We start from the raw sequence: 140,139 nt of genomic DNA, 5'->3' as shown, positions 1-140,139 counted from the left end.
TATTGGAAGCCTGGAATCATCTTTCAGTAAACTCCAACAAGTTCAAAGCGGCACTGCAAGAGATCTTACTGGAAAAGAAATAAAAATTTTTGCATAGACTAGAAATTAATTTTATTAACACATACTGTGTGTCCCTGATTACCCGTGTGACTTGTTAACAGAGTACTGACCTACACGAGAATTACGCTCACAAGACTCCAGGTTCTCCAGGGCTCCAGGTACAGAGAATCAACAAATTCTCAGCAGGTAAACGAGCTTTCTGCTACGGAGCCTTCCTGCTCATGTTCGGATATCAGATACAGTGTCAATATTTAAGTCCAGGCTAAAGACACATCTTTTTAGCCAAGCATCCGTAACAGTTAAAACTCACATATACTATGATGCCCATCTCACCAAGTCTGTCCACCGGGGCCATTGTTGCACTCAGCATGTACACAGGCATCTACCATAACCACTCAGTCCCAACAACCCAACATTTCTCTCTGAGTTGCTGTAGATCCTGGTTCCTGGCAATGAGCTTCTGACCACACGACTCAGCAGTAAATGTACCAGACGGTCACCACTGCCAACAATACCATAACAGCTACAGCTTCAGGGATCTTTATATGGACCAGAAGCATTATAACGGACATTTTCATTACAAACCCTCCACTGACACCAATTGCAGGCTCACTCTTGCCATGGTTTCTTCCTTGTGTGCAGAAGGGTGTGGGGGGTGTCAACTGTAGGGCCTGTCAAAGCCAATTGAGACGTACTGCATGTATATAAGAAATAAATGTTGTTGTTATATTATTATATTAAATGTTATTATAACATTTGTTATAATAACCAGCAAATAACTAATCAACTCCACTGAGTGACTTTCACAATTAAACAAAACCCAGTCTAACCACCATCACAGTCTTCTCCTGCCGGTTCACGACTCACCTGTCGATGGGCGTGCTCAGCTCAGAGCCGTTTTTTAGGGAGTCCTGATTGGCTGGGCCAGGAGAGGGCGTGGTCCGTTTGGCTCCTAATCTGCACCCATCAGCACCAGCCGGCTGCTGGCTGTAGAACCAGGCACCAGACTTTGTGAGGATTTCTTGTTGTTTTCGGCACAAGTTGCAAACCCACATAACCTGAGCGGAAGGGGTCAGAGGGGGTCAAAGGTTAATGATGAGCATGCTCAACTGTACATTTAACATTTAACTCTTATATACACACACACACACACACATATATGTGGTTGACAGCTTGTGTGTATGTGTGTGGATGTAGCGGAGGGCTATATAACCTGCTGAGTCACTATGAAGACAAAACACTTAGTCACTCTTCATCAGGACTTAATTAAAGTAGCCGTGTGGATCAGTGGTGGTGGCTCCGGTGCTGTAACCGTTCACTCTGACACAGATCAATACCTGCAGCAACACTGCATCGATACACTCTCACATTCCAACACACACATGCTGGCAACCGAACAAATCATGCAAACGTACTATAAACAGCTACATCTGGAGGAAAATTGGCCTGGTGACTCTCTGGTGGCCCACTGTCTCTGATTAAACTGAGCCACCTTTTGAAAATCTAGTGAGACCAGGAACCAGTAGATCTCAGGTCTCATTTTTCACCAGACTGGCCCTTTAAGACGTGGTTTAGCCTTCGATCTGGACCATTCGGGAAGAATTTGTGACACAGATGCAACAAACAGCCCAAGTCAGAAGACGGGACATCACGAGAATAAGCCATGCACCTCAGCCGCCTGAAAGGCACGCCGCGCCGCGCTCTGCACCATCGGTGTTTAACCGGCCCCCAGCATTTCTAACGGCAGAATGATTATGAATAAGAACATGAACAACTGCAAAGCTCTGCTGCGTACCCATGGTGCCGGCGTCGGCCATCCTGTCCGGGTCGAATGCCACCGTTGTTTAGTAGCGAGAGAGGCTCATGCTGCCATTTTCCGTACGGAGGCAGGCGCGGTGCGGCGGGCAGAGTCGTGTGTGTGAGGAGGGAAGCACGGCGGCGGTGGCGCTGCAATAAGTAGGACGCGCGGCGGCGCGCGCCGCCACCGCTTCTGCCTGCATTATTTATGGGCTGAATCCGCTTCATTATGAATGCACATCGTCCCCGGTGGCAACACACACACACACACACACACAAACCACAGACATGCGCACAAGTTCACGCTAGCCAGACTCTGTCATTGCCACCTATCAGTGTATCGGTGCCTCTTTAACCCAGAGACATCCCAGTACCACAACCTCACCCCAACACTGCCAACGCCACGGCAAAATCATTGAATACATTTCTGTGTGTGTGTGTGTGTGTGTGTGTGCTGGTGAGCAGAGTGTGAAAATCGAGTGTGAGCTGAATGACGTCCCCGCTCTGGTCTGAAAAAGAATCTCGTCACCGGGCCCCGCCGAGGCAACCCAATCCCCCGCCCCGCCGACACGCCGAGCCACAAAACCCACAGCCAGACAACAGAGACTTCGCTCTCTCGGTTGCTATGGCAACCGGCCCATACCACAGTGTGAAGTGCATGCTGGGACAGAGAGGAGGTGAGAGGGCGGGAGGTTTCATTGCAGCAGATTTACAGCCCCGTTATTACACACACACACACACCAGCCTTTCCATTCAGAAACACACCTGCTCACCTGACCAAAGGTGTGAAACCTCAAAATGACAATGACTCTAAAAAAAATGTTTACAATTATAGTTATATAGCTCAAACTGAGATTTCATAATTCACTGACTGATTTATATCATTAAAAAAATCTGTAAATCTGAGGAAAGACTGTAGCCAATAAGCTCATAATTGAAATCATAAATGAATGAAACAGAACATTTACAAATATCAACAAGGACTAAATTGCTATGTAATAAAAATTTTTGTTGTTTTTATAAAAAATAAAAATAAATAAAATAATGAGCTATATATACTGAGTGGGAGGAGTTGTCCCAGAATACCTTCTTACCCACTCCCAAGTTCAACCTGAGCCACACTCCCCCTCGCCAAACTGAGAGAGTCAGTGCCCTCTAGTGGACATGAGCGCCGGTTTTCACTTCAAACTCACTATAATCTCTCAATACAAAATATGAGATTTCAAAAACGATTATGGTAAATAAAAGTATCCAATACCAATACGTGGACTACAGAATGATTTTATCACAACATACTGTGATACTGTTAACATGGTGATATTTTACAGAAAATGTTAAAATCACATTACATTAACTCGGAAGTGAATTTGCATTTTAACACGCTGAACTAGTGGACACCAAAAATAATAAGATAAAATGAGATTGCATAGATTGCATTTTATCTTATTATTTTAGAAATGCATAGATTAAAAAAAAAGACATTTAAGTGCCCAGTCAGTTATCTAAAAATATCAATATTTGATGTCCCTGTATCGATAAAAATATTGCCCCTAGTAAATAATGCTCCCTATAACTAAGTGGTGTTCAGATTCACTATAACATTTTTGTTTTCTGCTGGTAAATGGGCGTGTCTGTAAGAGGTGCTTATGTGTCGGAAAGAGGAGGAGTCACCTTGTTGGAGCGTAGAGACACACGCCCCCCGCAGCGGGCACAGAACTTGGATTGGCAGTAAGAACAGACATGGCCGCAGCCGTCGGCAAACTTGGTTTTGTGGCAGATGCCACAGATGGGCGACTCCCCCTTCGGCTCCTGGACCTTCTGCGCCTCATCGCCGATCTTCTTCACCTGGTCCTTGTACATCTCAAACTGCTGGTGCAGCTTCCTGCAGGACGAAGTGCAAAGGTCAGACAGCAGCTACCCTAGACCCCATATTGGCCCTTTTTCACACTATGAACCTTGCAGTGGAAGCTGCAGCCTGTGCAGCACTGATAAGGTTCTAATCTTACTGCACCAGCCAGGGAGAATTTCTGAAGGTCCCATGGCTCTAATCTACTGTGCTGTACTCACGGCTTTGGCTCCTCCTCCACGGGGGACCTTTGCGGGGTCTGCAGGACATTACTGACCAGCTCAGAGATCCCGCTAAAGGGGTTCCATCTGTTCAGACATGGCAGAGCTGCATCAGGACGGGCGACAGCAACCGAACAAGCCCCACCCCCTCACCCCACCCCTGCAGTAGCTGCACAGTGGCGTGAGTCTGGAGAGGAGAACAGGAGCAGGGAGAAGCGCAACAGGATGGAGGCTCCGCCCCAACCAGACAGGCACGGAGCCCTGGGCGTCGCCCAACCACAGGTGATGTAGCCCCGCCCACCCAGGTGGCACCAACTAATCAGAAGAATCTACAGCACCCACACACGACAGGAGAACATCAGGGTGAGGAGCAATAAGAGGCGGGGACCGCAGGTCACACAGTTGAAAAGAGACACACGCCCCCAGGCAGGACAGCTCACAACAAGAAGCGCAGGAGGTTGACAGGAAGTGATGTAAGAGCTCTGCATTGTGGGAGTTCACTTACTGAGATGGCTGCGGCTTTGGCTGATCTTTTTCCCTACAGAGTCGAGTTTCGGCACGCGGAACAGAGAACAAAAGGAGAACACAAAACAAAACAATACAGGAATGATTAAAGGAAACACAGAGACACGCCCGGCTTGGACAAATATTTACTCATAACCAGCATGAGTCTCGCAAAACAGACATTCAGATCAGGTTCAAACGCCACCGAGCAGAAAGGTTAAAAAATGAACAAACACGGAAAATAAATAACACAATAAAACACAACAGTTGATTAAATAAGGAGAAATAGCAAATCATAAAACTTGTTTTCTACTCTACAGCTGGCCTAGGAAGCAACCGGGAGGTGTGATGGGAGTCCGGGGCCAAAGGTCAGGGCCCAGGTTGTCTGCCTCATCCATCTACACCTAACAGCCTGGGTTCCTACAGATGGGCCAGAGGACAGGTGGCGAGAAGAGCCCGGAGCATTCTGGGAGGCTCTACTGAGTTTACTCACTGAGGCGTCGGGGACTTTGGCTCCTCTTTGTCCCTGGAGAGGCGGGTTTGCAGAGTGCAGCACAGAGCGGGACGGCAGGAAGAAACGATGAGTGGAAAGCGCCGAAAATGCTCACGAAAGAACCTAAAAACAGCTCAGAGCTTCTCTGAACACCTCTGGTGTTTTCACACCTACACGTGATTTACATGAATCATCCAAATTAGTGCTGCACAATAAATCTAATCGCGACGTCAGGTCATGCGATTAGATGCGGTTCATATTATTGCATGGAATTGGAATACATGATCTTTCATTCTGTCGAAGTTTACCAGCTGACTAAACCGAGAGCGGCTGCTTAGTCTCCCTTCAGTCTGTTAACCGTCCCTGCCGTGTTCCGGACCGGAATGATGATGAATCCTGTCATGTGACATCGTCCTCTTTCCCTCGCCATGCCTGACAACCGTGCAGATGCATTTTGGCTCGCTTTCATTTTTTCCATGTGTGAAAAGACATCAAACTAAGAGGACACTCGCCAAATGATTCGGACCAAAGCAAACTAACTAAGGTGTGAAAGCGTCCTATATCGGATCGGCCATAGGTGTGAGGGCGTATGGTGGGTGTGTCCTATGGCAATATCATCAGTGGACCTAAACGTCCAAAACATCCTGCAGAAAACCATCTAGTGTGTTGTGTGTGTTGTGTGTGTGTGTGTGTGTGGACACAGTGCATTAGATACTATAATCAATAATCCTGTTACACAACTCAGTGGCTGCAAACAGCATAAAACACTAACCGCTGCACCCACAGATCAACAGCCAGCCGCTAAACGAGCGCCGCGGTGTTAAGTGGCTGAGTCCGCCGGGAATAAGCCTCGCTGACCAAAAAAAAAGGCACGATTTACCTCGAAAGTATTCAGCCACAGAGCAACTACATTAAAAACCAACATTTCATGTGTGTGTGTGTCAGCACATCATCACTCTAAAGCTCCAGTCGGGCATCAAGGACGCAACCTGCCTGCTGTGGACCAGCAAAGATCAAAGGTCAAGAGCTTGAATGACCCCCTCAGGGCTCATAATCGGCGCTTGGCGCAGCGCATTGGTTAAGCGCAAGACAAGCCGCCGCGCTAATAGGATCTTGGAGCGTAATTCAGCTAAAAAAAGACGCCGCTCGGCTCCCTGCGGGACAGGCTGCGTACCCCAGGGGGTTAAAAATAGTCCAGCAGCACACTAGCCACCGCGGACGAGGGTGCGGACCCTCCTAAGCAACGTCACGACGGAGCACGTGGGCCGCGAAGAGCTGACAAGCGACCAGAGGCGACCCCTCCCACATTCCAATTGAGGCTGACCTCTGACACCTTGGCCTGCGTCGCTCAGCTGGCACGTTACCGACACGCGGAGATTGGTTACGTGTTACAACAGCAAGGAGGAGCTGGCGGTGCATGATGGGTGTGTCACATGTTGCACCGACTGAACACAAGCAGCCATCGGACACGCCCACCACAGTCCACAACTCTAAAATTCATCTTTGTCATCACAATATCTATATCTTGTCGGTATATAGCTGTAACAGCAGCACTGCATTCAGATAAGGGAACCGGCCGCAGAGGATTATGGGTAAACGAGAGAATAGACTGCAGGTGGGTGTTGAGTCAGACGTTCGGGACCCCACCACAGCCAGGCCACGCCTACTGACCTGACTCCACCCGCAAAACCCGGAAAAGCAGGTCAGGGGTAGAGGGAGTTTACTCACCTGCTCCAGCTGAACTGGGGGGGGGGGAGGAGTCACAACACAACAGTTCCGAACCCTCGCCGGCTACTGAACACAGTGTCACGAGGAAGCTGCAGCGCTCTGGGACCCACACAGTGGATCAAAAATCGCAAACATAATGCGTTCGACTAAAATAATCCCATAAAACATTTACCGAGACTCTGCCGAGGACTAATCCACCGTGTGATTGCATCGAAATCGTTGCAGAATATGTAATACGACCAGTCTCACCCGGCATTTATATTTTTGCCATTTTTATTCGACGCCCTTATCCAGGGGGACATCAGTACTCCAGTAATCAGCAGCGACAGGGACCGTCCCGCTGGAGACACTCGTGGTCGCAAGCGGGGTCTGAACCTGTGACTCTGTGGTAGGGGTGGTAGTAGCCTAGTGGGTAACACACTCGCCTATGAACCAGAAGACCCAGGTTCAAATCCCACTTACTACCATTGTGTCCCTGAGCAAGACACTTAACCCTGAGTGTGTCCAGGGGGGGACTGTCCCTGTAACTACTGATTGTAAGTCGCTCTGAATAAGGGCGTCTGGTAAATGCTGTAAATGTAAATGTACTCGGGCATCTTACCCGCCAGGCTGCTGTGACGCCCATACCAGCAGCAGCATTGGCATCGGGGGTGAACTTTGACCCGAACCAGTTAAACCCCACTTATTTCTCCCAGCGCTGTTGTGCGTGAGGCATCGTGGAATTAAGACTGAATGAAGGGGGTGACTGGTGGGACCCTGTCCCGTTATGGCGCACGCAGCGCTGTGGAGGGGACAGCGACGTGGTGCTGAAACAACGCCGCAGTGTTATTTGACTGTTTTTATATAGAGATATAGATATATAGAGATATAGATATATATATAGAGATATATAGAGATATAGATATATATAGAGAGATATAGATATAGATATAGATATATATACATAGATTTAGAGAGAGATTTTTTTTGACGGACGAAAATGTCGACAGTGGCCAAACCCACCGCGTTTACAACCGATATCCGCCACGGTGAGACCCCCACACATCCAACCCGCCCACCGGTCAACAATAACACACACACACACACACACACGCTCACACACGCTCTTACTTCAGCATCGACTGCTCCTGCTCCTCCTCCTTCTTCTGCCGCTCCATCACCGCCTGGATGATGCTCCTCTCCTCCTCCGTCAGGTGGCTCAGGTCCGGCAGCTCGGGCTGGGCCGGCGGCCCGACGGAGGCGGACATCTTCGCGGCGACGCGCTGAAAGCAGCCACAGTCCGCGGCGTGAGGGAGGCGGAGCAGGCGCTGCTGTCACGGCGAGGCGTGACCGCGGATTTGTGACGAACGGCGGGTTTTTTTTTTTTTTTTCTATTGAGGACCACGAACGCGTGTGCGTGCTGCGGGGGTTCGAATAAATAAGTAAATCAAATCACCTCAGATCCCGCGCGACACACCGACAGAACGCGGCCGTCGCAGGGTCCGCGAGCGGCGCGCGCTCCGGTCCCGCTTCCCGTCAGCCATCAGGGCGGCAGCAGCAGCGCTAGCGGCAGGAATCAGCAGCTCTCCGTCCGCTCGGCCACCGCGCCGCGTCCGGCCGTCGCCCATCGCCGGCCTCCTGCGGGGAGGCGCTGTTCGCGGCCGCTGCGCCCCTCCTCCGGCTCTGCAGCTCCGGCGCGGGGCGATTTTCTCCTCAATGCACAAAAATGGATGCGGCGGGGTGAAGCCCGGTGGGGGGGGGGGGGGGGGGGGGGCGCTCTGACGTAACGCGCGGTGGGCGGGGCCGGAAGTCGGCGCTGCGTCACTGGCGTCAAAAGAAGCTTCGGAAGAGCAGTGACATTACCGACCCACTGGATTCTGGCAGCGAGCTGGCGTTACGAACATTTTTGTCTATGTTGAGAACATCCAACAGATGCTCCCCTGGATCGATACCTGGAGAATTTGAAGGTAGTAGCCTAGCGGGTAACACACTCGCCTATGAACCAGAAGACCCAGGTTCAAATCCCACTTACTACCATTGTGTCCCTGAGCAAGACACTTAACCCTAAGTTGCTCCAGGGAGACTGTCCCTGTAACTACTGGTTGTAAGTCGCTCTGGATAAGGGCGTCCGATAAATGCTGTAAATGTAACTCCTCCATCAACCACTCTTGAACCATTGCCAACAGAGAATCCTGTTTATATGAAGGGATGTACATGGGCGTGAATAAAGTACTATAACTGTCCAGTTACCTCAACATCTTCAGGGTTGCTGCCGTGAGGGTCAGTGTTGGACATGAGCATCAGTTTATGTAGTGGTGGCCTAGCAGATAAGAAAGCAGACTCGCAACTGGAAGGTTTGAACCCCGAACTGCCAAGGTGCCACTGAGGTCCCCTTGATCATGGTGATGTCCCCACACACTGCTCCCCAGGCGCCTTTCATGGCTGCCCGCTGCTCAACAAGGGTGATGGGTTACATGTACTTTCACTTCACTTGGAGGTGGAATGAAATTAGACTTTGAATCTTAAAGGATACATGAGGGGGGACTTCCACTTAAGGTTCCACTCATAGCCCATCCTGGTCACCATGTTTTCCCCAGTTCAGAGACTTGCTGCTGTGTGGCCGTGGGAGCGGTTGGTGGTCCAAACCCAGGACCAGGAGTTGGGGCTCATCTGTCATCACTATTCACTGGGGAGACTAATATAAAGATTTTACATAATAAGGGCACTAGGTAACAACATTTGTTGTAAATAATGACTTAAATCTGCAAATGAGTAATAGTTATGTAGGACTAGATACTTGTTTAGACCGGGGTGAATGGGTTTATTCTGGCATTTGCGAGGGACACAGACATGGAGAAAAACCGAGAGCGCAGCGCCACCTACCGGCCGAAGGTTCCCCGCGAACTTTCTATAGAGCGGTGGGGGAAATGTTGCCAGGTCAAATTTTTTTAAACGATGTATTTTTTTTGTACTGGTTCATTTAAATACACTTTTTTTGTGGAAAAAGACTGATAAATCAGCTAAAACAATTGGCTGTTCTCTCGACATAAGACACTAATTCCCTGTAGCAAAAGGACAGAAAGAAAAATGCTGAAAAAAAATCCTGTGATTATCACTATCACTTCACAGAATTGATTGAAGTCCTTATATACAGAGTGCAAAAACCTTACTTAACTCGAGGCAAAAAAAAACTGACACAATCTCAACAACCTACATTGCAAAGAGACAAAACAGGACTCGGTGTCTAACAGGAAGGCGTCTGTATTATAATACTACAACAACAACAACATTCATTTCTTATATAGCCCAAAATCACATACAGTATGGCTCAATGGGCTTTGACAGGCCCTACAGTTGACAATCCCCACACTTGACCCTTCTGTACACAAGGAAGAACTCCTGCAATTGGTGTCAGTGGAGGGTTTGTAATGAAAATGTCCATTATAATGCTACTGGTCCATATAAAGATCCCTGAAGCTGTAGCTGTTATGGTATTGTTGGCTGTGGTGACCCTCTGGTACATTTCCTGCTGGGTCGTCTGGTCAAAAGCTCATTGCCAGGAACCAGGATCTACAGCAACTCAGAGAGAAATGGATTAAACTTGGGTTGTTGGGACTGAGTGGTTATGGTAGATGCCTGTGTTCATGTTGAGTGCAACAATGGCCCCGGTAGACTATCCAGGACAGACTAGGTGAGATGGTCATCATACTATATGTGAGTTTTAACCATTATGGAAACCATTGGCTTGGCTGAAAAGATGTGCCTTCTCGATACAAGCAAGAGTCCGGAATCTTGTCTATTAGTCTATTCATGACATTATAAATGCATGTACCGTTTTTTCTGCATCACGCCTGGTGAGTGTCCATCTTATCTTTGAAATAATGCCGTCTTAAAATGTTACTTATTTGATTCTCAAAAGACAAATCACTGTTTATTGTGATTCCCAGGTCTTTGGGGGTTGTACATATGGTGGTAGGAGTCCCGTCGAAATGGACTGAGCAGTCGGATAGACACATGTTGCATCCAGAAAGCCACCACCATTGTGATGGACTCTATACACCCCTCACATGCACTCTTCATCATCCTGCCATCCTGAAGAAGGTACCAAAGCGTTCGGGCCCTTACTGCCAGACTCTGCAACAGCTTCTTTCCACAGGCCATCAGACACTTGAACACTCAGGGACTTTCCACTCTGAACTGACAAACACACTCTATTAAATTTCTATTATAGCAGTATTTGCACATTACCACAGCAGCATTTATAATAAAATAATAATAATACATTTTATTTCAGGGTGCTCTTCTTATTTGATGTCTATATGTTTTTTTTTTTACTTAAATGTTGCTCTTGCACTGCCTGTGTCCCATGTTTTTGCACTTTATGTAGCCTGTTTGTCGGTCGCACATCTGCACTTTATGTCTGTACGTAACTTTGTTTAAATGTTACATTTTGCACCAGGTTCTGTTGAAACATTGTTTCACTATGTAATGTCTAATATGTACAGTACAGGCCAAACATTTTGACACACCTTCTCATTCAATGTGTTTTCTTTATTTTCATGACAGTACATTTACAGCATTTATCAAACGCCCTTATCCAGAGCGACTTACAATCAGTAGTTACAGAGACAGTCCCCCCCTGGAGCAACTTAGGGTTAAGTGTCTTGCTCAGGGACACAAAGGTAGTAAGTGGGATTTGAACCTGGGTCTTCTGGTTCACAGGCGAGTGTGTTACCCACTAGGCCACTACCATCCTAATGACCATTTACATTGGTGGATTCTCACTGAAGGCATCAAAACTATGAATGAACACATGTGGAGTTATGTATGTGAAATAACCGAAAACATGTTTTATATTCTAGTTTCTTTGCTCTGATTACTGCTTTGCACACTCTTGGCATTCTCTCGATGAGCTTCAAGAGGTCGTCACCTGAAATGCTTTTCCAACAGTCTTGAAGGAGTTCCCAGAGGTGTTTAGCACTTGTTGGCCCCTTTGCCTTCACTCTGTGGCCCAGCTCACCCCAAACCATGTCGGTTGGGTTTAGATGTGTTCTCCACATATGAACTCAATGTGTTCATAGTTTTGATGCCTTCAGTGAGAATCTACCAATGTAAATGGTCATGAAAATAAAGAAACCAAACAAGCTAAGCTGGCAACCCCCAGATCCGGCTACAGCGCATGCGCAGTACAATGCGCTGATCCTTAACGCATCGCCCCGACGGCGCTGATGCTTCGCTGCGTTTAAATTCATGGCTGGATTTTGGCGTTTTAACTCCAGACATATTCACCCCGTGGCTCCGTTTTTCGCTCTTTAGTTTCCGACCAGTCAGAAGACATGAGCGCCGTGTCCGCACCACAGCGGGCGGCGTCTCCCGACCCTGCGGGCCAGCGGGTCTCCGTCGCGGCCAGCCTCCTGCGCCTCTCCACCCACATCAGATACGAGAACCTGGCGGCGGGCCTGAGCGGCGGGGTCATCTCCACCGTGGTGCTGCACCCGCTGGACCTGGTCAAGATTCGCTTCGCAGGTGGGCTGTACACCGTTTTTTACCTTCTTACACCGGGATCTAAACGGCGTTCGTCGAGCGCGTTTAATGTTTTCATTTCCTCCACGCTGATTGGCCAGACGGGGCGAAGATGTGTAATACGTCATCTGTTTGCTAATACAACAGCAACAGCGTACAGCAGCGTAAACCAAACTAGATTCTTCTCTCATCAGTCTGTGTTTGTAAATGGTTTTATACAGTAAACACTGACACAAACTACCTAATTTAATACATAGTTCTCAGAAACCTCAGTGAGCATATACACACACACACACACACACACACACAGTACAGGCAAAAAGTTTGGACACACCTTCTCATTCAATGTGTTTTCTTTATTTTCATGACCATTTACGTTGGTAGATTCTCACTGAAGGCATCAAAACTATGAATGAACATATGTGGAGTTATGTACTTTATGTACAAAAAAATATTTGAAAACATGTTTTATATTCTAGTTTCTTTGCTCTGATTACTGCTTTGCACACTCTTGGCATTCTCTCATGAGCTTCAAGAGGTCGTCACCTAAAATGGTTCTCCAACAGTCTTGAAGGAGTTCCCAGAGGTGTTTAGCCCTTGTTGGTCCAGCTCACCCCAAACCATCTCGAGTTGGTTCAGGTCCGGTGACTGTGGAGGCCAGGTCTCCACTTTTTGTTAAGTACATAACTCCACATGTGTTCATTCAAAGTTTTGATGCCTTCAGTGAGAATCTACCAACGTAAATGGTCATGAAAATAAAGAAAACACATTGAATGAAAACTTTTGACCTGTACTATATATAGTACACACGCGCACACACACACACACACACGCACACATTTGTACAGTACACAGTGTGTGTGTGTGTGTGTGTGTGTGTGTGTGTGTGTGTGTGTGTGTGTGTGTGTGTATATATATATATATATATATATATGTACAGTACTGTGTAACATACAAACCAGTGAATTTAAGATGCAAGTAATTTTGTTAACTTAATGTCAAACGTTGATCAAATATTGATTTACCTAAAGCTTTTATTGTCGTTTTTTTTTTTTTTTTTCACAAAACGACAACAATATTGTTCTCCATCTGTAGACATTTGCTAGTAGGAAATCATTCATTATTTTACAGAGTTGGGAGAGACCGACAACTAGTTCTTCTAGCACCATATCAACATTGACATTACTACCACTTTCACTTTATAATAAAGTTTTACACTTTTGGTTAGTTTTACACTTTTGGTTAGTATCTATTACAGTTACAGTCGGAAAGATGTAAAGCCTTCGCACAGTTTTTAATATCTAAATTATAGTAAAAGTAACAGAGAATACAAAGATGAACTCTAAACCACTAGACCAACCTTTACCTTGTGTAGTGTTTATGTTAATCATAATTAATAATGATAGTTTCTGTTTTTAAATAACTTTTAATGTTTCAAATAATTAAAAGTGACCTAAAAGCTGACATTTTAGATGATGTGGAAGGTGTTGCCTGTAGTCCTTGGCGTGTATATCTGATGCAGGCTGCTGTGACCCTGTTTCTTGGTTTCATGTTTCCACGTGGACAGAAGCGGGAAACGCGCGGTAGCGTAATTCATGTCGGGACGGGCCAGCGTTTGGCGGGGACCCCGCGGCGCGGCGCGGCCCGGCCCGGCCCGGCCGGAGAGGTGCATGACTCAGCGCTTTGTCACCGCGTCTCTCTCCTTTGTACGCCGCACAGTGAGCGACGGGCTGAGCGTCAGGCCTCAGTACGACGGCGTGCTGCACTGCATCAAAAGCATCTGGAGGATGGAGGGCGTTCGGGGACTCTACCAGGGCGTCACCCCGAACGTCTGGGGCGCCGGGGCCTCCTGGGGCCTCTACTTCCTCTTGTGAGTCTGAGCCGCTAGGGCGGGGCCGCGCTTTAGCCACTCTCCCATCCCCCGAGCTCTTTAGCGGCAGCCAGCCGGACCCCGATGAGGAACACAGAGCACCTGTACAGGAACCCAAGACACACACACTCACAGCCATGTAGGGTGCCGCCATGCAGACTTTATTTATTTGTGTTTGTTGAAGACACCTTTTATACGCCTTTCCAAGAAACAAGGGCATATAACGATGAAATATATTTCACGTTTTACTTCATTAGAAACTGTGTGTGTTGGGGGGGGGTGTGGTCTTGGCTGCGCGTGTGTGTGTGTGTGTGTGTGTGTGTGTAGACATTTTTTCGTTTGTCCCCTGCAGTTATAACGCCATCAAGGCGTACACCCAGGAGGGCCGAACGGCAGAGCTCAGCGCAGTGGAGCACCTGATGTCTGCTGCAGAAGCGGGTCGGTGTGCGAGGTCACACGGCATGTCATCACCACGCAGGATATGATTATGTTGTTATGGTGACGGTTGGGGTGGCGCTCTTACAGGCATGCTGACCCTCTGTCTGACCAACCCGGTGTGGGTGACAAAAACCCGTCTGGTGCTGCAGTACACCGCCGACCCATCCAAGAAGCAGTACGGGGGGATGCTGGACGCCCTCGTGAAAATTTACCGCCATGAGGGCATCCCTGGTCTCTACAGGGTAATGCGTACTCTTCGACCAATCAAATCACAGCTTTTTGTCACGTGTGTCCCTGTAAACCAGGCTACAGAGTGGGATTGGTTTTGTCCATAAAGAACCACTAGAGGGCACTTTAACTCTTAAAAAAAAAAAAACTAAAAAATACCTGTCCTGTCTTCTTCTCCTCAGGGCTTCCTGCCTGGTTTGGTGGGCACTTCCCACGCTGCACTGCAGTTCATGGCGTACGAGAGGCTGAAGAGAGACTACAGCCGAGCTAAAGAGCAGCCGTCAGAGTCCCTGCTGGTGAGATTGGGCGCGCGCGCACACACACACACACACACACACACACACACAAAAACCATGCATGTGTTTCATTCTTTCATTATCTTCCAGTGTCCAGGGGAGTACATCGCCATGGCAGCCGTCTCCAAAGTATTTGCAGTGGTGATAACGTACCCTTACCAGGTGGTCCGCGCCCGCCTGCAGGACCAGCACAACAACTACAGTGGCATCGCCGACGTCCTCGGCAAAACATGGCGGTGAATGTTTTATAAACTGCAAATACCCATAATGAGGAAGTAGTTTGTTCATTTGTGTGTGTGTGTGCCCTGCAGGAATGAAGGACTCGAGGGCTTCTATAAAGGCATGGGACCCAACCTGCTGCGCGTCATCCCTGCCTGCAGCATAACTTTCTTGGTTTATGAGCACGTGTCCCATGTGCTGCTCAACCAGGACCACTGAACAACATACACACACACACACACACACACACTCTCACACTGACAAACATTCACCACATTCACAGCCAGACCACATGGACGTGTCACAAGTGACTGATGGTTAGTGTAACTGGTTATTAGTGAAGCCTTTATCTGTGTGTGTAAACCCAGTTGTTACTCTGAGTGTCGGAAGCAATCGGCAGGAGCTTAGTTGGTCCATTTGAAAGTGAAGTGATCGTCATTGTGAAACACTGCAGCACAGCACATGGTGACACAACAAAACGTGGCCTCTGCTTTTAACCATCACCTTTGGTGAGCAGTGGGAAGTCATGACAAGCGCCCGGGGAACTGTGGCACCTCGGCAGACCGGGATTCGAACAGACAACCTTCTGATCACATATACTACCTATACTATCTGTTTTATTTATGTTGCCAAAAAACTATGCAATGATTTGGGCCAATAGGACCGATCCTGTAAGCGCACATTTTCGTCTGTTGTGCAAATATTTCAGCACTGGTATGTAAATGTGAGATTATGACTAACAAAGCCATGCTTATATTTGTTGTTTTGTGAGAATGCATCCATCAATGTTTGCATTGATTTGCATAATTGGTGGAGCCACTTATGCAAATTTGACTGTTCGTGTAACACCTTGTTCAGAATCAGATTTTTTTTTATTATGATTTTTGTTTTTGTTCATAAGGTTTTTTTCTAATTGTTGAAATTATTATACCATGGTCACATTGGTATTGTTTGCAAAAAAATGTTTTTCATCATCTGCCATTTATCTTATTTATTTCATCATTAAAAGAACAGTCTTTTGTTGTTTGTTGTGTTGTCATCGTCCCTCATATATCTGAGCCTAAATTAAAGTCTCAGTTCACCATCTAGTCTGTCTCATAAAATCACTTTCACGTTCTGATTTGAACAAGTTTAATCCCACCAATCCCACGCAATAAAACATGACAGTACAATCAGAATACAAAAGCATTTGATTACAATATAACTCGTCATTTACAGAGTAAAATACATGGCATGGGGTCATTTAGGAAGCTCCTCAATGATCATCCGGGAGACGGAGTTCCAGCCAGTGGAGGCGTCACCCCGGGGGTAGTCGGCACAGGTGCCCACCCAAATGCCAACGTCCACCAGACCTGCAGAGATGCCCTCACAAAGCCCCTCCACTGAAACACAAACCACGATCAAACAGTCAGTTTCTCAATTTGTCCTTTACCATCTTCCATATAAATCAAATTTATATTGCACATTACTACTCTTTATCTATTCATTTATACACCCTTTTATGACGTGTTGCATTATTGTACGTGATTTTTCTTTATATGAAGGATTAATACTAACCACACAAAAAAGATATATTCAGCATTGCAACTGTGCCTAATTGAATGTTTCAACTAAGTATTTGGAAAATAAAATGCTGAAATATGTATAAATAAATCCTTAAATAAGGGTAGAAAATACAATATAATTGTTAGTAATGTGTTGGGCCACACGGTCTTCACACCTCCGAATCCTGACTCAGACCTTGTGGGCGTATTTTTGCATGCTCTCCACATGTGGGTGTGGGTTCCCTCTGGGTTCTCTGGTTTCCTCCTACCATCTAAAGGCATTTACACTAGGTAGATTTCCAGCTGCAAATTGCCCGGTGTGTTTGTGTGTGCATCAGAGGTACACAGTGATGTGCAGTGATGTGCATGAGGTGGAGGACGCAGCGGCAGATGATGCGTTAAGGTGGGACCTGGCCAGTGTGGATTAATTCACGGCACCGCACCTAAGCATATATAATATGCTTATAATATATAATATATATTATATATTTATAATATAAATAAAAAGAAACGACAACGAGAGACACTTGTGTTTTGTAACGTAACGTGTTCAATACGTGTTCATTAAGGAAAGAAAAAATAAGTGATTGTCATTGTGATACACAGCACAGCACACGGTGACACAACGAAATGTGTCCTCTGCTTTTAACCATCACCCTTAGTGAGCAGTGGGCAGCCTTGACAGGTGCCCGGGGAGAAGTGTGTGGGGACGGTACTTTGTTCAGTGGCACATCAGTGGCACCTTGGTGCTTAGGGATATACATATATACATATATATATATATATATATACACACACACACACACACACACACACACACACACATACACATACAGGGTGGGCCATTTATATGGATACACCTTAATAAAATGGGAATGGTTGGTGATATTAACGTCCTGTTTGTGGCACATTAGTATATGTGAGGGGGCAAACTTTCAAGATGGGTGGTGACCATAGTGGCCATTTTGAAGTCGGTCATCTTGGATCCAACTTTTGTTTTTTCAATAGGAAGAGGGTCATGTGACACATCAAATTTATTGGTAATTTCACAAGAAAATTCTTTCATGAGTTAATTACAAGTATATATATATATATAATTTTTCAGGGGCCATACGAAGGACAGCTGGAGGGATATAAATTGCAAAGTTGATGAGTGGGATTGCGCATGCACAGATGGCATCATGTCGATGTGTCGACTCAACTTTATTGACAGATAAGTCGATGAAAAAGCTGGTAATGCTCTAGCATGTGTGCGCCCAGACAAAGCAGTTTCAGAAATATACACTCCACTCTAAAGTCACAGTGTAAGAAGGTCAGAAAAGCATTTTCAAAATCATGTCAAAATATGACATCATCATCAAAAGTACTCCTGTGGTGCTGCATCAAGGGGAATTTATTGTAAGAATGTGTTGTAAGATATGATTAAGGTTAGATTAAAGAGTTTATTGTTAGATTAAAGAGTTGAAATATATAAAATAAAAACAGTACAAAAATACATAAATACAGTCTATAAAGACGTAATAATTATTAATATATTGGGTTTGATGACATAACATTTATTATGCCATTTAACATCTTTTTTTCTGGAGGAACGTGTTTCCTCAAGTTTTTTCTTTGTTAGAATGTCACTGTTACTCTTAATTGTGTGTTTTTTAATTACCTCATGTCATACAGTTTGGTATAATTTACTATTTCCTCCCAAATTTGGCATGCAGGTGTGTGTGTGATGGAGTCTGGATTGATGTAGATTGATGGTTGCAAGGTTGTTTTCCACTTTTCTAAAGAAAAGTGACTTCCCTCTGAATGTTAATTGTGAACCCAGCCTGCACCGTAATTACAGGCTGGACGTACGAGCCTCATTCAGATTAAACACCCACACCACCCACTCTCACCCCGGCCCAGAATCATTTAAAACTGGCAGGACCTGTGTGTGAGAGAGAGTGGTGGATATTGTTCTGCCGATAAACGAGACGTAGAGCATCAGAAGGCTTGAAATAAAGCGCTGATAATCTGCATGTGGGTGTTGGCAGTTGGACACACCCTGTGTACTAGGGGTATTAGTGAAATTGTCATTGTGAATCACAGCACACAGGGACACAACAAAATGTGTCCTCTGCTTTTAAAAATCACCCTTGGTGAGCAGTGGGCAGCCATGACAGGTGCCCGGGGACCAGTGTGTGGGGACGGTGCTTTGCTCAGTGGCACCTCAGTGGCACCTACGCAGATCGGGATTTGAACAGGCAACCTACAGATTATGTGTCCATCTCCTTACCTGCTAGGCCACCACTGCCCTGTGTAGGACGCCTCCCATTTTAAACAACCATTTTTTTTTATAAAACAACACACCAACAATACGGGCTGGCTGGAGAGCTAGTGACTCCTATGTCTAAAATCTTAAGGATGTCGTATAAATCAGTGGGACTATCAGGCCGTGTGGGGGTACCTGAGGACGTCCTGTGTATGTTGATAGTAGAGTTGAGCTCCGGGCTGCCCTGGTCCAGGTAGATGATGGACTCGATGGGCAGTGGTCTGCTGCACTCGGCGCCGTTGAAGGTGAAGTACCAGCGCTGGCAGCAGGCCGCCTTGCACTTGAGCCGCAGCGAGCCGCTGAAAAGGACACGCAGGGCGCTGTCTGGACGCTGCTTGGTGAACGTGCAGTCCTGCCAAGGAGAGACTACAACGTCACTTCTGTCCCTTTGTGGCACAACAGTACTACAGATTTACTGATTCAGAGGACTTACAATACCATTCATTTTACACGTCTCTTTAATAAGCAGTACACATTATTACATGGCGTACACTAGGGTTGTCAGAAAATCTATACCCAGGTAAGAAGTGATATTAAAAGTTTGTGATGATATTGATTTGCAACAGCATCAACATTACCAGTGTCCCACCAGCAGCAGGACTTGAGAACATTCACAACAAGGTGGCTGTAGTGGCCTAATTGGTGACACACCTGCCTAGGAACCAGATGTCCTCAGCTCTGGCTCACATGGTCATATATTTCTACTGCATAAAGGAATGATCAAAAGTTTGCCATACTTTAGCAATGTTACTTTAAAAAACGGTGTTGTCTTGTTGGATATTGTTAATTTCTTTAAATGTTAAAAATGATTGAAAATACAACGTATCGAGTGGCAAGCATTCTCCAGGGCGTCAGTATTGAGTTCTAAATTCTAGCATTGTGACAACCACAGTGTCACATGACCATGACTAAATAGTTGCTCTGGAGCAGCTAACTGTTTCATCATGTAAAATAGATCAAATGTAATTAAGTGGATTAAAGCAGCATTACTCCGAAAAAAAACAAAATCTTCTCGCTGTTGTTTATTAAAATAAGCCGATAAATCATGTGATTAGTGAATCCTATGACAAGATCCAAATATTCAGAGGCTATTGTGTGACCAAAATATGAAATACATCAGCCTACATATAAAAACAATACACACACACACATAACAATACAGAGGAGCCAGGAGAAGTGAATAAGGTGGTGGAAGGGGGCGTGGCCACACTCACAGCGATCTTGCCCAGGTCGATGCCGTAGTTCAGGGCGCTCCAGGCGCACTGTTTGAAGTTGGGCTTCCACGGCTCCTCAAAGCGCTCGCTAACGCACTCTCCCTTCTCCCCCTTGGCTCCGTCACGGCCGGGGATTCCTGGCGTTCCAGGGATTCCATTCACACCCGGGTTCCCATCGCGACCCTGCACACCTGGGGGGCCCTGTGGGCAGCTGTTGTACTGGGGAAGAACAGGAACAGATGTGTCTCAGCAGACCACAGTGACTACGCAGTGTGTAAAACCGCGACCTCTGGCGCCCCGCAGAAATCCCCCACCACGGATTTTACAGCTCATGTGTCAACAATAGAAGAATGAATCACCAAGAACTGACCAGAACAGGCCCAGTGACTGCACTAAACACAAAAACAGACGTGGAAACCATTATGCGATCATGTCGCTTCACTGGAACCAAAAGTCCTCTGAGATTAAATGAAAGTGAAGCACAGCAGACAACGAAATGTGTCCTCTGCTTTTAACCATTGCCCTTGGTGAGCATTGGGCAGCCATGACAGGTGGCCAGGGAGCAGTGTGTAGGGATGGTGCTTTGCTCAGTGGCACCTCAGTGGCACCCTCGGATTCGAACCGGCAGCCTTCCTATTACGGGTGCGCTTCCTTACCCGCTGGGTTCGAACCCCCTCTTCAGAACAGCAGCCACAGACGGTTCCTATTCATCTCATTACAGGGTAATCAGATGATTCTCATCAATTTTAGTAACAGCAGCAGATACATGTGTTTTTATGTGCTGATGGGAGCAGCTCGCAGCATCCTTACAGTGGAAAAGGATGGAACGAATGGGCAGCGCGCCTAAGGAACGTTAAAAGGTTGCCATTCTCCCACCTTAAAGGTGCAACGTGTAACAAACAGGGGGCAGCATTTCACCAGACAATCCCACAGCAAATGTGCAGAAATGTCATTGATTGCATTTGCTGAGGCAACAAAATTAGTTTTGTGAAAATTATAAAAGTAATGACAGGCTGTTTTTCTGCATTTTTTTTCAATTTCCAGTAGCATGACAAATATAGAATGGCTTTCAGAATGAATATATTAATTGATATGATTAATGTTAAATATTGAATGTGTTCAAAGATTTTTAGATTTTTGTTCTGCCGTAGGCAATGTAACGTGAATGACCAACAAGACAGTTCTCTTTCCAACACTTTAAAAGTTTTAGATACTATAACAAGCTTTAGTCTTAATTAAATAATCCTTCTTAATTCTTTGCAAAATGTGCATTAATTAGTGCCAAAAAAGTTATCGATTGGCAGCCTTCTCGGTGCACAAACCAGAAGCCATTAATTTAACACCTAATTAATTTCAGCAGATTGGTGTTGGCTGCTAAATACGTCATGACATTTTGGCACATTAGAAGAAAGGATTAACTCATTAACACCTCTTGAAGTAGACGGTGTCAAAATGGGACAGGGCTGGACAACTTCAGCAAATATTTCAGCAAAAAAACAAAAACATTTTTAAAAAATGGAATTTCTTCATATTTTTTAATGTTAGTTGTTTTTGGAATGTCTCACACATTAGGTTTCACAATGTCTGCTTATGGAAAACATTCCTGCAGGTTTTAGTAAAGGGCTCTGAGGGGCTTTGCTTTGTTCTGGACGGTGACTGGCCTGAGTCCCTCTGGACCAAGACTGTTTGTCTGTCGAGTTGCTGCATCCTAAGGGAGATGTGGTCTTTCTCCAGAGGTCAGTATTGGTCAGGTCAGTCACTAGCGAGGTCGGGAATGCAAAAGGGAGCAGAAAAACCGCAGGCATTCCACATTCTCACTCATCACAAGAGTTTTTTTTAATTCACTCGTCAATTCAAGTGAATCTTCCACTGGCTGTAGCACTCCTACGACTTACTGGATAATTAGCATAGTTATTGGTTAGAAAATGCATACATTTTTAGTGTAGCAGCCATGAAATGGCGACCCCACATTACCCGTTTCAGAAGTGAGTCCAAGTGAAACAGCGGAGATCTGAGCATCTGCCAGGTTCTGGGTTTTATGAACTTCACAGAACTCATCTGCTGAGCGCCACCTGCCAGACGTCTCTTCAGACACTAAATCTTCCCAGCGTGGCGCTTTCCCATTTTGGCACATTTGCGTGAGCCGCCGGGGGATCTCAGATGGAAACGGTGCCTCTGAAGCATTTCCGCAATCTCATTGTGAGGGCATGGCGGGGGCTGCGGTCCAAGAAAAGCATCATTTACACATCATTCACCCTGCATCGCAGCGAGCACAACAACAATATTTTCCACCCGATGTGACACAGGCAGCGCTTCAAAACCACCGCCGTACTGAGCGCACTGTCCGCCGAGGCTTCACACAGGGCTGGGGGTCAAAGGCCAGCCAGCCGAGCAGGCAACAGAGCGCGTTTAGAGCGGCACACTGCAGACAGGAAACTGGTTTCTTTATTTTTTTCATCCTGTGGAGCCATGAAAGAGGCTTCTGTTTACAGGAGACACTGTACAAAGCTGTATTTCATTCATTCACACACACACACACACACACACACACAGGATCTGGAACAGGATTTCCTTCATAGTCTTCGGCTGTGACCACCAGTCCAGAACTTTATCGGCACTCCATTCACAACTTGAAACTACTTGATTCCGACACAAAGGTTACTGGGCAGAATTTGAACAGAATTATTTCCTCTGCTTAATACTCTACTTTTAAACTATTTTAAAAAAAACAGGCTGAGTACGAGGGTTGCTAGGCAACAGTATCTCTTTAAATATCCATATCCCCTGGCAGAGGAAACTTTACTGAATATTATATAATAACGGACAAGCTTGGGATATTTGGATTCCTTACTTTTATCATAATAGTTTAAAAATGTAAAAAATAAACCCTCACCCTGTCCACAGCCTCCGCGTCCCTTTGCCGCTTGTCCTTCTGCGCGGTGCTTGCATGCAGCAGCAACAGCAACAGCAGCATGCGGCCGCGCGCAGACTCCATCCTCACTGGAGCGGCTCCGAGGGCCCGGGTGCTCGAGATTTCCGCTGCGGCCTCTCACCAACGCCGGGAGGGGCGGGGCGGGACCCAGATGTGCTGGGTCCCCCACTAATGGCCTCTCAAGTTTCAACATGTCTGGAGCAAATTTGGCCACACCCAGTCCTCCCATTTACTTTTACAACTTAAGCCATTACTTACAGAAGATGAGCTCATTTAATGAATGCAGAAACTGTCCATTTCAATTTTCATTTATTAACCTCTGACCTCTGCGTGTGTGTGTATATATAAATATAAATATACACACACACACACACACACACACACACACACACACATATATATATATATATATATATATATATATACACACACACACATATATATATATATATATATATATATATATATATATATATATATATATATATATATATATAGATACACACACACACACACACACACACACACATATATATATATATAAACAAGAAAATATGAACTTGAGCTTGTTGAAGGCCTCTCAAGTTTTAAAGACAGGTGAGAATGACAGGGGGGGCGTGGCTTGGAGGGGTGCACGGGGTTCTGCAGTTGACTGATAAGAAAGTTACGTATCGTTATTATTACTACTACTACTACTACTTAATAGGCTTTGCTAAGCTGGTAAGTTCATGTGGGCTTGTTCTTTTCAGAGAAAGACACATTAATACCAGCTAATTTTAAGAGTAGTGGAATGTCTTTTTTTCTTCTTTGTGGCGCCCCCTGGATGGATGGCACCCTTAGAATTTGCCTACACTGCCCATGTTACAGGCCAGCCCTGCTCTCATGATTTAAATAGGAACAACTGAAGTAACAGTGAGCAAACTTCTGAGAACGACGCGGGATCATGTGTGCATCCTTATACTTAACTCATAACAAGCCATGGAGGCACTTGTGTCACGAGCACTTTAAATGCCTGTAATGTTTGTCACAACGCTTTATGTTTAACTTTCTGGAGCCAGCATGTGACGATGGATGAATTTCCTGTTTCCATGACATTCTTTTAAAGATGTCCGTGCACCATTTTTAATTGGATGAAAGCAATGAAATAATGAAATACAATTTTATTTTCACAAAAGGTCATAACTATAATCATAAAAATGTCTCCTATATTACATTTAACCTGTTTTGTCTATATTTTGTGACATAATGTTGATCTTGTGGTGGACCTTTAACCTTTAAATTGCCAGAGGAAATCCAATGTACAATAAGAAAATGGTGTAATAAGTAGATTGGGGTTAAACTGAGAACCGTCCAACTGGAGAATTACATCAAATAATTCAATAAAGGTAATATGAAATAAACAAACCAAAAGAATCATGTCCTATTCTGCCCCACACCTGTCCTCATAAATGATACTAATGGTGTTATTGGCAGGCATGCAATCAAACATTTCAAATGCGATGGTGCCGAAGGGCCTTCTGAACTTGTTTTACCTCCACAGTGAAAAAAAAAAGTGTCTCCTGTCACCTGCTGATGAAGGACGTTGCCAAGCAGCAGCATCCGCTGTGTATCATTGATCTGCCCTACGCCTGTGTGAGTCCTGAATATTTCATCCAACTTTCACTCATGAGGAAGACATTTCACATAATAGTACAAAAGGGAACCATATAAACTATAAAAGGTCGAGCAGGTAAAACCATGCAATTAAGGAATATATTAAAAGCAATGTGAGGGTAAAAAATCCAAGTGTCCATGTGCAGATTCACTCAATTATTAGCTTTACTTTTCTGGACACAACAAAGTCCACTAAAACATTTATCATTATAAGTGGCAAGAAGCAAGACAGATCAATGTACATTGTATGCTAATACCAAACTCTTTTACAGGGACACAAAAAAGGTTATGAATTGAGTCCCATACCAAGATGCATCAGTCCCATACCAAGATGTATTTATGTGAATAGTTAATCAAATTGTTCCTAAAACAGATCTTTGTGGAACACCCATATACACCAATGCAATATGGTCAATGATTGACACGCCAACGTTTAATATCTGACTCAATTTAAAAGAATACATTTGTCAGACAAAAAGAACTTTTGTGATTTGTTATCGAGGAAATACTGTTCAGAATTATCCAGGTCAAACTGATCCCCAGCTTGTAAACAGAAGTAAGGACAAGCCCTGAATTGAAGGAGCTGCAAGCTGAAACCAAAGTAAACATAATGAATAAAATAATGAGTTTTCTAAACTTTACATTCCGTGACAGTTCAGGTAGGGTCTTTGCAGTCCTGCTATTTCATTGCGCAACCCTGGAAAACACATGAATTTAAATGAACCACTTGCCTTGATAGGAAAGAATTCCCCGACTCCGCCCAAAGAGATGCTGCGCCCAGAGGATGACTAGCCTTTCAGCTTCAAAGTACAAAGACAGAGGCAACAGGAGTTCAAAGCACCAATTTAGACAAACAGGCAAGTAAACAAAACAGCAATAATTAAAATTTTTAATCCTGACGGGGCTTAAAGGGTTGTCAAGAGAAAGAGCCATTGTTGGAAACGGCGGCTCCTGATTGTTGGAAATAGCTTTAAGGAGAGCAGCCCTATCGCTTCCTTTTCACTTTCACTGAGTGAGTGGAACATGGGGGAAGAATTGTGAAATGGGGAGGACAAAAAAAAAACAAAAAAACTTAACAGCTTCTTTGTGTTTTTTTAACAGAGTACATTCTGTAGCCTCTGTATTTTTGTCTGTGGATTAGAGCTGGCATTATGTCCCCACTGTGCTGCTGATGCACTCGGCTGTCGAAGGGCAGTGGAAGACAAATAACAAGGACAACAACAGCATCTGACTCAACTGTTAATTAATTTTAATTAATCTTAATTAATACTGTGCCTATAAGTGCACGCTTTAGGACCCCTAAACCTATAGATGCCACAGTTTCCCGGTTTCCATATGAAGAAGATGTTTAGACCATAGAGACCCAGTTTCAGTAGTATAATTTAGGAAAGGAATAGGCACTTATGAAGTTTTGCCAGTTAGGCTATTTCATCACATTTGTGTGGCTTTTCAACCAATTTGGATGATTGTGGGCTGAAAAAAATATCTGGCAACATTGTTTTTATTTACGACGGTGGCCCAGCAGTTAGCAACATGGTCTCACACCTCCAAAAATATACATTTCATTATATGTGACAATATATTTAGTGTGTATTCATATATTGTGAATTGTACTTAGTAATATATGTTGATATATACTATAATAATACTACTACTAATTCTATTGATCTGAAGAGAATTAAATAAAAAAAATAAAAAAAAACTAGTCTGGTTAAAGATAATCTTAGGTTAAGGGTTAGATTTTGCCAAGAAATTTGGGTGTTGAAATGTCAAAGAAATTAACAACAGAGTGTAGATAATGCATGTTGTTAAAACAAACTAGCTGACATAATGACATAAGTATATAGAATTGTAATAGGTATAATATAGGTATAAATATTTTGTATTTTGTGTGCCAGGGGATATAGCTCAGTCGGTAGAGCGTATGACTTTAGATCATATGGTCAAGGGTTTAAGTCCCGCTGTCCCCGAGAATTCTTCATTGTGACCTGCTGACAGCATTCACATGACACCCTGCTCTTTAGGAATCTTCGTGAGCTCATGGGTAAAAGTGTATTACTATAGGTCATGTGATCTTGGTTTCAAATCCTGTTCTTCATTAGTATTTTTTTTTATTATTTTCTTGATGTGTATCCAATCAGATCAAAAGTGAAAGTCAATAAATACACTGTTATACTATTTAATATTTTATTATGCAGTACAGGCCGAAAGTTTAGACACACCTTCTCATCAAGTGCTAAACACGTCTGGGAACTCCTTCAAGACTGTTGGAAAACCATTTCAGGTGACGACCTCTTGAAGCTCATCGAGAGAATGCCAAGAGTGTGCAAAGCAGTAATCAGAGCAAAGAAACTAGAATATAAAACATGTTTTCACTTATTTCACCTTTTTTTGTTAAGTACATAACTCCACATGTGTTCATTCATAGTTTTGATGCCTTCAGTGAGAATCTACCATTGTAAATGGTCATGAAAATAAAGAACACATTGAATGAGAAGGTGCGTCCAAACTTTTGGCCTGTACTGTATATATATATATATACACACACACACACACACACACACACACAACACACAGCCCTTTTCTTAAAAATATACACATCCCCATATGCTGCATATATTATAGACCTCCAGGCATTTCCTTGTGATTTTGCTCCTCAGGGGTGAATTTCTGCTCTGATTCGGACCACATCCCCTGTCTTGGGGCCGCTGCCTCATCCCTGGACCTACGCCTGTTCCAATTACCACTGGCGGAGACTGCTGCCCTGCAGACAGTCAGGGGAAGGCGTCAGCGGAGCGGAGACAATTAGCCGCAGCACCGCAGTCTCCACCAGGGTCTCGGTCCTGACAACAAAGAGCCTGAGAAAAGAGAAGAAAGATGAGAGAAGAAAGATGAGGGATCGAGAGCTGCCGGGTCACACGCCCTTTGATGCCACCTCCCCACTGCAGATGACAGCTGTGAAGATAAATGGAATCAGCACAACTCTCGGCAGCAGAGCTCTGTGTTGGCTCATGCAGAATAGTCGCCACATCGCATGAACATATGAGACAGGAGGCCCTGAAGGCAGAAGGGGTGCGTTTCCATAGTAATGGCCATGAAAAAAAGGGTTGACTGTGGATTCTCCATGAGTCTGAATGGAATCTGTGTTCTACAGAGAAAACAGACCGGAGATGAATAATCAATAAGCGTAATTATCACCAGAATCGGCTGGTGTAAGATTATTGAAGGTCAAACCAGGTCATAGGTCAAGAGGTGAAGTGGGCTTTCGGTTGGGTTCCATCCTCAGTAAGACGTGCAATGAAGAACATGTTTCTGTAAAAGGAGAACCCACACATCCTCCATGAAGACCCTTGCAGATGATGCACAGTTGCCACAACAGCCAATACCATGGATGTAATCATTAATATGCTTAATTAATATTAATCATCTGCCAACCCAGAAGAAAACTACAAAGGGTCTTTGAAATCCTCACATGTCACAATTGGATGACAATGGTGGAGATGCACCATAGATTCCAGAAGGCTGCATGATCAGCATGCAAAATAATTAAGATTATTTTAGTTGTTTAATTATCCCTTTTGTAAAAGTAAAGGTCAGGTCTTGGTAAATTTTAGTGTCCAGGAAAAAGAAAGCACTTAAATACGAGCCCAATTATCACTCCGCACAATGTGGCTGCATACGGCATACGGATTTGGGGGTTAATTAGCAGCGTCCCTCATTAACACAGCAGCAGTGTATAGCAGTGAGGCAGTCAGACTAAAAGCCACATGTATCCTGGTATTTGCATGCTTTTTCAACAGATAAATGGATAGATAGACAGATAATACTTTAATAATAAGAATACTTTGAATATTTTCTTGCATCTATGGCAGAGTGTAGCATAGCAGCGCCATTTGTGGGAAATAAATACACGGATATTTGAATAAATATGTAAACATTGATTGCATGTACCTAACATGCATAAGCACTACACGTGGATCACTGCACACCATTAGAAAGTGATTGTGAGCGATCACCTTTATCCTGTAATATTTCATTCTAATGGGACTTCTGTCTAAATGTGTGACCATCCACCCCAGACGTGTTTGATCCCACGAAAAGCTGCAGAAATCAGCTCGTTAGCATCGCACAGCGCAAGGTCGCCGAGGCTCGGGTTCTTTGCAGGATAGGGTCATTAAATCACCCTGGGGTGGCCGGAGCGATGAACCAGGCGCCTCATTAGCTATTTCATTTATCAGGCCCCCGGTAGCTCAGGCTTAACAAAGAAAATGGCTTGTTTATTATACCTGTTAGTGTTTTATGCCCTCAGCTCCCTGTCTGCAACGATCCAGTCAGCAACATCAACTTCCAGCATCACTCCGGCACTCTGCTACATCGCTGTGTTCACAGATCCTGCATACTGTACATTAAAGGAAGTTGGAAGAGATCGACATATTATTTATAAATCCATGTGATTTATTATTCATTCATTAATGTATGAATTCAAGAAAAATTAAAAGTTAATTTCAGTCGTTGGCTTTTGCTTGTAATACTAGTTACTGGGTAATTCCTCAACTATAGTCCATATTAGAAAATGTGATGTAGAAATCCAACACAGATCAATTAACATGGTATGTTTTGTGTAGAATTGCAGTTATGATAATAATAATAATAATAATAATGATAGATATTTATTTGACATTTCATCAAACGACATTTGACATTTAGGGGTGTATTCTTTAAAATACGTTAGCCTGCTAAGTGACAGTTAAAGCATAAATGACTCTTAAAGTCACAAACTGAAATGAAATTGGTCCAGTTGTTCTTACTTGGTGGAGTGACACCAAGTAAACATGCATTAGTCCTTTTAAGTGCTATTTGCCCTGGTGGGACTAATCTTTTTCTTCTTTTTCTTACCTCCTCCCCATATGGAGTCCACTTTTTTTCCCCAGCCACGCCTTGTCCTTTTGAGTCGGTGTTGCTAAGGATACCAAGTACTCAAATTGTAAGACATTATTACAAAAGAAAACTGTTTCATACAGTGTGGCAGAAAAGGCTTTAAATCCAAGGAACAGGAGATCTGAGGAAAATATACAATAATGTGAATTCATTTTATGACACAATGGATTTAAATAAACAATTCAATCATGTTTTGTTTGTATTTGAACAGAACATTAATGCTAAATTTGAACCTATAAAGTAGAACTGAAAGTACAAGGTATAACACAAAACACCAAAAGCCTTAACATCACATAAAATGAAAAATAATAATCAAAATGTAATTTATTTAGCTTGACAAAATATAGAATAGCGAAGAAATGTAGATGATACAAAATGTACCGTGTCTGACGAATCACTCTACTCACACATTTAAACACCACTGCAAGATGTCCAGAGTTGGACGGTGCCATGTGCGTGACCGTAATTTACTTTTCATGCGAGGTCATTGTTGATCATTCTTATATAAATCTTATTTTGGGCATAATTCTGAACATTTTAATTGGAACACTGTGAAAGAAAGGTGTGCTTTTTTCCACAGCATGAGTGTAGGTTACCTTGGAGACCACCAATGAACTGCCTCCACCCCAAGCTAGGCACTTTGGCAAGAGGGAAAAGAACAATAATTTCCCACCTCTGTGGATAAAGGCCGATGAAATCCTCCTTTCTGCTTCATCTTCTGTGAGTCGTGTCCAGGGAACCACAGCTCCGGCATATTAAAGGAAACTTTTTGGCTTTTTCTTAGTTTTTTTGAGAGCACCGTTTCACATTGGCAGGCTACATTCATGCATGTAGTCATCAGCAGAACCGCACACGGACACGGCACTGGAACAGACACACACACACATTCATACTTATAAGTAAAGGTTGGGTTCCTGGCCCAGCTGGATCAGCAGCCCGCTGTTCTATACTCTGCCAGTGAAGCCAGCAGTAGCCATCATGCCCGCTGTGTCAGTGGTGGGCAAGCTGACCAGTCCCCAGACGACCCGATAATCAGCAGAAGGTGTCCAGCAGTCACAAAACTACAGAAAAACAACATGCACTCACACACACACACACACACACACACACACACACACACACACAGACCTTGTAGCATCATTTGACTAGATTTAATAAAGACGGACTACAGAATTCTACATCGACTTGATATCGAGCCACCAGCTCTCCACCCTCACATGATGCAAGCCTGCAGTAAGTCACCAGACCTCCGCAACAACACGACACCGCAACCGAGGGCCGCGCACACCCCCGAACCGCCTGGGTGTGGCTAATCGGGTTAGGGCCATGGCTAATTCTGGGTCTTTTCACACGCGAAATAAATTCACGTGCAGCTGCAGTACATTGAAGCACATGACACACACACACACACACAGTTGACCAGTTAAAATGAAATAAACTTCACGGCCATTCCTGGTGTATAAAATGACACACACGTAAAAATGTGAAGTTGAAAAGGAATTACAGTTGAACTGCCAGTCCCCGTCATGTCTGAAATCCCACCTTGTCTGGCGTGTGTGTGTGAAATTATTGATTATGCATCACTAGAGAGTTTTATGGACGCGCGGAATGAATGCACACGTTCCAAACAGTGGGATGCAGAGTGATTATGGAAATCATATCTTCCACAGCGTCTGAGTCTCCGATGTGATCCTGCCTTCATTCACCTTCTTTTTTTTTCTTGCTAAAAATATCTCAGTTAGCACCCCGTTCTCCACCGTCTCCAGTAATTGGCAGGAAGGGTCCAATTTTCTGACACCCAAAGAGCCTGTACTGGTGTGAGGCGGTGTTTACTGAGTCAGAACATCCAATCGCTGTGGGCTCCGTGGGAGTCACCACGGCGGTCCAGTCCAGAAGATGAAAGCCCCGACGCCTGTCTTTTACCTCATCACAGGCGCTGAGAGTACTGCTGCACACACACACAGCCCTCGGTTCACTTGAGCAGATGCATCCCAATGGCGAATATGCAACCCCAAACATTCAAATCCCATTCGATGTGTTTGCTCATCCCGAAATGTTAATTCCCACCTACAACTGATCCAAGGGGATTCGTACGTCCCAGTCATATATGCCAACTGTACAAACCTGAAAGAGGGTTTATCCCATGCAAATATACAACCCCAAATCTTCAGTCCCCATCCATTATATCAATATGTATCAATTCTAAATTTAATTCAGTCACAGATCCCAGGAAATTTCAGCTGCTCATATATCTTCTCAGTACAAACCCAAATACTGTATCCTATTCATTGCATTTTTCATCACTAAATGCATATTAATTAGGCTTGTTAATTAACATTTGTGAAAGCTCCCAAAAGACCTCAGCTCTACATTCACAATTCTGTGTGTCATTTATTGAAATTTCTTCAATGCACATTCAGCCCTGGTACACTATGTTTGTTCAAGCCTAAATGTAAATTTCTACCCTCCAACTGCTCAGTCTCTTTAATCCCTTTCCATATATTCTAAGCGTGTAGTGCCAATTTCTGTATCCCGAATGTTCAGTAACAGCCGTACTAATCCTAGTTCGTTATATTTGTTCAAATCCTAAAGGTTCAACACCAACTGTCGAAGTCCAGTTCATTATATTTGTTCAAATCTTAAAGTTTCAACATCGACTGTTCAATTCCAGTTGATTGTATTTGTTCTGTCCCAAATCAACAGCAACTTCTAAATCATTGTTCTTTCAGTTTATTTAGTGTGAATTCCCACCTGCATTTGGTCCCTACTGATCCCAGCCAACCCCAATCCATACTCTCAGTCCCAAATCTACACCTCAGCTGAACAAATACAGAATCTGATTCTGATATTCTGCATTTATTCACAGTCCTAAAAGGAGCTGAAGTCATGTTGCCTGATGGTGTTTTATGATGTATCTAGCGAATGAGTAAATGTTATAGTTATGCTCTTTTCAAGCAGCCACAAAAGACTGGAATTACACACTTAATAAAAACCAATTGAATCAAAAATACATCATACCAAATGGTAATGGTAAAGTACATTTATTTAACCTTTTCTTATAGTATCACATAAAGAAAAAAGCTGTGCGTCTGGCAGGTTGTACTGATCACATTTCCATGTCTCCTGACAGCCACTTGTTAAAGTGTCATGCGACCATCTACGTATGCATAAAAAAATGTCCAAATATACACATAAGCTCTCACTGATTGGGCACAGTCCAACTTGCACAGCCAAAAAAGAAACAGCGCAAGCAATGCAAGTATTGACATCTAAACTGGATGAAGCATTCTGACAGTTTGGTCCCTCCCAGTTTAAAAAATGTTTCCCGCGTCCCACAAGCCACAATAAATCAGAACACAAGCAGGAAACCCTCAGATGCACGTTAGCTTATGTGGATTTAGAGTTTTAGCTATGAACTGGAGCAACATTCAATATATCCATTATATTAAAATGTTTCAAAATTTAAAACGCACAGACCTTACATTATTAACAATATAACAATAAATATGCTCTGACTGAGATTTTATGTCCAAACAGGCTTTTCAGACCATCTTCATCCCCTGAAATGTAACATCGAACACGAGATTCGAGAACCTGGCGGCTGGTGCGGACCACGTCTTTCTGGTCCTCCATGTTCTCTGAAATCAGGTTAAATGTTCTGTCTCACCCTCAGAGTTACTCAACGGCGGACAGCGTCTCCTGCTCAGGCGAAGTTTATGATCTCACGGGGCTTTGCACCACCCTGGTGTCCGACACTCGGTTGGACCCACCCCGGTTGGAGAGGGGCAGGAGCAGAACGTTCTCAAAGGCGCCCCTCAGGCTGTAGCAGCAGAAGATCTCCTTGAAGGTCTTGCGCATCTCCTGGCTGCGGAAGGCATAGATGAGTGGGTCGATGACGGAGTTGCACATGATGAGGATGAGGTACATGTGGAAGTGCGACATGAAGCAGACGCAGTAGATGTTCTGCGGGCACGAGATCATCAGGATGAGGTGCAGGAAGAAGGGCGCCCAGCAGACCACGAACACGCCCAGCAGGATGGTGAGGGTGATGGCGCCCTTCATGCTGGTGCGCTGGTGGATGGAGTTGTACCCGGGCAGCGCCGCGATGCGCTTGACGTGTGAACGTGCCAGCAGGAACATGTGGCTGTACAGCGAGGCCATCAGCACCAGCATGGCAAAGAACATGGACACCAAGCACACGATGACTGGCATGGAGTCCGAGTAGACGATGAAGATGATGCCACAGCCTGTGCAGAACGTCCAGATCCCCGCAATGATGAACGAAGCACGTCGCACCGTCATGATGTTATGATAGCGCAGCGCGTAGAAGATGGTGACGTAGCGGTCCACAGCGATGGCCAGCAGGCTGCACATGGAGGCCACCACGGAGATGCAGATCATGGAGTCGAAGACGTTGTCCATCTGCCTGGTGAAGTGGTCGTCCACCACCAGCTGACGGTTGGCCAGCATGTACATGACAATGGTCTCCCAGGTGTTGGTGGCACTGACCAACATGTCAGCCACGGCCAAGCTGCAGACGAAGAAGTACATTGGCGAGTGGAGGTTCTTGTTCTTCACGATGGCCCAGATGACCAGGATGTTCTCCAGCAGGCTGATGATGCCGAGGGTGAGGAACACTTCTGCGGTGATGTTGAGCTGCTCGCACGTCCGCGGCTTGGTAAGGGACGGCAAGGTGGAGGTGAAGTTGGGGGCTGGGTACGCCGTGCTGCCATTTACCCAGATGCCCCAGTGGGGTGAGGCAAGTGTCCTTGTCTCTGAAGTGTTCATCTGGATGACTGAGGGAGGTGTTCAGGGGCTCCACACGCAGCCGGATTCTTTTGAGCACTCTGTGGGGCTGTCACCGGGGTGGCTTGCAAAGCATCATGGTCCTGTAAAGAAAGCACAAGAGGACAAGTGTTAAAACACATCTGCATTAACAGAAGCCACGGATTAGCCCAACCTCAGAAGTAAATGTTCAAGAATGGCCGATTACATACTTCCTCTGTGTTAATCAGTGCTAAACATTTTTTTAGGCACATGAGGTGTGCCCATGGGAGGGCTGGTGTGGACACTGCCTACACGGAGACAAGCCGTGCCCACCCTACAAAATGCTCTGCCTTTCCAATCCGGAAAAAAAAAAACTGTGTTGGTAACTGTGGCCAGACGTCCGATAATTATCATATTTGTACAATAATTTTACCCTCTGTACGATGTATGATTAATATATGATTAATAATTCCTAAAAACCCATAATGTACGATATCGTAAACTTAATTCACATTATTTCATTAGCATGACACAGTAAAGATTTTCATCGGACTGCGCAGACATCCTTTGTCTTGTTAATGTGCAGTCATCTCACATGCCTTTACAGCCAATCAATACATGATGTAACACATTTCAGCCCTCGTCGAGACAATAGGTGTCAAACTCATTTTAGTAGATAAATATTATAATGGACCGTTGATGTGAAGTGCTGATAACACACAAACTACAGATCCCATAATGCAGGGCTTCCGATGAGTATTGGTATACTACATTGTAGATGTAGTTCTATATTTGTTCACAAAAAAGTAACAAAATTTCAATTGCCACTGTTAATTTTATTGAGCAAAAGGTTATGATTTCTGCAACAAAATTGTCGCTTTTACATGTTAATAAAATGGGGGTGGATATTTTTTGCCTCCCCAGACCATCCCATACTACCACACAACGACCATCGGATATTTTTTTTTATATCTTCGCTTATTGAAAAAAGAAAAGGGAGCATCTACAAACAAGCTGTGCAGAATGTTTCCAGAGAAGTTGTGCACTTCAGTACAAGTTATCAGCATCACAGAAAGACAGAAATACAAATCCATCCACAATCACACCAAATAGAACCCGGACAGTAGGAGGCGCCACATAGAACCTACCAATGGCAACCTATGCAAACATTTACATATATGCCAGGAAAGTATGGACGTGTCTTTTCATGGTCATGGCATTGTGGTAAAGATGCCCAAAATGACTGTTTATAATCTTCTACATGAAAACGTGGGTTTATCAGTGATACATGATTCGGCCTGTCCATCACGCTAGGTTCGTTCAGTATTTTGTGTCCAAGGGTTAAAAGATACAGGCTAACCCAGCAAACCAGTCTCATCATCCTTTACTCTGGTATAATAAGCACATTTACATTTACAGCATTTATCAGACGCCCTTATCCAGAGCGACTTACAATCAGTAGTTACAGGGACAGTCCCCCCCTGGAGCAACTTAGGGTTAAGTGTCTTGCTCAGGGACACAATGGTAGTAAGTGGGATTCGAACCCGGGTCTTCTGGTTCATAGGTGAGTGCGTTACCCACTAGGCTACTACCACCCTTATTGAATCGAATGATACAAATACAGAATGCTAACAGGCTTCATTTACTTTGGGCGTGTTACCTTCGAGCAGCCTGCACAACTCCCGGCATTCTGCCTGGATGGAGCCATTGGCACTTTTGCCTCGTCATGCAGAGTAACATAAACCCTTTTTGGCAGCGTTTCGTAATGGTTACGGCACTTGTTGAGTGCCATTTGTAAACTTGTGCTCGGATTGGCTGAGATATCTGTATACGAAGATTATTCATGCTGGGGAGCATGGTGGTAGAAGGTCTTCCTCCTCATTACTGTCGTTTCCTCTCTCCCTCCACTGAATGACTCACCCAGACACACTCCAGAAAGCGTTGGTGTCTCACACACACACACACACACACACACACTTTCTCATTCAGACAACTTGGTGAGCAGAAGTGAGATGCCTTTCCTGCAGGGACGCCCAGCAATTGCGAATCGATGCGCAGGTCAGACCAGCTCCACAGCAGCGTGGCTCTCTGGGAATTCGTCTCCCTCTCACTTCTTCTCTGATGTGGGAATTGCTGTAAACACGCTGCCGACGTGGAGCTTCAGCCTCTCATCCTCTACCTCTGAAAGCCCGCATTGTGCAGACATCAGATTTGCAGGAGCATTAAAGCTTGTCTCCACCAGAGAGTGTGTATGTGTGTGTGTGTGTGTGTGTGTGTGTGTGTGTGTGTGTGTGTGTGTGTGTGTGTGTGTGTGTGTGTGTGAAACGTTGCAGAACACAAACCCCCCTCACTCTTTGATCCTGGATTGATTTTCTCAGCCATCGTCACAAGATTGTGACGTCTCGGCTACACACCATGGCGTTGGAACCACGTACCTTCCCTGGTACAGGTTCCTGATCTTTCTGTCTTTCTGATCTGCCGCAGATCATCTGTACTGGAATCGGTAATGCAGGGACTTTCTCTGAAATGACTTCAGAGGACAACTTGTCACTCTAAGGAACCTTCATGTGCACTAAAACACCCTTAATAAATGCAAATGCAGATTAAACAAAATGATACATAAAAGCATAAAAACATGTTTATCGAGTGCAACAGCTGAGAAACCGATGGATGCAAGACAGGATCAATCTCTGCACACACACACACACACACACACACACAATGTAGAATTAAATGAGAATACATTTAAGCCCTTAGTTAGTGCTGGAGATGTTGAGAGGACAAAGGTTGAATCTGGAGAGCACGGCCCGACCTCGGGCTTTCCTACTGCCTCCATGAAAAATGTTTAATAGAACTGGGCTCTAGTGAACATAGTTTTTTTCCCCAAAAGCAACGCTTTGTTCAGTAACAAAAACGAAGAAATTTATAAAAGATATAATAAAGACAAAGAAATTAGGATAATAATTAGGATTAGAATCATCATAAAATCATTCTCATTCAGATCAACTATTTTAAATAGCACATATTTTGCTTTTAAATTGTGTAAATATCAATCTTTAAAAAACTGTTTAAACTGAAATATGAAATTATGGTATACTTCATTACTGTAATAAAAAGTTAAAGTTCTTTTAAATTAACATTCCATGTTAATTTCTCATTATGCATCACTTGGGTCATAAGATTGAAAACGAACATGGTAAGTTACACACTCTTCCTTCTGTTACACTGTTGATTATCATTACTAATGTGTGTTAAACATATTTTACATCATTTTTTTGTAGAGATAAAGATAGATTAATGTTCATGCCTTGCTCATTTGTGTAAATCTATAAAAATCAGCAAAAATGTTTTATAATTAATGGTCCATATCGGTATTAAGAATGTTGCCATGAAATTGGAATAAAGTTGTATTACCACAATACTTTTGTCTGTCTCCTCTTTGTTGGTAAAGGAAAAAAAGATAAATCATATTTTCATGTTAATTTGAAAGTAAAAATTACAACACGTGACTGGACTTTTTGACAAGTGAACTCATGTCCTGGACTTGAACCCAGGTCAACTTAAATTCAATAAATAAAAAAAAAATCTAATTAAATACAATCAAGTTCTGCCAATTCTAAGGTCGTCTTGCACACAAATAACAGGACTAGTGAATTAGCTTCAGGGCTACCTCCTGCACGGATAGCGAGACTCCTGCAGTTATGCGAATTTTCACAATTTGGATAATTCCGTCCAACATGGGCTCTTACTAGACTTTCAATTCAAGCTATTTATGAGCTAATCTCATGGGTTAGTTGAATGCAAAACTTCATTTCGAAAAGGTCATCTGCATTGTTTCAGATCTCACTCCCGATAAATTCCTGATTGAGTGTTTGTACAGTTTGTGAACTTCGTTCCATTATTGCATGAAGGCTTGACAGCGACAACAGGCACGTGTTGAGCCGAGCTCGTGCCAGGTGAACAATTTCCCCGCGGCGACAAAATGTTCCACCGACCGTTTACTGAAGCAGCTGGAAAGACGTCTTATGGATTTCAGTCTCCACACAATTATGACCATTACACGCGCCCCCCGGGTCCTCCTGCGAGGGTAACGCATGTATCGATCTCTTCCAGGATGCTGTGTGCATCACTTAGCCCACGTTTGATTGGATGAAGATTCGAATGGCCAGGCTGGCATTTGTCCACAGCGTTATGCAACACCGCCTGAGATTACTGCAGAGGATCAGTGTGAACCAGTCGGAAGCAGAGGAAAGGGACTGGAAAATTGCCACCAACATTTGTTTTTCTGAATAGCCTCAGAACATCATCATTACCAGCATTTTATGATTTATGGCTCTGCTAAAATCAGCAGTAAAATCAGCCACACACCCCTGATGCGAGACCACGGGAAGTCGTCTGTTGCCGTGACAGACGCACCACGGCACAATCAACAACAAACGCTAAACAGTGTCACTCAACACGGAAGAAGGAAGAGGGACCACCAAGCCACCGTCAACCCCCTGATCACAACCCAACGTAACACCCACAACATCACAGTAATCACTCCCTAACAGAAGAAACAAACACACACACACACTAACTGGGTCAGAGTGAATAAACACATAAACAAAACACCCACAGTCCAAATAAACCTACAAGTAAAGTTAATATGCATAACCGCAATAACCATATGCTTACAGAGTAAAAAAACACACATAACAATCACAATAGACATACACAATAAACCCCGAGGTTTGACAAGGCAGTAGATCTGGAACGATGGCTGGACGTGGCGATGAAGAAGGACGCATACGCACGACGTCACGAAACAGGAGTTTAATACACGGTGAACAGGACAGGGGAGACATCCAGTGACAACGACCCGACAGCGAACATACACGAACAGGGCGGCTTTATAAAATCATACACAGGTGAACACGATCAGGAAACACTAACACAAGACCAACATGAAACTCCTGTCCGGATCCCGGACCCGGAGTAGCCCCTTCCGGACCGGATCATGACATGAGTAAAAACATACACAGTCAAACAAACATACACAGACAGCCAGAGTAAATAAACATAACAATCACAGCAAACACACACTACAGACCAGAAGTTCGGCCCCACCCGCACAAAGAAAAGAATAAATGAAAGTAACAAAAAAAGAAAATAATAAACAAACAGTGCAACATATACAGTACGTGTAATGGAATGGCTGTGAAAGTTCCGGCGAATTTGTGTTACAAGCCGCCTTTGTCACAGCAGATTCACAGACTCTGGAAATAGCTTGTGTCCAAAAGTTCAAAAGACGAGGGAGGAGCCTGTAGGCATGATAAACCCCCATCATCCTCATTCTTTACGATTTAAGCCTCCCTTGTCAATTCGTCACACAAACAAATCAGCGCAAAGCCAACGATCATCAAAAAATGTGTGAAGACATACAGGGGATGCCCAAAAAATCTGATATTAAATAAATGTAAACTTTATTTAGCAAGAGGGTCACATTTACATAAACAGGAAGCTGTTATTATATATATACACACACACACATTTTATATATATAAGTGTGTGTGTGTGTATATATAATCGACATGCAGTCGCTGTAAAGGAAAAAACAACATAACAGCATTTGTAACACACCTACACAAAACAATAAAAAAAACAAAATAACAACAGACAGATTCACAGTCAAAGCAAACCAATGAATTTTATGGGTTTTGATTTTTGGAAAATTCCTGATTTTCAGGGATTTATTACAGTCTGGGGTGACAATGAACATAATGGTCTCAGCATGGCACTGTGATAAACACATAAAATATCCAAATCGAATTACCATGAATCGATGGTAACGTGCTTATGATCCAACCAGCGGACAGTCTGGAACACACACCTCTGCGGAGTCAGTGATCGGATGCCAAATAAATCAAATCAAATGAAATAAATCAAATAAGTCAATACAGAACCTGCCGAGTCAGTCAGTCCATATCTGAAGCGATTCAGTCCTCTTCACTGTCACACACACACACACACACACACACACACACACAGCTCCTACTGTCCAATGTGCACACAAGCACAACTCAACACACATAATATCTAAGACTTAAGTGAAAGTGAAGTGATTGTCATGATGAAACACAACGTGCCCTCTGCTTTTAACCATCACCCTGAGTGAGCAGTGGGCAGCCACGACAGGTGCCCGGGGAGCAGTGTGTGGGGACGGTGCTTTGGTCAAGGGGACCTCAGTGGCACCCTGGCCGTTCGGGATTCGAACCCGCGACCTTCTGGTCCACCAGGCCACCACTACCCCTTAACACACGCACACTGGTAAATGGAAGAGATGCACACACGAGTTAAAAAAAGAACACAAACGCAACACAGGAAGATTTAACACAGGAACAAGTTAATCGAACAGATGCTACACACACACACACACACACACACACACACACTCCCACGCTGACACCAACACACCGGCGCCACGACGCAGATAAAAGTTTCTTATTCCCGCAACTGGACCCCGGATCCCGGTTTATGCGACACGTTTCAGGACCGGGGACCGGACAGCGCCGCTCAACACCGCCTGCCGGCGCCGCGGCGGGTTCGGACCCGGGGAGGAAGACCCGTTACTCACCGCGCGTCGGCTGCACGCAGGATCCCGCCGCTTTCCGGCGCCGCGCCCGGCGACGTCGGTATTTAGCGCGCGGACCGGGCGGCACAACTCCACCCCCGCCGTGGAGCCCACCCCTCCTGTCACGAAACACCGCGACAGAGATCCGCCCAGATGTTTCATAGTGCAGGCCAAAAGTTTGGACACACCTTCTCATTCAATGTGTTTTCTTTATTTTCATGAGCATTTACGTTGGTAGATTCTCACTGAAGGCATCAAAACTATGAATGAACACATGTGGAGTTATGTACTTAACAAAAAGTGGAGACCTGGCCTCCACAGTCACCGGACCTGAACCCAGTCCAGATGGTTTGGGGTGAGCTGGACCCCAACGAGTGCTAAACACCTCTGGGAACTCCTTCAAGACTGTTGGAGAACCATTTCAGGTGAGGAGCTCTTGAAGCTCATCGAGAGAATGCCAAGAGTGTGCAAAGCAGTAATCAGAGCAAAGAAACTAGAATATAAAACATGTTTTCAGTTATTTCACCTTTTTTTGTTAAGTAAATAACTCCAAATGTGTTCATTCGTAGTTTTGATGCCTTCAGTGAGAATCTACCAACGTAAATGGTCATTAGGATGGTAGTAGCCTAGTGGTAACACACTCGCCTGTGAACCAGAAGACCCAGGTTCAAATCCCACTTACTACCATTGTGTCCCTGAGCAAGACACTTAGCCCTAAGTGTCTCCAGGGGGGGACTGTTCCTGTAACTACTGATTGTAGGTCGCTCTGGATAAGGGCATCTGATAAATGCTGTAAATGTAAATGGTCATGAAAATAAAGGTTTGGTGTGTCCAAACCTTTGGCCTGTACTGTATATACATGATTCAAACTCTTCCATCCTCTCCACGAGGCTGTTTTCGTGATGCATTGTGGGTAACAAACTCACCTGTGTGGGGCAGCGTGGCCCAGCAGGTAAGGAAGTGGACCTGTAATAAGAAGGTTGCAGGTTCAAACTGCCAAGGACGGTCACCCCCACCTCCCTGGGCTGCCCACTGCTCACCAAGGGTGATGGTTAAAAGCAGAAGACACATTTTGCTTTTTTTTTTGTGTCACTCTGTGCTCTGCATTACAATCACACTTTATGACCCGGAGGACCACAAAGTCCCAGGTTCAAATCCCACTTCCTGCCATTGTGTCCCTGAGCAAGACACTTAACCCTGAGTGTCTCCAGGCGGGGACTGTCCCTGTAACTACTAGTGGTAAGGCGCTCTGGATAAGGGCGTCTAGTAAATGATCAGGACCAAGGGCCAAGCCCAGACCTACATACTGCGCAGAAGAGATCTGGAACGCATTTGCAAAGAACTGTGGGAATATATTGCAAAGCCAAGATAAGCCATGCCGCCAGACTCCTACCCAGGAGGACTGAATCAAATTAAAAATTGCTTAAATAAAGCTTATGCAACTTGGCTTATTGTAAGTGAAGTGACTGTTATTGTGCAGCACAGCGCACAGTGACAAAGTGAAAACTGTCCTCTTTATTTGACCAGCAACCTTGGTGACAGGTGCCCGGAGAGCAGTGTGTGGGGACAGTACCTTGATAAAGGGGACCTCAGCGGCACCTTGGCAGTTCGGGATTTGAACCCACAACCTTCCGATTACGGCTTCACTTCCTTACGCGTTTTAAAGTATTTTGCCCCCGAACAGATTGGACGGTGGAGGTTATAGGGTCACAGTAAAGCTGGGAGAAGTTTAGAATCGCAACAGGGGCTGTGGACACTTCACCAAACGTCACCAAATCCAGTGACGTTAACTCGGTTCTGGTCCCTGCAGTGGCACTTTCGCGGCGTAGCCTGCCGCGCTCGCGGTCGTGAGTAATGCGGGGGGATTATTGTTCTGCAGGCTGGAGAACCAGGTTCTCATATCCTGAGAAAATTAGTCTGTGATGTGACTCCTCAGAAAATCAATTTCGGCCCCGGCAGACGTCAAAAGGCAGAACCAATCAGAAACGTTGCGGAACACTGCAGAACCTTTGTTTCGTTTATTGTCCCAGGGGCAGTGGTGGCCTAGCGTGGGGCAGTGGTGGCCTAGTGGTTAAGGAAGTGGCCCCGTAATCAGAAGGTTGCTGGTTCGAATCCAGATCTGCCAAGTTACCACTGAGGTGCCACTGAGCAAAGCACCGTCCCAACACAGCGCTCCCCGGGCGCCTGTCATGGCTGCCCACTGCTCACTCAGGGTGATGGGTTAAATGCAGAGGACAAATTTCACTGTGTGCACCGTGTGCTGTGCTACTGTGTATCACATGTGACAATCACTTCACTTTTATTTATTTTATTTTAAGGAAGCGGCCCCATAATCAGAAGGTTGCCGGTGCCACTGGGTGCCACTGAGGTGCCACTGAGCAAAGCACCGTCCCCACACACTGCTCCCCGGGCGCCTGTCATGGCTGCCCACTGCTCACTCAGGCTGATGGGTTAAATGTAGAGGACAAATTTCACTGTGTGCACCGTGTGCTGTGCTGCTGTGTATCACATGTGACAATCACTTCACTTTTTTTTTTGTTTGTCCAGCAAGGTCGGTTCCAGACGGTTCTTCAAAAAAGACTCACAGAAGAACAACAAACAACAAGAAGCAGGTTCAAACCTGCTGTCTCTCAGAACCGGACCACACCAACAACAAGCCTAGAACCCTAACCGCGGTGACACCATGCTGACCAGGCCCAAAATCCAAAATGGTAATAAAAGTGACACGAGTTTTACAAATTGCGTTTCTTGATTTCACATCGTTTCAAATGTTCTGCGACGTAAATGGACTTGAATTGAATAAGAGGGCCAGGCCTGCTCCTCGTGTTCTGCAGCAGACAGAGAAGATGTGACAGCTGTGCAGATAAAGCTGGTCTCTGAGCCCCGGGTCCAGCCCCGGCCACCGGTCTGGAGAGGTTAGCTGCGGAGTGCCTCGCCGGATCCGCGGGTACAGGGTCGGGGCCGGGTTCGCGGTGGGGCACGGCAGAACCCATGACTGTTGTGTAAACGCAGATAAAGGAGCCTTTTGAGGCGCATGGTGTGAAGCTCGTCTGTCTTGGGGAGTTCTTAGGAAAATCCGGCTTCTCACGAGCGCCAAGGGAGTCCGAGTCAACAAAGAGCAGCATTAACACACACAGACACACGCACACACACATACGTTGTGGTTATGAATGCTACACGTTTAACGGTGATGTTGGGCTGCTGGTGGTGGGCGGGGGTTGATGGACAGGTGGGCTGGAACCGGTAACCCGGGCGTGCGGAGTGTTCTGTACGGTTCCTAATTTCATTCTACTCTATAAAGGTATTAACATACTGAAAGGTTTCAGTGCCTCGCTGACGACGGGAAATGATACATAGCCTCCTAGAAAATTCACAGAATTTTCACAGCAAGAACATTTCACAGCGAGAGAGCAACACTATAACTACTGTAAGAAATCAGCTGACTGATATGAAGCCACTTGGACTTCATATCAGTTATAAAAACTGATACAATTATAAAAACTCCCAACCAAACTGTCCTGAACTTTAAAGCATTGATTTTTAAGTTCTGTCCCTTTATGTTATTGTGTTTGCATGTTAACAAGTTGTTGTGAGTGAAAGCAGGAAAGTGAAGTGATTGTCACACGGTGACACAACGAAATGTGTCCTCTGCTTTTAACCCGTCACCCTTCAGTGAGAAGTGGGCAGCCATGACAGGCACCCGGGGAGCAGTGTGTGCTCAGTGGCACCTCAGTGGCACCTTCAGATGACCTTCTGTCCTGTAATTAATTTGTCCATCAGAAGGTTTTTCGAGGCCACTACACAACATGTGGGATGTTGCCTTAACCCTCTGACTTTAACTCTGTAAATAAAGTGAATCATCATCAATTCCAAGAAAAAATAAATACATAATAAATATATATATATGTGCATATGTGCATATATATATAAAAATTGTTAAAAAGTGATGAAGTTTTGAAGCAGGCCGCAAACTCTAACCAATCAAAATCATTTATTTATGCAACTTTCCCAAACACGTTGGCCAGTTATTCTGGTTTATTTTTGGGTTAAGCGGCAACCAAGGATTGGTTTCCGCTCCAGTGCTCCGTGCACGACAGACACACCCACCCTTCCTCAAACCACGACGTGACCCGTACAACAAAGTGCAGCAGAATTAATGCCGTGTGAAATATTTAAAATGAATTTGCATGACATCTTGATTTGAAAATGTTCATATTATTTCATCGCTGCTCCTGGCTGTTGTAGCAGTACTACTGTAGCAGTTTTCCATATTTTAAATTTCAGCTTATAACAGTTGCTGACGACAAGTTTCCAGTGTGTTGGAATGTTAATGCTGGATGTATTGTATCAGTATTAATGTGATATTGGTAATATCGGGGTGTGAACAACCATTATAGGGGGCCTGAGTGTATTGATTAGAATGTTGTCAATATCCGTTTGTAAGTGGTTTTGATTGCCAGGGTGAACTTGATAGAGTGTGACGGGCGGTTTTTATAGAAAGTGCTTCTCAGAATTTGAAAATCCAACACACACACACACACTGAGCTTGTTGCGATGCGCAGCAGTGATAATGAAGTCAGGACGAGCGCTGATCTGTGGTGGTCACACTGTGTCTGAGTCACTGCAGCTCCCCCGCGGCTCCTGTGTTCCCATAAATCCACTTCTGAGAAAAAACCCCGTCAATTAAATAATCCGTGGATTGTGCTGTGTGGGCCTAAACAATATCATGCATGACACACACACACACACATACGCACAAATACACACATTTGCTTTTAGCATCATGTATTGTTTGTAAAATCGGCCGCATTTTCACTGAAAACCATTAGGGGCTGCAGCCGGTCCGATTTAGAAACATTCGCCGACGCGGCCCGAGGGTCACATGTGATCAAAAGAGAAAAATGCGCCTTGGGTTTGTCTCTTCGCTTGAGACACTGGGACCCAGAGAGATGTGTTGGTGCTTATTTAATATTTGATTTACAGCCGTCTTGGTGCATTAACCTCCCCCCTTTCACCCCTTGGGCAAAGCAGCTGGCAGATAAATCTGAAAAAAAAAAAAAAAAAACACCCCGCCTATAGTCAATATGAACATCTATAACCCCTGTCTTCTTAGCAGGGTCACGGCCGTTTACATTTCGCCAAAATCCCCTTTTAAAAACGGTGTTTCAAAAGTCCATGGGCGCTACTTTTAATCGGGCACTGTGTGGGGATTGTTCACTAGTGCAAGGTTCAAAGGGGTCCTTGGTGTAAATAAATTGATAAAACAATCATACTTGGTGCACGTACCGTATTGACAGGTGCGGGTTTTAAACCATCCCAAATGTAAAGTCGCTGTAAGTCGCTTTGGATAAAAGCGTCTGCAAAATAAAGTAAAGTAAAAGTAAAGTAAAGGAAGAGGTGTGCGTGAAATGCGTCAATCATCAGGCTCCCCCTATTTTAATCTCTATTTGTAAAAAAGAACATCATTGAAGATCGGATTCTGGGTGACAGAAATAATTACACACCGACAAGAAGGGTGGTTAGTTTGTCCTCCTCAAAAAAAAAAAACGAGCTGTTCTTCCTTGTTTTACCTGATCAGTGGTGGCCTGGCAGGTAAGGAAGCAGAATCGGTTGTGGGTTCAAAATCTGCGGTTCCGTTGATCAAGATAGTCCCCACACGCTGCTCCATTCATGGCTGCTCACTGCTCACTCAGGGTGATGGGATCATTTAAGATTAAGACGAGTTCCCCCAGCCTGTCTATGGTCCTGCAGTGGCTAGAAGTGGCGGTATGTATAAGGAGCGCTTTGGTCATTCTGCTTCGCCGAATGCTCTCTCCTCCTCATTAGAATTTATTGTGCGACTGGAGTAAAAAGTGTCTGTAGCCAAGGCTGAATTTGGGAAAGAGACCTTTTAAACTCTTTTCCCACTTGCTGCTGGTCCCCAGAACAGGCTCAGGAACAGAAATTATGATCTCATATCTCATCCTTCAGCTAGACTGGACCTCAGGGGGCGGAGTGTGTCAGTACCTGATCAGGTCTGCCTACCTGCAGGTCTGAAGACTGGCAGACTAAAACAGGTAAGGGCAATAATACCCCAGAAGGCTTCAGATGTCACATTTTCCATCTGCTTCAAGATTCACCTACAATGGAGACCTTTAAAACATGGTTTAGACCAAGATTAGAAGATGTCTGTTTGAGTTTCTACTATAAATGGGAAAACAATAAAGGCCTCCTCTGAGTTTTAAAGGCCCATAGGCATAGATTTTTTATCCTGCTGGAGCTCTTCTACATTGAGGTCCGAAACTTAACAGCATAAGAACCAGAAAGCCCAGAGAGCGATATGAGTGAAACGTTCTCCACTTCCTGTAGGCCAGAATTTAGCATGAAGAATTGAGTGGACCATCTATACTGAATACAGATCCAGATGAGGAGTCAGGAAAATTCCTCGGTTCACCTCCGAAGGGTCAGCTGGATTTGGGTCGGGACCTATTTACAGGACCTGAGAAGAAGCTGTTTGCTTGATCTTCTCCACAGAAGAAGGCCAGACAGGAGGCCGTAACGATGGAGGCCGTGAAATTCGAAAGAAAGTTTCTGGTTCCCGCTTGCTCATTGGTGCACACACCACATGACCCTTTCATGCTCGGCCCAGAATTGGATCATCTGAATTGGATAAAACATGAAAGACTGATCCAATCAGCACAGCTCGTCAGGGTTAAAGGTCATGTTTTAAACTGCTGATCACTCAGAGATTACGTTAATTCCAGAAACGGGGTCGACGGAGAGCCTGGAGCACAACTGGATTATAAAGTGCATTGTGCGTGTGTATGTGTGTTATCTACGCAGATAATCTGCAAAAATAAACTTTCAAGTTGATGCCAGATGCAACCCTGATTACATTGAAATAAATGATCTTTCGGATGATGATAATAATAAGATTGAAATATGACTGGTGTTGGGGAGGGTCACTTCTCATTTCTTACTAAATCTTATTTGCCAACAAAATTTAAGCTTCTAAATATAATTTGTAATGCACAAGGCCATCCATCATCACACATGTATTTGTTCTTTGTTTGTTTGTTTGTTAGCTTGGCTGTATGGTGGTCTCTCACACCTTCAAAGTTGTGAGTTCAAATCTCAGTTAAGACCTTGAGTGGGCAGGGTCTGCATGCTCTCCCCATGTCGGTGGTTTCCTCTGGGTTCTCCGGTTTCCTCCCGCCATCCAAAGGCATGCACACAAAAGCTGTAATTGGGCCTAACCCAGCCCGAGCCCGGAAAGGAAATGAGCAGGTTTAAAACATAATTGCCAGACTCTTGCCTCCATTCTGGCATCTCTCTCGTGATAATTAAAAAACCAAATTTACAAGCAGTGAATCATACGACAAGGATATGTACTATAGACCAGAAGTTCGTGTTTGCTCACCGAGCCGACCCACACTAAACCTGACTGAGTCGGCTCGGACCAAGATCTATGGCTCTAATGCACACTAGGTGAATTGGGGACACTGAACTGGCAGTAGACACTTCACCCAGTGTCCCAGGAAGGGTTCCGGCAGCCGTGACACTGAGTACCAGTGAGTAGCTTTCAGGCAATGTCCTGGACCAAAGAAATCAATGAGACAATTCAGTTTGGGCTCTTAGTAACATTAAGTTATGGCCAAGAAAAACATCAATTGTTTAATTTTGCAAAATGAAAACAGCATTTTTCAAAATGTTCAACATAAACGTGCAAAACAAAAATTACAAAAACTGACCCATTCACTTTCAGACCAGAGGTCAGTTGTTCTTTTCCTGATTATGACGTCCAATATTTCCACTAATAGATATGGATAATGTTAGAATGATGCATTGATGGGATTTTTGGTACAAATGGAGCATGAGAAGGCTTCATTATACAACAGGTTACATCATCGTCTATATCACATCTTCAAGGACGATGACCTGAATGTTCATTATCCTCATATAATTTTTTAGCAACATCAGCCACATGGGGACCTTGGACCTCACACGACAAGCCCCTCATGTGCCACGTGTGCTTCAGTCACTGCTGCTGAGCTACGTGAGAAGTGTGTGTGTGTGTGTGTGTGTGTGTGTGAGAGATTCCCAGAAAGCAGCTCTGTTCCAGAGCGACATGACAGCACATGACAGTCAGGAGACGACCGATGCCCAACAACAACATTCAAACAAAAGTGACGCCATTCAGGATGTGGAAGCAAATCTCAAACCGGCTCATCTACAGGCTGCAAACTAAGAGCTGAGGTCAAAGTGAAGAAGGAAAGGAGCTGCTTTAGTGCAATTAAAACAATCTAATTAAAACGTTCCTCAGTTATAGGGGAGAGAGACAACATTTCATTCTTTTTACAGGAATTTAGAAAAACAAGGTTATCCCAAAACCTGGAAACCCCTCAACAATCAGTCTTAACCATCAGCGTGCCATTAGATCTTCCTCGGCTGGACCAGGAATACTGGGGCACAGTCCTCAGAACCAGGACTGGGCAACATGGAAGCAGCTTCACAGGATATTTAGATCTTGGTTCTTTTGATTCCTTGCTGGCCTGTGTGACCAATATATCACAATGTCATTTTTTTCTGTATGAAAAGTTATTTTGTTTAACCTTTGTCTATGCCTAGTTAAGTAATGAGTATTTTATTTGATATGTTGTGTAGCCTGTTTCACTGGTAATAGACTGGCACAAGCAGCATGTTACAACCTAACTTTACCTTCCTCTGTATTTGTGTAATGTGTATGGGTGTGGGTGTGGACGGCATGTCTGTGTGTTGTCGTTGTAGCTACTGGACACCAAAATGCCATTCGGTATAAATAAAGTATCTGTATCTATCTATTTCTATGGTTTCCCAAAAGCATTATAGTACTGGATGGTGGTAGTAGCCTAGTGGGTAACACACTCGCCTGTGAACCAGAAGACCCAGGTTCAAACCCCACTTACTACCATTGTGTCCCTGAGCAAGACACTTAACCCTAAATTGCTCCAGGGGGGACTGACCCTGTGACTACTGATTTTAAGTGGCTCTGGATAAGGGTGTCTGATAAATGCTGTTAGAAAATAGTCAACCAGATAACCACATAAATGTACTAGAAAATAGTCAGCCAGAAAAAAAAAAAAAAAAAAAAAAAAAAAAAATGTACACAAGAGCATTGAAACAAACAAAAAAAAAAAGTTTTATTTAAAGAGGCAGTCAAAGGGGCACTGACTCTGGACCAACCAGCAGCCACTTTTTCTGAAACCACATGATGAGCTCAGTTTCCATCTACACTCCACCCCCGCCTCCGCCCCCCTCAATGAGACTCTCCTGCCATCAACACATAAATGTTCAAATCTACAGTTGGCAAATACTGGAGAGAAAAAAAAAATAAAATAAAAAAAGACATCTTCTCAAACACACTTCATGACATCTTCTCAAACACAAACACCAGGTAAATACCTGCAAGATCAAGAAAGAAATAATTATCTTTTTAAAAATAACAAAAAAGGTCATCATCATTTAATTACAGATAATCGACGAGCAAGAATCACATGGCAGTTTTGGGGGAAAAAAAAATGAAATATGCATATGAAATGAACGCTCAATGTTATAATTAAGAACTTATTAGTTTATAAAAAAAAAGTGGAGCTACTCACTTGTCGCCTCCCACTCAGATTTGCTTAACGTCCCCTGGAAGAAAAAAAAAAAAAAAAAAAAAAAAAAAAAAAGTGTTAGTGTTAAACGCAGGTTCTAGGAGTTCACTTCATGTCCATTTGAAAAGAGAGACCCTCACCAGTGGCATTCGGGCGCCACCCTCTTCCGAGTGCCTCTGAGCGTGCTCGTACTCCTCCGGCCTATCAGACGCCAGCCTGCTCCTGCCATCCGCCGGGTATTGCTTCGAAGATAAGAACATTGGTCCTGAGTCACATACCTCCATTCCAAAATCTATTCCGCACATTTTAATCAATCGTTCCGTTTACCTCAAGCGCCTGCATCCTCTGCATGAGCACTCGGTTCTGATCGTTCTGGATCTTGTCTTTAAAGAACTCGTGGAACGTTTTCTTATAAACCAGACGCATGTTGTACTTCTTAGCCATCCTTTAAAAAAATTATTTATATATATATATATTACACACACACACACACACACACATATATATAAACCCAGTTTAAACAGTGGCAAAGTGCATTATGGGGGTCAGTGCGCCCCCTTCTGGTCATACAGGTGTATTTCAAGCAGCAGGTCTGAGTTCGATCGGCACTCACTCCACAAACAGCGGGAAGTAAACCAGGAACTCTGGGACATTGACCACACCCTCCAGGTTGAAGTCGTACTGGCAGCCAAACAGCGGGTACTCGTCCTTCTTCTGGAACGTGACGCGGTAAACTTCGTTGCCAAAACTGTTAGAGTCGGACGCCTCCAGTCGCTTCCTAACAAAAAATATTTGGTCTATTAATATTATGGTTCTTACATTTTTTTAACACCAGAATTTAATGACTTTTCCATCACTTTAAGGCAAATTTTCATGACCATATATGTTCTCTGAAATTTGCAAATGTGAAAAAAAGAAAAAAAAAAAAAAATCACAAGAGTCAAATTTACCAGAAAATTTTCATTTATGACAAGCCTGAAACTTAATTGACAGCATTTCTTCCTCTAATGTCACGCAGCCCGAGCCAAATCAGGTACGGACACAGATAATGAGCTGCAACTTATTTTGTGTTTAAAAGGAACACTTAAGCAACGCACGCAGCGCCACGTGTCGTGCTTCCCTACGTAAAGCCAGCAAAGACACTGCGCTAGTGTAATCGTAGAAAACCATTACTGGCACAGTTTTACGGGAACTATTTACTTTGTTCCAAATTCGTGTATCAGATTTCAGTGACTTTCCAGAACTTTCATATTCACGGCCTGGAAAATTCTTTTCAAATTCCATAACTTTTCCAGGTTATTAATGAGCCCTGTAATATGTATGAAACGTGGAAACTCACACCAGCTCATAGGCATCGGGCGTGGTTCCGATGAAGAACCCGCCAGGGCGGAGCCGCTCGCAAGCATTCCGCAGCATGGTATCGGCCTGCTGCTGCGTCTCGAAGGAATAGTGATACACAAACTGACAGCTGCAGACGTCGAAGCGCATCTCGGGGTCCGACAGCTTCTCCGACAAGAGTTCCTACACACACACACACAGTTCTAATAACCAAGCAGACAGTAGGTTAGAGGGATTTAATACAGTGCGTGTGTGTGTGTGTTTGTACCCTGGTACAGTCTGCTGTAATGAACTCTGCACTGAAGATTCTCTCGCTGTGGCTCCGCTTCCTCATGTCATCGTAGCGACTCTGACATTGTTCCACAGACACACCCGCAATATCTACGAACACACGCAGAACACCGCACACACGCTCACCAGTTTAATATCGATAATGTAAATGTATCACACAATAGTTTAGTCACTGCTGCCTTTGTAACCGCAGTTTAAAGCCATTTAAACTGCATGCATTTACCAGACGCCCTTATCCAGAGCGACTTACAATCAGTAGTTACAGGGACAGTCCCCCCCTGGAGCAATTTAGGGTTAAGAGTCTTGCTCAGGGACACAATGGTAGTAAGTGGGGTTTGAACCTGGGACCTTCTAATACTCAGCAAGGTTTTCTTTATCCCCCCCTAGTCCTGGCATATTTAAGAGTAGATTATGAAAGTGATTGTTTATGTCATTGTGAAACACTGCAGCGCAGGGTGACACAACGAAACGTGCCCTCTGCTTTTAACCATCACCATGACAGGCCCCCGGGGAGCAGTGTGTGGGGATGGTACCTTGATCAAGGGGACTTCAGCCGCACCTTAGCGGCTCGGGGTTTGAACCCACAACCTTCCGGTTACGGGTCTGCTTCTTTACCCGCTAGGACACCACTGGTGTTATATCAGATCATGTCTGAAAAAGTTACCCTTTCTGGCTAAAATAAGAAAGGTATTTTTTCCCCGTACCTGCACACACCAGCTGGCTGATTCGGCCTTTTCGCCACTTCAGCAGGTCCCCCCCTTTCCCGCAGCCCAGGTCCAGAACACACACCTCCCTCTGGCGCTGGTGCACCTGATCCAGCACCTCACCTGGACAGAGATACACAGTCATCGAGATTCAAGATTTCACTGTCAAAAGCAGTACAACATGGTGAAATGAATCCAGGACCGACTCAAGCTGTAAAAAAAAATAATAAAATAAAACAGAATAAAAGGAGAACATGCAAGCAAATATTGGGTGGTTGGTATGGATACTGCAGTGCAGTAACCACAGCAGACAGTAAATAAACATTCAGAGGGTCGATTTGGCCTTTATAACCTTGATGGCCCGGGTCCTACATCTCTTGGTGAAAAAGTCCTGCAGAGATGGAAGAGGTGACCTCTGCAGGGCTTTACCAAACCGTGAAGTCTCTCGCCACTCACCGATCAGGACGCTCTTCAGCCAGTTGTTGAAGTTGCGCATGTGCACGATGCGGCTGCGGCTGCGTTCGTCCAGGCCGCATTCCTGCAGCGTGTTGTAGTGCGACGCCACCTTCACGCTGTGGCCCTCCTCAGTCAGCTGCAGCCGACACAGAGAGGGGAGGTGGTCACGCGACCAGACAACAGCTGTACAGACTCTTTAAAAATCCCTTTCTGGTGTTGGACACACACACACACACACACACACACACACACACACATATATATATATATATATATATATGGTTTGTTTTTTTTTTTTTTTTTCAAATTTCTGCCTCAAGGATCTGCCTTTGGGTATTAAATCATGAAACTAGGGCTGCAACTAACGATTATTTTAATAATCGATTAATCTGTCGATTCTAATCAGTAGAATCAGATAAAAAAAACAAGAAAAGCATTCATTTGCAACCCTTTATTCAAAAACAGAACCAAAATCTTTAGAAAGTGCAGACATGTTGCTCCTTGAGCTGTTATAAAAATAATAAAATAGAAATGTACTAACACAAAAAACATACACATGTATGCTTTACATCTGCCAAATATACTTTTTTAAAATAAAGTGCCACCTGAGCTGCCAGAATGATAAATAATTTATAAAAAAATAAAGAACAATACAAATTGAATGTCAGAACTAACTTTAAAATTAAATTTAAAAGAACACACAAATATATGTCAATACCAACCTATATGGGACGAAGCACAGAATATACACTGCAAAAAATGCTATTCTAACTTGTTTTCAGTCCAAATATCTAAAAAAAATCTTAAATCAAGATACATTTACTAGACACATGAAATAGCATAAGAAATTGTCTTGTTTTCTGATAAAACACCTCAAAATTAAGTGATTGCTTAAAACAAGCAAAATTATCTGCCAATGGGGTAATAAAACTAATCTTAATGAGATATAATCTCAAACAGAAGTTTTAAGCATCACTTAATTTTCTCATGCCATTTTTCTTGTCTAGTAATCTTGATTTAAGATTTTTTTTTAGATATTTGTACTGGAAACGAGACAAAATTACTAGGTAAGAAAAGCTTTTTTTGCAGTGCAGCTATACATGACAACAGATTGAAAAATGAACGCTCCAAAAACGGCTAGTGAATAAAAACACGTCTTTAGTCTTTTAATGCAAAGTAACTATAGCACCCCTGCTTTACTACTGTTATTAACGTGCTAAAGCTAACTTGTCAAGCTGGGTAACGAGTAAACACCAGCACCAGGGACATTACGTTCCTCACTTCAAAACGGAACTAAAGTAGGACTTCCCCTGCTGTTCAACTCCCTTCCTCCTCATCAAACACTCCAACTTGTTTGCGTTTCAGGTGCAGGATCATTGCAGTGGTGCTCCCGTGCCATGCCGCTTTTAGCATATTTTCGCACAGATTTCTCCGCCATGTATCTGTCCTCTACCTCCGCTCTTTTTTTTTTTTTTTTTGCTCCACGCTGTCTATGAGGCGCCCAACTCTGCTAGCATCTGTGCGCGAGAGAGACCGAGTGTGTTCACTCCGCTCCACGCTCAAATAAAGTTTTTTTTTTTTTTTAATAATCAAATGCCTCCGCGTCGCGCGACACAACGAATCGATTAGGAAATTCGTTGCCAACTCTTTTAGTAATCGTTTTTTATCAATTTAATCGATTCGTTGTTGCAGCCCTACACGAAACCCAGCTAGCGTCTCATAAAAAAAATTGTCGTTCATAAAGTACATGAAGTATACAAAAAACCTGAAAAAAAAAATTAAACATGAGCGCATTTTGATTATAAATATGATGGCGGGTTTTCCGCAGGACGTTTCTCACCAGCTTCTTGGTCTGAGATCCGTCTTCAGTCTGCTCGTCCCCAGGTCGTTTCCTCTTGCTCGCCTGTCCAACTTCTCCTTCAGGGAGGTCCTCCACTTCACCTCCCTTGTCATTTTTGGCCAAATTCTCCATTTCTGCCCTTCAATCCTTCTTAAATTTATGTTTTGTTTCACACTGAGGACATCAAAGCAAAAGGGTTACAACAAGCTGACGGAAATAATCTCGTCCACAACTATTACCGAGACTGGAAGCCGTGAGCAGCGCCACTATTATTAACATGACACAGCAGACAAGCAGCTGAAACACACGACCCCCTTAGGCATAAAGGATCAGGGTAATCGTTATTTTATTGTACATTAATTTCTAGATTCAAAACAGCGATAGTTTTGCTCAGTGTTCTTCCAAACTGTTCAGGTAGGGACTGTCTAAAAGTATAAAAACACAAAAATAACGCAGATTAAAATGTGAAAGTGGTAAAAACGCCCATGTTGATATGTAGAGATGTGAAATCTCCTGGGAGGGAACTGCATGCACAGAAACCAGAGGGAAGGAGAAGCATGCAACAACATGAGTGACAGCAGGAGACGGAGTAAAGTTTGCACACATTTCAACTAGTAGCAATACTAGTTGATACTAGAACGGCAGAGTGTAGAGCGTTCAGGGTTAAAATTTCATATCGAACAGGCTCTACAAATAACCTGCATCAGAACATGAGACTGTACATCAATCAATGCAGTGAGAAGAAATCTTGGCTCTTTTTCTCAAATTGAGATTTGGTTTTGTACCTAAAATGAATTTACCCTGTTATAAACCATATAACTAATACAAATCTGATATAAGATTGGTACGTTAATCCTTAATTTCACTTATAGTTTTACATCATTTTGGTAATAAATTAATTTAAGCAAAAAAAAACAAAACAAAAAAAAAACTTTGGATCCGAAAGAATCGACTCTTTTAAGTGAGCCGAGCGATAAGTGAAGAACTGGGTAAAATAATGAATGATCCCAAACAAGCAAATGTCTATGGATAGAGAACAAAACTGTGTTGCTATTGTTTCATGAAAAAATAGAAATTATGCATTAAACGCCTTAGGTAAATCAATATTTGATTTATGGTCGATGGAGGGATCGTTACACGCACAGTATTTTAGCTAATCGCCAGCAAAGAACGCAGCAAAATTCTACCCCAGACTCACAGCCCAAGTGTCCGGTACTAGCCAGGGGGCCTAATAACGCGCAGTTCATGTTACAGCGGACAACATAATACAAGAAAAAAATATCGCGCTTAGTCAACGAAGCTGGCCGACTCGTGGCTCTTACCGCCCGGATTAGCGGCGAGTTTATCCCCGAACCGGACCGCCGCAGGGGTACTGCGCACACGCCGCGCCGCGATTCCCCGGGCGCCGAGCAAGACGCGAACGTCTGCGTCAAATTCGCTGCGTCGCACTGCGACACGCCAGCGGCCCGTTATAGGGACATCGCGTCATTCCCGCCCCGCGTTACCGACTCACTTAAGTTTTCCGCCATTACGCGCTGCTTCCTCGGGGTTGTGCAAGCGGTTGACTATCGAGCCGCCGCGGCGGCGGTGCCCCCTACTGGGATGGAGGCGAACAATCGCAACTGCCGCAACAGCGAACATCTTTTGCTGCCAAAAATACTGTTGACAGTACTATTTAAAATGACATTTGTTAAGTTTTTTTTTTGGACAATAAACAAATCAGCAAACACATTTTTCAGACTCAGGCTTTCAAACATAAGTTCAGATAAGCGACAGAAATGTAGATTCAAATGTATCTCTCTTTTCAAATAATGGAAATTATAGTTATTTTTTTAAAAATCTATCTTTTTTAATTAATTGATATATATTTCGGCGGATAGTCACCAGAGGAAGACATGATGACGCTATGACAGCTTCCGTCTCTTGTTGCATTCTGGGAGTTTGAGTTTTTTACTCTGATGTCGTTTGTTGTTCTCTATCCAGCCCTAACTACACTTCCCATGGTGCTTTTCGGCCGAGGGCACCATGTGTCGCTGAATGACAGAAGGACATGGAGCCGCCACCTGTGTAGTTGCCGCGTAAACAGCGTTGCGTTGTGCCGGACTCGGCGCGGATGAGTACGTTTACGCACAGAGTACGCGCTGCGGGTGTGGTACGCGCACGGAGTACGTACTCGTACCGCCGCTGCAGCATGAGTAGCGTGGCTGACTCAGAATGACGCTTGAAACAGGGAGGCCAGATCCCCTACTCCGTTTAATGTCCAGAAACGCGGGACGTTTATTCTCTTTGAGTGTATTGATTGTTGTATAACTTAATTTCAGATCCGGGAACTTCACCGAAGCGGCATTTCGGGAAGGTAGGAGCCCCTGCTATGAGCTTTAAATTCCTCCCGCCCTCGTTTTTAATTGTCAGTTTATTTTGTGTAGAATGGAACACATTTTACCATTCTTGCTTCACCAGTACACATGAATAAATGTATTTATATTTTATTTTGATTTATTTATCCTTCCCCAGTACCTTGCCTTATTCACGTGTCCCTTTTTTTATTTGCGGTTGGGATTGGAGAAGGGCTCTCTTTTGCATTGTTGGGACTTTGTTTAAGCATATGCTTTTTTTTTTAATGAAATGTACAAAAGAAAGGAACCTGCAATGCAACCTTCTGAAAAGCATTTTTACTCTGAGCAAGTTGAATTTCCCATAATTCCTTGCAGTTTTAAAAGAAATGTATGACCTGGTAGCCAGTGTTAGCCTCTTCTAGTTTGTGGACAAGTCTTTCTTCCCCTGTAGAACTACACAGAGACTCCGAACTATGACATAACTCACACATAGTAAACAAAAAATTGTGTGGAAGGTAAAATGTTTCATATATATATATATGAGACTTCTCAGGTGTCACCACCTGTCCTGACCCGCAGACGTAGAGCCTGGACCTGGAGACTGGAGCAAGATGCTGAGGATCCTGAGTCCTGGGGCCTGCAGGCCGGCCGTCGCCTTTACCTGGGCGGCAGGTGCCAAGCTTCCCTCCGGTGCCCCCCGGTGGCTGAACACGTCCGCGGCGGCGTCTTCCGCCGCCCCCCGCTCTCCGTCCTCGGGACACGGTGACCCAGGCGACGCCGACCCCCTGCAGGACCGATCCATGGGCCTGGTGCAGAGGTTTAAGAAGACCTTTAAGCAGTACGGGAAGGTTATGATCCCGGTGCACCTGGTGACGTCGACTGTGTGGTTTGGGACCTTCTACTACGCTGCCATGAAGTGAGTGAATCCGACTCTGTCACCTGCAAATGTCATCTGTGGTGTAACATCTAACGGTTTTAATGGGTGGATTTGGCTGGAGTTTTCTGGCTCGGCTGCAGTTCTTGTTCTTGAGGCTGTAAGTAGGTGATTGGCTGATGGTGTTCGGGACGCCGTTCTGCACCTGGTGGCGTGACGTAAGTGGCACAGTGTGGGGGCGGGGCTTCGTTTTCGTGTATATATTTAAATGGATCAGACGTTCCATTTGAAGATAAATACACATATATGAATATTTATATTACCAATTTGAAAACATTGAATCATTTCCTTGCAAAAGATGAAGTGGTCTGCAGGTTTTTGTCCACAGCTTGTGTTGTCATCATTCATTTTTTAGCTGCTTTTCAGTTTGACCTTCAAAAACTCATTTTAAATAATGACAATAAATCACCAATTTCTTATTATGTATAAAGTAAAATATCAGGGTTATGGATCAGAAGGTTGCCGGATCGAGTCCCGAACCGCCAAGGTGCCGACTGAGCAAAAGCACCGTCCCCACACACTGCTCCCCGGGCGCCTGTCATGGCTGCCCACTGCTCACCAAGGGTGATGGGTCAAATACAGAGTATACATGTCGTTGAGTCACCGTGTCACGATTCCATGAATGTGGTCTGACGTTTGCCGTTTTCTTCCTCCTCTCATTCAGGGGTGTGAACCTTGTTCCTTTTCTGGAGTACGTCGGCTTTCCTGACCGCCTGGTCAAGCTGCTGGAAAATTCTCAGAGTGGCTATGCGCTTACTGCTTATGCCATGTACAAGGTGAGGACTGTGGTGGTTCTCCGGCGCGTTTTTACCACTGGCGGTAACAGTGTCTGTGAACTGAGACGTGATTTCTGTTCTTGCCGCAGATCGCTACACCGGCGCGGTACACTGTGACCCTGGGCGGAACGTCGCTGTCGGTGAAGTACCTCAGAAAGCACGGCTACATGTCCACCCCTCCACCCGTCAAGGAGTACCTGCAGGAGAAGATGGAGGAGACCAAGGAGAGGATTTCGGGGAAGATGGAGGAGACCAAGGATCGCTTCTCCGAGCGGATGGAGGAAACCAAGGACAAACTTTCTGAGAAGCTGCAGGAGACCAAAGACAAGGTGTCTTTCCGTAAGAAAACGGAGTAGCTGCAGCCGACTTATGAAGAACCCCAGAACACTCGCACTTGCCCTGCAACTTGTCACTCGTTTTATTTATCATGTAGACTTTATTTATGTAGGAGGGGGGTCATGGCGTTCAGTACAGAGCTACCCACAACCCCCCCAACATCCACCAGGCGCCTAGCTGCAAACTGAATGAACTTTACTTTTACGTCAGCTACTCTGTTCTGGGCTCATTGCTGGTTATCCACCAGTTTGATGCTGTTTGTTGTGCCTCTATAATAAAATGAAGGAGCCATTACACCAAATCAACAGTGTTTATGGGTCAAAATGTTCATTTCTTAAACACAAATCCAAATGCCTGGACCCCACAGTAGCATTTTACCACTGTAAAGATTATGCTTAAAACTACATCGCCACTCATGTGACAAATCATGGCGCAATTGTGCATCGTCCAGTACACGTGATGTACATGATGGACAGATTCGCGGTCGTAAGAATATGAAACGCGTTGGTCCCCGCGGCACGTGTGCGAACTGAAGCGTGGAGGCTGCTCGCATTCCAAGTATCGGACCGTAGTGCGCGCTATTTTGCCATTTGCTGGTACAGTTTGAACTGGCTGTTTACCCCACATCAGGAAAAAAAAATATCTTTAAAAAAAATAAATAAATAAATCCCTAATAATAATCCATAATAATAATCCCTGTAAATAAAAGGACACCACCACATTTATGAAGTTTTTATTTATTTTTTTCCTCTGTCATTTTTGAAGTCGCCATTTTCCTGTAAAATTACTGCAATGATTTCAGACCGCAAACCAATGACATCACAACTGCTTAAATAATAATAATAATAATAATAATAATAAAGGCATAGGAATACTTTCTCCTCAGTCTCTTCCCTCTGGCAGAAATAAAGCAGAAATGTCATGAAGCAGAAATGTTTTGTTCTAAAGTCCCCATCGGACGCCGTACCATGATGAAGGTTGACGATGACGATGGAGGTGGTGGTGATGAAGGCCATTAGTTAGTGCAGCACTCGGGTCATGTGTTCTGGTGTGCTGAGTTCATTTATGCGAGGAATTCAAAAGTACAGGCTGTAGTATTCAGACTTTCCCAAGTCCATCATTCAAGCTTGACAAAAAATTAAATAACAATACATTTATATATTGGAAAACAAAACATGTTGCAAAGGGGGGAAAAAAAAAGGAGAATCTGAGTCAACATGCACTGGGATCACAGGGCTGTGGGCCATTCAGAAACTGGAATAGTTTACACGCATGTACAAAATTGTAAAAAAAAAAAAAAAAAAATTCCTTTAAAATCCCTTTTCTTTTTTTGTTAAAGGCCCAGGTCTGAAGTCAATCTGGACTGATTGGTTCTCGATCATCTGTTCTTTCATTTATTTTTTGTCATAGTCTCAGCGTGATTAATAAAAGTCCAGGCAGTTACAAAAGGGAAAAGAGAGAGAGAAATGTGGAATAAATAAATGGCAGCAAAGCGCTGGGGAAAAAGAAAAAACAAAAAAAAAAAAAAAAAGGTTCTCTGGAAGTTAAAAAAGCAGCAGCAACTGTCTCTTATATCACATAACACATATGCATTAACTAGATAGGAAAAAATAGAAGTCATATTCCCAAATTTATTATGAGACGGTGTTTTGTAGAATCATATTTTTTTGCAAACTTTGTTGTACAAAAAAAAGAAGAAAAAAAAAAAAAAAGACAAAAGCGTAATTTTTGCCGGCATTCACAAAACCTTGATACCGCTGTGTTAAAGTTGTCTTTTTTTTCTTATATCATCTGTACATTTTATATTACAGTATCAACAATGTTCTCTTGTGGTTTTTTTCTTTTTCTACCCATTGGGTAGGATATGTGCATAATATCTTCAAGTTATGTACAGCACCATACAAATAAACGGAGTCCGACTACTGAAAAAGCACCGTTGAAAGTGAGGCACAACGAAGGTGGGGGGGGCTTTTTTTTTTTTTTGTCTTTTGAGTGCAAGTGGGTTCCTATGTCTGTTCAGAACACGACCGGTAGGCACCAGATTTGCTCACCTTATAAAAATTAACAAACAAACATGCAGAACCTCTCTTGGCCATCAATAAACCACAAACACGGTCTGGTTTGTATGGAATGATGGCAGAGGGACGGATAAGAGGAGAAATATATATATATATAAGAATAAAGCCTAGCTCTTGGGTAATAAAGTCGGCAGCGGAGGTGGGGGACGCGAAGAGGGAAGTGGACATGTGACATGTACGGGCCAATCAGCAGCAGCGAATAGCAGCAGCAAAACACTGAAGCAAACCAATCAAACTGCACGCACACAATGAGTGACAGGAAGCATGAAGATCAGAATAATAATAATCGTAACAATAATACAGGCTTTCCTACCAAATGAAATGTGAATGACTAAACACTAAACAATAATAAAAATGATGATAATACAAATATGGCTGTCTTTTCAATGGCAATGCAGAATAAATTTGGTAATTTGAGTAAAACTCAGGCTATGAGTTATGCTTTATTCCTACGGTGGCTTTGCCATTCAAAACAGAAACGAAAGACAGACAAACGGAAAAAAAGAAGAAATAAATACCTCATAGCAAAATAAATACAATAAACTTTCTCTGTGGCCCTTTTCTTTTTGGGATCTTGGGGAACACTGGGAGGGAAATTAAAACAAAACAAACAACAAAAAAAAAAAGCATTCTTTCTGTAAAATTCTTCAGCTGTGTGTCAGGGCAGACCTGGCTTTACCGCCCCCCCTGCATGTGGGACTGTTTCTCCATGTCCTGTTTTGTCTGTAGTCCTGAACCAGTCATAACAATCTTCAGGAAAAAAAAAAAAAAACCTGACAGCATTTCAAAGCAAAGGTCGGCCCATTATTCCAAAATGTATCAGATGCAAAGTGAAATTGTTTTATCTAACGTGGTTTGAAGTTGCGTCCCAGTCCCCCCCCCCCCAAAAAAAAAAAAAAAAAAAAAAAAGAAAGACTATCAGCTGCAACAAAGGGAGCAGGACCGGGATAAACCGAAGTTCGTAAGGCTAATGACTCCGATTGGGGAAAACGGAGGAACCCTCCCTCTAACCCCCAGGCTCTGCAGGCCCGTTTCCCAGGACTCCCCTCGCCCTTGGACCCATGACCACTGTGAGGTGAAGGAGGTATAAAGTGCCGCTTGATAAGATGAGCGCAAATTAATTTCTGTGACGAAAAAGGAATAGAAAAAACATTTTTAAAAAGACTTCATGCCATTGTCACCCGGTCATCAAAGAGAAACACACGCTTGAACATATTAAAGTTTTTTTTTTTGTTTTTTTTTCTTAAACCCTTAAGTGCCATTTTGTGGTTCGCTTGTGGAGATTTCTAGGCTGGATCAGAGTTCTAACATCCTCTCCATTATATTTAAATATATATTAATATAAAAAAAAAGACCTTTTGGGCCAAAGAGAAAAAAAACAAACAAAAAAAAAAGGTAGAATTTTGCCCGTCTCTTAGTGCAACGTAAAATTTTCTTTTTGTCCTGTTACATCGCCGAGGTGTACAGTTTCTAGTTTTGGATGAATCATGGCACTCGAGCGGGAGCACGGTGGGCGTTTTCCGGCGTGTAAAGCGTAGGAAGGGAAGGAGGAGAGGAAATCCGATTACGTCCACGCGGGAAACAGAAAGGCTCGCTCGCCTGTAGGCTTGGTTCCACAGTTCGGCCTGCATGGTGCAAGCCGTGTGAGACACGCAACGCCCACCGGCACCTCCCGTTAGTCCTCACCACAGCGTGTGGGACGTCCCGCGCCTGGCCCTGGCTTCGTCACCGAGCGTCGTTGTGCTTACACCGCTGCCAGTTTGCGAGTGCCCGACTGAGTTCCTGGTTGCTGGGCAGGGGGCGGAGCATTATTGCTGTGCTGGTGGAGGAAAGGGGCGGGGTTAGCGCCCGACTGTGCCATGACCTCGCTGTAAGTCGGCGGCGGACCTTCTGGCCGGTTGCTGGAGGCGCTTTTGCCAGAGTTGCTGCTGGGAGGGCGCGGCCCCCCGCCACCATGAACGTAAACATCCACAAGGTCACTGTCGAAGACTGTCCGGTTGGGTGGGGCGCGCACCGACGCCCGACTCAGCTCCTGCTGCTGTTCAGGATCGCGCAGCTGCAGCGTGCAGGGTCCCTTATATGGCGGTAGCTCCTCGCCGTCCGACAGGCTGATGCTGGGCGGCAAGTCAATGCCCTGTGGCAGGTACGGGTACGTGGGCTGGAACCGCCACGGGTTTTCCCGCTGCTGGAAGGAGGGCGGGTTACAGCGGTCCTGCCCCCGTGGGCCATACATCACCTGAAAACGCGAGGCAGACATTAGAGCTTGAAATTACATTTCTACAGACTCGTAATAGTAACACAACAATAACACAACTAACCTCAGAACTGCCCGGCTGCGTCACCAGACTGTCTGTTGGCCACGAGCAGCCCTCCTGAGAAAGAGGGGAAGAGAAAAGGTCTCAATGCAAGAACCACTCTGATTGGCTGCTAGGTACTCTGTGTAAACGCTCTGATTTGAAACCAGTAGGCTGGTCACAATACTGAAATTTCAAACTCGATACCCATACTATACTTTTTATAGTCCAGGGGGAGGATAAACAAACACAGGAACTTTTATATAGATTTATTTTTAATAAATAAAGAATATTTTTAGAAAATTTAAATAGTAATAAGACTTATATATACACTAATTGAAGAAATAAAAAACACAAAAATTATAAATAGCTAGAAAAATGTTTTTGAGCAAAAAAAAAAAAAAAAAAAAACTGTAGAAGTAAAAAATATATGTGAGTTGTGCAATTACATAATTGCAAAACATGGACAGATTATTTCAACACTTCTGCTAGACAATGGCAATTAAAATATTAATAATACGTTTGAACAACTTTACTTCACTCTCGAAACCGTAATTTGGAGTGATGGTCTTTCAATGCATTGCTAAATTTGTCATGCTGCTCGCTTTGATAGCGGCCACTTTGAAGCGATTTTGTCAAACGGGCTTGTTCACATCTTTTGGCTTTCCGCATTCATCTGGTTGATATCTGACAGTGCTCTTGCTTTTTTAACATCTTCCAGCAAGCTTCGTGCTGCAGAATTAACTCTGGGACTGCTTTCGCTTTTTGTGTCCTCCAGGTAGCCGGGGGGTTGGGCTGCACATTGGAATCCCTTTTGAAAATTTATGTAGTCTTTCGGAGAATTCCACGAACTGGCAGATTTAAAACTGTAATTTAGGTATTGATACCAGTGCCAATTGATATGGAAATTGATACTAATCGATACTAAAATTTAGTATATGATAATCGATTTTTTTACAACATTAGAAAGCAAAAATCCTCAACAAGGTGTCTGAAGTAAAGAGTTTGGGTGAAGTTAAGTGATGTTGTGGTAAAACCCTTTAGCACAGACCAACTCTGGGATTATGTCGAATTGTGGTGCTGACAACTGCAGAGACCCTAAATCATGTGCAGAATACATGTAATCAGAATACAAAACTGACAGACATGTGTATTCTGTCCACATTGGGATGTATAGAATACAATGAATTTGCTTTTCATACTGAAATAGAGGCTTGGACAATGGACAATAATAAATAATATGTTATAATATAATATTTATTGATGTTGATTTATGAATGTGTAAAGAAAAAAACATGCATTTCAAACATGTATTCTAAAAGTTTTCCGTTTTATGGATACTGCTACATATTAATTGTTTTCAATGTTTTCAATATTCAGCCATCACTACTGGCCCTAAAAGTGAAATAATCACTGCAGCCCCATAATGTCAGATGGGACAGGGGTGACAGACAGAAAACTCTGTATGTCCCAGCCAATCCCAGCAGGCTGAAGTCAGTGTCTCGATCGGGCTGCAGACTGGAGGAGGACATTTACAGACACAAAGACACCAAACACACAGAAATGGAGGTGAAAGGTCTGTCACACACACACACACACACACACACACACACACACACCCTCATTAATATACATGAGGGCCTCACTGTCTGATTCCCATGATGCATCACTGTCGGGGGAGCAGACCGGGTGTCTAGACATAGATGACATCCAGCTAGCAGAGTGGCAGGTGTTCCCCACACACACATAGACAAACACACACCGACTAATATAAATATGCAAACGTAAACCACACAGAGAGAGAGAGAGAGAGAGAGACAGACAGACAGACAGACTGACTGACAGAAATCCCACTCACCGGCATGCTGTGGTCTCTGCTCCTGTTCAGGCGGGAGATGAGCGCCCAGGCAGAGAGACGGTAGTGATTCAGCAGGCAGACGATCACAACCACCATCACAGTCATCACCACAATAACAATGACTATCTGAACAAAGGCCAGTTCAGCTGTGGAGAGAGAGAGAGAGAGAGAGAGATGAATAAACATTGTAAAATCACGTTTAAAACACTCATTAATTATTCATTCCTTCGCTGCTCAGCGCCAGCCACCAGGGGGCGGAAGAAGTGCCACCCGGCACTGCGCTCCGTCCCTCCCAGGCCTGAATGATGTAACTGGCTAATCCACAAGAATGCAGTCAGCACGCCACTTCGAACGTCTGCGGTCCCGAGCGCTCTCAGGGCCGGACGGAGACGTGGCCGGGTCAAAGATGGGTCAGGTGACTTGGGCTTTGGCCAAAAAACGCCACGGACCTCACCTGCATTTCATAAGCAGCGCTTACATCATAGGTCAGGACTATTTCTGTCTGGAGCAGGGTTTGCCTGGCCCTCGACACGCCCCGCCCGTCCTCTCCCAGACGGTTTCCAGTCAGGTCCATTCCTCACCTTTTTTTTTTTTTTATCCCTGCCTGTGATAAAAAGTGTGTTGGACGGGTGGGGTCGACATGTTTATACACACACACACACACACACACACTCAACTGTGAGAGGACCCTTTGTATTGGGACTGAGGGCATGGAGAGGACAGAATGCGCTACACACACACACACACACTGCTACTGAGGGACAGAACACTGGATTGCCACCCACTCTCCAACTGAAGTTCCAGATTCCGCCAGTTCACACCAGGCACCAAAGCGAGAGCGGCAGACGCACCCCGGAGTTAACCCAGTGCTGCACATAATCCCAATCTGCACACACTAACCGGATTACGCCCGGGACCAATCCGGGGGCCGGGCTGTTACTGGGGAGACAGTGAAAAATGGTGATTTAAAAAAAAAATGTATTAAGGGATTTTTTTGACTGCTCTATGTAATGCCATATAAAAGTTCTCCTCATATTTATAAGTCATATTATACTATTATAAGGGCTAATGGTCATTGCTTTCATAAACACATACAGTAAAGAAATTAAAAATAGTACATATCTGTCTCTTTCATAACTCCATGTAAATACATAGAACCAGATCATCCCAGATCAACATCCTTTTATCTATTCTTGTAGAATACAAATGAAAATTCAATGCACACTCTAAATATTAATCAAGACAGAGGTTATGCTGTGATGTTCATTGTGTGCAACATTAATTGTATTAATCTGCAGAAAGGCATGTATTTTTACAAAACGACCATCATGCATGTTCGTGCAAACACACAAGTTATTTCATTGAACATTTATCCCAGCATTCATTGCTGATGGTGGGTCCTCTACAGCTGGTCAAGCTCAGCCACACAGACCCTTCTGTTGCGCTAAACCAGTTAAAACCAGTCGGGATGTGACATTTATCCCATGTGGCCCAGTCCTACCAGGACCCACGAGGAACTGTAATCCCGGTCATGGAAACCTAGGACCCCCCTCCCTGTGTGTCCTGACCAGACTGCGGCCAGAGCTTCCGCACCCTACTCTGATCTGATCAGAACACTGTGTTCTCGGAGCGAGACAGACGGGCTGTGGGTGTGTTGCGCGTCTCCCTGTGGCGTGATGTCATCTGCGAGAACCCCGAGTCCAAAAACCGAACTCGGACCGGCCCGCTGCTCAGCTACCGAGCAGTCATATCAGGGGAGGGTGGAGTCACGTTAGTTCTCGGGGAGATCAGACGGGTCAATCCCCTTTCAGACGAGCGCTCCGGCAGCGGCTGTTGCCGGGGCGACCGATCAGACCAACTTTCCCCAGCGCGGGTGGGCCGGCAGGCGGTTACGTAAGCCCCTCGGACTCCTGCGTCTCTGTTTGTGTTTTAATGAGGCGTCTGCTGCGGAGCTTCATTTCCTGTTTCCTGCCCCGTGTCTCGCGCCGTGCTGCAGAGCAGACGGAAAACAGCTGCACTCTCACGATCCGGGCAGGGAGAGGGGGGATGTGTGTTTCCTGAGTGCCAACACACCAGCCTTCCGACCCAGTGTGTGTGTGTGTGTGTGTGTGTGTGTGTGTGTGTGAGAAAGTGTGAATATACGTAAGACAGACACAATGGTGAGGATGAAGATGATTGGTCTCCAGTTTCCAAGGCGACTTCCTTGTTGGCATGATGCCTCAGTGCCCCCCAGGGGTGCTTCCAGATCTGTCTGGATCCACCCCCTCCACTGACCACACCCCTTACAGCCCCTAAACCAATGACCAAACAACAGAGCTTCCTCAGTCGCTATGACAACAGCACCAACCAGACTTGGTGGAGCGGATCTGCATGAGCTTCACACTCACACACACACACTGTGGGTTTTGTGGGTTGGGTCAGCTGATGAACTAAAGCCAGACAGTAAACTGGTAACCTGCACGGCTTTGCGGGAATCTGCTGCTTGCCAGGCAGTGTGGGGATAACCTCAACACCCCCACTGCTGCAGGACACCCACCAGACAAGCGCTCTGGAGCCAGGCGGGGTCCTGTTCTGCAGACAGACGTGAGCGAGTGTTGAAGCAGTTGCTACTCCACCTGTAACCTCACATAACTTCCTAATTAAAGAGACCCCCCACCCCCTCATGCAGGTGATGAGGTGTCTGGACGTCCACTTTTTAATTATTTAACCTGCTGGGCAGACAGAGGGGATAAGCCTGAAACGGCCCAGACACCACCTGCCAGCAGAGACTTAAACTCTCGCCCACCCCACCGTGCTTTATTACTGACACTGTACAGTGCTAAAGTAGCCCCCCCCCAGGCCACCAGTACCATCCTACAGTAGCCCTCCATCAAACAATAGTCCTACCATAGCTCCCCAAACCACCAATAGTCCTACAGTAGCCCCCCAAATATACCATTACTGCCTGACATTAGTAGTGTGAGGATAGTCTAGTTCTGTAGTACTCCTACTATGACTGTTCTACAGTATTCACCTCAACCACACACAGTCCTAGAGTAACCCTCAGCTACCACTCAGAGAATATTACTATAGTACGACTCATGTTCCCAAATTACCAGTACCATGAAACAGTGCTCCCAAACCAGCAATAAGGTATCCCGCCAAGCCCACAGTAAAGTAACTGTAGTATTATAGTACGACAGGGGCCTATAGTTCCACTAGCAGTATAGTACTGCGTGTTTGGGAGGGTACAGCAGCACTATACTGGTAGTGTAACTATATGCCCCTGTAGTACTACAATACTACAGTCAGACTGTACTGTGGGTTTGGCTGGGTACTGCATTACTACACTGTGGTATTATAGGACTACAATGGCCTATAGTTCCACTACCAGTATAGTGCTGCTGTACCCTCCCATTTACAGCATTTATCAGACGCCCTTACATTTACATTTATGGCATTTATCAGACGCCCTTATCCAGAGCGACTTACAATCACTAGATACAGGGGACAGTCCCCCTGGAGCAACTCAGGGTTAAGTGTCTTGCTCAGGGACACAATGGTAGTAAGCGGGGTTTGAACCCGGGTCTTCTGGTTCATAGGCGAGTGTGTTACCCACTAGGCTACTACAACCCGCCCTTATCCAGAGCGACTTACAATCAGTTACAGGGACAGTCCCCCTGGAGCAACTTAGGGTTAAGTGTCTTGCTCTGGGACACAATGGTAGTAAGTGGGATTTGAACCCGGGTTTTCTGGTTCATAGGCGAGTGTGTTACCCACTAGCACCAGCCGTATAGCAGTCAGCCAACCATGGGTTCCATCCTAGAGTAGAAAGGAACATTGCAGAGTGTTCTACAATACCACGTGTTCAATGATAACAAGAATGCAGGGTGCCGATAGCGCATCACTACAGTCTTCATCATTACTGGCCGATATTGGATTTTTCAACATTTATTAACATGCTAATTATGGATAAAATCAAACTAAGTAAAACAGGGCACATTTTCCCAGTCTTCATATGTTGACATTATGTTCTTTATACTGTTCATGACATTTTTTTTGCATGTGTTCACTCACATTCTTGGCCAATAAACGCAATTCTGGTTCTAATTTTACCTACAAAGTGACTGCGTTTTAATCCTTTCGGTTACATGACCACATCTTGAGCACATTGTTGGAGCGTTTTCATTTAATGTTCTGCCCTTCATGTCCGGTTCTGCCCTGTTCCACGGTGAAACGACTGAATGACGCGCTCACTCATGACTCACCTCACTATCAGACACGGTGGATACAGTAATGAAAACATGAATGTTCAAAATCTCTCTCTCTCACACACACACACACACACACACACACACACACACAGGACATTCTGTCCACCAGACAGCTTATTTTTTTCTGTATAAGGACTGATGCTGAAAAAAGACGCAACAAACTCCACCCACTAACCTGAAACGTGGGGTAAAAAGTCAGCTGACTAAGCACACAGAACATTTATTCCTAGAACATAGAATTATTTATTTTATTTTATTTTAAATGTTGAAATATCATAATACAACCTCACGATCTGTTCATGGTTCCTGCTTTTTGGAGAACACACATTGTTTTCAGAACCCAAAACACACACACCATCTGACCCCATCCCCTTCAATGACAATCCCACTTTGAGGGTCAGGGTCACAACACACACACACACACACACACACACACACACACAGAAAAACAGGCGTGTCAGACTGTGTAGATAAATAAATAAATAAACAGATATATGGGCAGATAAATAAATAGATAGATAAAATGAATTCACACATTAACCTACTGAACACACATCTGAAACTGGAATAACAAACAAAAGCACACACAAAACAAAAAAGGAACAAGGAACAAGAGCCTGACCTCTGACCTCCAGAAGACGGCAGTGGGGGGCTGGGTTGGTTCAGCCCATGCGTGTCTGATGAGGGCAGCGTATGCGTGTGTGTTACCAGACGCATCGATAACATCATGTCTCTGTTGTGTCTACAGTCTGAAAGGAATCTCAGACACTCCCACTGGAGTCTTTTAGCACAAAGAGCCCAAACACACACACAACTGTATATCTATATGTCTCCGTCTCATACATACACACACAGAGAGCTCTATCTCCACATCTGCAAAGCAAGTTTTGTCTGGCCCTTTCATTCTTGCCAACACACACACACACACCTGCATACACATCTGTATATACTGAGTCAACACAGAGCGACTCCTCACAACCGACCCTGAGTACATGACTGTTCTAATAAATGTCACTTCTCAGATCTCCAGTCAACATCTGGCAGTTAGCAGCACTGGCACTATGATGATAAAAAAACGAAAAAAAAACTAATAAGCAGTAAAACACTGGTTTTAAAATGTTTGATCATCTTGAGCAACACATCATGAAACATCATTAAATGACTGGTGGTAGTAGCCTGGGTAAGACCACAAAGTCACAGGTTCAAATCCCACTTAGTACCATTATGGAGAGGTGATTTTGGTGAAACTTTCACCAAAACGTTCACGTCGAATATAATTATTAAAGAGCCTCCGGCCTGCAGTGCATCACTGGATTATTTATGTGAACGTGTAGCGCCTGATTGATGTTGCAGTCTAATTTGAAAATCAGTCTAGTCAAATAAAGACAGAATTCAAGACACACAGTGGAGTGTGTGTGAGCGTCTGTGTGTGTGTCTGTCGTATAATTAGTGTGTGTGTTTATGCATGCATGATGCATAATAAGAGTCTAGAAAATGCGTCTGATTTCTCAAGGTCTCTGGCGCAAGACGACCCATCATAAGCACAAAAGGGCACAACTAATAAACACACACACAGTGACATCCCCCATCCCATGGGGACCGTATATCAGTCCCCGAGGGACGGGGGAAGGGTTCAGACTGGGACAGACACAAAGGACGTGGGACCAGCCGTGAGCCCTGAAACGGGACCCCGTCCCCCCAGCCAGGGTCTCAGCTGTCACCCCTGATGACCCCTGAACCTGGCCCAACCCCCCAAAAAGAGCGCACTCACACACACCCACCACCACCTTCCAAAACAAAAGCAACCCCCCCCCCCCCCCCCCCCCCCCCCCCCCCCAAAGTGCAGCAAGGCTCCCGGTGATGTCCAAACAGCAAAATTTGGTCTGGAGGTGAAGAGTAACTGATACAGCAAACAAACACACACACACACACACACACACACACACACACACACACTGCAGGGTCATATATCCAAACACAGTTCCCTCAATGATGCCTTTACACAGACTAAAAGGAGTGTGTGTGCACACATATAAAATATATAATCTTACTTATAATCTTTATACTGGTCACATTCGAACCGAAATTCCAATAGTCGCCAACAACTATGACAAAGTGAAACTGGTGAGATTTGGTTGATCTGGCCGTCTGGTCAGCTCGCTTTTGTCGCTTTTTGCAGCAAACATGCAGCAGACCCCTCCAAAATACCGGGTCCGGACGTACGAGATGCGGTCGTATTCAGTGCTGGGCCTGACGACCGGTGGAAAATCCAAAAGGTGCCAATCGGACGATCGGCGCGGATTCCGCTGGCGTTCTGTTACAAACAAGACGCGCGCTGCGGCGCCAAACACGCCACCCAATATCCCGATCCTTTATTCTGCTGTCGGCAGAATGCACTTCACTGGAGGGTGTGTGCGTGCATTTCCAGGTACTAAACCTTCAAGATTAAGGATACTCTACAAACTGACAAAAAATAAATAAATAAAAAACACACCCCTGACACACACACACACACACACACACACACACACACACACACACAGAAGAAGAAGAGCTGACCGACATTCAACTACTTTTAGAACAGACTGTTTACTAAACAGCACCAGACATGGAGTACCCTGAGTGTGTATATTTTGTGTCTGGCCTGTAAGGGGTGTGTGTGTGTGTGTGTGTGTGTGTGGTTAAAAGTGATAAAATTATTTGCTGTGTCATTCACCTCCCAATGCCAGGGGCGTGGGCCAAGCGGCAGCCCTGCAGCAGCAGACAGACAGGGATGAGCTACCTCACCTACACACACACACACACACACACACACACCAGCACTGCAGCACCAATCTGAAAAAGATGCATCATTATTTACACGTGTTACAATATAAAATGGGTTAAAATGCCGGTGTAGGCTCTGCATGTGTGTTGTGTTTTATTTCTGATTATTGGAACTGACATATTAATATCGCAAATTACAGTTAATTATGTAAGAATCATGTCCCGATAACCGTTGAATTCCAGCTGGATCTATTCAACTGAATTTTGGAGCTACCCAAAGCATCACAGCACCGAGGTCACGTCACTAGGCGATCTCTGGCGGCAAAACGCCACACCAGCCACGATAATGATGATATCACGATGAAGCCGATATGCTACATGATTGCTGTCCAGTCTAGAAATGTGATTGTGCAGCCGCTTCCGCTTCATAATAAAAATGACTGATGTCTGACTGCCCCATACAAATTCATCCCGGGCCACGAAGGACTGTGCTGCCATATTTTGTCCCATCCGCTTATTATTGCTCACTATTATGCACTTAGCTAGGGCTGATCATGTGGTGTAGGAAATGTACTTTTTGCATAATTTTCATTAGATAAAACGAACCCGGGTTCAGATTCCTTGTTCAGTTCCTCCTGCAGCACAAATGGGCAAAATCCGGACCTCCGGCTGCCAAATGTGGCCCTCAGGCAGATGGATCCTTTCCCCACACATTATGCATGCGCTTCAGGTCCTTTTTTTTTTTTTTTTTTTTTGCCTTCTACTGTGGAGTTACTGTCAAAATTGACTTTTTACAAAAAATTTCCTAAAAATACTTGTTGGAATAAAATCTGGTCAGAGCTGAACGGGCTGCAGTTTTATGAAGCCAAAAATGTTCTAAAAGTTTCAGACGGTTTTAAGCCCGTCTCTGCTGCCCCACCCAAAAAAAAAAAAAAAAAAGACCAAACGGAGACCGAGGTCGTTTTAAAATAATACTAATAATAATAAAAAATAAAGTGAGAGAGAGAGAGAGAGAGAGAGAGAGAGAGATTTGCAGGAAGCTTCGGTGGAAATAAAAGCCGGATGTTTGACACGCGAGGCTGATCTCATACGACTGCGCCACGGATTTATGCAACCCCCAAAAATATATATATAAAATGCAGAAATAAAATTAAAAAAAAAAAAAAAAAAAGACCCAGAAACGCTCCGATCGTGAAGCTAAAAACTGAACCGGCGACAACGTACCGCTGTTACCACGGATACAGGGTATCCTGGAAAACGCGCACCGACACACAGACAGACAGACAGGCCGCCGGCGCGACACTCACATATATCCATCCCCTGAGGCTGGGATCCGCAGCAGTCGCAGGAGCAAAGGACATTGGCGCTGCCCGGGACCGAGGCGTTTCGCATGGGCTCCGGGGGTAGCGGGGCTCCGGGGTGGAGCCGCCGGCCGCGGCCCAACACGCAGCGGGCAGAAGAGATCCGGCGCTGGCGCTGTCGCTCACGCCATTCCGCCTCCCGGAGGCTCGACGGTTCCCTGCGTCGGAGAGACTCCCCGCATCACCGCCTCCCTTCATTCAGAATAACGAGGCGCCGCGGCGCGGTGGCGGGTGGGGGCAGGACCTCCTCCTCTTCCTCCTCCCCCCGACTCCGAAAACAGGGCAGCTCCGGCCAGACGGGGGTGGGATGGGATGGAAACAGACTCGCGGCGGAGACTGGTGGTGACAATGGCGCTGAAAGAGGGGCTGGTCAAGCCGGTGGGGGCGTTTAGGATTACACACACACACACACACACACACGCACTCGTTTAGTGCCAGCCGCGACCAATCAAGGCCGCCACTGAAAAGCCTGACCTTGGTCTGACCCGCAGTCTAGCGGATATTCAGCAGATGCGGCGGACCCCCAACAAGCCACCCCTCCTCTCCAACACACACACACACACACACACACACACACACACACACACACACACGCAGCGCCTATAAATAACCGGGTCAGTCTGGGGGAACGAGTCCGGCTGAAGGGGGGACAGGAGCCCCGGTGTAGAGCTACATCTGCAGTGCGCAAAGAAAAAAAAAAAAAACACGCTCCTGCACAACCCGCACCCTAATAAATCACCCTAATATTTCATTTCAGGACGTTTCGTGCACGGAGTCAGAGGAACACGCGAGTTCATCGCGAACTCGAAGAGCAAAACTTGAGCCGAGGTGCTATAAATACATTTTTTAAGGAGGAGGGAAGAGTTTGGTGGGTTTGCAACACATTTTGCGATGAGTACGAACGAAGGTGATGCCGCGTCCCTCCGCGCCAGACAGACCCGGATGGTGTAGGGTAAGGGAGGGGGCTCCCGTCACCAGACAGCCCCCCCCGACATTTTTTCACATAGTCGGGATCGGGCCCCTTCCCCGGAGACTGTCCGGCTGGGTCTCGTGAGAAACTCTTCCGGTGCGCCAGCGCCCTCCAGCGGCGCACAAGCGCACTGCGCCCGAAAAAAAAAAAAGGCTTCACCACCTCCATCTTATTTTCTTATCCCACCTCAGACAGTGGAAGGAGAACATCCAATACATTCATATTGGACCCATCTTCCATCATGGACACCTGCGTCTGGATCCTGCGGTCCCACTGTCAGGGTCGGCATGTGATTCATTAGCGGGGTCATCTCCATGGAGACAGACCTGTATAGTCTTTCCTGTCTAACTACCATATCTCTCATGCCTATTTTGTACTTAACTCTGTTCCATGGAAAAAAAAAAAAAAAGTTTCTGCAGAATCAATTGGACGTTCCTAACAGGTGAAAATAATGCAGAGTACACACACGCTTACAGGAATGAAAAAATGCCAACCTGGCAACGTTCCAGGGGTTTTCAGAGTGTCAACTCTGACAAACACCTGCACTGATGACTCTGTATCGTACTCGGCAGATGCGGACCGACACACACACCTGCTGTGTGACCAGAGCCCCCCACAAACTGACACCAATTTCTGGGGTTCCTGTCTATTACGGACTAGAGGAAAGATTTAATCCGTGTGATACGTGCCTGATATTTCCTCTGACGACGGGATACTGTAACTTCCGTCGCTGGCCTACAAAGCCAAACATGGGGTATCACCATTCTACCTCACAGCCCATATTACACCTCGCAGTACCCTCCAGTCCTGCTCGCCTGGTCCCTCCACCGCTGAAGGTATGAGGAAGACACTCATCTAGACTCTTCTCTGTGGTGGTAGAATTAACTTTTTTCCGATAGTCATCTTAAGACTTTACGCTTTAGTGAATACGTAGACTAACTCGTAACTTTCTAATAGTCTGACTTACGCAAGAAAAACCACAGTCGTGGCAAAAAGTTTTGAGAATGACAATCATTCACAAAGTTTGCTGCTTCCGTTTTTATTACGGCAACTTGCATATACTCCAGAATGTTCTGAAGAGCGATCAGTTGAACTGCAAAGTGCCATAAAATTGAATTTAATCCCAAAAAACATTTCCACTGCACTTCAGCCCTGCCACAAAACGACCTGCTGAGATCATTTCAGCGGTCCTCTCATTAACACAAGTGAGAGTGTTGACGAGCACGAGGCAGGAGATCGTTCTGTCATGCTGGTTGGGTTAGAATTGCAGACTGGATGCTTTAAAAAGAGGGGGTGCTTGAAATCATTGTTCCTGCTCTGTTAACCATGGTTACCTGCAAGGAAACACGAGCGGTCATCATTGCGAAGGGCTTCGCAGGCAAGAATGTACCTAAATCATCAAAAGCTTCAAGGAGAGAAGTTCAAGTGCTGGTAAGAAAGCTTCAGGGTGACCAATTTGATTGAGCTGCAGGATCGGGGCGCCACCAGTGCAGAGTTTGCTCAGGAATGGGAGAAGGCAGGTGTGAGTGCATCTGCACACACAGTGATGCGAAGACTGTTGGAGGATGATCTGGTGTCAAGAAGGGCAGCACGAAGCCACTTCTCTCCAAGAAAACAATCAAGGACAGACTGATATTCTGTAAAAATGACAGGGATTGGACTGCTGAGGACTGGGGTAAAGTCGTTTTCAATCATGAAGCCCCTTTCCAGATGTTTGGTGCATCTGGAAAAATGATTGTCCTGAGAAGAAAAGGTGAGCGCTACCAGCAGTCCTGTCTCGTGCCAACAGTAAAGCATCCTCAGACCATTCATGTGTGGGGCTTCTTCTCATCCTAGGCAGTGGGCTCACTCCCTGGTACCAAAAAAATCCTCAAACAGCGACCTCTCCAAAACATCCGAGGACAGTCTGGTGAAAAACAATGCCTTTTCCAGCATGATGGAGAACCGTGCCATAAGACCAAAGTGAGAACTAAGTGGCTCGGGGAACCAGACCTTAATCCAATCGAGAACTTGTGGTCAACCCTCAAGAGGCGGGTGGACAAACAAAAACCCACAAATTCTGACAAACTCCAAGCACTGATTATGGAGGAACGAAAGTGCAGTGATTGTGATACACTGCAGCACAGCACACGGTGACACGCAACGAAATGTGTCCCTTGGTGAGCAGTGGGCAGCCATGAGAGGCGCCCAGGGACCCAAAACCTTCTGATTACGGGGCCGCTTCCTTAACCGCTAGGCCACCACTGCCCCGGGTCACCATCAGTCAGGACTTGCATGCGTATGTGGAGTTGGACAATAGAGCTTGTGCCCCTAATGAAAACCAAACCTTTGAGGATGGACCCTGGTTTTATAAGATCTTCTTCATGACAACAGGCGTCTCAGACACATATACACACACACCTGCAGTGCAGACACATACACACACACAAGGCGCAGTCTCCTCTAAGATCTCACCAATTGCCGCAGTTCTGCCAAAAACGTTGTAGTTCATTTTTTTACACAGTTTCACTTTGTTCATTGCTAATATTTTTTAAAGGAAAGTTGCAGCGAGTGAGTCGCCGCCGTCTTTTCTGGGCTGTGCCTGGGGCTCATGAATAAAATATTGATATGGAATATATATCTCGATAAATCAATAATTGGTCTAACCCTGGCTGCTACGCTCACGTCGAAGCAGAACCTGAACCCAACCCGGTCCTGGAGGTCAGGGACCCCGACGCATCCGATTCTGCAAACCCGTCCGCCTGAGCCGGCGAGTGGCCAACGCCCCAGAGAACGTTCATTTCCTGTTTTCATCGAGGAACCGCGTTCATTTCCCGTCTGTGTCGCCGCATGTCTGTCTCCCTCCCTCCCTCTCGACACTCTGCGGCATCGCCGTCTCGCGTGCATCCTGTGTGTTCACTGACCTACCTGCAGACAACACACACACACACACACACACACTCTTGCTCTCCTATGAGTGCTACCTTATTAACCCCAGTGTGTGAGAGAAGGTGTTGGTCATTTTTACGGTCTGTCAATTTTACTCCACCCATCATTCTGACCGTCACCTTCTGACTGTGTAAGTGCATGACTAGAGACTCAGACATACATATACACACACACACACACACACACACACAATCTCAGAACCAAGTCATAAGACAGCGGTGGGCGTGCTGAAGGAAAGCAGCACAATCAAGCGTTTTTATTTAGGAACAGATAAAACGTTATTCCAGCCACCGCCTCCCGCGCACCTCGCCGCCTGCACCCCGGCCTTCGCCGCCACCGGCCCCGGAGTCGAGATGCAAACAAGCAGGCAAACACTGGACCATCCTGCTGGACTTTCTTAGTTGTGATATACTGCAGCACAGCACAGGGTGGCACAACGAAATGTGTCCTCTGCATTTAACCATCACCCTTGGTGAGCAGTGGGCAGTCATGACAGGCGCCCGGGGAGCAGTGTACCTTGATCAAGGGGACCGCAGCGGCAACCTTCTGATTTCCTTACCCGCTAGGCCGCCACTGCCCCGCCAGTGTACTGTAGGGCCACGACCTCTGGCTGGGGATTCGTTGAATTCACAGGATGATCAAAAATGTTCATGCTTTGTACATTATGGCTTTTCGTGCTGTCTGTGGGTGGCAGATTGGCTCCGCCCCCATTACGCACAGTAGCGCACTTCCTAGTGCACCATGGTGGAGGTTGTGAAGGTAGTTTGCAGAATGAAATTTAACGTAATTTTATCCAATGCAATTTAATCCGCACATATTTATATAGATTTTTAGACGACTCACTGAGCACGGTTACCCGCCCCTTGACCTCCTAATCATAACATTACAGAGGGTAGTGACTGTGGCCTGCGCATGCATTGTTCAAGACTTGCAAGTCTTCCAGTTCCTTATTACATCCAAATTATACACAGATACACACACTTCCTCAATTCTCGCAGTTTCCTGCACTCAGCGGTCACTGGCCGGCAGCGGACGAAGCGCTTCGCACAGGGTTTATTTTATCTCTCCTCATCCCCGCAGCACAAACAAACATGTAGTGGAGGTCTGAGGAGCGGACGAGACTAAACACGGGTCTGTTTATGTCTGCCGAGTCAGGAAACACTTCAGAGGATGAGCCGCAGAACATTGTCCGTCGCTCGGTCGGTCCGCCCGGCCCCTCCTCCGTCTTGCATTTGGAGGCGGGGCCGTCCGCTCCGCGAGCCCCCAGTCTCGCCCAGCGTCTAGACGCTATTCATGATCCATCTGTCTGGTGGCCCGGGAGGACGGAAGGCCTAATTGCAGGAGGAATATTTTCTCCTGCCCCCGTAACCCCGGCGCGCCGCGAGAACGTTCCTCCATCGCCTGACGCTCCAGCCTCGACATGCAGGTGCCTGGTGCAGAGAAGGGCCCAAACAGGGTCTGGATGTTTTACGTTCCAGCTTTGCTATAGCAGTGCGAACCATGTTCAGGAAAAGGATCAGGGAGAGAGAAAGGAACCAAAAAAAAAAAAAAAAAAAAAAAAAACCCTTCCTGCAGGGATGTCTGAAGATGAAACACGCAGGGACAGCTATAAAATATATAAATAAATAAAATAATAGTCGTTTGTGCAGTAAACATTTCTCTCCGGGTCCTAAAAACATCAAAAGCCACAAATTATGCAGTCCTGGAACATTCGCCCTCGCATCTGCGCATCAATGTTCCACACACAGAACAGGAAACAATCATTACGTGGCAGCCGCCGTGAAACATTCCAGAACAGAAAAAAATTAAATAAAAAATACATCAGAATGGAACAGAACTATGATGGACTCTAAAAGTGCAGCAAATAAATTAGATGCTGAGCAATCTGAGCTTAACCTTTAACCTCTTTGTCTCTACATACATATACATAGCCTAGTGGATAACACACTCGCCTGTGAACCAGAAGACCCAGGTTCAAATCCCACTTACTACTATTGTGTCCCTGAGCAAGACACTTAACCCTAAGTTTCTCTAGGGGGACTGTCCCTGTAACTACTGATTGTAGGTCGCTCTGTATAAGGGTGTCTGGTAAATGCTGTAAATGTAAAACGTTTTTATGTTCAGGTAACCTTTTTCCCCCTGTATAGGGTGGATTACACGTACCGCCATGTGAACCTTGGCACAATTATGCAATGGGGTCTAGAAAATACAACAGAGAAAGCGAAGAGGAGAAGAGAGGGAGCGTATTTCCAAATAAGCACCTGCAAAAGTGCCACCCAAACCCCACAGACAGGGTGACTTCACGTGAGCGGAGAACCGAGAGGAAAGGCGAAATGGCTGCAAGAGCTACACAGTGTCACATCCTGATGTGCGACGTCATTTCTATTTCTATAGCAGCCATCCCGGGTCCACTATTAGGGCCCTATGATTTCCGCAATGCAGAAAACGGACTGAATTGCGGAATTCTACAAACAAAACGGAACCTGCTATAAAACACGGAATTGTGTATAATTGCCGTTTCTGGCCGCTGCAGCCAGCGATGGGCTGGCAGCGTTTAGGCTTGGCTCGCCGGGAACATTGATGTCCTCAAAAATGTATGGAATTTGACTCTTAGTGCGAAGTTTAGAGCGGAACAATAGCAAAGCTATTTTTCGGAAAAGAACAACTCTTTTGGACGAACATATGTGACGACCACTTATAGTCAGTAACACGTATCAGAAACAGAGAAAAGAAGCAAACTAGCACAAGCCCATCACGCCAGCAAACAACCGGTCATGGTTCCAATGTTTATTTACGTTTTTTATGTTAAGGTCAAACATGAAGCACTTATTTTACAAAAAGAAGAATGTGTAAAATTGTGAAATAGTTATTTGCATGAAATGCACATTACTTACATGTAAATGTTTTTTTTTTTTTTTTTTTTAAAGCAAAAAGTAAATGCCCAAGTACTTTGTTGAACAGTGATTAAGTGTTATTTGTCATAATTGCAGGTTATTTAAAGTGAAGTGATTGTCACATGTGATACACAGCAGCACAGCACACGGTGCACACAGTGAAATTCGTCCTCTGCATTTATACCATCACCCTGAGTGAGCAGTAGGCACCATGACAGGCGCCCAGGGAGCAGTGTGTGTGGATGGCGCTTTGCTCAGTGGCACCTCAGTGGCACCTTGGCGGATCGGGATTTGAACCTGCAACCTTTTGATTACGGGGCTGCTTCATTAACCGCTAGGCCACCACTTTTTTGATCCATCCACTCCATAATCACATATGGCCATACATTATTAGTTGAATTTCAACACCAATATACCTTCAACACAAGCTGCAGATCACATGATCAGAGGAAACCAAGTCTTACTAACACAGTATGACAAAATTTACCATTTTGATGGTCAAGTTTTCTATGACATTTCAAGGACAAAATGGTAAGTGGGGTTACTACACTAGGCTACTACCATCCTGCTGTCATTTGTTAAATCATATGGAATGATAACCTGGAATTTGTTTTTTTGTTTCGGTCCCAAAATATCAGCAAACAAAAGACATTTACGCAGCGCATCACTATTCCACACGAAGCTCCAACAGGTTGGTTTTTTGCTACGACTACTAAATCATGGTGCGAAAAGAAAAAAGAAAAGGGCGTGGGCGCCTTGACAAAGGAGGAAGGAACGACTCACTCTGAAGGGTGGGGTGAGAGGGTGTGGGAGGCGGAGTCACGGTGGGGCAGTGCTCCTCATCGCTGTTGTCTCCGCAGTTATTCAGCTGATCGCAGATCAGAGACACCAGCTCCAGACACTCACCGTTGGAGCAGCGGAATTTACACTCTGAGAAAGAAGAGGGAGAGAAACAAACACATACCAGACAGGTTAAGTAACGCCGGTGCAAACAGCCGCCGCCACCGCAGAAACTACCAATCACGGCTTCACCCTAAAGGTGATGTTACTCAGGCCATCTGCACCTTGAGTAGACAGGAATTTGGTTACTCACACACACACACACACACACACACACACACACACACACAGAATGAATCACAGATTCAATGAAACTGCAAAACTCTGTAATTACGGAAACGAATGGTTTTAATTGCGGACACTATCCTACAGTCATCTGCGGATGTTCCCTCGTGGTGGGACCCGCTCCAACCACCAACTACCACACCCTCTCACACACTTACTGACCTCCATTCAAGAGATTAGCCATTACACCTCCGGCCACCAGAGTTAGGAAATAGAAATAAAATTATTATTATTATATTTTTAAGTGTTGTTGAAATTAAATACGCATCCCTTTTTTTTGCCGCATAAAAGACAAGCATTTTAAGATTGTTTGCATTACAAAGATCCCAGACATAGTTCAATTTCCCCTTCCTTTAGCAAAAAATAAGTAAAAAATTCCCAAAAAAAAACATCCATACATGGATTTTTTTTTCCTGAACGAAACCAGACGTTTCCCAACATCCAACTTTGCTTATTTGGGGGGGGGGGGGTAAAATGAAATGAAAAGATACAGAGATAGATAAACCATAACACAGTGTACCCAATGAGTTCTCCCCGGTCTTTGGTTCGAGTGATTGACGCCATGGACAGGCTCGACCCGGACATTCGCTGAGCCAATCACGTGCTCTTGGAATGGAATGTTCTGGTTTTTAATTTCCACCCATGATGAATAAAAGAGCAGAACATTCTGGCCATGTATGGGGCTCATGGGGCCGGGCCGGCCCACGTTCCTCGCAGGAGCGCCGGGGCATCTGGATCCCGCGTCTCCTCAGAGTTCACATTCCACGTGTGATATTATAAACGGAGGCATTTTTCGGAGTCAGCACTTGGAAGGCCGGTGTACAAGGGCTGGCATCCCGATCTGAGGAGAAGAGTAACTGGGCGCGGGCACGTATGCGATGAAACGAGCCCAAGACATCTGGCCTGAGGATTATGGGACAGGGTGTGGGGGTCAGCCTTTATGATGGAAGAGGCACACTTATGCACCATGACCGCGCTAATACACACAGAAATAAACTTACCATGGTTGCAAACACACACCACACCCCTCCGGTCCGTAGTCTCATAAAATAACTTGATCCAAAAATGTTTTTTGAATTACCGTCCAGTCTAGGGCTTGGGGCGATGGACTGGTGTTTTGTAAAATAAGAATATATTATACACACACACACACACACAGATACAGACAATTAGATATTTTGTTATATTATCCTCATTCAAGGACTATGGGCCTGTCAGTAGCTCCGCGTCCTCCCTAAGAGTGTCTAAATACATTCTCGAACCTGGTCACTAATCAATAAAGAAATAAACCGGCAAGTATTGAGAGGTGAAATCCATTTCTAGAGGGGAAAGTACCTGTGGCCGAGAGGTCATCTGGCTGCATACTGCCCCTGCAGTAACACTCCTGAAGGCAACGTTAACCAGTCCAAACAGGAGCGGCCGCTAGTCCAACGGCCATCACAGGTCCGTTCACCATGAAGGTTTCAGGCGGGGGGAAAGTTCTTTACAGTATCCTGGCAAAAGCAGTTCAAAATGGCGGCAGAACCTGGACAGGGCGCTATCCTCCCGTCCACACGTGCGCTGCCATCCTGTGAACCAGCACACGGCCAGATGCGTTGGGTCGCGAATGGGGTTCCGTGTCAGTCTGGGATGCAAGCTCAGGTCCAACGTGGAGCTACAGAGATCCTGGCGAGGCACGGGCTGGACCGGTCCACACCCGCCATATACCTGGGTCCCACAGACTCAGGGAGCACAGCTGAGGGAGACAGAGACAGAAAGAGTCAGACACTGTATGGAACAGGACTATAAAAATCAAGCATTTCATCCACAAGACGCACTATATGTTTAAGTATTGGAATTATATTGGGTGTACACCTACACCCGATCGCCGCAGGGCTGGGCGATTCTGCAATTGGATTAGTGATGGAGAAAATTCCGGTTTACAAGATTACAATGACCCGATTTTTACTTGATCAGTTGTTGCGGAAATTTGTGCAATCAGAGCGCATGCTCATGCGTACATGTGGCGTCAATGCTAGACGTGGAGCACACTAGCAGTGGCCGATCATTGTTTCTCGCACAGTGGACTAAACTTGGCTGTCACTTTGAAACTCAACTTTTCATCGCTCAAAGTGACAGACCCAGGTTCAAATCCCATTACTTACTACCATTGTGTCCCTGAGCAGGACACTTAACCCTAAGTTGTTCCTGGGGGGGACGGTCCCTGTAATTACTGATTGTAAGTCGCTCTGTATAAGGGCGTCTGATAAATGCTGTAAATGTAAATGCCTGTAATTTTGCTTTATGCGTTTTGCAATGCTTACACTATGCATGTGCTTTCTTATATTTTTTATATCATGCCGATAAAATAAAGCATCTCTTGCATTTTTAGCCATGGCTGTGGGTTCACTTGATGCTCACCTACTGTAAACCACCGATATTGTAGACAAACGAATACAATTCGTATTCGAACCCAACTCAAACCCAACCAGGCCCAACCCAACCACCATCTCCCCAAAGCTGAGGATGATGACAAAAAGACAAGTACGAGCACTTTAGCGCTCATTATCAGGCCACTATCGGCCGAGACGCTACGCGGCCGTCCTCAGCACATTTCCAAGAGGCCGAGTGCTCGATATCATCGATCTCCCTACACCGTTGGCACGTTTACGGGGACGCTCTGGCCTTTCCCGCTCATTTCCACGCAGACTGCTAGCACCGGTGGGCAGGAGCTCACGTCGGAGGGTGGGGGACAGACGAAGCAAATCCCACACACAACCGGCCACCTCCTCACTCGGGAGGTCTCGCTGCGAGGAGGTCTCGCGTCACGCGACATACGAAGGCAAGACCAACTCGCCGCGGCATACGAACAGCCGACAACAGCCAATCGGGATTTGTTAGCGTAGCGCGGCTGCCGTCTGACTCCGTGGAGCGAGGCTGCCGTGCTGTTGCTAAGGGTCCATTCCGCCGTCGTCAGGGAGGGAGGTATTTTTGGGAGCTTTTTGATTTTGTTTTAAAAAAAAAAATAAAAAATTTCAGTCAACGACGCCTCCGCCCGAAAGGCTGATTTCGGATCCCTAACCCCGATCTCAAAATCTGCGTGTCGCCAAAACACTCAGCCCCCACATACTTTCAAGCCCCAGCCCCAACAACTTACGTAACCGGCAGACTTACGTAACGGAGCTACTCAACAAGAACTAAACGGCCGCCACCAGCCCGCGCCTACGCGGACTCGCGCACAGGAAGGCTGTTACGCGGCTAACGTGGCCCAGGGGGTGGGAGGGTGGTTGTGGGGGGGGGGGCCCGTCTGGCTAACGGGATGATCAGCGGGGAGCCCGCGGCCGCCGGCTGACAGCCTCTTATTCATTCGCCGGAGACGACAGGCGCATCCACATACTTTAGCTCCGGTTACAGGCCCACTTCCTGTCTGTCCCAATCATCCTCCGCCTCGCCTCCCCGTCTCCAGCAGATAAGGACAGTGACTCAGCCAGGATGTCCTCAATCTTGGATTTCATGCCTGACGCTCCTTACACACACGCGCCGGGCACGAAACATCACTTTTTCATGAGGGCGGCCTCGCGCACAAGCAGGGCTTTGTTAGCGGCTTCCTGTGATTCACGCGGTAGTCAATCATAATGAGACACGCACACATCCACAAATACAGTCCCCGCAACACACGCACACACCTGTTATCCCGATCGCAGTCAAGTAAATGCATCCCTACTGTGCTCACGGCATGGCTGCTCTTCTCTACCGTACACATTAGGTGAGTCACAGCTCATTCACACTCGCACACAAAGCTCATACCGCATACAGCTGTTAGCATCTGCCTTGAAATGTGTTGTACGCGGTCATAAATAGTTCCGTTTTTTGTGAACTAGGGCTTTCAACGTAAACAAAGCAAACACCCGGATGTTCGAACCAATTTTGTTTCACAGGTAAGAGAGAGAGAAAAGCTGACCAAAAAAAAAAAAAAAAAAAAAACATAACCTCCACTGGTAATTCCTCTTGTACATGGGCGTAACAGTGGAGCATGGCCTCTACAAAAAAAAAATGTGCAGATTCAACTGTGCGGTCATAAACGCTTACCATACGCCTTACGTAATGCCCAAAAAAAAAAAAAAAAAAAAAAAAAAAATTAAATTAAAACTTGACTTACATAACGATGATTTCATGTCTCCTAGCATGGCAACACAAGATTGTTATCTTTTTACTTACCCAAAAGGCACTCCATTTGGGGGAAAGAATGAAGTAAAAAGACAATATATTTAAAAGCACATGACCTGCGCATTGGGGCCATATGCTTTATGCCATGCTTTATTAAGACCTTTTATATATATATATATATAAGGTCTTAATAAAGCATATCCCAATAGATAAAATAAAGTACAAAAAAACCTAAATCTTCACACACTGTAGATCCCACAGTTTAAATTAAATCAATTGTACAGCAACATGAAGAATGAAGGGGGGAAGGTGGCATTTGGAGGAGATTTCGGGCCAGAATTTACAAAGTGGTCTCAACATATGATTGGTTTGTGTGATAACGTTTGCAGAAACCATCGTGACAGGACCCCGGCAAATTTGCAGAGAATACGCCAGAAGAAGTGTGCCAATGCCTTTACTCATCGCACAGAATGCAGCAACAATACTGAAATATTATACCAATATTAAGGATGGTACTCGATACTATTTGATAATACAGGGGAAGAAAAAACAAAACATGGGAACTTTTTAAAAATTATTTAAATTTTTTTTTTTTAAATAAATAATTAAAAACGCGCTAAATAGATAATAAACAAATTTATTTGTAATGTTTTTGAGCCAATCAGATGCAAAAATGGAATTTAACTTTCAATACCAGTGCTAATTCGCGTCGAAATGGACACTTAATGATTATAATCTGAGAATCGATTTTTTGGACAACCCTACAGCAGACCCAGAGCCAGAGATGTCTGAAGTTTACTGCCTGCCCACACCTCCATGTTGATGATGAGCATGTGTGTATTCTTTATGCGGATTGCAGCATCTCTGGTGTGTGCCGAGGAGGGCACATTTGGTCGCTCAGGCATCTCCGATGCCTATCAGCGTGGAGGCATATCTGCATTATGACGTCTGCCTGTCTAGATTGTGGCGTTGATTGGCACCAGACGCCCCTGCAAGTTCAGCCGACCCCCACCTTCATGTTTTCTACAGGCACGGTTCAAAAGGAGCAGGAAGAACCTCCAAGATAATCCTTCATCCACATGGACCTCCCTTGTTCTCGTTCGCACACAGTAAGTACTGTAAGCGCGCACACACACACACACACACACACCACAGCTGCTTGGGCTGCAGCACTGCACTAGCCTGAGCTTGAGACAACAAAAGCTTGTTGTGTCTGCGCTGTGCCTGTGTGTGATAAGAGTCAGACAGAATACGGTCCTTCAGTCTCACTCTGAACCACACACGCACGCGTTTTTGCGGTGTTAACTACAGCGTGGTGTCTGTGCCCTTCCCCTGCCCTCTCAAGTGCCAGTCAATTCATCCCTAAGGGACCAATGAGAGTGTGTGTGTGTGTGTGTGTGTGTGTGGTGTGTGTGTGTGTGTGTGTGTGTGTGTGTGTGTGTGTGTGTGTGTGTGTGTCGGGTGCACAGAAAGGGCACCGATGTCGCCGTCTCACAGGGTATCCTGGGCGCCAGACTGGAACTAACAGCAAGAAATAGGGGGTAAAGGGCAAGCGAGAGAAGAAGTACCCCAACTACACAAGCAGCTCACCTTGTGGTGAGAAAACACACACACACACACACACACACACACACATAGTGACTCAGTACACCAGGCTTGCTCACAGATGCAGGGCTGTAGAGACGAACACACACACACACTGAAGATACACACTTATACATATTCTTCACCATCATAATATTTGTTATCGAGAATGGTTATCCAAACGTAAAGAAAATCTGTTTTTAACACCGTCTCCGTGGAGCTGGAGCGCCGGGCAGTTCTGGAGACGCCGGCGCAAGGGTCCGCTGGAGTTGGCTGTGCAACGAGATGCGGTGCTGTGTGGCCACAGCTTGCTGCATTCCTCTCCAATCACACAGCTCTGCTGAAACCATGCCAACCTGGCATCATCTGCACCATGGCAGAGGACATTTATAGCTCTCTCTTTCACACACACACACACACACACACACACACAGGAAAAGGTGGAGCGCTCAAGCGTCGCTGTTTGTGTGCGTGTCTGCGTGCGAGCAATCAAACGCATTACTATTTAAAGATTTTGCAACAATCTGAGCACAGATGCTTCTCTGTATGAAGTCGTCTGGCACCCAGCTTAGAGGTCACATTCCCCCTATCTGCCAGACAGCAGGCTTAACCCCGGCACTGCCGGATCCAGGCGGCCAGGCAAGCTGGGATGAGGAGCACGTTTTCAGAGGAGGGTTTTTAAAACGTTCCATCTAGGCCTTTCACCTCTTCCATTTGCAGCAAACAAACTAAAAAATAAAAAAAAAAAAATACAGAAAACATTTCCTAAGGCAGCACCAACACACTAACGCTAAAAACAAAGACATAGGCAAAGACACAAGAATGAAATATAAGATTAGAAACTTACCATCTCTGCTAAAGCTAATGTTGAAGACACAAAGTCTGTCTCTGCTAGCACTACAAGCAAAGACGCTAATTAAGTCAGTCTCGGCTAATGGTGAGGACAAAATACAACACAAGGCTGTCATGCCTTATATTCATTTGTACAGGGACCGTGTGGCCTATAAAAGACCAGTCCAAACCTCAATTTAGGAGCCAAATCATTGAATGAATGCATTTGAAGGGCCAACGTGAATACGGTCCTGTTTCAAGGGGAATTTCAAACGTGTCCCACAGAAGCGTTCTGCCGAGAGGGAACCATTGTCCAAAAAAATTTTTTACAAACAAAAACACTTTAAAAAAAAAAAAAAAAAAAAAAGTGTGCGTTCCTCCAGGAACTTTAAGAGCCGGCACTTCACGAAGCAATGTAATTACCCATAAGCTAGACCGTCTCATTTAGCATGGCTGGGAGGCCGCAGCCATCAAAACGCCTTCACGGTGGTAGTAGCCCAGTGGGTAACACACTCGCCTATGAACCAGAAGACCCGGGTTCGAATCCCACATACTACCATAGTGTCCCTGAGCAACTACTGATTGTAAGTCTGATAAATGCTGTAAATGTAAATGTTCACACCACACAATGTAGGATTCAGACCCTGAATTGAGACTCAAATGCAAAAGACATGCAGCACGTCTATTTGTTATCGGGACAGGCCAGAGTGGCACGGTTGCGCATCCCGTTTTCTCCAATGTTTTTATTCCCATAACAAGTAGAAGAGGAAGATGGTTCCGCCCCCATTTCCACTACCGCTTCAAACAGGGGCGGTCTGCTGCGCCTGACAGCTGTGTCTCGCATCACACGCGCTCTTCCTGAAGCAGGAGGCTTCCCTGCTATGCCACTGGAATGCCGGCCCGGTCGAGCACCAGCCAAAGACCAAGACAGGGCAACCGTGCCCGCTGCCTCTTATGGACACATGAGCACTCGGCAGCGGCGTCGACATGCTGAACCTGGAGAGCAGACCGGGTCCAGACACGCTGTCGGGCCCATGATGAATGAAGCTGAGGGAAAGAGCAACGTCAGAGTCTAAATTCAGAGAGACGGCGCGCGTGCAGACATACTTTTAATATGATCAGCAGCTCTGTCCAGACACACACACACACACACACACACACACACTACATAAAAAATATATTAAATTGCACTCTATACTGTTCTCATTGCATCTTAGTAAACATGAAGCCTTAATAATAGAATTAAATCATTCGTTTTAACGTGCTCAAGTTATGTTTGTGATATTATGATGACTTAACGGACTGCCCAGGACATCTGAAGGTAAACTGTGGTATCAGATATAAAGTTGTGAAAGTTGGAACAATGACACCTCCATTGTTTTAGACTTCCACTAGGTTGAGACTCCACCATATAAATGCTGGACATCATGATTTGGCCCTGGTGAAAGTCACTCAGATCCTTACACACACCCAACATGTTACATGCCCAAGACCTCCTTGGAGTTCCAACCTCAAGGACAAAATGTCCATTTGCAGTCTAATAAACAACATTCTCTGGTCAGTGGCTGTAACATTATGGCAGATTGTTGTATGCATGTACATACCCCGCATGACAGTATGTTTCTTGGTGCCCGATCCAAGCCCGAGTAAACTGCATCAGAAGACTAACTTTTTGCACTGGTTGCACTGGTGCGGCTAACTTACACCAGCACAATTTTTTGACTGCATTGCACGTAACAACACAGTTTTAAAGGTTAAATTTTTTCTTTAAAAAATAAATAAATAAATAAATAAAAATTTGCTGTGCATATAGGCAATACTGACTTGTAAATTATTTAACATCAATCTGGTTGAAGTTAAATTCTACACGAAAGGGAACTTACAGAAAGGGTGTTGGTGCTCAATTTTTCACTGAGCTGAAAATAAAACAAGACTAATTCTACAACTAATACAAAATGCAGCAGCACGACTAATCTTCAACCTTCCCAAATTCTCCCACACCGCCCCTCTGCTACGTTCCCTCCACTGGCTCCCAGTAGCTGCACGCATCAGGTTCAAAATACTGATGCTGGCCTACAAAGCCAAACATGGAGCAGCACCATCCTACCTCACAGCCCTTATTACACCTCACACTGCACCTCGTATACTCCGAGCCTCCAGTACTGCTCGCCTGGTCCCTCCATCGCTAAAGGTAAAAGGCAGACATTCATCTAGACTCTTCTCCGTCTTGGCCCCTCGGTGGTGGAATGAACTTCCCCTCGAGGTCAGAACAGCTCAGTCACTGAGCACCTTCAAACGACAGCTCAAGACCTTCCTCTTTGAAGAATATTTAGATTAAACTGTAATTTTCTTGTTGTCAAACTTTGTGTACAGAATCTACAACAGAGTGAATAAAATAGATGTATTCATAGTTGGGGTCCTAGTGAACCAGAATTGATCTCTTCATCGATGGTAACTTGAAAGCACGTTGTAAGCCGCTCTGGATAAGGGCGTCTGCCAAATGCCATAAATGTAAATGTAAATAAAAGGAAAAAACGAAATATTTTTGTGTTTTAAGGGTTTGAACTTGATTAACATCTCAGCCTGATGATCTTCTTGCTGAAAGGGGATGCTGGGCCAGTTTTGTTGTCATGTGTCCTATTAATGCACTGTGCTTTTTCAGTGTTTCATTTCTAGCATTTTACTCAGTCTCATGATGCGTTTTTGTTTAGCGCTAAAATGGAATCTGAGGCGCTTCTGGCTATTACGAAGTCTGAGGTATTGAAAAAAAAATGTTGGTACGGTCATGTTGTCCGGCCTCCGCCGCCACAATAATGTCGGGTTCTGGCTTTTAAAAAGCTGCACTTGTCGGGCTCGGGTCAGCCACTCAGAGGCAGGCCCCGCCCTTCACGATCTCTGATTGGCTTAGAATGAGACACAGGCTGGATACAGAAATTATTCTCCCCCCCCGAAACGGCTGGTCACACCTCAGATTTTTTTTTTTTTTTTTTTCTCCGCACCGTTGAGAAATTAGCTCGCACTCTGGAGCCCAGCCGTAGCGGGGTGAGGGTGCATCCATATACATATCCCAATGTTCCACAAAAGCATATGTGGAATTCTAATTAAACTTAAGAGAGCTTTTAGCATGAACGGTTTATGGTCTGTGATGGGAGTGTCGTGGGATGGGCACCGGCCGGCGCGGCCCCGAGTAATAGGACTAATTGGTTAAGGATAGTGGGCGAGCGAGCGAGTTTTACGACTGTGCAAGGCTGTAATGTCGCCACCTTTCCCCGAGAGTCATCGCTTGGGAAGCGTCTGGCTCGTTCGGTTGCCAGACATAGTGACCAGTACCGGCTGAGTGTGTGTGCGTGGAGATCAAAGCCAGACAGGATTCAGTGTCTCACAGCGCGAAACCCTATAGCCACGGCAGCAGCTGGAGCGAGTCTAGAACGCAAAGAAGAGCCACCCGAATCCGGCCCAGCTTCCCAAACAGCCAGAGAGAGTGAAAGGGCATGAGCGCCACCGCAGCACATCCCCGGCGTCACTCATTTATCCTCGGCAGCTGACAGGAGCGCTGCCAAGCGCCGGAGAGGAAACACCTGCCGAATCCAGCTTTCACAGCACATGCTCTCAAGTAGGTCGGGTCACAAAGCCAGGTCCAGGGGTGGCCAAGTTCGGTCCTGGAGAGCCACATAGCTGGAGATCTTCCAGCTCCCTTTACACCACAAGCCCCTGTCAGGGCCACGAATAGGGCGGCACTGGATCGTCAGAGAGTGGTTTACATCACAAGATCAGGATGCAGGTGAAGGGTCATTTTCTGGTTACATGGAGGTGGAGAAACTCCTGGTATGTGGCTCTCCAGGTCCACCTGATCACCCATGGCCTAGTTCTGAGGTTCTCAAGCCTCGTCTGTCAGTGGGCCATGGCAAATAAGGTCACAGATGGTTGGATCAGGAAAGTCTTAGAACCCAGGTCATTTACATGCACATTGGACCTGTGACTTTGTGGTCTTCTCATTAAACAAGTTCTCGGGTGATCAGATTTTATATCGCCCCCTTGTGGTCTCCAAAAGATGTTATTCTAAACCACATTTAACTGGAGGACAATGGAATGGGTCAAAAAGCATTGATTATAATACTTCAGAGTTCCACAAGGACAACAGCACATTCAGAAGTTGAAACCCATAAACTGAAACACTTCATATCAGCGCAAGGCAGGTCCTTCTGTGAACAGCTGGTTTAAGAATGTTTTAAAAAAAAGAACAGGCCTAAGATTAACTACAGATATGCACTATGCAGTTCAGATCATATACTCTGACTTTAAATTTTTTGTAAAGAACTTTCAGTAGTGAAAGGGCTGCAACAACCATGCCTAGATGAATAATTCAGTTTCGGAAGGACTAAGGAAACAAACCCACCATGGATCCCACAAACCACAGAGTGGTGTTGTCAATATTCATAAGCCATATATTAATATTGGGGCTAATCAAAGCACATCCATGACCAGAAGTCAGAAGTGGCAGGGTATGTAAAACCACTTTTTACAGTCAGAGCTGTCCAGTCTGCCAGGAAAGCAGCCGGAGAGACACTATAATTAAAGAGAAAGCGCTCAATCTGTTACAGTACAGCAGCGACCCAAAAACTGACAACTGTCACCATGACTGCTCACCACGATGGTGAGTCACAGACTGATCACGGCGTTCGTCACGTTGCAGCTCATCCACAAATCAAGTGGCCGTTTCTGCCAGAATCCAGCGCCACGTACGTGTGCAGGGTGTTCACGCGAACGCACGACCCAAAACCTCAGCTGATGGGCTCGTCGGCGCCAAGGCTTCGCGAGGACAGCGGAGTGCGTTCCGGTCACTCGGCTCGTCTCGGAGATGACTAGGATGCTTCGGTATGGTCATAACAACACGTACCCCTCAAGCCAACAACCCAGGCTCATGTGCAGGATTCACCCAATCATTTATCGTCAAAATTGTGGAAAACGTAAAGATATGAAAGTGAAGTGATTGTCATTGTGGTGCGCAGGAAGCACAGCACGCGGTGACAATGAAACGCGTCCCCTGCAATCGCCTTAGTGAGCAGAGGGCAGAAATTAAATTAAAGTCATTATCCGAAGACGCAGGCGGACCTCCTGCCCCTGGACGCCGTGTCCTGGGTCACTTTCCGCCCAGGGCCTCGAGTCAACCTGAAGGAAAATGGGACAGCGGCACAGACCGCGTCCGAGACATCCCAGAATTACCTGGGAGCGCACGGCCTAAAAAAAAAAATCCAGCCCAGACCACACACACCCCACCCACGGAGTAAAGGACATTTTCCCTGCAGGTTACAGCCCCTGGGGACAAAAGTGACACCCGGGGCAGAACTTTTGCTTTCCACCAGGTGTGCTGTGCGCGCTCCGACCGTCCTGCTGTCCACGGAACGCGTCCTCGCCGTGAGACGCAGGATCAGTGCGCGCCGCAGCCCCTACAGACCATCAGAAGAACCTCAGAAGTTGGCAGCCGGAGGAAGCTGCGCATTAAAAAAAAAAAAAAAAAAAAAAAAACGCACATCGCAGCCCAGGCAGGAGCGGAGCCTGCGTGCGCGTAGCGGATCGTTACGAACGGCTACGTCCGTCACCGACGCGCGTTACATTTTCGTATGAAAAAAAAAGAGCCCGACTGCAGCAGGAGGTGGAGAAATTCTTTTTTTTTTTTTTTTTTTTTCTTTTTTTTTTATGCATCGCCCCTCCCGCAGCCTCGCAACTGCTGCAGCCCCCGAGACGAAAACGAGAAAGAACAACAACAAAAACACAAAAAAAATCGTCCGCTTACTGTCGTGCGCCGCGCTGCTCCGCGCGTCCCGCAGCCAGACGCGCTCCGGACCCGCGGCTGCTGCAGGAGCGTCTAGACTCTCCGTCACCGACAGCGCCAGAGCCGACGGCAATAAAGCACCACCGAGCAAGAGCGGCGGGAGGGAGGCGGGGGGAGGCAGGCAGAGGACGCCGCAAACGCGCTGCGGCGCCGCGGCCGCGTTCGCGGCGCCGTGCAGCGACACCTGCAGGCCGGGGGGAGCTGTCGCCGCCTCAACAAACAAATACCAAGACAAGCAAGAGCCAAGGTGCAAATTGAATAGTTAATTTAACATTAAAAGGCAAGCTGCCGCTCTTTTACACATTCAGAATAAAAAAAAAAAATACTTCACTCGACTCAAGCGTGCCAAGCCTGTAGTCAAAACTGTGAAGGAGTGGAGCGATTCACATCAGTTTTTGTAAAGATGTCTGTGTGCCAACCAAGGACCTCGGCACATACAACAATAAACCGAGATGCAACAAGCAAAGGAGGACGTCTACAGACGTGGTGACGGGGTCCTGTATGAGCAAGCCAGGAACACGCTGACCAGGGAGATGAACGGTTCTCAACCATGGACCTTGTTTTTAACACCATTGTCCCAAACCAAGTCTGCTACCTGTCAGTGGCTCGCCAGCTTCCTTACGGACAGGAAGGATGGGGTGGTTTAGTGGCTGGTGCTCTGGTTCAGTCAGAACAACCTGGAGCTGAACAATCAAGACTGTAGAGATGGTAGGGGACTTCAGGAGACGTCCTTCTACACTGCACTCCCTCACTGTATCAGACAGCCCAGTGTCTTCTGCAGAGACCTTCAAGTTCCTGGGTTCCACCATCTCCCAGAACCAACATTTCTTCCATCCTCAAGAACATTCAGCAGGGGATGTATTTCCTGAGACAAACAAGGAAGTGTAGGCTTCGACAGGAGCTGCTGAGCCAGTTCTACATTGCAGTCAGTGAGTCCGTCCTGTGCTCCTCCATCACACTCTGGTATGGAGCAGCCACTCAACTGCACAGGACCGACTGCCAGGGACAGAAAAGATACATCAGAACATCAGGGTCCCCATGTTCTCCATCCAGGACCTGTCCCCCTCAAGAACCAGGAAAAGAGCAGGAAAGATCATCACAGGTCCCTCACACGCTGGACACAGACCATTGGACTTGCTGCCCTCTGGCAGACGTTCCAGAAGCCTGCAGACACAAGAACAGTTTTTCACTTCCCTCACTGTCACCCTCCTACACAACTGAACTGTCACACACATTGCAACCGCACTTTATGTAATCTTATGTTATTATTTCTGTAGTCTTTGTATTCTGTAATCTGTATCTAAGATTTGGACTATATTGTATATCCTTGTTGTTTTATGCTGTTGTGCTTTTCAACATCCGTCAGGAGAGTGGAGGTGGAGATCGTTCAGGACTATAAGTACCTGGACTGGTCACAGAATCCACTGGCCACATACAGGAAGGGTCGAAGCAGGCTGCACTTCCTGCATAGACTAAGGTCCTTCGGGGTGCGTAACATCACGCTGCGGATGTTCTATGATTCCATAGTGGCCAGTGCCGTCTTGTATGCTGTGGCGTGTAGCTGATAAGAACAGGCTAAACAAGCTGATCAAGAAGGCTGGCAGCGCGATGGGAGTAAAACTGGACACGCTGGAGACTGTGGCGGAGCAGAGGATGCTGGGAAAGCTGCAATCTGTTATTGAATATGCTGATCACCCACTGCACGGTGCTGTGGAGGGGCAGAGGAGTTTTTTCAGAAAAACGTTTGAAATGCTCCACTGAACGGCACAGGAAATCCTTCCTTCCCACAGCCATCAGACTTTTTAACTCGCCCTCTGCCATTCACTCACACAATACGTGTCCCTCTCTCCCTCTCTCTACCTTACACTCACTGTCTGTAAGTCTGTAAACAACATGGGGTTGTGCAATATGATCCTTCTGCTGCTGTCCTTCTGTGCGACTGTCTCCTGTTGCTGTTTTTTTACTGTGCAATAACTCACTTATTGACTTTAAACTCTTACATAATGTTCAATGCTGCTTTATCCATTACTACATACTTGTTTTTAGCGCTTATATTTATTTTATTTTTTTATTTATTCATAAATGCATGTCTGTCTCTCTGTGTACTTGTTGTATGTCTTGCACATACATTCTATGTACATTGTATGTCTTTCCCTCTGTGCAGTTGTAGCATAAGCAATTTCCTTCAGGATTAATAAAGTTTTCTGATTGTTGCTGATCTGCTGTTGGGTTTGTTGTTGCTTTTAATCAGTGGTTTTCTGACAATGTTCCTAATGAAAAACTTAAAAAAAACAAAAGGGATCGTTGTAGAATAGTGAAAATCCCAGGTTCTAACCCCACTTCCATTGTGTCCCTGAGCAATACATTTAACCCTGAGTGTCTCCAGGGGGACTGTCACTGTCACTCAGGATAAGGGCGCCTGATACATGGCATTCTTTTAAAAAGTAAATGGAATTTTGTGTGTGTGTGTGTGTGTGTGTGTGTGTGTGTGTGTGTGTGTATATATATATATATATATATATATATGCTAAAATGATATTTTAAGTATTCTGAATGTATCTTTTTTTTTTCTTTTACCAATTTTGCCTGTTAGACCATGAAAAACTGAAAAGGTTTCATAGTTTAGAAAAAAGGATAATTCACACATTCAGCACTAGTAAAGACATATTTTGTCCTGGGTGAAATGTGCTTTGTTCATTCTTTCCAGGCTTCTTTTTACCACAATTTGGTTCTTCATCCATGTGAAAATGAAAAGGTTTGCAATGGTTCCTTATTCCAAATGTGTCATTTGTATCAGTTGGCATGAATCAGTTCTAGAACCTGTTTAATTTAGAATTTTTATATATATATATATATATAGTTTTCTGTGTCCTTGTGGCTCCAGATAAAACATTTGAAAGTATTAACAACAGCAGGAAGGCACGTCGCGGAAGTAAGTATGAGCGAAACGTCTCTTCGGCAAGACGAGAGTCATGCAGAAAGTGCTGAGGAGAACAGATTTTTTACCTCCGGGTTTGTCATAATGAAGACGCAAACACAAGCACCTCATTAAAAAATTATCACGACACAAAGCAGGGTTTCAAAATATAATTAGCTGTCTGGCACTCACACATAGGACACACACACAGGAGCCTCTGTATGTGTGTGAGCGTGCGGAGTACACGCCAGACATCACCCCCTGCTGGGACTTTAATTGAATGAGACCAGGACCCCTGGGTCTGATGCCAGCACACGTCTGTCTGAACATATGAGACGGGCATGGGTGGGACGCGAACGTGTGTTCGGGGGATCGGGGGAGGGGAAGAGGATATAAAGACACCAAGGATCCACCATGTAATACTTTAATTAAAACAAGGGCCTAAAACCAGACATCATGCGACAGCTGAGGACAGTTTCCTGAAGGCCGAGACCACTGTCCAGCCATTTATTAATCAAGAAAAACTTGAGTGTGTTTCCATTGGACATCTTCAGCGTCACAGCAGCTCAAATGCACCCGTTTAAACAAGCAGAGTGGACCAGAGTAGACGCCGAACCCCAACGTGTGCCGGTCACTCGTGCTCAGGGGGCAGGGTGGCTGTATTGGCTTTGAAGTGTCGCCGCCGGGGCGGGGCCGGCTGGGTGTAGCCGGACTCCGAGTCACACGTCTGTTCGATGAGAGCGGGCGGAGGCAGCAGGAGACCCAGCCTCGATCCAGGCCTGGGGGCTTCCAGGTGGGGGAAGAAGTACCTGCAGCGGGAGGTGGGGTGTGCCGAAACGGGAAAAACAGAGGAGAGAGAAGGGCAGAGGAACCGGGCAGAGGTGGAAATGAGGAAAGTAAGATGAGTCATGGCAGAATGAAAGATAAGCTGAAAGGAGGGGCCAAAGGAGGTCTGAAGGGCTGAAGGTGATTGGATGGTGTTTACGTGGAGGATACTGACGCCATTAAACTAAACCGAGCGGGGGGAGCATTCACCTACCTAGCGAAATTTCTCAGCAAGTCCCCAAAACTGATCACGCAATTGAATGAAAGACGGCTCAGACAATGTTGTTTCTACTGCAGTTAAATTAGTATCACATCACCAGATGTCATAAACTTTACAGCAAATGTGAAAGTGAAGTGATTGTGATACACTGCAGGACAGCACACGGTGAAACAACATGTCCTCTGCTTTTAACCATCACCTTAGTGAGCAGCCATGACCAAATTCGGGGTAGTGGTGGCCTAGCGGTTAAGGAAGCGGCCCTGTAAACAGAAGGTTGCCGGTTCGAATCCTGATCCACCAAGGTGCCACTGAGGTGCCACTGAGCAAAGCACCGTCCCCACACACTGCTCCCCGGGCGCCTGTCATGGCTGCCCACTGCTCACTCAGGGTGATGGGATAAATGCAGAGGAAAAATTTCACTGTGTGCACCGTGTGCTGTGCTGCTGTGTATCACATGTGACAATCACTTCACTTTTTTTTTATTCTTATTGGTTCATATACATTAGCAAAATATGTAGGTTAATAAAACTAAATGTCTCTCCACTGCCCTGTTTTTGATCTTTGCCTTGTCATTGGACAAAAAAAGAGGGGGCAGAGAGAACATATTTTCAAAATTCATAAGATTGTTTGAAACATGACCATTACACTCAAAGAACCCATTGTGAAAAACACAGAACAGAGAAACGAAAGCCAAATGAAAAGCAACGGGTGTTGGCGACGCCATACGAGCAACATCGCATAACAGACAACTTTCTCAATACCGAGACTAAATAACAGACATACATACTGATACATACTGGTTACATACTGATTTCTTTTTTTTTTATGCCTCCATCTCCTGCCCGCAGTAAGTAATTAAAGTCTATTGCTGGTCTGGCTCCTTTTACGTCTTCTTGGACAGGTTCTCAGAACTTCCAGTCGAGCCCCTTTAGACCAAAGTTACCAAAAGTTAAATTTTGGAAAAATCTTTTGTGACGGGCCTTTTATTCAAGTTTGCTCTGCACAGGTAGAAATGTTGCTATTGCAATGTTGCTTACCGGCATCTGAACAGCAGATTTTACAATTACAGTTATGGCCAGAGCTGTTAGGAACAAACTGGGACTTCATGCAACATGGAGCGTCTTCAGTCTTTATTGAACAAAGTTATACACGTCACTTCAGATGGAAAAAGGGTCCATATTTACAAAGCCACAGGTGAAGGATTATTGGTTAACACAGAGTACCAGGTCAGACCAGTGCTTGGTAAGTGCAAACAGCTCCATCCACACACATACACACACACACAGAGTTCAGAGGCACTGTAAGATTGTGGACTAACATTAATTTGAGATTTGGACAACGTGTCCAGTTAAAAGCCTTCATGGTAGATGTATGTGTGTGTGTGTATGTGTGTGTGTGTGTGTGTGAACGAGTGTGGTTAACAAATAGCTGGGACTTATACTCTGTCCAGTCCTGTGTGCACATGCAGCAAGCAGCCAATCAGCAAACAGCTCCGTTAGGTTGGCATCAGCTGAGACTTTATTCTGTTAAAGGGACATAACACAGCAGGTTACACACACACACACACACACACACACACACACACACACACATAGTCAACATGAACAAACACACTTAAATCTTTGGGTGCCCTGTTAAAACTGGCAATTTGCAAGCATTAAAAGGCAATAATAATGAATCATCGAATATAACATACATCGAAACCTCTGAACTTTGTCTTAATTAGTTTGATATTATTTAAGCGCTAATACAGACTGGTACAGGCAACAAGGTAGAAAGGTGGATGTTTGAGGTGAGACCAGACAAGAGAATGTACACAAACACACAGACACACAGACACACACACACGGAGGTAAGACCACTCCCTTTTTTAATACAAGGTTATGGTGGACGGACGTGCACCAATCGGCGTGAGGTACGAGTCCAATCCGCCCCGCTCTGCAGGCATTTTACTACAACGCAGTCCAACATGTCCCCATGCCACCGTGTCAAACTGACCTCCCGGCCGAGGCGCCAACGAGGGGTTGCTGGGCCGCCGCGGAAACGGCAGTCCCCGCTGCGCCGACGACAGTGCCATGGGCCGCGGCCCCATTAACAGGGCTGCCGTCACCCCTCAGGATTCCGGTGCACTTCCAGTTATCCATGTAGTTGGCTGTGGAGGGGCATTAAAAATCTATTTAAGGGGGCGGGGTGAAATAAAATCACTATATTTTAATATCACTATAATAAGACTATGAATACAGCAAGATCTCGCAGTTAACCAAAACTGGTTTGTCTGAGATGACTTGTTGTGTCACAAGATGGAATGGCCAGGCATCGTCTAGCCCATGGTCCGAAAACAACCTACATCATCCCATCCAAACCCCACCCTAGAGCTACATCTATGACTAGTCTATAACTATTTACAGAGCTCTCACAAGCAAAGTACAGCTGTATTGAGCTGGTTTTACTACTCACCTTTCCAGAGCCGGACGCAGCCGTCATCTCCAGAAGAGGCCAGCAGCGTGCTGGTGATGTTCCAGCTCACACGCCACACCTGCGAGCTGTGGTGGTCAAACTGTGCCATCACCTGCACCTCCAGCTTGGTGGGCACTGAGGTGGATGAGCTCTCCCTTCTGGTGCCACACACACACTTAAATGTAGCCAGACCACATTCAGGCTCTGGTGAGCGACACTTCTCTGAACTGGACTCACCGCAAAGGAACCAGCTTGAAGATGCGAACGTCTTTAGTCGCTATGGCGAGCACGTGGAAGGAACGCCCCAGGTTGGGAGAAAATGCGACATCATGCACGGGATCGGTCACGGTCATCAGAGTCTCCACTTTGGCGTACTTCCTGTACAGAAGATCCACAGACCAGAGAACCAGCGTCAGCACAGACTGGATAAAACCCTGCTGCAGGTGTCCGGCGAGGAAGGGGGTCTCACCGAGTGTTCTCGTTGTACTCGTAGATCTGAACTTTACCGCAGTACGTCACACTGTCGTCACTCCCGACTGCAATCATAGGAGGGTGGGCCCGGGAGCTGGAAAACAAACAAACAAACAAACAAATGATGGCTGATATACACCACGACTCTCTTTGACTTACAATAAAATATTGCCATGGTGATTTTATTGACACAAAATGTTTTATTTAGCCCTCATGGGTGGGTTGCTCTGCTGACCTCACTAGAGAAAATGCTCAAAAGCACCACTCAATGGACTAAATTTGTATACAAAAATGTTGATATTTGATGTCCCTGTATCGATACAATATCCCTATGTAAAATATCACGATATATTGGTGTATCGATAACACCCCAGCATATTACATTTATAACATTTGTTCAAACGCCCTCATCCTGAGTGCCTTACAATCAGCAGTTACAGCTGGAGACACTCAGGGATACAATGGTAGTAAGTGGGGTTTGAACCGGGGACTTTGTGGTCTTCTGGTTTGTAGGTAAGTGTGTTATTGACCGTGTATGGCCATAATTAGCCCAAGTAAGCGAGCGAGAAAAGCACAGCCCACCTGGACGGGTTCCAGGACAGGCAGGAGCAGCTGATCTTGCAGCTGATCTCGTGTTGCAGGGACCACTGGCTCAGGTTCATCACGTCTGGGGCCTCGTAGATCCGCACGACTCCATCCGCCGAGCAGGTGCTCAGCACCAGGCCCATGTGCTTTGGTGCAAACTTCACATCAGTCACTGATGTGCGGCTGTCCACCAGTGTGGTGCGTTTTATCTGGGTCATAAGTCAAAAAGCTTTTAATGAACCCTCAGCAAATATAGGGAACAAAGTTTTTTTTTTTTTTTTTTTAAATGAATAAATGTCATATGAAAATAGCCAAATCACGAATCAGACCCGATGTACTAATGTTAAATGTTCATACCCAGTGGCTAAGGCCACGCTGTTTATCATTGGACTCTCCGACAATCTCCTCCCAAACTGCAGCCGTTCGGTCAAACGAGCAGGACGCCAAAACCTGGCCGAACTCGGGGTGTGCCCAGGTCACTCTCCACACAGATCCACTGTGGGTCTACATCAAAACACCTACTTAAATCTACAGGAGAACAATATAAAAAAAAAAAATAAAAATAAAAAAAAAAAGCAGCCTCACCTTCCAGCTTGCTGTGCAACGCCACTGACCATCCTCACCCTTGTCCCAAACCTGCGAAAGCACGGATATGGCAAATCACCATGATGCTTGACCACTACTAAACTTCGGATTCTTCAGACACTCTGATGTTCAGCGTCTCCTGTGAGTGCCACCCCAACAAGTACCCGCATGCAGCAGGGATTTTTGCTGTGACATACAAGTGTAAGTTTGATGACAAGCGGAGGCCTCTTTCTTTAAAGCGACTGTTCGGTAAACACTGCAGGTGAAACTCAGCCCAGTGGTGACACTGGCTAATCAGAAGGCGGCAAGAATCAGCGAAAACTTCAAACAGCCAATCGGAACGTCGAAGGAGCTCAGCGCAGAAATAAACTGACCAATCAACGCTGAACAACGTCTAGGCGCCTTTCATTGAAAGAAAATGTGCTGCGTTGAAACGTACCCCCCTAATTGAAATAAATATAGGCAATGATCATTTAGAATTAAAGTAGTTGTGGTAGATTCTGTCCGCATTCTTCACTTAAAGTATTTTGAAGGCGAACCTTGACGCTTTGGTCACTGGAACACGTCGCCATCCTCCGGCCGTGGAAATCGTAGGAAACATCGTGGATAAGGTCCTTGTGGTCGGCCGCGATGGTCCGAGCGACAAACATGGCACACGAACGCGTCCAAAAACCAACGAGCTTAAAAAAAAAATCACGCGCCCTCAGAGGCGTTCGGCTGCGGCAACGCGTCCGCGACTACCGTCCATCTGTAGAAGCGGCAGGCGGCCGCACCTGAACTGCAGCGCCGTCCGCCCCCTACAGGGCCGGAGTGTTACAACAGGTCCGACATGTTCTGAACGGCGTTGCAGTATTACAGCATTTTCAGAAGCCCTTATCCAGAGCGACTTACAATCAGTACTTACAGGGACTGTCCCCCTTGAGCAGCTTGGGGTTAAGTGTCTTTCTCAGGGTCACAATGGTAGTAAGTGAGGTTTGAACCTGGGACTTCTGGTTCATAGGCGAGTGTGTTACCCTAGGCTACTACCTAACCCTATTATTGCTATTATTACGTTATTACGAGTATTACGTTCCTGCTTTCTCTCGCCAATATTCACGAGTCTTCCTGGGAAGAAAACATGTGACTGGACAAATCTTAGACGTAATGTTCCCTTTTTTATGTTGGCACTGCCTTATTTAATGTGGAGAACCTGAATTCTGCATTCTCTGGTGCCATTAATAACGTTGTACTGTTATGTAAATACCACAATCATTGTATTAATTGGAGGGGTAGCAAGCCCTCGTTTTTTGTCTGTATTATTCTTCGTTGAGGAGATAAAAAACTGGAAGTGTGCTAAAATTATCTCACATCAGATTACTGAAACCATACTGTTTTAAGTTACATTTATGCTCGTATTTACTTTTTAGATAGTTTGTCCCCTAGAACTCTTTGTCGATAGTTTTATATCCTCCGCGAGAGTTTGTACTTTTGTATATTATTTTGTAATTCATGTTGTTGGGGGAAAAAATTGCAGGACATTATGTTAATATTCGAACTTTTCAAACGTTTATAGATATTACCTTAATAATATACTGCAAGACTGGGATATACACACTGGGATCTAAACGTGTGCTCCGTTTAAGCTTCTCTTAAAATTTTTTTTTTTCCGTCCCGCTCATCCACAGGTCGTTAAAACCTCCACACGACCGCTGGGTAGCAGCGCCCGCACTGCGACTCCCCGACGGCAGGTGGCGCACGCCGGTTTCCCGCGCAGACACCAACCGGAAGCATCCGGATTGGGGGGTCCCGCGGTCTCATTTGGTGCGTTATAACAGCTCGTTCCAAGGCGCACGCCGCTGCGCGCCCGTGGCTTCGCCGGTACTGGTTTTTGTGCGATTGGTTTTCGGCCCCAGCGTCCGGGAGTCGGCTCCTCGCGTCCCGGGGAGATGGCGGAGCTGCTGACGGAGTACGACGACGAGGCCGAGGACTTCATCAAATGCGAGGTGAGCGTTCGGTAAAAACCGACATGGAGAAATGGAGACGTCCGCCCTGGGCTGTATTATTATTATTATTATTAATATTATTATTGTTGTTATTACCAGCTTTGCAATAAAAATATCCGGGGTGACACCCAGTACAGAATCCACCTCACCACTCTTCAGCACGTACGGGTGAGTAGTCCGTCCGTCCGTCCGCATTAATGTTCTTCATAATTCAACAGAAAAGCTATGGCAATGGGTCAACTTGTGATACTCCTAAAACACAAATGACGATTGATTTATAACGTGAAAGTGGTAATGGTCTCATTTACATTTGCAGCATTTATCAGATGTAAAATGTTCTTTATTTCTGAAGCAGATTTCCTGGCTGTAAGCCTCACAGCAGGCGCAATACTTCCACAATCACTTCACTTTCAATAGGAGTATTGCAGCCTGCTGAGCAGTATTTAAGGTGGAACTGACAATTAGAATAAGGAGCAAACTTCAGGATTGCGTTTTACTTTGTGAGCTGGTTATTAGGTGCCGCTCTAACCAGCTTGCTGAAGTAGCAGGCACACCTTGCAAAATGAGGTGCTTACTTCCCACAAATGAGGAATAGATAGCCGATTGGTACCCACAATGTCAGGGCAGCATGAGTGCACTTGCAAAAATTACATATGCTTGTGATGCCACCCTGAGCAACCACCCATGTCACCTGTACCACTGGCTGTGATTCCATCATTTCACACTTGTCTTTTCTCCACCATCTTAAGTTGGACAACGGGGACTGTTTCCCTAAAGGTTTATGCTGAACACTTTCACCACTGGGGCAGTGGTGGCCTAGTGGTTAAGGAAGCGGCCCCGTAATCAGAAGGTTGTCTGTTCAAATTCCGATCCGCTGAGCAAAGCACTGTCCCCACACACTGCTCCCTGGGCGCCTGTCATGGCTGCCCACTGTTCACTCAGGGTGATGGGTTAAATGCAGAGGACAAATTTCACTGTGTGCACCTTGTGCTGTGTATCACATGTGACAATCACTTCACTTTAACTTATCAGTCATCAAAAGCCACTTGAGATGCTCATTGACAATAGTGCACAAAGCAGTAAAAAAGTTAAAAGCAGATTAATCAACCATACTTCACTTTCTCCTGATGCAATAAATACTAAATATCCTTCCAAATGGCTCCATCTTTGTCTCCATAATGCAGCAGAGTAGGGACATTCAGACCATTGACTGCTAGAGTTCCTGAATACAGTCTTAAAAGTTCATATTTATGTTATGTGGGCAGCGGTGTCTAGCGGGTAAGGAAGCGGACCCGTAATCGGAAGGTTGAAATCCTGGACCACAAAGTTGCCACTGTGGTCCCCTTGATCAAAGCACCGTCCCCACACACTGCTCCCCGGGTGACTGAAGGGGGTAATGGGTTAAATGCAGAGGACCTGTTTCGTTGAGTCACTGTGTGCTGGGCTGTAGTGTAACAAGATTAAAATCACTTGTCTTTCGCTTCACTTTTGCCTAATTTTTGAAAAAAGCATCTGTTAAACTCATTGTAATGGAACATAACTGCTCTATATCATATTTTATGTTAATAGAAAATAGATTACACAACATTTGTTTAGGAGCTTCCTTTCTGATCCACCTTGCCTACCAGCAAAAATGAAGGAAACGTGATTATCATCTGTACTCCTTCAGCACTCCTTCATTTTTGACAAGTTCTCGCCTTGTACCATGGGAATTTCTAATAAAGCCTGTAAACTCTGAAGTACAGGAGTCTACAGTCGTATTTTTATTTGTGAGGTGTTTTTGCTGATTGATGTGGACCATATCCAGAAGCCTCTGCTTCTTTGATTCCTCTTACTGATTCACTCATGTAGTTTTTGTTGTTTCTTCAGACCATTGGTGTCTGTGGACTGTCCCTGCAGTAACTGTCCCCAGCTTCATGCTGTGGCTTTGACTGTTGTGGAATCACACAGGTTTTCTACGACTCTAGCGCCAACAGATTTGTGGTCATCATGGGTTCCCTTGATTCACCACCACTAGGGCTGAGCGGTTTTAAGAAAATTTTTTTTATTTTTTTCTTGGTAAGACCTGTTCAGTGTTCATTATATTATGTGTGTTAAAAACTGTAGCATAACTGTACATTGAAATATGAACTGCCAGGGGTGAATTAACAAGGATATCACGATACACGGGTCACGATATGATCTATTGTAATATTCTATAAAAAAGATTAAAAACTGAGCTGAAATACAAGATGCTGTGATTGGTCTGTCATGTACAGCGCCATCTACAGGAGTGGATGTTGAGCCCACTAAACCTGCTCGACAGCACCACCCGGTGGACTTTTTATAAAAAAAAAAAATTATTATATGCGATACAATATCACCACGTAAAATGTGATATTGCTGTATCGATATATAACAACCCCTATGGACTGCGCGATAACAACTACAATACCACAAGTTGAGAGCAAGCCTCCATGCTAAGTGAGCATGGCTTTAAAATGGGACACATCTGGTTGGTGGGCATGTTTGTCTATCACACAAGGACCTCAATCAACTGTCATGTTTCCATCTACTGTGGAGCGCCACACCTCACAGTGGCTGCAGCCAGATTCTCTTGCCCCGCCCACAGTGCCCTTAAGCTTGTCGGGCTGCGACGAAGAACCGAGAAGAGAACTTTGTTTTGCTGCCTGAACTTAGTTTACTCTGCTGCACGACCCCTCAGATGAACTGATTCACAGTTCCGATTCTTTCTGATTTCAGTGCCGTCTTTTTGCCCTTTTATGTTCTCCCCACTGTGGCCTCTCTGCCTCCCTATCGGCCCAGGGAGCCACCAATGCCCACCAACACCAAGCTAGCATGCCTGCGCATGCATCTTCCCACAGCAACCCTGACATTAACTGAGTTGACACTGTGGCTTCATTGGTGCCATAGCTGGAGCAGAACACAGATGCCACCAGAGCTGTCCTCTGCTGAGACCCACACGCCACAGCACAGCTAGGTCATGTCTACCTGTGCTGTGAAGATGCCTCGGCAGGAGTATACTAGAGTGAAGAACTGTCCTTTGCACACCTGGATTTTCATTTTTCCAAAAGGATCCTGACCTCAGTGAGGACTTGACCCTCTACCTACAGACCAAGATGGACCAGAGAGTTTGTGGACCCAATTCACATGGGATCATTTTGCCCTGATGCTTTAAGTATTCGTCAGGTTTCCTTATTTTGCAGGCACTTCTCCATTCTGGTAATGAAGAGGGAGAACTAATGCACTCACCTTTCTTTGGCTTTATTGCATTACATTTTATTGCAATGTACATGTTTTACATATGTGGGAGGGTAAGGGATGTGGGTGTGTGTATGTAAATGGTGCATCAAATGACTCATTCTTATTTTTCCATATTCTGTTCCTTCCACAAAAAAGAGAGAAAATACCATGGTGACTTTGGGTAAGTAAATAATATTTAGTCAAAATGCCTTCTAAATCATCTTTTTTGGTTTTGTCATTGGTACGTTCATTGCCCGTACAGTTGGCCATAATTATGACCAACCTTCTAAAACTGATTAGGTCCTCTTTTTCTACCAAAAGAGCCCTGGCCCATTGGGGCATGGGCTCTGCTAGAACTCTAAAGGAATCTGCTGTGGTATGTGATACCAATCTGTCAATAGCAGATCCTTTAAATTCTGTAAGTTGGGAGGTGTTGCCTCCATGGATTGGAATTGTTTTCCAACATGTTCAACAGATTCTCAATTGGATTGCGATTTGGAGAATTTGGTGGCCAAGTTAACTCCTTCAACTTGTCCCTCAAACCACGGCAGTGTGACCGGGCACATTATGCTGCTGATAGAGGGTGCTACCATCACCAATTCACGTTGTCTGCAGCATTGGTTGGGTAGTACTACATGTCCCAGGAACATTCACATGAATGCAGGACCAGGATTCCTAAGGATCACACTGCCTTCACTGGCTGTGGTGCCATGTCTTTGTTTTGATTATTCTCCCAAAGTCTCATTAAAGCTTTTTTTAAAGCCGAAAATGAAAGATTGAAGGTGAACAAGACAATGTCTTATGTGAATTTGCAAATCCTACCACGTGAGGGATTTCCACAGAAGACTGTATGAGTCTAATGAGAAGATGTGATTTTATACATTATGGAAGTGGAACACCGATTGTGCATTTGTTTCAGCCAAGCCAGACCAGGCACAAAAGCTCCTCATGCCAGTTCGGAACCGGTGTCTACGCTCAAAGAAGTTCTTAGCCTAAAATCCAGCTCTGGACCAGGAAAACTGGTTTGAGAGTTAAGATGACATGCTGCTGCTCTTCAGTCTACAGCAAGTTGACAGCAATATTTTCTTCAAATTGTGCTTGGGGCAAAGGGGAGTATGGTGAAGCCGACTGAAAACTGCTTCTTGCAAGGTGAACCAATTCTGAATTTGGCTCTATCGCTTAATTCGGGTTGGTGGAAAGCACTCATAATTATCCTTTGTCTTGGCGGTGAAATTTTTTTACCATGGAGGTGGCCATTTTTTAAATGTTTTTGGTTCCATCTTGTGGAAGGTATATCAAATGAACTTCCTGTTTGATATACTTTTACATCTGTGACTTCTGGTCATCGTCTGGGTTGACCAGAGACGTGAGACAGCATGGATTGAGGGTCGTGGGTGTGGATTCAAAAATGATGAAGGAACGTCATTGTTGCAGGAGAAATAAGACTACCACGTAGTGGAAAAACGACCACACAAGGCTGAGTTCTTTCATGGCCTGGAGGGTCATGAACCACAAGTCACCTGGGATGTTGACATCAAACGTGCATTGATTGGGCCCTTCACACACACAACTTGTGTTGACTGAGCTCCAGTACATTTGATGCTGCTCCAGAACCGCTTGCCTGGATGTTGTATCTGGGGAAAGGAGGGACTAGGGAAAGCCTGTGACTGCTTGCTCACCCAGTCAAATGCTTTTCCATCAAAGAAGAAAGTGGACGTTTGTTGCCAGTGGCCAGTAACCCAAGACCATTACTAGTCCATTCTGGAAACACCATTTTTGTGCCCAAGAACGCCTTCTGACATGTGGAAGACAGTTTTTCATAATCAGACTTCAGGTGTCACTTTTTTTTGGTTGGACTTTCACGAGTTATGATCTAATGATTGACCCTTTATGGGTCAGTATCATGTATTTAAGCCTGGTCCAAGGCTAAAGGTGTTTTAGAGTGGAAAACTTTGAAGTTAAGTCTTAAAAGGAAACTGACCCAATATCAATAAACTGTATGCACTTACGTAGACACAATCCAGCATTTGTCTTAGAGCCATATTATTCAGACTGTGTGATCCTAAGGAGCATTTCTGATTACTGATTATTGCATATCTTGCATGACCGTTGAAAGTAGACAGTCGGATTAACTTTAGCTGTTTGAATTTGACAGGAAGGGCCAGTAGGACATCTGAATTACCGGACTGGAAAAACTTTCTGGAGTACTTGGATTACCTAAACCTCAACGAGCCTATTATTGGTAAAGTCGCAATGAAGTCCTGTTTTAAAAGTAATTTCAATTGTGTTCCATGGTCCATCTTAGCTGGAAAGTTCTGCTGTAACACTGATTACAAATTTTTAGGTTTGGATTATGTGGAGGAGATCGAGCCACTAAACTCTGGCGAGGGTAACATCCAGCTGCAGTACAAATGCAAGCTGTGCAATTTGGAGACCAACATGCCTGCAATGGCATGCCACGTAGTGGGTCGGAAACATCGTCAAAAATTTCTGGTGAGCTTGGTGTCTTCATTAAAAATTTCCTGTGTTTTTGAACGTTTCGAACAGTGGACCTGTTCAATTTGCTGGCCATTACTGAGCCCTGACCCTTGCTCTGCTTTTTAGGAGCTGAAGCGGCCAGACTTGGTGACCTGGAATAAGTATAATATCAATCAGCAAGGCAAGATTGTGAGGGCCAAAGCTGAGGTGGTGGAGAGACAACAAGGTCGAGGATTACCATTGGTACACTGAATAGAAACACACCTATACTTGAATTATTACTCCTGACACGTGATCAAATTGTAGTTATGTTACCTTTTGTTTGTTTTGATTTTTTTGTTCTTTAGGAATTACCCAAGCCAGAGTCAGGTAGGATAGTTAAGAAATTCATTATGAATAGGGATTCCTTGGCCTTTTGACGTTACACCTGCATGCCCATGTCTTCCGTTTTAGGCTTTAAGAAAGCACCCCTGCTTGGCAGAGCTCAGTCCAGGGCCTTGAAGAGACCAGTGACGAGGACGTCGCTCGCAGACAAAGATAATCCCTGGGAGCCTCTGAACAAGCAAGGGCGTGTTCAAAAGGCTTCATATCCTGGCCAGCACTACGTTCATGACCGTGATAGTCATAATTTTGATTCTTATCAGGGTCGTGATTATCAAGAAAGTGACCGTCATAGGCAGTCTTTGGACAAAGACTCTTTAGGGCGGGGTTTCTCAGACATTGACCCTTTGGGGCAGTCTCGGGATTACTTCAAATATAGGCCTCGGGAACAGGGACCCAGCTACCTGGAAGGTGACCGTTTTGGGTCAAAGGGCAGGTACCTGGAAGAAGACCCTCAGAGGCCAGTACACGACTACCTGAACAATGAGCCACTTAGGCAGCATCAGAGCTTTTCGGATGATGACCCTCAAGAGCAGGGGCATGACTATAGTGTTGATGATGACCCTATGGGATATGACCATGGATCCCAAGATGACCGGTCCATGGGTCATGGATTTTCTGACATCACCTCAGAAGACTACCAAGTTCGTGAGCCTCACAGACGTGGCTATTCATCAGATGGCAATTCAAGGCGACGGGACTATTCTGAAGAAGCCTCCTACAGGAGGAAATCCTTGGAGGAGCCAGGACCTTGGTACCCAACTGAAAAGTCAGGTGGTTACGCGACCGGTCATGACCCTGAGCCGCAGTATGATAAAGAAGCAGATCGGCACTATGATGACGATGGCTGGAGAAAATACTCACCATTTGAGAATGAGGAAGAGCAGTCAGTCAGTAACTTTGGACCGAGGCTGGAGAGAGAATGGGGAAAGGCCAGAGATCCTCCACTGAGGTCACTTATGGACGAGCCGGTGAGGAGACCTGGTCCATCCCGACTGCAAGGCATTGGAGAAGAGCTGGAGCCCAAGAAGAGGAAGAGAAAGAGCAGGTTTACGGACGCCACAGAGACAGAGAAGATGTTTCTACAAAAAATGTAAGAATGGTGCTTCCATTTATATTACACAGATGAACAGTCTTACCTCTGATGCCAATAATACATTATTATTATCATAATAATAATATTTTTTTATTATTATTATTATTATTATTATCAATAATTATCAATAATTCATACAGTCAGTACTTGGTTGGGACTGAAGATTTAATTTTGAATGCTGTGTTTCCATTATGGCTCATGTCTTCCTCCAGGCAAGTTCATCAGTTTGTCAGCGAGAGGATTGAGCGAAAGCACAACCAGGTTCTAAAGGCTCTGGTGAATACAGCTTTATCTTCCATGAACTGTTAGAGATGTGTTATGTAGGCTTGACGTCCGCGTTTTAATGAGAATTCGTCCTGTAGATTTCACAGAAGTCCAACTTTCAAATAGAGCCCATGAAGGCAGAGACCAGCTTTCAAAGAGAGGTGACCTATCCAGTCCCCAGCAATGTCCTGGACACACTGGTAAAACAGAGATCAGTAAAGAACATATCCTTTGTGCATATGATCATCCTTGCTCTGAAAGCCAGTGGAATAACACTGCATTGTGTTTCTGCAGCAGGACATCACAATCGAGAACATGGAGGAGGCTAACTACCTCAAACAGAAGCTCTGCGATCTGCTGAAAGACTTCCAAGCAAATAAGGCTGAAAGGAGAGGGCTAGGTCATTACAACCAGACCCCTTCCCCTCAGGCGTCCGCAGAATCTGCACAGCTGAGGAATTACCCGGACCATCCAGACCGTTACACTCACCGTGCAACAGGAATGTTGAGCTCAGACCGCTATGACAGCCGTTCCAGATCTTCTCAGGAACGCTTCAATGCAGAACCTCGCCAGAGGAAGTGGGACTCCCGCAGGAGTCCATCAAGGTCCCCTGAACGGTACCAAGAGTGCCGTTGGGCCTCAGACCAACAAAACGAAGAACCGAGGCAGTCATACAGAGGTGCTTTTAGTTTAGTGAGGAGGTTTCTTTCTCTTAATTTTGTGTTGGTTCTAAATTCTTGTTCTCTTTGTCTTTTCGTTTTATTCCCCTTCCCGTACCGTTCAGATGACTACATCCACGGTTCTTCAGTAACTCGATCTCCTCGGTGTGAAGACTCACGGTGGTATAGCGAAAGCTCACAGGGATCCCATGACTATGCCTACCAACCTCACGAGCGCCGTAACACCCGTGACCGCTGTGCCTCGCCCCCACCCCGCTGGGAAGAAGAGGGCAGGAGAAGCTCGCACAGTCTTGATAAAATTGCCTCCACACTACTGCAGCTAGTCTCGCGTAAAGATGATCGTAGCTGGCCATAAACCCTATGGCATTCTTTTGTTTTATTTTTGTTTTTTCTTTTAAACCTGAAGAGATATTGTATTTTCTGTTAATGTTTTTATCTTCTACTGTAACAACAAATGTTGATCAAAACAATAAAAGGTTCTGATGATGATATACCAGCGTATTTTATCACTTAATCTTTCTTGCGAATCTCATGTCAATGTTGAGTTGAGCATTGTATTCATCACAAGTTTTTCTGAGCTTAGTCCCATGCAGTTTGATTTCAAACCATGTGTAAACATTGAAATCTTAGTAATTGCGCCAATAAATGGAGCGCTTTCTAGAACTCCGCAGAGCTACAGGTACCTTGGGCTTAATCCGAACAATACATTTATTTGATATCAAAGAGATTTTACACAGACAGGATTGGAGAGGGGGGTTGCTTCAAACACTGGCCAGGCCCAAACCAACTTGGCATGAGTGGTTGCTGCACTCTTTTTCTGGTCCTAGATCTCTATACTTACTTTGTGCACATCTAAAGAGCAAACTTAGAACAATAATTCTGCCTCGATTTGTGGATATTGGACAGTGTATTTAGAAGATTTGCCCTTAGTTTGACGCAAGAGCAGTCGGACCATCGACTGGAACTCTTATTTTGACGCTACGGAAGTAGGACCGGAAGTAGTTTTCCTGTCTCCTATGCGCGACACTATACTCAGCTGATCTTGTCAATAATACATAGGAGCTGGAAGTAAGGCACATCGCCTCACGTTTCGCCGGGGCCCCCATCTTCTGTCGTCGCGATGAACGTCACGTTGGCCGTGAAACAGTACGTGTCGAAAATGATCGAGAACAGCGGGCCGGGCATGAAGGTGCTGCTCATGGATAAAGAGACGGTAAAGTCACCACGGCGTCATTATGAAGTTGCGAGGTCCTCGTCGCGTAATACAGCATACAAGAGAACGCGTAGAACCTCCTTGAAACTGAAAATTGCTCCGATACCGACAGCTGGTGTTTAGTGATAAGGATGAACATCATCAACATCGTCATCCTCATCCTCCGCTCATCCTGTCACGCACCGAGGAGAAATAACAAACATACAACCCACCCCTGACACCTGAACTGCTTATCATTGAGTGTGCGTGGCATTTCAATAAAAGGCAGCAGTTTATGTATAGAGGGAATGCCCTCATGGGTGGTAATAGCCTAGCGGGTAACACACTCGCCTATGAACCAGGAGACCCAGGTTCAAACCCCACTTACTACCATTGTGTCCCTGAGCAAGACACTTAACCCTAAGTTGCTCCAGGGGGGGACTGTCCCTGTAACTACTGATTGTAAGTCGCTCTGGATAAGGGTGTCTGATAAATGCTGTAAATGTAGCTGGTAAAATAAATGTCTGTAGAACGGGATGCAAATCCATGCTCCAGTTCCCGCCGCATCTGTCTGTGTGGCTCTTCCCCTCCTGCCACGTCCACGTGTGATCGTTTCTGTGTTGTCCCACCAGACCAGCATCGTCAGTGTGGTCTACACCCAGTCCGAGATCCTGCAGAAGGAGGTCTACCTGTTCGAGCGGATCGACTCGCAGAACCGGGACAGCATGAAGCACCTCAAAGCCATCTGCTTCCTCCGGCCGACCAAGGCGAGCGCGCCGTAAACCCTTCGCCGTTTATTCATGTCGCTGCGTAGTTGCTGCGCGTTTGTGCTGACGTGACCTCTGACCTTCAGGAGAACGTGGAGAACCTGATTCAAGAGCTGCGGCGGCCAAAGTACAGCGTTTACTTCATATGTAAGCGCCTGGGCTCCTCCGCCTTTCTGGAATAGACACGCTGTTGGAGCATAAATGCAAACCTGTCGTCCTCCGTGCAGATTTCAGCAACGTCATCAGTAAGAGCGAAATCAAGGCCCTGGCGGAGGCAGACGAGCAGGAAGTGGTTGCCGAGGTGCAGGTGAGTTGGCCTGCTTTTTTACACGCCGGGTTGTGGCGGAGAGTTGCCGGGACGCTCAGACGAGTTTCCTCCCGCAGGAGTTCTACGGCGACTTCGTCGCTCTAAACCCGCACCTGTTCTCCCTCAACCTGCAAGGCGTGTCGCGAGTGAGTAGGGAAGCGCTGGCTCATTCATACCACCGTTAATGTGGGGAACATCTGCATACGCATCTGGATTTGTGTGTGTGTGTGTGCGTGCAGGGTCGCAGCTGGGAGCCCAGTATCCTCCCTCGTGCCACTCAGGGCCTGACGTCCGTCCTGCTGGCGCTGAAGAAGTGTCCCATGATCCGCTACCAGCTGTCCTCGGACATGTCCAAGAGACTCGCAGAGTGCGTGAAGGTAGGAGAGCAGAGCGTGGACGGGTTTGCAAATGGGAAAAGTCGTAAACGGGCCTTCAAATATAACAAGGGTGGGTTTGTGGCCCCTCTGTTCCACTCAGCAAATCATCACAAAAGAGTACGAGCTGTTCGACTTCAGAAAGACGGAGGTGCCGCCGCTGCTGCTCATTCTGGACCGGAGTGACGACGCCATCACACCCCTCCTGAACCAGGTCAGAGCAGCCATTTCTGCTCCATTATGTGCTCTCTCGTGTCTTAAGAAGCAGTTCGGTTTTTAGAATAAATATTTTCAACCACTAGAGGACGTTATGGTATCATTTTATTTATTTACAGCATTTATCTCTTCCCCCCCACAGGGCGCTTTAGTTTTGTCCTGCTTGTGTTTTAAATGTGTCGTTTTGAATTAAAGATTTCTTTCTGGGGGGGACTTTTATTCTGCCTTTAATACCTTGAATAATTCTAGAAACATGAACACACACGTTTAATGGTGGGCAAATGTACAAGTTCAGTGTGTATTTTAACGAAATCTTGTTGCAGCGCAATAACTACTGTAATAACTGGTCACATTTCCTGCTGCCTGATCCAGACCTCCGTTTCGGCGGGACTTTTGGAGCAGCGCACATAATTTGTTTTGCGCAAAACCCACGTAACCCTGTAAGCTGGCAGCTCTGCAGATTCGCCAGGAGAATCTCTCCCCGCTAATCCTCTCGCTCTGTGGCAGCGCCGCAGCTGATTGGAGGGGATTGACTCGTGTTCTGGGGCGTAACAGGATCAGGGTAGATCAGCAGAGAGGAACCCATTCAGCTTCAGTCCCAGATCAGACCCGGCTTCTGTGCGGAGAGGCGAACCGCTCGAAATTGACAGGACGCAAATAGGAAAGTTCCAAACGTGAGGAGCTCACTATGACAGAAATAACACTAACAGCACTGATCCCAGCGACACTTTGGGGTTGCCAGAATATGAATGAACCCTTCCAGTTATCTCAGACCTCAGACACTATTAAAAGGTGTTTGTAATAATCACTACAAAATGTCTGCCCCTGCTTGCTTGCTCTATGAATAAAAACACCCTGAATGTAATCTTTTCATGACCAAACACGCTTCTAGTAACACTATAAATATGGAGCCATTTTTGTCACATGAATGCAAGTAAATAGACTAAATTTTTAATGTGAAGTTCGGTAAGTTTTTATTCTCCACTTGGCACCTTCAGCATGCTTGAATGATCTGGATGCAGCATTATTCCTCTTCTGACCTGAGGACCCGAGTGCAGACTTGGCACCTCTTTGTTGATTGATGGTGACATGTGATTGGATGGTGACATGTGATTGGCTGATTGGTCTCCTGTCTTCGTTCCCTCCAGTGGACATATCAGGCCATGGTGCATGAGCTGCTGGGCCTGAACAACAACCGCATTGACCTGTCCCGCGTCCCCGGCATCAGCAAAGACCTCCGGGAGGTCGTGCTCTCTGCTGAAAACGACGAGTTCTACGCCAACGTGGGTCCCCGACATCTTAACCTGTCCCACCTGTCCTGTCCACGTGTGTGTCTCACCGTGTTGTGCTGTCCTGCCTGCAGAACCTGTACCTGAACTTTGGTGAGATCGGGACCAACATCAAGAACCTGATGGAGGACTTTCAGAAGAAGAAACCGAAAGGGCAGCAGAAGCTGGAGTCCATCTCCGACATGAAGGTCTGTAAAAAGTCTTCTTGTTGCTGTGAGTGTGTGTGTATGTGTGTGTGTGTGTAATGATTGTATGTCCTGCGCAGGCGTTTGTGGACAACTACCCCCAGTTTAAGAAGATGTCGGGCACCGTGTCGAAGCATGTGACCGTGGTGGGGGAGCTGTCCCGCCTGGTGAGCGAGCGCTGCCTGATGGAGGTGTCAGAGGTGGAGCAGGAGCTCGCCTGCCAGAACGACCACTCCAACGCGCAGCAGGTCCGATTTCTGCCGCTGCAGACATTAACGGTGACGCATGGAGTCTGACCCTTGAACCTTGACCTCGTGTGCTGCAGAATGTGCGGCGTCTGCTGCAGAACCCGCGCTTGGCCGAAGTGGACGCTGTGCGACTGGTGATGCTCTACGCCCTGCGCTACGAGAGGCACAGCAACAGCATCCTACCCTCGCTATTGGACGAGCTGCAGAGAAAGGGCGTGTCTGAACGATACCGCAAGGTGAGGGGGTGTGGACAGTTGTAAATAATTAGTTTTAAACTTGATGCTGGATCGGCAGAGTGAATGATCTGGTCTCGTCCAGATGGTCCAGTCCATGGTGGAGTATGGCGGGAAGCGCGTGAGAGGAAGTGACCTCATCACCCCCACAGACGCCGTGGCCATCACCAAACAGTTCTTCAAAGGGCTGAAGGTGCTCCACCACACCTCAACACTGCATTTATCTTGTGTATACACGTGTGTGTGGGTAGTTTATTCTTCTCAACGTGTGTGTGTGTGTGTGTGTGTTTGTGTGTAGGGTGTAGAGAATGTGTACGCACAGCACCAGCCCCTGCTGCATGAAACTTTGGACCAGCTGATTAAAGGAAAACTGAAGGACAGTCAGTTCCCCTACCTGGGGCCCAACGCTCTAAGAGACAGGTACACACACACACACATACACACACACACACACACTCACTCAGGGACCTCTTATACATCACATTAGCACTAGTGCTGTGGCTGAGTTGGTATGTAGTATGCGTGTTGTAATGAGGGAATGAAGAAGAAGCTGAGCGGCGATGGTGACAGAGAAGACGACACAAACGTGAATGTTGGTCACATGCATAAATGACATTTCAACCAAAGAAAGTTCAATAAATATATTTTAAAAATGTTATTATAAACTGCCAATTAAGTAAGTCCCGACCGAAAAAACATTTATCTGACAGGCAATAAATAAATAATCTTCACACCAACAGTTCATAATAAAATGCTATTGGAGTACATATATACATTTTAAAACATATTTATTTTACATGTTTGCTAATACACTCATAAATCATTTTATATATCACTACCAATAACCCCCCCTCTACCTCATTTGGTAAATTCTTAGCTCCGCCTCTTCCCCAGCATCCGGGAATCATATAAAACTCCCCACAGACCCTTCCTTTCAGTAAACTACGTTAGCTTGTTCTTTGTCAGCCGGTCCAATCACAAGACTAACAGACTGTTTATTATTTCCTGCGAGAACTGCACGACCTAATAAAGCATAAGCTGTACATCAATAAAAATAGTTACTGTTATATGGCTGTTTGGAGACCTCAGCTTTGTTACAAATCGGGTTGGGTGCTGGATGGGTGCCTAGTGGGTAACATATTCACCGCAAAGTCCCAGTTTTAAACCACACTTGCTACCATTGTGTCCCTGAGTGTCTTCAGGGGTGCTGTCCTTGTAACTACTGATTTTAAGGCGTTCTGGATAAGGGTGTCTGGTAAATGTCATAAATGTAACCTTTTTGGGGGATTTTTTGGTTCAGGCCACAGGACATCATCGTTTTTATGATTGGAGGCGCCACGTATGAGGAAGCCCTGACTGTCTACAACCTGAACCGCACCATGCCAGGGGTCCGCATCGTGCTCGGCGGGACCACCATCCACAACACAAAGAGGTTAGGGCCACAATGATGATGATTATGGTGATGATGGGGACATTCATTGGAATTTCTCCTGTACTACTTACAATTAATTTGTGAATATCTGAATATGATTATAAAAATGTGTGTGTGTGTCTGACGTCCAACGCTGTATTATTTAACACCCTGATCTGCTGCCGCACATGCTGATGCCTCGGCTGGTGCACGGGGCTCTGTTGCCTAGCAGCCACATCCTCACCACCGCCTCAGCTGCAGTTTCCAGTCCTTCTGTTTTAAACTTGATCAGTCTGTCATTGTTTGCAGTTGAGACTGGGATAGAAATGTATTCGTGGTCTTTAAGTGCATGTATTGGGCAGTGGTGGCTTAGCAGGTAAAGAAGCAGACCCGTAATTTCAAGGTTGCCGTTTCCAATCCTGTGCCGCTAAGGTGACACTGAGGTGCTATTGAGAAAAGCACCGTCCCCACACACTGCTCCCCGGGCACCTGTCATGGCTGCCCACTGCTCACCAAGGGGGATGGTTAAAAGCAGAGGACACGTTTCCTTGTGTGCACCGTGTGCTGTGCTGCAGTGTTTCACTTATCGAGCGCTCAATATGATGTTTGGTGTTTGTAGTGGTGCTCGGTTTTGTTCTTCTGTGCCACTTTTTGAAGCTAGTCTGACAACAAGCATTTGAAACTCGAGGGAGTCCAGATTTTTTTTTATAAAAAATGTTTACTTAAATGAACTCAAAAGTAAATCACTCTAGCAATCTCGGTCTACTGTCTACGGGAAGCTCAAAAATAAATAAAAATACAGCAACACATATTAACAAAATTATGCACTTCAACAAATACAGTCATTATGTATTGCCACAAATGATCCTTTTTAGAATTTTGCCCCCTTTTAATGCAATTCTTTTCAGAAATGAATTAACCAATAATTTGCTTGAGCAGTGTTTGTAGTGGGCGTGGTCACCTATTAAGCTATTAAGAGTGTAGGAAACGATGGAGGAGGGGAAGCTGTCATATGTACAGGCTCCTCCCCTTAAAACATTATAAAGTTAATCTTCTGACTGTCAGAGATTATTTCGCTCTTTTTAAAATGCGGATCTGTTCTGTCCTCCACAGCTTCCTCGAGGAAGTGACGTTAGCGGCGGGCGGAACCCATGGAAGTGGACGGCATTCGAACCGGCACTGAAGACACACACACACACACACATGCATACATACATACATACATGAACACACACACTGATTCTTTGTGAACTTGTGTGTAGGCTTCCATCCCTCCTTTTTTCAAAAAACATTCCACTGCCACTGTTCTGACTGGGGTTCTCGCTCTCTGAACCCGCCTCTGGAACCCTGAGCCAGAACCCTGTGCCCCGGAAGTGCATGCTGTGCACCGGATGCAGGTGCCTGACCCCCAGGTGGATTCTCCTTCAACCTCTTCTGGGTTTAACGTTGAGTTTAATGACTATAAAGGCCGAGCTCATCTGTCCACCAGGCCCAGACCTTACTGGTGTATAATGAAGTTTCCATTGCATAAAACCATTACACTGTGAATAACGTCTGATTGTGCGTCAACGCAGGCCTTTCTGCCGCCATCGTGTACCTTTTTTCTTTCGCTTTTAACGGCCGCACAGCCGAATCTCCTTGTGTGTTTTTTTTTTCCTTCGCAACTCTCTTGGTGTAATAAAACGCTGATGTGGGTGTAAAGAGCTGAAGATTATATGTACCCTGCTGGTCTGTGTTTCGTTTTTTTAAATTGTTGTTTTGAAACACACACCAATGGACAAAAATATATATATTATTATACATAAAAATATATTATATTAAAATTAAAAGAAAACGATTTCCAAGCAGGATCCCATATCCTGGGGAAACTGTCCCGTCTACGGTTCTCCGGTTCTAGGTATTACGACAGTTGCCACATTTACAGTCGACCATAACAATAAAATCGATTTTCTGGCAAGAAACATCTTGATTCAAACCACTTAGCAAATAAAACCTTCCAAAATATGTTTTTTTTTTTTTTACATTTGGGACAAATGTCGGAAACGTTAGAAAATATTTTCTGCGACCCCGTCAGGTGTCAAATAGGTGCGTTTTGTTCATGCACATCAACAGAGTGACATTTTCGGGACAATGTTGGAGCAAATGGAGGAGCAAACACTGCGATCAAATGCTTCCAGACGGACTTCCAAGAATCCCACGAAGCTGGTTCCGCGTCGTGCATCCCGACGGAAGCGGAATTCATCTTGCAGGGATTTGCATGTGTTTGCATGGCGGTGGGAATAAACAGAAACCGGCTCCATAGTCATAGGAGCATTTTGGCGTCAGCGTACTAAGCGTATTGTGCTCGTAGTTTATTCCAGGCATTCCTTTACATGTATATTATTTTAAAATATATATATAATTTACTCCACACACTACTTACGATATAATCATTTATCTTTCATAAAAAAATTAAAAAAATAAAAAAATAAATATATATATATATATACACACACACACACACACACACACACACACACATATATATATATATATATATATATATATATATGTTTTTTTTTTTGAGAGAGTGTGTGGAGTAAATTAAAATAAAATGACGTGATGAAGGTTCCCTCCTCCTCCTCCTCCTCCTCCTCCTCCTGCTGGTTAGGTGACGGACGGAACTGTCTGCTGACATCACGGCCGAGCCGGGATCCCTCTCAGTCCGTCGGCGGAGCCACCGGAGCGGGGTGGCGCGGTCCGCGCTCCCGTCATGAAGAGGAGCAGCACCGGGAAGCGGGTGAGTGTCGGACCGGCCGCACCCGGGGGCTGAAGCCCGGGGGCGTCACGTAAACGCCTCTGGTTCCGCGCAGGGTCTCCGAGACGCGAGCCAGATGTCGGCGCAGCCGGACAAGGTGGGCTGGATCCGCAAGTTCTGCGGCAGGGGGCTCTTCAGGGAGATCTGGAGGAGCCGCTTCGTGATGCTGAAGGGAGACCATCTGTACGTCTTCGAGAAAGAGGCAGGTTTGCATTTTTTATTCAGAGCGACTTACAGCCAGTCGTGACAGGGACAGTCCCCCCATGGAGACACTCAGGGTTAAGTGTCTTCCTCAGAGACACGATGGTAGTAAGCGGGTCTTCTGGTTCATAGGCGAGTGTGTTGCCCACTAGGCTACTACCACCCGCACGCACCCCAACAAAGGCAAGTCTGACCCCACCCCACCCCCTGCTGTGTATGTGATTGTCACCCGCCCCAAATCGTATCCATGGTAACAACCCCAGCAGGGCAATCACCAGGAGCAGGAAAATAACCCTGAATTATGATACCATAACTAATATGCACTCGGGAACGGAGAGAGGAGGGATGAATTATGACGGGGACATCCTCTGAATCATCTAATGGCCTAGCCAGTAAGGAAAGGCCCCGTAATCAGAAGGTTGTCGGTTTGAATCCCGAGCCGACCAAGGTGCCACTGAGCAAAGCACCGTCCCCACACACTGCTCCCCGGGCGCCTGTCATGGCTACCCACTGCACACCAAGGGTGATGGTTAAAAGCAGAGGACACATTTCGTTGTGTCATGGTATGTTGTGCCGTGTATCACAATGACAAAAAATGAGAAGTTCCTAGAGTGACTCTACCCATGCACCTACCTCCAAAGAAGCCCCTCCCATTATTGATCCGGCAGCAACATGCCAGACATGCACAGTTCTGTGATTTATTATTAAAGGTCCACTATTATGACATTTTTTTGCTTTTATATCAGATTTAGTCATCCCCTAATACTTTATCTTTCCAAAATTCAGCCTGCAGAATTACAGCCACTTTGATCCAGTCCCACAATGAGATTTCCCAGGACGTGTCGTTTTGGTGTCTGTTTTAAATGCTAATGAGGAGGTAGGACGAGAGCGGCCTATTGAACTGAGTGGGCATTCATAATATTTGGTGCAGACAGGATGTTGTATTGCCGTTTTTAACCCACTGGTTCTTCATAATCTTGCATTACTGAACTAAAAAATACATTTGTGCTCATTTTTACTTTCAGTAACATAGCAACTGCAATGCTTCACACGTTTGGAATCCATGACGGTTGGTGGAGAGAATGTTTTAGGGGAGGGGTGAGAAATTCTCTGGGTGGACAAAGCATGAGAAAGTGGAGGTGACCGTTCCCCTTATGATGTCATAAGGGGACAAATTTCAGGTCCGACTGTCTGAGCTTCCAGTCTCTGAACAGCGAAGCAGAATGGCCAAAGCACTCTTTATACATATTGCAATTTCTAGGCACTGCAGGACCATAGACAGGCTAGGGGAACTCGTATTAATGTTAAATAATCTCATAAAGTGACATTTGCATAATAGTGGACCAATTATGTGGGGCCGAGGACTGTTCTCCAGTGGTTCACCATGGTTTTTTTTTATGACTTCTGAAGATACATTTTAAATATGTGATAGGAGCAACCAATCAGCCGTGAGTAGTGTTGTAGTGACTTACAGACAGTAAGTTCCAGGAGCTGGATCTATATATCTTTGGATGTTTCATTGCACAACAGCGTAGGACTTTTCCTGTCTGGTTGCAGATGTACCGTGCCACAATAGCAGCTATACTTTCCAATTGGGGAACAGGGCTCTCCAAACATCAGAGCAGGAACATCAGCGCGGGTTCACAATGAGGGCAGTGGAGTTGAAACAATCCGATTCCCGGCCGCATCTGATGCCACGTGCATTAGTGTAATTACAAACACGCTTCGTTTAACGGAACGTTCTGTGCGCCCGGAGAGAAGCAGCAATATGTTAAAAGCCCGGGTCGTGCCTGGATCCTGGTGTCAGATCAGAACGATGCAGGACTTCTCTGAGGAGCTTTTCACACACAAACACAGATTCCTTATGTTACGTTTAACGTGTTTGGTGTGTCGTTGAGTGCTGTGGCCTTGTTCTCACACACTCCCTGTAAAGAAAGTGTGTGTGAGTGTGTGTTCGTACGTGCAAAATGAAAAATGAGCACAGCTGCTCATATCCCAGTATACGAATGGAACCCCTATGGAAATGTATACACAAACGCACACACAGAACACACCTGAACACACACCCATCACCCAAGAAAATCTTTCAGTGCCCAGCCATGACAGTGAGGCTGGCATCTGAGCCACACACTCTCTGATTGACATTTTGTCAAGGATCGAATGTGTACTTGGCAGGAACCTCCAGTCACGCTGTCACTCGCGTTTGCCAATCGTAACCCAAATGCCCGCTGTCCTCTCGTCCTCCAGCGTGTCACCTGAGTGGAGAGACCCGGATGACCTGGGACACCTGTTGCTAGGCAATAATATCCATCATAAGTGTACGTCTTGGACACAAGCATCTCGTCTGTGCGGACGTGGGCTTCAAATCTGGCAACACGGAGATAGTTCACCCCCAGTCCAGCTGTTCCTAAGCAAGGTCATTCCCTTACAAGATGGAATGCCTTTTAAAGCAACAGTGGGAGTGGTTGGTCATCATTGCCTGTGTATATTGCTCTCCTCCTTGCTCTCCTTGCAGCGGCCACATGAATCCTGCATGAGGTGTGCGTTTGTGTTTTCTCCGCTGAGGGTGAATTATTCATCTCGCTGCCCCTTATAGACACCAGGCGATGGGGAAGTTGGTCCTGCTTGCCCTGTTAGATACGGGATGAGTATGGATGTAGGTCCGGCAGTGGGAACCTGGAAGAGTTCAGGTACAGGAAGAACCGTGGACTTCATCAGGACACAGCGTGCGGTGAGCCACAGACGGCGACCGCGGCTTAATGTCAGGCACGCTGAGCTCTCCGATGAGGGGATCTGCTCTCTGATTAAATTATGCTTTAAAGTCGCCTTCATCGGACTTTAAGTGGATTATGCAGTGGGGGCGTTGAGGACATCGGATATGAAGTGGCTGCATGTGAAACCGCTGGAACGACGTGATTGGCCGAAGGAGGTTCGCTGAAGTCAGGTTGATTGCTCAGGTTCATGCTGCCCAGATTCTTTTATTTTTGATTCCACAGCTGCTTCTTACCAGAATAAAATAAAAGCTCACCTGCTGTTCCTCTTACCCACAATCCACCTCTCCTCATCCCTCTCTCCTGTCCCATAATCCACCTCTCCTGTCCCTCACTATTCACATACTACTCACCTGTGGCGTAATGTACCTCTCCTGTCCAACAATCCACTTCTTCTCTCCTCTTCTCATCCTTCTGTCCAGTCCCACAATGCACCGCTCCTGACAAACATTCTACTCACCAGCTTCTATTTTCTCTTCCATCTTTCCTATTCCACAATCCTCTCTGTTCAACTCTCATCTCACTGACATTTATGAAAACATAATGTGAAGTGAAGTAGAATGAATGGGATGAATCGTGATTCATTGATAAATGCATCCTCTGCTTTTTAGCAGTGGTCAGCCATGAAAGGTGCCTAGAAAGCAGTGTGTGGGGACGGTACCTTGATCAAGGGGACTTATGTGGCACCTTGGTTGTTCGGGATTCGATTTCAGGTCTGTTTCCCTAGCCGATAGGCCAACCACTGCAACCACTTGCATATAGCTGTCGGTTCCTGGGTTATTTTGGGAGCTGTTAACATCTGGAGGAGAACAATCCAATCCAATGTGGAAATATTGACGTGTTGCAGTCAGGACTGTACTAGCTGCTCCTCGGGGTCCTTTGACCCACATTGTAAAGAGGTTTTGCCCCATTCCATCTCGGTTCTGTTCTCAGATGGCGGACAGGTTACGGAACGTTGAGAAATGGACGGCGGTGAGTCACCGTTAGTAATGAGTCTCTGCAGGATAGCACTGAACTTGTTTCTTGCCCCGTTTCCCTTCATCCCGAACTTGGAGGAGCAACCCCTCTGCGTTACTCACTTTGATTTGCTGTTGCCGGTGTGCGGTTGCCATGGCAAGTACCTAGCAACCAGACGGAACTTTGATCTAATATTTCCAGCCTTGCGCCCTGCAGGGCCGCTGACAGACTGACGTCGTTCAGCATCTGCTGACCCTCCCTCTCCGTCAAGAACGTCCCCCAAGTGAGCTTTCATCTGACCGAGGCCTCATGGGAGTTGTAGGCCCCCAACAGGGCCGTCCCTTGGGGTGAATGAGGATCCCTAATTCCCCAAACGCTCTGGCAAATGAGGATTGATCTGCCTTTAAATGAGCAGATGGGGGTGGGTACGGGGGTAGAATGTAGGTTACGAGTCAACATCATCTCAACAGAAGTGGATTTTCCATGTTTCTGCCTCATTAAATGACAGAATTTTTTTTTTTTTTGGCATGTACATATATTTTTTTATGAAAATAAAAGTAATTCAGTGTGGGCAGTGTGTGTGAGCCATTGTCCATCTTTGCCTCCATAGATAAAGGACAATGGGAAAACCCACGAGGTGTTCGACCTGGCTGAGTACGAGCGCTCAGAGGAGCTGAGGAAGACCAAGAGCAGCAGCAAGAAGAACCACAGCAAGTTCACGCTGCTGCGCTGCCGCCAGCCTGGAAACCGGGTGGGTGTAGAACTTGACCTGGACGTCACTGAGTTCTAGCAGAATGATGATAGGTCAGTGTATTGTGTTGAGGTGGATGACAGGAGCTGGAGAAGGGGATGGGTTAAGGCCTTATTAATAATGACCAAACACCGGGGGTCACACCCATGTCTCAGCTGGTTGATCAATGGGATTGTTGACCTGTTGGTTGGTGGAGTCAAAACTGTGACTTGGATTAATTTACAGACACCCACAAAACGGCACAATTTGACCAAACACATTGAGGGATTATTCAGTTAAACAACTATAGGACGCCTCTAAATTTATTGTATTTCTTTCAACAAAAACATATTCTGGTTTTACCAATATGGTAATCTCTATTCTAAATGGGCATTAACAGCTAGCATCTGATGCAGCCTGATGAAAAGACCTCAGATGTTCCAGTCGGCAGCACTGGACATTGTGCTATGAACGTACACTCTGTAATTCACTACAGTTTTGAGCCTGTAATTAATCATGGCATATTATTGTGATTAACTGAATAGTATTTTAAACGACTGACACGTCTATTCATATCCTCGTTGCTAAGGAGTAATTACTTGTTCGATTTAATCTGTTTTCAGACCCCCAACCTGGTGTTTCTGGCCTTGAGTCCGGAAGAAAAGGAATCCTGGATCAACGTCCTCAATGCAGCCATCGGCCGAGCCAAGAACCGCATCCTGGACGAGGCGAGTTCATTACTCAGCCTCTCGATCTCGCACGTGCACTTTTTCTCTTTTCCTATGCTCCTCCTTTCTCTGGAAGTACAGTATCATGCCTCATGGTGTTTGCACGGCAACAAATATTCACTAAAAGGCCATAAAATGTAAAAACAGCTCCCATTTGATGCATCTGAGATGTTACTCTGCTGTACAGTATATGCACTGTGAAAAAAAGTCCTTAAAACCTAAAAATGCTTTGCAGCTGGGTGCCTTCAATTTTTAGGTTCTCCCTACTTTTTTTTTTACAGTGTGGGTTATAATTTTTTGCCACTCTCCTCTAGGTCATCACTGAAGAGGGCTTGCTTGCCCACCCCACACGTTTCCGTGCCAAGATCCCGCCGGGCCGCCGACTGCCCACTCGTGGGCATCTCATGACCGTGGTGTGTGGAGTTATGTATTTCTCTGACTGGTGGGGGCTGTGAATGGGATTATATCCCTACGGGTGGAGTGTTATGTTATATTTGTGCATCATATGTAATCATTGTGCACCATATGTAATATCTGATTGGTCGATTATGTTACTGTTGTAAAAAAGACCATGTGGTGTGGGAGAAGAGAATAGAGTGTGTAGAAAAAACTCTTTCTCCCTCCACACAAAGCACTGTATTCAACCACTCCAATTTGATGTTACCTGGCAGAAAGAGGCATGGCACAGTAGAGGTTAAAAATGAACAGTTTCTAATTTATTAACACCGGTAAATAATTATTGTAGTTACATGTGAATATTGAATGTACAAAGGTACCAAGGTTGCAGAGAAAATAAAAATGAGAAGAAAGAGTAAAGAGGGAGAAGAGAAAGAGAGGGGGAGAGAAAGGCTCAGAAGCCTTCCGGCTTCCGATGGAAAACCCCCTGAGCAAGAAAGCTCAGAGGTCAATTTTTACACATGTGAGCAGACATTTATACCCCTGGCCTACAGAAAGTTGTCACTGGCATACAGGAAGTTGTCACTGACCAATCAGAACCTGTTGTTTCTGATGTCACGCCCCCGGTGCCTCCCATTTGGGGAAGACAAAGAGGGTGGGCTGTCCTGACGGCTGATACTTCACACGTTGCCATCAGACAAATGGCATGTAAAACAGGGGTGCCGAATCTTCACCCACAACCGTCGACGACAAAAGGCATGTAAAAACAGGGGTGCCGAATCTTCACCCACAACCGTCGACACAGGAATGTCACACCTCCCCCTGCAGACATCTGTTATGCAAGGCAAAAGCAGGCTCCCGTGATGTCCATTCTTACACTGTATCAATTCTCTATCAGACTCTCGGAAGGGAGTTATAGGCATTCAGCCTATCATTGTACACTTAAGTCACTGGTAACTCCTCTGTAGCCGAGCGGTTATGTCATCTTACTCTACTGTATATCTTACTCTCTGTATCCCTGAACCACTGTGTATATATGCGCAGTAATTATCTTACCTTCAATATTCTATCTTTATTTAATATTACCTATTTTTTCATTTGTCCTAGACCTAGTTTTAATGTGCACTTGCTGGTTTGCTTCAAACGTTATCTTGTTGTACTTCTATAGTGTCAATAAAGGCATCTAATCTTATCTAATCAAATCAAATCCTGGTGTAGTGAATTAGGCCCTACACAGATGTAGACCTCAAACAGGAGTTCCTATAACTACAACCATTCCTAGTTCCCCTAAATGCAAATGAAGTCTACAAAAGACTAATTCTGCTGATGCTGGCCAGTGTGGAGTAACAGCTCTTTCTGTTTGGACTGCAGGCTTCAACTTCATCGGATGGTATGTTGACCCTTGACCTAGTTCATGAGGAAGACACCAGTGCTCTTGAGGATGAAGAATCCATCTGGGTTAAGGACTTCCGGGTCGATGTGGACTCGCTGGCCCCAGGTCGTCGGCGGTCTGGAACGGATGTCTCCAAGCTGAAGGCGTCCTCCCGAGAGGGCCAGGTGAAGACCAGCAGTCTTCCTAGAGGCAGTGAGAGGTCCTGGGGGCGACCGCAGGACCCTGAGGGCCAGTCCAGCGTTCACGGCAGGAGTCGCTGCGCCTCAATGGATGACACTGTCTCACGTGGAGAACGGAGGCTGGACAAGCAAGAGAGCAGCATCCAGGAGGTCAACAGTCCCCATGATCCCACGGAGCGCCTTCAGGAGCTCATCACTCAGAGACTGCAGCGAACTCAGGAGCTCCTGAACGAGGTCCGGGAGCAGGACACATCACGCCGAGCCAGAGCTGACGGCCACCTGAGGGGTGTGGACTCACCCTCTCTAAAGTATCTAAAAGAATCAGAGTCACCCCGGTCAAAGGGGTCTGGCTCCCCCCAGAGCAAAAACTCAGATTCACCAAGTCTGAAGGCAAATGACTCTCCACGTCTGAAGGTAAAGGATTCGCCACGTTTCAGGACAAAAGAGTCGCCACGTCAAAAGAGGTCGAAGTCGCCCCACTGCAAGAACAAAACTTCCCCCAAGCTGAGTGACTCCAGGGGTCCACACTCCCCGCTGGTGAAGAACCCCAACGTGTCTCACATCAGGGGAACGGACTCTCCCCTCTCGGCCAACTCCAACTCCCCTCGTTCCGGGGGTGCCGGTTCGCCCAGACTAAAGGGGGAGGAGTCTCCCAGTGTAAGGGCGGCCAGCTCCCCGTATGTGCTGCGAATGAAGGCCATGGACTCTCCCCTACAAGGCTGTGTGGGTGGAGAGTGGGAGGGACGCTGGCAGGTGGCCGAGCGCCTCCTGCAGGAGGCGGTGAGCTCGTGGCAGGAAGCCAGGGAGGTGCTGGAGGAGGTCCGGCAGCTGCAGGAGCGGCAGCTGCAGGAGCGGCAACGCAGGGCGGAGCAGGGCGCAGGGGCAACCACCATGCCGCCGCAAAACCCGACTTCTACAGAGCCCTGATGTCCGGAAGTAGGGGAAATGCATGCTGGGACTGTTGGACGTCTGTTGCACGTTAGCCAGTGTATCGTGGATCTCTGCTCTTGGGAATTCTGTGTGGTGCGGACCTGTGCACTATAGCTCTGGACCAAAGGTTTACATCTGCATAATGCGGTCTGTGAGTCACTGCCCCACTTTCACTGAGCACAACTAACCATCACAGCCTGCAGCAATATGTGTGTCTGTACGAGTGTGTGTATGTGTGTGTTCCCGGTCATGCACTGGACTCCGGCGACTGACATACTTTCATGGTCAGGTGCTTATTTACTTCTCCGTGTTGTTTTCTGTCGGTTTAATTAATATATTTCATTATATTCTACATGACCAGAGTCTCTGGAGAGCCCTCCTCTTTCAATGCATTCCTGTTTTCCAAGACTTGAACAATCTAGTGGTCATTTTTACCTCCCGGGCCGCTATTTTCACACTGGCGCTAAGCACTTGCTCGCTAGTGTACGGTCAAATCCTCAGGATTTACGGTAATAAATAGATGAAACAGTGATGCTTGCACGTGTGACGTATTGATGGGCATAGGTTTAAGTAGCTTGGGTGAGAGCTTTCAGTCTTTGCTTATGTTCTGGGTGTCGGAAATAATTACACGGCAACAAAAAGGGTAGCATTTCTCCCTGAGGACAGAGGGACCTACCGAGCGCTTCATTCTCATTTGATCTCTTTGCATAAATCCTGCAAATGCCATGACTTTATACTTGCAAACAAGCCCCAAGTTTATAACGTAGCGCTGCGCCTAGCACCATTTTGAAATCATTGCCCTGAGTCGCCATTGTTTGGTGGATGTGTCCCATACTTTTAAAGATTCTGCACCAAGGACACTGTTTAGTAGCCTGAACCCAGATTCCAGATCTGCAACAAGATCACAACTGCAACGCATCCTGACTTTGTAATAATTCCGCTCATTAGCGCTGCCTGGGTAATTGTAGGTCACTCGCCGCCAGGAGAAGGTGCCCGCTGGCTCCGATTGGCTCCCTCTGTAAAATGCCGTTCATGAGATCATGATTACAGCTGTCACTGTGGAATATTGCCGGGCCACACAACCTGCATCAGGCCAGTGCAGTGAAATGCCACGATGATTCCGCGTCCTGGGTACCCCCCCGGATGTCCCGTTCGTCGCCAACGCAGCGGCCCCACCAACAGCAACAATGTGGAGCCGCAGTATGCCAAACTCAAATAAATGATTTAGAGCCTGCATCTCTTTGTGTGCCTCTTTGATACAGCGTTGCATTTTCCACATTGCTGATTAGAACTGAATTCCGTGAACAGATTGAATTATGCACAATGGCTGGGCGTGCAGCGAGCGCAACGTTAGCATGCTTAATGTGCTTAGGTATTTGGACATGGTTAGTGCGATCGTGCAGCCTGGGGGGCGGGGGTTGCGGTCGGCTGTGCCCTAGTGACTCACCCATCCTGGGTGCCTTCTTTGTCGAGGGCCCTGATGAGTTCAGCGGATTAGCGCCGCCGCAGCGCTGGCGTTAGCAATACTGAGGCCTGGGGCTACATGCTGCAGCCTGTTTCCTCCATAGGAACAGGCTTCACGAGAATAACTGCTGCATGTGACCCAGATACGGCGCAATGAATAACTTATCGCACGGCGAGGGGAGACGTGAGTTCTCCTCTGAATCATATGTTCTTCTTCCCTCATCCTGGGCCCCAGCAGACACATCAACGGCCCAGTCATCTCCAGAAAGAGGCTTTGCTCTAAAACGGGTTTTCTGCTTCTAAAAAACGACCACACTAGAGCGTTATCTGAAATGTTGTCATTCACACGGAGACACTTTAACCTCCCTCCACACCTGTAGGTGGCGCTGTAACTCCTCGCTCTCCTTGTTTGGAGTCTAGTTCCCCTCCGCGGTGAGTTAAACATGTTCTCCAGCCTCGTCTTTTCATTAGAAAAGCTGCAGAACGACCATGAACGTGTTATTTGCCATTGTTGTATGTAGGAGGCATTTGGCGTAATAGGTCAGGTTGGAGGTGGGGCAAAGATATATTTGGTCTTGAACCCGTTTTAGAACATACAAGTTTACAACAGAACATAAGACCAATTCTGTGTGAATGCAAAGCCAGATCGGATAGATGTTTTCCTGTTTTAGAGAAAAAACGGTCTCGTGTGGACGGGGTCTGAGAATGTTTTTCCGGTGTTCCGGTGTTTTTTTGTATCACCATCTGTGATGCTAATTAAATAATTATGGCATTTCTGCTTCATGGTTCTTCACAGCGATGATCACATCCGTCAACAGCTCTCAGTGAGGGACAGTCAAGACATATTTGTCTGCTCTAGTTGTTACCTTAATTGTCACCAGTTTCTTTTTTCCACTTTCCTTCTTTTTTAAACTGATTAAACTAAAGCCATCTTGGTGTTTGAAAGAAACAGAATCAGTCAATTAAACGCATGAAACTGCCCAAATCTGGCAACATTGCGTTTTCTGTCCTTCAGAAATAATGTTCTGTAGTCTATAATGGCAATATAATGGATTTCTTGCAAGATTCTTTGATGCTGAAAGAGTGAGCTTCACGGCAGATGCATAAGGGTTGATAACTCTGGAAACCTGTTTGAACTCATTCCAACCAACGTCCAATAAAAGGAAAATTCGTGCAGCTAGATTTTCGCTGCAGTCTCCACTAACAAGCAGAAAAACCTGAACTTCATTATAGGCCAGAACTCAGCAACGCTGGTATCGAGCTTTTTGTTGCAGATACTAGTGATTATTTATGACATCAGATGGCCAGCAGACCATTTCAAACTAGCACAGTCTAAACTCGCCTTGACTAATCTGGGACTTGATGTTCTCCAACTGCGGCCTAAAAGCATGTGGTTAAGCATCCGATTAACCTACAGCCGCTGTGGAAAAGAGTGTGTGTGTGTGGAGCTACTGTCTGATGGCCACACAAGTGTGTGTGCAAATGGGCGCGGCCCTATTGCAGCTCAGCCTGTAATTATACGTTTGTCGAGAGCACAGAAGAACACACACACCAATGATATTCATTGATATGTATAACAAAGGGGAGTGGTTTAATGTATTATCCTGACAGAAAACACATTGCATGTTTGTATGAGGGGCATGTATGTACATAAATGCATCTCTGTGTGTGACATACATTCTGTACATGCATGCATCTCTCAATGTTTTATACCAGTATTTCGGATGGGATGTGTGTTTCCTGCTTCTCATCACTCCGTACATACCATATAAGGCATAAAGACAGCCGGACACTCTGATTGGTTCGTTGTAATGCATGGGGAGTAAAGAGGAGTGGGGGTGGGGAGACGTGGTGTGCGTGTGGCATATGTGTGTTTGTGTACGGTGGAGCAGAATGCACATGCAGCCACGCATTCATCCACAGATCCGCTGATACAAAGAAATAAGCACAAGAATTATGTTTTGCAGAGTGTATTATATTACTATTATATACTGATAAAATAATATACAACATAAGGTCAGATAAGATAAGATCATATCTTATCTGACCTTATGTTGTGTATTATTTTACCAGTAGTAGTAGATTAGACAGCAGAGTAGCAGTAGTAGATTGACACCAGAAGAGATTTTATCTGATTTAGTATATATTATATATACAGTTTTTATTGTCAGAAAACAGCTATGCAGTCTGTGAAGCAAGTTTTTGATCAATGATTAGTGGGTTTACAAGCGCACTGTTGTCTGTAGTTCGTTTTTTGAAATGCACTACAATGAGTAAATAGCGCCCCCCGCAGGGCAACAGTAGGAGTTGCATAGTAAATAGACTCATCATAAAGCATCAAGTTACGTCTCTGCTCGCTCCAGTTGCTTCGCTATATTTGCTATATCATATTTGATAATTTGTATAATCGGTTGTCACTCTTGGAAGAACATTCCATGTTCAACGCCACAATGCCGAATTCACTGGTAAATAAATAAGCCCACCCGTAATCAATATTTAATATCGCCGTGCCATATTAACCCCTCCCTCTCCCATAATATAATACTACACCTATAGAAACCAAGATATTCCAGATGACTTCTGAGTTATTCATGATCTAGTGGACCCATTTCCACTAGGTTGTCTGGTGGAGGGACGTGCTCTGGGGTGGGTGTGGCACCAGGTGGGGCCCAGCCCTGTTCTGCAGATGATGAATAATAGAGTCTGAGCAGGTGGCCAATGGGAGACACTCCCAGGAACCGGTGCAGGAACACGTCAGATCCCATTTCACCACCGACTGGACACACTGGACTGAACTACAGCGTGGTCAGTTCACGGATAAATTCTTCGGTCCGTTACAGTATAAAAGTAGGATCCTTCATTCTACAGGAACATATCCTCTTAATGACTGGATAGTTAGTATATCACATGATCATTTTGGTTATTATAGCAGAAGTGCTTTTTGGTGCAGGGGAGAATTAAAGTCCTGATTTTGAGTGATTGGAATGCCAAAATAAAAGTACTGCATTTAGATTATCTAAAATTCTAAAACACACCAGAATAATTCAATTTGAACAAATTGCTGTAAAACTTGTAGATTTCTTGAGGAACTGAAAGATTATTTCTTCCTCAAATGGTTCTGCATTTCATATTTGTAAAAATATCTATTTAAAAATAAATAAATAAATAAAAGTATTAACTCACTGGAAAACCTGAAACCCATAAAATAACTTGAAGCATATTTCATGTTTATTTTATTTTTTTTTTTGTTTTGTTCAAAAATGTTCTTCTGAGGTTTACAGCACAAAACTCACCACAGCCAAGGATCAAACAAACAGGGCCCAAACTTCCTATCATTAGTTAACCAAACCAAAAAAAAAATCTATGTACATACTGCAAACAGATTAAAATACATTTTTTAAAAAAGTTTCCATAATCTGACAAAAGCAAGAGGAAAAAAAAAAAAAAAAAAAAAAAAAAGACCCCAGGACCAGACCCCTGAGAGAAAGCAGACCTACATCTGTTAAGTTGAGCAGCAGCCTGTGGAAAAGACCACCGGTTCCTTTACTGGTCACGTTCTGTCTTAGGAACCACATACCAGGAGGTTGCTCAAGTTCTTGGCCAGAGAACATGATGGAGATGACTTTTGTATTAACTTTATGGAAGCTTGATTTTGTTCATGAAAAGGGGTGTGGATTAAAGAGAACTCCAGAACCTCCTGGAATGAGGTTCTCCTGGACCAAAACCTGACTAGTCGATGACCATGGTCCGCTCTCGAGCAGTTTGTGGCCTGGCATAGCCTCACTGTTATTGCTGGATGAACTCTGATTGGCTGTCAGAGCATGTATGCTAAGCTCCACAGCGCCACCCAGCTGCTGCTCGGCAACACGCACACACACACACAAAAAAATGTTCTCTATGCGGCTGACCTAAGAGATAAGAGTGTTCTAGACTTCATGGAAACCCTTATGTACAAAATAAAACAAAAACAAAGCATGGGGTGAACGTGGCGTCACTGAAAGACCCCAGGATGCTGCTGTGTACGCAAAGGGGACGATGGCCGGAGGAAGGATTTGGGCGTGGAGCTTCTGGGACAGAAGTCTCTGGAAGGTTGGACTAATCTAGACTACAGATGCAAATTTTCTTCAGGGATCACATCTTGCCGCATTTGACCAACCCTCTCAGCCCTGACCCCACATACAATATTTCAGGGGTCGGGACGATACAGCTGGAATGGCTATAAATGGATTTGTATTGTATAGAATTTTGTTTTATAATATATAGATTCATAAATTTATATCAAAAAAAATTCTGGCTCTACCTTGAAATCTATAGTACAAAGGAATCAAATATGCAAGACCATGCCCTCTTTTCAGGCTGAACTACTCATCATCTTCGTCATCCTCTCCCTCATCCTCAGCGTCCCTCTTCCTCTTCTCCCCTCGCACTCCGGCCTCCTCTGTATGACACAGGCAACACTTTTTTAAAAAGCCTGAATTCCAAACACACACAGCTTTTCATTTCAGACCATATCACAAATAAGAGATGAAATGTAAGAATTTGTCAGGCTAATTTCAGACCACGTATTAAAAGTGAATCAATTTACATTTATGCCATTTATCAGACGCCCTTATTTAGAGCCTCTTACAATCGGTAGTGACAGGCACATTGACAATGGTAGTAGGTGGGGTTTGAAGGTGGCCTTCTGTGACCTAGTGTCAATCCCACTAGGCTTCTAACACCCCTTCCCAAAACAATTTGCCATACATTATAAATTGCATTAATTCTACATTTTTTTACATTCTGAACCCCTCTCACACAAATATCATTTCTATATGGATTTCTGAAATGGTTCAAATTCTCTTGAGAAGCTAAAGTGACGGGAAATCAACAGGCTGCTTTCCCCCTCGTGGCGACGGTCTTTGGTGTTTAATCAATACCCTCCCAACCAAGATCCAGACGATCAATAACGGTCTACTCTACTCACCCTCCTCCACCTCTTCCTCCTCAACATAGTCATCGTCTTCCTCCTCGTCCTGATGAGAAGATTAGGTATTTTCTAATCATGTTACTTGTGTGTTTAAACTGTGGGTGCAATGAACAAAAATTCTGACCTGTAGCCCCTTTTTCATTAAATAGGACAGGCCAACCTCCTCTGCTCCTTCTGAACCTTCTTCCTCCTCGTCATCTTCATCATCTTCATCCTCGTACTCTCCAAGAGGACCAGCTCCTTCATCTCCCTCATCCTCCTCATCTAGATAAAAAGCGTTTCTGGTCAGTTGAGCGTCCACCTTATTCGTTAAAAGAAAATGGTCCTTTAAAGTGATGATTCGATGAGGGCGGCACAAACCCACCGTCTGCCTCGGAGTCGGGGGCCTCGTTGTCCTCGGCATCGAAGCCATCAAGGTAAGTGACCTGCGGCAGCAGCTCAAACACGCTTTCCCTGTAGTCCTCCAGCGAGGTGATCTCGCAGTTAAACAGGTCCAGGCTGTTCAGGCTCTTCAGGTTTTGCTGTTAAATTTTCCACCCAGGGCACGGAATAATATATATTTTTTAATAATTAAAAAATAAGAGCCTTTTGTAAACTGTATAATTTAATAATCTAAAGTTCAACTCATCATCTCTCCTGAACCTGGTGCTACATGTAACTTTTAAACAAACTTACATACCGACAAAGAAAAAACGGACACATTGAGTGCAAAGTTTAATTTCGAGCTGGAATCTCACCAGAGCCTCAATGGTGCTCAGCTCCTTGATCTTGTTCCCACTAAGGTTCAGGTAGGTCAAGTTGGCACATTTCTCAGACAGGGTCTCCAGGCCGCCCGAGATGCTGTTGTCACTCAGCTCCAGCTGCGGAGGGACGTGAAGCAAATTACGCTCACAATGCCACACCAGCGGGGCCGCGACCTCAGCAGGGGACTCACCTTGCGGAGTTTGGGCAGCGAGGGCAGCTTGGACAGGGAGGTCAGGCCCACGTTGACCATGCTGAGGAACTCCAGCTCCTTAAAGTCGTCAGTCAGACCTTCCACGTCTCCGCAGCTGGAGCGGCAGTTGTCCACCACCAGCTCTGCCACCTGAGGGACGCAGTAAACACTCAAAGAGTCACATAATTACCCAATATTAATCACATTATCACAGTAAATATTCTCCCTTCCTGTAAAGCCTATGAACCAGAACACCAAGTCCCAGGTTCAAAACCAACTTACCACCATTGTGTCCCTGAGCAAGACACTTAACCCTGAGTGTCTCCAGGGGGACTGTCCCTGTAACTAATGATTGTAAGGCGCTCTGGATAAAGGCGTATGACAAATGCCTTAATCATAAATGTAATTGGGGTTGTATGACAACAAAAAGATGAATATTTGTCAGAAAACTGTAAATAATTGCAAAAGCGTTACAGCCTAGAGGTCAACACGCTCCATTTGACCCCCAACGACAAGAGCGTGACCACCACCAAGCAGGGGGAGGGGTTTAAAGCGTGTGCACGTACTACAAATAAAACGTAAATAAAGATGCCTTGGGCCGGGCTTGCGAAAGATGGGCGGGGCCGAGGAGGGCTGGGCGGAAGTCGTTTGGCTTTATGATAATCCAACGACAGGGGGCGGGGCTCCAGCCCTCTCACCATCTGTCACGGTCCCTCAGCGCTGGAGGAGCTCGGACTGCGCTAAATTTTTAATGTTGAAGAGGAAACAAGAGCAAAAACTGTTTAAAACGACGAACGACGACTTTTGATAATCGAGGCGATTCGCTTTTTGGCTCGTTATTGACGCGACAGAACGCCTTTCCGCCCCAGCTCCAGCCTGGAGGACGGAAGGAGCGGGTTGCCACGACCGCTGATTCAAAGCCACGCTTGCGCCATCGATTTATTTTCGCCCGTGAATAATTGGCAACATTTGGCTAGCGGCGTTTAGCGGCTTATTCGCTTACAGTGGCCCACCAATAGAAACACAGCATGACCGAGGTCGAGTTGTAACGTGCCCCCGCCCACAGACCAAGCCACGCCTATGTCATGTTATTAATCGCCCTATACACTTTTCTGTCCATTAAATGTGATGGGATTGTGTTTTTAATTCGGTCATAAACAAGCCTGTATCGGGAACTCGAATTGTCGCTCGTTACAAGCTTTTAATGTGATACGTTTGCACACAACTGGAACAAACTGTTTTCGGGGCCTTTGGCTCTCTCGTCGGGCCAGATCTGGCAACCCCAGGACGGCGTGTCCATAACACAGCGGCCGAATGAAGGAAGAAGACGCGACTCCCCTTGCTTGGTTATTACGGGGCGCGTCGGGCGCTGTGGGTCCCCCGACGGCCTCAGAGCCGAACCGGGGGGATTAAAAAAACATATCAAAACACATCCGCGACAGGAACGGGATCCGCGCTAAAAACAACCGACTTCAGAAGTAAAGCTGACGATAAAAACGCAAAATTCCCCTGACTGCAGGGTGCATTAAATATTTTTCTATATTTCTAACTTGCATTAAATACGCATTAGTTAAATTAATGCGACGCAGGGCTTGTTATTTTTTTATGTCGACATCAACTCCGGACCTTCATCAAGACGCACCGACCCCCGGAGGACGAGCAGTGGGACACCGGACAGCGCACTTCACCCGGGGCCGCTTATTTAAGGTGGACCCGTTCGACCCGGTCCAACACACCGGCGGTCCGACCCGGCGAGCACGTGCGAGCAGGCGGCCCAAATCCGGTCCGATCGGGCTGACGGCGTGTCGCCTTTCCCAGAACGAAATAAATAAATAAACGTCGCCGCGACTTTACCTCCTGCGGGGTCCTGTTCCTCAGCTCCAAGCTGATGCGCTTCTTCATCTCCATGATTATTTTAATATTAACAATAAATAGATAGAAAGTTTTCTTTTAAAAGATTAAAAAGGTAGTGGCGGTTTTTTAAAAATGATAATAATACTAAGTGTAAAAAAATTGCCGAAACTCCAGCGCTGGGACTCGCGGCTCAGCTTTCTTCAATGGCTGCACTTCCAAAACTGATTCTCCATGATACTCCGCACCCAACCCCCTCTCTGGAGTCCCGCCCTCCTGCGCGCTGATTGGCTGAGCTTGATTTTCGGCCTCACGACTGCAGGGTGGCCCTGTCGTTCAAACGGATAAGGTTCATTAGCATAAGCGCCCCCGACGCCGCCGCTGATTGGAGAGAATTACGCGCGCAGTAAATCGCGGTTGGCCGCCACGGGCGTCCGTCGACGGCTTTTGAACCATAGTCCCGGCCCTCCTTCGCGCTCATTGGCGGCCACCGCCGGGATCCGCGGTTCGTGGCAAGCCCACTAATTCTCCCCCACTCTACGGACGGGCTGTAACTTGGTGGGTTTAAGGTCAAGTAATGTTAACAAGGCCGAGGGGCGTGCGGCGTGGCCCCGAGCCAGTCCGACGTACGAGGCATAAGCGAAGCGATGCGACGCGTTTCGCGTCGAATTGAGCCGAGGCGCATTCGACACAGAGCCGCTCAGCTTCGAATAAAA

The 140,139-nt window shown here is 45.6% G+C and overlaps 12 protein-coding genes across 59 annotated transcripts in view; 5 read left to right on the top strand and 7 right to left on the bottom strand.

Moving 5' to 3' along the window:
• The window catches only part of rims2b (regulating synaptic membrane exocytosis 2b), a 47,938-nt gene extending 39,559 nt beyond the window's left edge, over positions 1-8,379 (bottom strand). For 37 of the 41 annotated variants that reach the window (XM_028963495.1, XM_028963500.1, XM_028963518.1 and 34 more), the window contains exons 1-7: positions 8,085-8,379; positions 7,760-7,911; positions 4,922-4,954; positions 4,430-4,462; positions 3,925-4,011; positions 3,529-3,739; positions 928-1,118 (exon numbers count right to left, since the gene is read on the bottom strand). In XM_028963495.1, the coding sequence (XP_028819328.1) occupies positions 928-1,118; positions 3,529-3,739; positions 3,925-4,011; positions 4,430-4,462; positions 4,922-4,954; positions 7,760-7,896 (692 nt within the window). In that variant the 5' untranslated portion in view covers positions 7,897-7,911; positions 8,085-8,379. Of the gene's footprint in view, positions 1-927; positions 1,119-1,855; positions 1,980-3,528; positions 3,740-3,924; positions 4,012-4,429; positions 4,463-4,921; positions 4,955-7,759; positions 7,912-8,084 lie in introns of those variants that run through there. The other 4 variants (XM_028963485.1, XM_028963494.1, XM_028963499.1 and 1 more) reach the window with 4 other exon arrangements.
• Positions 8,380-11,779: 3,400 nt separating this feature from the next.
• slc25a32a (solute carrier family 25 member 32a) lies at positions 11,780-16,290 on the top strand. The gene is made up of 7 exons (XM_028963896.1): positions 11,780-12,154; positions 13,871-14,021; positions 14,374-14,459; positions 14,547-14,701; positions 14,870-14,983; positions 15,074-15,219; positions 15,295-16,290. The coding sequence occupies exons 1-7, from the start codon at positions 11,965-11,967 to the stop codon at positions 15,419-15,421; spliced, it is 969 nt and encodes a 322-aa protein (XP_028819729.1). The 5' UTR covers positions 11,780-11,964; the 3' UTR covers positions 15,422-16,290.
• On the bottom strand, positions 16,250-23,306 carry cthrc1a (collagen triple helix repeat containing 1a). Its single transcript, XM_028963897.1, has 4 exons — positions 23,162-23,306; positions 20,269-20,487; positions 19,190-19,406; positions 16,250-16,584 (listed from the first exon to the last, which is right to left on the bottom strand). Exons 1-4 carry the CDS (start codon positions 23,261-23,263, stop codon positions 16,442-16,444), a joined length of 681 nt encoding a protein of 226 aa, XP_028819730.1. The 5' UTR covers positions 23,264-23,306; the 3' UTR covers positions 16,250-16,441.
• Positions 23,307-32,816: 9,510 nt separating this feature from the next.
• On the bottom strand, positions 32,817-41,257 carry mc5ra (melanocortin 5a receptor). Its single transcript, XM_028963609.1, has 2 exons — positions 41,175-41,257; positions 32,817-34,680 (listed from the first exon to the last, which is right to left on the bottom strand). Exon 2 carries the CDS (start codon positions 34,577-34,579, stop codon positions 33,506-33,508), a length of 1,074 nt encoding a protein of 357 aa, XP_028819442.1. The 5' UTR covers positions 34,580-34,680; positions 41,175-41,257; the 3' UTR covers positions 32,817-33,505.
• Positions 41,258-50,304: 9,047 nt separating this feature from the next.
• rnmt (RNA (guanine-7-) methyltransferase) lies at positions 50,305-56,976 on the bottom strand. Of its 2 annotated transcripts, none has more exons than XM_028964042.1 (11): positions 56,928-56,976; positions 55,415-55,588; positions 53,575-53,710; positions 53,119-53,241; positions 52,392-52,504; positions 52,125-52,306; positions 51,399-51,563; positions 51,113-51,230; positions 50,926-51,027; positions 50,789-50,822; positions 50,305-50,591 (listed from the first exon to the last, which is right to left on the bottom strand). In XM_028964042.1, the coding sequence occupies exons 2-11, from the start codon at positions 55,544-55,546 to the stop codon at positions 50,554-50,556; spliced, it is 1,143 nt and encodes a 380-aa protein (XP_028819875.1). In that variant the 5' UTR covers positions 55,547-55,588; positions 56,928-56,976; the 3' UTR covers positions 50,305-50,553. The 2 variants fall into 2 exon arrangements, with proteins under 2 accessions (XP_028819875.1, XP_028819874.1); XM_028964041.1 differs by having other exon boundaries at positions 56,737-56,960.
• Positions 56,977-57,424: 448 nt separating this feature from the next.
• fam210aa (family with sequence similarity 210 member Aa) lies at positions 57,425-60,097 on the top strand. Of its 2 annotated transcripts, none has more exons than XM_028964028.1 (5): positions 57,425-57,579; positions 57,736-57,770; positions 58,330-58,666; positions 59,349-59,460; positions 59,550-60,097. In XM_028964028.1, the coding sequence occupies exons 3-5, from the start codon at positions 58,362-58,364 to the stop codon at positions 59,814-59,816; spliced, it is 684 nt and encodes a 227-aa protein (XP_028819861.1). In that variant the 5' UTR covers positions 57,425-57,579; positions 57,736-57,770; positions 58,330-58,361; the 3' UTR covers positions 59,817-60,097. The 2 variants fall into 2 exon arrangements, with proteins under 2 accessions (XP_028819861.1, XP_028819863.1); XM_028964030.1 differs by having other exon boundaries at positions 57,428-57,531.
• A 2,702-nt stretch (positions 60,098-62,799) lies between these two features.
• Positions 62,800-94,816, bottom strand: ldlrad4a (low density lipoprotein receptor class A domain containing 4a). Of its 3 annotated transcripts, XM_028964790.1 has the most exons (9): positions 94,679-94,816; positions 83,659-84,058; positions 83,325-83,432; positions 82,844-83,226; positions 81,982-82,128; positions 74,353-74,772; positions 66,027-66,172; positions 64,193-64,246; positions 62,800-64,110 (listed from the first exon to the last, which is right to left on the bottom strand). In XM_028964790.1, exons 6-9 carry the CDS (start codon positions 74,435-74,437, stop codon positions 63,619-63,621), a joined length of 777 nt encoding a protein of 258 aa, XP_028820623.1. In that variant the 5' UTR covers positions 74,438-74,772; positions 81,982-82,128; positions 82,844-83,226; positions 83,325-83,432; positions 83,659-84,058; positions 94,679-94,816; the 3' UTR covers positions 62,800-63,618. The 3 variants fall into 3 exon arrangements, with proteins under 3 accessions (XP_028820623.1, XP_028820622.1, XP_028820624.1); XM_028964789.1 differs by lacking the exons at positions 74,353-74,772; positions 82,844-83,226; positions 83,325-83,432; XM_028964791.1 differs by lacking the exons at positions 83,659-84,058; positions 94,679-94,816 and having other exon boundaries at positions 82,844-83,372.
• Positions 94,817-98,044: 3,228 nt separating this feature from the next.
• On the bottom strand, positions 98,045-103,537 carry seh1l (SEH1-like (S. cerevisiae)). Of its 2 annotated transcripts, none has more exons than XM_028964176.1 (9): positions 103,317-103,537; positions 102,778-102,828; positions 102,550-102,696; positions 102,190-102,401; positions 101,606-101,701; positions 101,374-101,514; positions 101,137-101,294; positions 100,678-100,831; positions 98,045-98,443 (listed from the first exon to the last, which is right to left on the bottom strand). In XM_028964176.1, exons 1-9 carry the CDS (start codon positions 103,425-103,427, stop codon positions 98,266-98,268), a joined length of 1,248 nt encoding a protein of 415 aa, XP_028820009.1. In that variant the 5' UTR covers positions 103,428-103,537; the 3' UTR covers positions 98,045-98,265. The 2 variants fall into 2 exon arrangements, with proteins under 2 accessions (XP_028820009.1, XP_028820010.1); XM_028964177.1 differs by lacking the exon at positions 98,045-98,443 and adding an exon at positions 99,793-100,202.
• A 1,000-nt stretch (positions 103,538-104,537) lies between these two features.
• LOC114770330 (uncharacterized) lies at positions 104,538-113,392 on the top strand. Of its 3 annotated transcripts, XM_028964158.1 has the most exons (12): positions 104,538-104,759; positions 104,859-104,927; positions 108,159-108,183; positions 110,158-110,244; positions 110,347-110,495; positions 110,607-110,723; positions 110,828-110,849; positions 110,934-111,954; positions 112,170-112,233; positions 112,320-112,421; positions 112,516-112,900; positions 113,006-113,392. In XM_028964158.1, exons 1-12 carry the CDS (start codon positions 104,703-104,705, stop codon positions 113,254-113,256), a joined length of 2,349 nt encoding a protein of 782 aa, XP_028819991.1. In that variant the 5' UTR covers positions 104,538-104,702; the 3' UTR covers positions 113,257-113,392. The 3 variants fall into 3 exon arrangements, with proteins under 3 accessions (XP_028819991.1, XP_028819993.1, XP_028819992.1); XM_028964160.1 differs by lacking the exon at positions 108,159-108,183 and having other exon boundaries at positions 104,706-104,759; XM_028964159.1 differs by lacking the exons at positions 104,538-104,759; positions 104,859-104,927 and adding an exon at positions 105,690-106,817.
• Positions 113,393-113,889: 497 nt separating this feature from the next.
• Positions 113,890-120,671, top strand: vps45 (vacuolar protein sorting 45 homolog). The gene is made up of 15 exons (XM_028964161.1): positions 113,890-114,114; positions 114,726-114,860; positions 114,947-115,007; positions 115,088-115,167; positions 115,245-115,313; positions 115,407-115,544; positions 115,645-115,755; positions 116,906-117,040; positions 117,121-117,234; positions 117,312-117,479; positions 117,557-117,715; positions 117,798-117,905; positions 118,011-118,132; positions 119,013-119,144; positions 120,237-120,671. The coding sequence occupies exons 1-15, from the start codon at positions 114,022-114,024 to the stop codon at positions 120,304-120,306; spliced, it is 1,695 nt and encodes a 564-aa protein (XP_028819994.1). The 5' UTR covers positions 113,890-114,021; the 3' UTR covers positions 120,307-120,671.
• A 1,102-nt stretch (positions 120,672-121,773) lies between these two features.
• On the top strand, positions 121,774-132,441 carry plekho1a (pleckstrin homology domain containing, family O member 1a). Its single transcript, XM_028963857.1, has 6 exons — positions 121,774-121,902; positions 121,976-122,122; positions 126,460-126,600; positions 127,203-127,307; positions 127,622-127,720; positions 129,075-132,441. The coding sequence occupies exons 1-6, from the start codon at positions 121,876-121,878 to the stop codon at positions 130,200-130,202; spliced, it is 1,647 nt and encodes a 548-aa protein (XP_028819690.1). The 5' UTR covers positions 121,774-121,875; the 3' UTR covers positions 130,203-132,441.
• A 2,434-nt stretch (positions 132,442-134,875) lies between these two features.
• On the bottom strand, positions 134,876-139,660 carry anp32e (acidic (leucine-rich) nuclear phosphoprotein 32 family, member E). Its single transcript, XM_028963858.1, has 7 exons — positions 139,427-139,660; positions 137,573-137,722; positions 137,376-137,498; positions 137,003-137,159; positions 136,763-136,902; positions 136,636-136,684; positions 134,876-136,107 (listed from the first exon to the last, which is right to left on the bottom strand). Exons 1-7 carry the CDS (start codon positions 139,478-139,480, stop codon positions 136,031-136,033), a joined length of 750 nt encoding a protein of 249 aa, XP_028819691.1. The 5' UTR covers positions 139,481-139,660; the 3' UTR covers positions 134,876-136,030.
• Positions 139,661-140,139: the final 479 nt, after the last annotated feature.

Source organism: Denticeps clupeoides, chromosome 20 (assembly GCF_900700375.1).
Source record: "Denticeps clupeoides chromosome 20, fDenClu1.1, whole genome shotgun sequence".
Lineage (NCBI taxonomy): Eukaryota > Metazoa > Chordata > Actinopteri > Clupeiformes > Denticipitidae > Denticeps > Denticeps clupeoides.
Note: the sequence above shows the minus strand (reverse complement) of the source record. Positions and strands in the feature narration are given on the sequence as shown.

What these genes read in the sequence shown, in the direction of transcription:
- slc25a32a (XM_028963896.1), top strand. Translation starts at nt 11,965, where the DNA reads ATGAGCGCCGTGTCCGCACCACAGCGGGCGGCGTCTCCCGACCCTGCG. An exon ending in GGTCAAGATTCGCTTCGCAG is followed by an intron (nt 12,155 to 13,870) that starts GTGGGCTGTACA and finishes TACGCCGCACAG; the next exon opens with TGAGCGACGGGCTGAGCGTC. An exon ending in GCATCCCTGGTCTCTACAGG is followed by an intron (nt 14,702 to 14,869) that starts GTAATGCGTACT and finishes TCTTCTCCTCAG; the next exon opens with GGCTTCCTGCCTGGTTTGGT.
- cthrc1a (XM_028963897.1), bottom strand. Translation starts at nt 23,263, where the DNA reads ATGGAGTCTGCGCGCGGCCGCATGCTGCTGTTGCTGTTGCTGCTGCAT. An exon ending in ACGCGGAGGCTGTGGACAGG is followed by an intron (nt 20,488 to 23,161) that starts GTGAGGGTTTAT and finishes GTTCTTCCCCAG; the next exon opens with TACAACAGCTGCCCACAGGG. An exon ending in CATACACAGGACGTCCTCAG is followed by an intron (nt 16,585 to 19,189) that starts GTACCCCCACAC and finishes TTTGTGTTTCAG; the next exon opens with TGGAGGGGCTTTGTGAGGGC.
- mc5ra (XM_028963609.1), bottom strand. Translation starts at nt 34,579, where the DNA reads ATGAACACTTCAGAGACAAGGACACTTGCCTCACCCCACTGGGGCATC.
- rnmt (XM_028964042.1), bottom strand. Translation starts at nt 55,546, where the DNA reads ATGGAGAATTTGGCCAAAAATGACAAGGGAGGTGAAGTGGAGGACCTC. An exon ending in TACTTCCCGCTGTTTGTGGA is followed by an intron (nt 51,231 to 51,398) that starts GTGAGTGCCGAT and finishes ATTTTTTTAAAG; the next exon opens with GATGGCTAAGAAGTACAACA. An exon ending in ATCTGAGTGGGAGGCGACAA is followed by an intron (nt 50,592 to 50,788) that starts GTGAGTAGCTCC and finishes TTGATCTTGCAG; the next exon opens with GTATTTACCTGGTGTTTGTG.
- fam210aa (XM_028964028.1), top strand. Translation starts at nt 58,362, where the DNA reads ATGCTGAGGATCCTGAGTCCTGGGGCCTGCAGGCCGGCCGTCGCCTTT. An exon ending in TTCTACTACGCTGCCATGAA is followed by an intron (nt 58,667 to 59,348) that starts GTGAGTGAATCC and finishes CCTCTCATTCAG; the next exon opens with GGGTGTGAACCTTGTTCCTT. An exon ending in CTGCTTATGCCATGTACAAG is followed by an intron (nt 59,461 to 59,549) that starts GTGAGGACTGTG and finishes TTCTTGCCGCAG; the next exon opens with ATCGCTACACCGGCGCGGTA.
- ldlrad4a (XM_028964789.1), bottom strand. Translation starts at nt 83,686, where the DNA reads ATGCAGCCAGATGACCTCTCGGCCACAG. An exon ending in GCAGAGACCACAGCATGCCG is followed by an intron (nt 64,247 to 66,026) that starts GTGAGTGGGATT and finishes CCTCTTTCTCAG; the next exon opens with GAGGGCTGCTCGTGGCCAAC. An exon ending in CGCAGCCGGGCAGTTCTGAG is followed by an intron (nt 64,111 to 64,192) that starts GTTAGTTGTGTT and finishes TCGCGTTTTCAG; the next exon opens with GTGATGTATGGCCCACGGGG.
- seh1l (XM_028964176.1), bottom strand. Translation starts at nt 103,427, where the DNA reads ATGTTTGTCGCTCGGACCATCGCGGCCGACCACAAGGACCTTATCCAC. An exon ending in CCAGTGACCAAAGCGTCAAG is followed by an intron (nt 102,829 to 103,316) that starts GTTCGCCTTCAA and finishes GTGCTTTCGCAG; the next exon opens with GTTTGGGACAAGGGTGAGGA. An exon ending in GTTGGCGCCTCGGCCGGGAG is followed by an intron (nt 98,444 to 100,677) that starts GTCAGTTTGACA and finishes CTCCCGCTGCAG; the next exon opens with GTACTTCTTCCCCCACCTGG.
- LOC114770330 (XM_028964158.1), top strand. Translation starts at nt 104,703, where the DNA reads ATGGCGGAGCTGCTGACGGAGTACGACGACGAGGCCGAGGACTTCATC. An exon ending in AGGACTTCATCAAATGCGAG is followed by an intron (nt 104,760 to 104,858) that starts GTGAGCGTTCGG and finishes TGTTATTACCAG; the next exon opens with CTTTGCAATAAAAATATCCG. An exon ending in AACATCGTCAAAAATTTCTG is followed by an intron (nt 110,496 to 110,606) that starts GTGAGCTTGGTG and finishes TCTGCTTTTTAG; the next exon opens with GAGCTGAAGCGGCCAGACTT.
- vps45 (XM_028964161.1), top strand. Translation starts at nt 114,022, where the DNA reads ATGAACGTCACGTTGGCCGTGAAACAGTACGTGTCGAAAATGATCGAG. An exon ending in GTACAGCGTTTACTTCATAT is followed by an intron (nt 115,008 to 115,087) that starts GTAAGCGCCTGG and finishes TCCTCCGTGCAG; the next exon opens with ATTTCAGCAACGTCATCAGT. An exon ending in AGTTCTTCAAAGGGCTGAAG is followed by an intron (nt 117,906 to 118,010) that starts GTGCTCCACCAC and finishes GTTTGTGTGTAG; the next exon opens with GGTGTAGAGAATGTGTACGC.
- plekho1a (XM_028963857.1), top strand. Translation starts at nt 121,876, where the DNA reads ATGAAGAGGAGCAGCACCGGGAAGCGG. An exon ending in GGAGCAGCACCGGGAAGCGG is followed by an intron (nt 121,903 to 121,975) that starts GTGAGTGTCGGA and finishes GGTTCCGCGCAG; the next exon opens with GGTCTCCGAGACGCGAGCCA. An exon ending in GTGGGCATCTCATGACCGTG is followed by an intron (nt 127,721 to 129,074) that starts GTGTGTGGAGTT and finishes TTTGGACTGCAG; the next exon opens with GCTTCAACTTCATCGGATGG.
- anp32e (XM_028963858.1), bottom strand. Translation starts at nt 139,480, where the DNA reads ATGGAGATGAAGAAGCGCATCAGCTTGGAGCTGAGGAACAGGACCCCG. An exon ending in GGAACAGGACCCCGCAGGAG is followed by an intron (nt 137,723 to 139,426) that starts GTAAAGTCGCGG and finishes TGCGTCCCTCAG; the next exon opens with GTGGCAGAGCTGGTGGTGGA. An exon ending in GGAGGAAGAGGTGGAGGAGG is followed by an intron (nt 136,108 to 136,635) that starts GTGAGTAGAGTA and finishes TGTGTCATACAG; the next exon opens with AGGAGGCCGGAGTGCGAGGG.